Source organism: Schistocerca piceifrons, chromosome 8 (genome assembly GCF_021461385.2).
Source record: "Schistocerca piceifrons isolate TAMUIC-IGC-003096 chromosome 8, iqSchPice1.1, whole genome shotgun sequence".
NCBI classification, from domain to species: Eukaryota; Metazoa; Arthropoda; class Insecta; order Orthoptera; family Acrididae; genus Schistocerca; species Schistocerca piceifrons.
In genome coordinates this window covers 266,019,267-266,141,162 of record NC_060145.1, presented here as the reverse complement: position 1 = coordinate 266,141,162, position 121,896 = coordinate 266,019,267, and the positions used below count along the sequence as shown (strand labels likewise).

Below are 121,896 nucleotides of genomic sequence, written 5' to 3'. Positions count from 1 at the left end.
GACGATTGAACAGTGGAGAAATGTTGTGTGGAGTAACGAATCGTGGTACACAATGTGGCGATCTGATGGCAGGGTGTGGGTACAGCGAACCCGGTGAACATCGTCTGCCAGCATGTGTAGTGCCAACATAAAATTCAGTAGCGGTGATGTTATGGTCGGGTCGTGTTTTTCGTGGAGGAGGCTTGCACCCCTTGTTCTTTTGTGTGGCAGTATCACAGCTCAGGCCTTCCTTGATATTTTAAACACCTTCTTGCTTCCCACTGTTGAAGAGCAATTCGGGGATGGTGACTTCATCTTTCAACAGGATCGAGCATCTATTCATAATGCACAGCCTGTGGCAGAGTGGTTACATGACAATAACATCCCTGTAATGGACTGGCCTGCACAGAGTCCTGATCTGAATCCTGTAGAACACCTTTGGGATGTTTGGGAACGCCGACTTCATGCCAGGCCTCACCGACCGACATCAATACCTCTCTACAGTGCAGCATTCTGTGAAGAATGTGCTGCCATTCCCCACGAAATCTTCCAGCACCTGATTGAACATATGCCTGTGAGAGTGAAGGCTGTCATCTAGGCTAAGGGTGGACCAACACCATACTGAATTCTAGCATTACCAATGGAGGGGTGCCACGAACTTGTAAGTCATTTTTAGCCAGGTGTCCAGATATTTTTGATCACATTGTGTATTACAACTAACAAAGGAATTATGGTAAAAAGGTGTTTACTTACCAACAAGCACGCGTCATGTGCACTACTATTGACAGACAATACAAATATTAGCTTTTGGAACTCTTAATTCCAAAAACTTTAGGTCTTGTAACTTTCATTTATAATCTATCTATTTCTGTCTAGTAAGCAGATACTTTTCTATCTTCACTTTATTGTAGTTTACGCTGGAGACATCTTTTTTATATACACAGCAATAAAGTTAATGGAATATACATTATATATACATCAAGATTGTTGCTGTTGAAGTTTCCATATGCTGATACCTTTCTCTTTGTTACCTGTTACACAAAGTAACAAAACCTACAACTGTAAAAACACAGTAGATGCACTGATAGTCCTGACAGAAGGGTCTAGTATGATTGAGCAGGTTTTAGTAACTGAAATGCATCTGTAACTACAAACACATATTTATACACTGAGTGTGATGAAAAGTGACATATAAAAATTTGAATATTTAATATAATAAACATATACAAATGATAATACTATGATGTTAACTTATGTGGGGCACAATTCAACACACTGATCTCACTTGGCATCTATCTTCTTCTCCAGATTCTAAGACTGCCCTTTTCACTGAATGTTTCCCTGGAAGACCACAATGCAACTGTTACAGACATCTGTTCTTGACAAACAGCTTGGTCACAGGGCAAAAATTTGGTTGACAATGACTTGGAAGTTCATGGTAACAATGTTCACTCTCCTTACACCACAATTTCATTTCGCTCTTTTCCTGTCTTCAAGTCTCGCTCGACCAATTCCTTTCTTCCCAACAGATTGCTGCTTGTCCTTGACACGATTACTAAGAAGTGGATGAATTTCTGTAACAGAGCATCAACATTGTGCAAGTGTAATTCTCAAGACTCAAATTCAGACAGGGTAAAATGCTTGCATGCACTTGCGTGTGCCCACGAAACACACACACACACACACACACACACACACACACACACACACACACACCTACTAAAATTAGTGTCTTTTATGTGCAAAGCCAAGGCAAAGAACTGATTGTGGAGGGATCAGCAACTTCTAGTGTACAGTGAAGATCAAGATGAGAAAGCATATATCACATGACAAATCAGCATATCATATGAGCACAGACTTCCAACTTAAAATGGTGTAGCTACACTACATAGAGATTCTACATGAGATGGAATAGGGAAGTGATAAGAACACAGCCTGACAGTGACACTGATTTTAGATAAAATTGCTGTTATTATTTTTTGATTTAGTTTCCTCTTAGTTCAATGATGTTCATTTAATGTTTATCCAGTAAGTAGATTTCATCCCTGAATTGCCATTCTGGAAGGCTTACAAAATATCCTTGGTTGCTATAACCCCTTCACTAAACTCTAACCATTCTTCAGCACAAATTTCTTTAAATGTGGGAACTGGTGGAAGCCACTGGATGCCAAATCTAGTGGATACAGTATACTTCTTAGAATTTGTGTTTAAAATCCTTCAATTTTCCCACTGGCCTGATAGAAGGTAATCAGTAAAGAGAACACCTTGTGTAATCCAGCAACTTCTTGCCCAATGAGTGCTAAGAAACTCATTTCACATTTGTTTTTGGCTAGCATTCAACAAATGCTGTGTCCAATCTTGCACAAATTTGCTCATAATAGTTCCTCATGTAAAATGTATCATAACTTTTTTTGTTATACCTATGGTATAAATTTTAATATACGAATCTCCTAATATCATATTGTACACTATATTTTCATATGTAGTCAATTTTCTGGGATATCCATGAGATGGATCATCTAAATGAGAAGCAGAGCTAGGTTGTTATTCAGCTACCCTTTCTTAATCATTGAAAATGAAGGATCATACTTCTTACAAACCATCAATAACATTCCGTAAGTGATTAATGGTTCAAAAAGATAATTTGATGATGGTACAGCATCCAAGTTTTTTCATTTCAATGACACAAGACACAAATTTATTTTAAAAAGATATATAATGAAAAATTCCACAGATCAAGTGAGCATGTTGAATTTTGTTGTTATGCAACCTTACTCCAATAAAAATAAACAAATATCATTGATATCAATGATGTCTTTGTAGTTGGCTGGCTAAGGACATTTAATCTTGCCATAGTGTGGGATAAAGTGGAGATTGTAGTGTTGGTGGGAAGATATATAGGGATTACACCATACTTGGCAATCTGACTAACTTTAAAAGTGAATGTCAATAATTAAGTGACTGGTTAGAGATATTTCTGTATGTCAACTGCAGATGACTCAGTTCAGACATGTAACATATGGAGTATAGGGTAGTGGCTAACATAGTGGTGGTTTACAGAATACAGACTGTCCCTTACCTGCAACAAGACAAGATGAATACAATTTTTCATACAGTATTCTGACAAAAGTGAAATATTATTGTTATATGGTAATTAATAATCAGGGAAGTCAAACATTTTAAACATGAAGGATTTAAGGCAGATACAGAGCTTCCTTGGAAGTAATATATGCAATCTCTTATGCAGAAACTGAATGCTACTATCTATGCTGTAAGATTAATCACCACTGACACAGATACTGAACTATGAAAGCTTGTTTACCTTGCTTGCTTTCAATCTATTATATCTTGTTGTTGTTGTTGTTGTTGTTGTTGTTGTGGTCTTCAGTCCTGAGACTGGTTTGATGCAGCTCTCCATGCTACTCTATCCTGTGCAAGCTTCTTCATCTCCCAGTACCTACTGCAGCCAACATCCTTCTGAATCTGCTTAGTGTATTCATCTCTTGATCTCCCTCTACGATTTTTACCCTCCACACTGCCCTCCAGAACTAAATTGGTGATCTCATGATGCCTCAGAACATGTCTTACCAACCGATCCCTTCTTCTGGTCAAGTTGTGCTCCCCAATTCTATTCAATACCTCCTCATTAGTTATGTGATCTACCCACCTAATCTTCAGCATTCTTCTGTAGCACCACATTTCGAAAGCTTCTATTCTCTTCTTGTCCAAACTATTTATTGTCCATGTTTCACTTCCATACATGGCTACAGTCCATACAAATACTTTCAGAAACGACATCCTGACACTTAAATCTATACTCAATGTTAACAAATTTCTCTTCTTCAGAAACGCTTTCCTTGCCATTGCCAGTCTACATTTTATATCCTCTCTACTTTGACCATCATCAGTTATTTTGCTCCCCAAATAGCAAAACTCATCTAAGTGTCTCATTTCCTAATCTAATTCCCTCAGCATCACCTGATGTAATTCGACTACATTCCATTATCCTCGTTTTGCTTTTGTTGACGTTCATCTTATACCCTCCTTTCAAGACACTGTCCATTCTGTTGAACTGCTCTTCCAAGTCCTTTGCCGTCTCTGATAGAATTACAATGTCATTGGCGAAACTCAAAGTTTTTATTTCTTCTCCATGGATTTTAATACCTACTCCGAACTTTTCTTTTGTTTCCTTTATTGTTTGCTCAATATACAGATTAAATAGCATCGGGGAGAGGCTACAACCCTGTCTCACTCCCTACCCAACCACTGCTTCTCTTTCATGTTCCTCGACTCTTATAACTGCCATCTGGTTTCTGTACAAATTGTAAATAGCCTTTCGCTCCCTGTATTTTACCCCTCCCACCTTCAGAATTTGAAAGAGAGTATTCCAGTCAACATTGCCAAAAGCTTTCTCTAAGTCTACAAATGCTAGAAACGTAGGTTTGCCTTTCCTTAATATTTCTTCTAAGATAAGTCGTAGGGTTAGTATTGCCTCACGTGTTCCAACATTTCTACGGAATCCAAACTGATCTTCCCTGAGGTCGGATTCTACCAGTTTTTCCATTCGTCTGTAAAGAATTCGCATTAGTATTTTGCAGCTGTGACTTATTAAACTGATAGTTTGGTAATTTTCACATCTGTCAAAACCTGCTTTCTTTGGGATTGTAATTATTATATTCTTCTTGAAGTCTGAGGGAATTTCGCCTGTCTCATACATCTTATGCTATCGAAATTTCGGCAACTCCACATATTCACAATGAAGATACTTAGCCCAAAAAGGGTGGCCAGAAGGAGCTCTAGCTTCAGTCTGTGAACACAGTGTAAGCTGTGGTTCTAGCCCCTCCGCCATGGCTGAAATATTCTCCCTCAAAGGATCTGTAGTTATTAACATGGACCTATTCACTTGGTGAATAGTTAGCACAAAAATAATTTGAACCTGGGTAACATTTTCTACAAAATTGTATAGAAGCGTGTGCACAATTTTGTAGGTTTTTGTTTTAATAGGCTTACAGCAGAAATGAGTAAGAAACCTTACATGTCAAATCTTAAGCTGAAAGGCTTCCTGAAAGTACACAATTTTTTTCCTGTAAAAGACTTCTTGCAGTAGTTTAGAGCCTTTTGCTTTACTTAGTTTCAAACTATTAATATTTTTTAAATTTTTTATCTTTATTTGGTGAATTACATAGTGACTTGTTCCGTGACCAAATAACTGACTCATGATTTTGTGAGGAGGGCCAAAAGTGGGTGGAAAATTATGAGCAATCTTTCTTATACGATGAAACCATGCTCTGGCATCAAGAACAGAATAAGATCTTTAGTGAAACAACAAATTCAGTGAACTGTACTTTGATGACTATTGTGCCACTTATTGATTTTAATAATAGTGAATGTTACGTAATTTCTGATACTGGGATACTTCAGATACAAATTAATGGCTGTGTATCACCGTGATTGAGCAATAGTGTGCCTTTCACAACAGGTAACCATGGTGCTTTTTCTCAAGCACACAAAGTCTTTGATAATTAAATATTAAATTGCCTCTGTGGTTAGGTGGCAACTTTCCACAGAATTCTCTTTGTTAACATCAAAATTCTGTCTAAGACATACATACCTTCACATGGCGCACCTTCCAACTGTATGTCAAACGATCTATATTTTCGTCGTTTTGGTTGTGGTGATGTATTCTCTTTGCTTCCATCTGTAGCACCATTTCCATCTCCTAATGGTGTGTTAGTATTAGCAGGTGGCTGATTAGGAGCTCCAGAAGGTGGAGGGGGTGCTCCCCAGCCATCCTCAGGTTCCTCAACTTCAGGTGCAATGGGAAGGAACTGCAAGGCTTCAGTGTCTTCCGTTTCCTCATCCGAGCTGCAAAATGCAGCTACAGGCTCTATGGTAGAAACATCTACCTGTGTAAGAAACATAGTTTCAGGTGACATAGCAGTTTTGGTATAAATAATAATTACAGAAAGATGGGCTTCCCCAAGCATGAGTGGTGACTAAAATAATACCCAAATAGATACCTATGTAAAATTGTACCTACTTACTATTGAACTATTCTTACATTGATGAGCCAAAATATTATGATCACCTACTTAATAGTGTGTTGGTCCACCTTTGGCACGTAATACAGCAACAATTCTGGGTGGTATGGATTCCAGAAGTTTTTGGACATAAGTATACCCAATGTTTATGCATAGGTCACGCAGTTTCAGTACATTACAGGCTGGCAGTTTGTGAGTGCGGAGTTGCCTGCCAATAGCATCCCGGATATGTTCCATCAGATTCAGATCATGTCAGTTTGGTGGCAAAAATGTCAATGTGAGTTCACTGTTGTGCTCGATAAACTACTGTAGAACAATCCTAGTTCTGTGATGCTGTATTCTTGGCTGTTGTCTATGGCTCAACCGCCATCTACTCAGCGAGATGGCTCTGCCATCTCCCTTGAAGGGAAGAAGAATGTAGCTGTAGCCTTAGTAACCAGCCAAATACCTAACACCAGAGTGTTGCAGGTTGCCGCCCAATCAAGATGCCTGCAACTCAACCGCAGCTCATGTAGCTTGTGACAGCTGCTGCTGCTGTAAGCGAGGGTGCCACTTCTGCCAGATGCAGACAACACTAGCTGACTTCCATGAGCTGTCTAATACTAGACAACTCCATGGTATTTCTCAGCCGGGAGGTCTTTGTAAAACACTGCCCAGCAACTTACCATTCAGTGCGAGTTCCAACCTCAATGCTCAAGACTGGAAGTCTGTGAGTATATTCGTTAGAGGACAGCACTGCCAGTCAGGGGCTAAAACATAACTCATGCAGCCTCTAGAGACTTTGTCTACAGCAATGTTTATTTATGGCAATCAACAGGCTGTCTACTCAGCTTGTACCTTCAAGAAATGTATGTGTGAGTTAGTAACAAACTCTCATCAGACCAGGATGATCTTTCAGTTGCTTTAATTCAAAATTGTTTCAATTGCTATTCAAAACCAAATGTTATTGGATACTCTCTGTGTTAGTAATAGTTCTATGATTCTTGGTTACCAGTGCACATTCTCTCTTATTGTAGCACGCATCACTCACAACTGGATACTAAAGTCACAACAAGGTAAATGCTTCTTCTTTTTCTGTACAGCTCTCATCTTAATGGTGGTTATTTTGCTTGTGGGATATCATCTCCAGTGTCTTGAGCACAAGTATGTAGTTTTGCTCTCTCATGATCTGTGATGTTCTGTCTGTCTGTCTGTCTCTGTCGTCTTCTTCCTGTTTTGCCTTGTTTTTGTCTTACGGCAGCAAAGCTTCCTTCCTTGTTCTGGTTCACTGCATCCGTCTGCTGCTCTTGCCTCCTGTTGACACTGGACCCTCTTTCATGTTTTCACCTCTGGTTGTGCTTGCCGTTTTGCCTTTACTTCTACCAAGCCAGAACTATCACTCCTGCTGCTTGGCCACTTACAAGGTCAGCATTTGCACTGTTTGACCAAGGACATTGCTCGCTTCACCATGCACTGTTTGGTGGTGATGGCCCTACGAGCTATGGATGAGACAGCACAGCTTCTGCATTGCACGTGGCATTTCCTGCACACCACCAAACTCCTAAGACAGCCTCCTTCAGTTTTCTGCTGTTTCTCTCCTGCCCAGGCTCTGCTGGCTCTAGTGCCACCCACTCCAGCACTACCTGCTGCTCCAGTGTTGCCTCTTTGGATTTCAGTGTTCTCCTTGCTGCCAACCTACTCAATGCTCTTCTCCACTGGCTCCCATTGTGCTTTCTTGTCCTTCGATTTCTGTCCTCAAGGTAACCTCTCCTTCTCAGTACAATACTGACAACACTTGATCCTCCTCTTCTGCCTACTGTTGTGCTGAAATTAGGCCTCCAATCATGGAGCACAGTACCCTCTCCAGAGCCTCCTTCCTTCCTTGTGTGCAAGTCTTGCCTGTCCGATGTTCTCGCCTTCTTCTAGAGTACATTCCACTTTCTGTGGGAATTTGCCTGGCGCCAGGCCAATCTGTCCCCAGACAATCCTTCATCGCGATCGTCTCCTGTGGCCTCAGTGCACCTCCTGTTTTCCAGCTGTGGAAGTTTAGCCGCAATGCCCTGCCATGTCGGGTCTTGCCACCTTTTTGACCAGGTTGTCCTCTGTTGACGACAGCCCTGCACGTCTCTGGTCTTCCATGTCTACTCCTCACACCTTGTTCACTCCCTGTCTGCCTGGCAGCTGCTCCCCAACAGCTGTGCCCAATAGTGCTTGCAACTTCTGCCAGTAGCCTGCCATGGTTGGCCTTCCTTCTAAGAGTTCCTCAATGCCCTGGGCTGATTCTATGGCTGGCAACGAGACTACCAGTGACCTGCTGTAATACTCAACTAGCACTGCAATGTATGGGTCTGGCTGCCGCCATGTGCTTTCCAGCCATTACAATCTGGACAGCCCCATTAGCACCCTCATATCCCAGCAGCCACTGTTGGTTCAAGCATCTGTGTCCCTTTGGCCACTGGTGCTTTGCAGATGCCACCACACGGCACGCCTTGGGGCCCCTGTATTGGTTGCCAGCTGCGCCCCTGCATGGTATTTTTCCAGATGCTAGTTACACCCTTGCTGGGTTTTCAGTTGGACTTCACCAGTGCTCCTATTATATGGTCCTGCAAGGTTCGCCGCAAGCCTTGCAATGCCCGGTCACACCACCTTCAGTGGCCCGGTAATTTTTTTCAATGATGAATTCAGCAGATTCCTGTCTTTTTTCACGCCCACATCCCCCAAATGGCTGCTCCATCTCCTCCACGGGGAAGAGCGTGGTGCTGTATCTTCAGCTGTTATCTCTGCCATAGCCACTGCCTACACAGAAAAGTTGCTCCACCATCCTATGTGGGGAAGAGGCCTACAATATTCTTCAGCTGTCATCTACACCACAGCAGTTGTCTACACCGGGTTCCACCATCTCCCAGAAGTGAAGAAGAATGTGCTTGTTTAAAACTGCACTGGAACATGTGTGGTGTACACAACTGTCACTGTGCATGCATTGCTAGAGTGCACGTGCGTCTGGTGCAAGTCTGTGCTCTGCTGTGTGCCCTCCATGGTGAAAGCTCACGTCATCGATATCACATCAACTGTCTTCACATAGTAAAATTGCAGAACAGCACTGGCCACACACAGCATAAAGTTTTTCTATAACAGGATTCCATGTGTTACCTAACTGGAAACCAAATGTGTAAACTGATAAGGACCTCAGACAGTTAAGTTTCACAGATTCAGAGACAACAGTGTTCCAACAGTTTGAAGTACAGACCAAAATTTTTAAATCACTGAATGACCAGTAGAACTACAGTGTTCTGCAACAGCAGCTTTCAGAGACAGGCACAATGAGGTCACTGCGATCTACTATTCCATATCAAGGTATCAAAGTGATATATTTCTTTTAAAAATTCAATAATTGCTACATTTTTAATCTCTCAATACAGTAAAACAACTATTTAAAAGTTTTACCTCTACCATTTGTTCAAAACATAAAAATTTTATTTCATAATATTGTACATGTGTAATCTTGTACTCATAACACAAGAATCATCTTATTTTTAATATGTATAAAACTTCAGACCAAGACCAATGTCTTTGATATCTGGTGTGCAACTTGTTGTACTTAGTCAAATACAAGAATCCAGCTGTTCACTTGTAAACCTTGTTCTGTGCTTATTTTTAATTAAATTCAGATTTGAAAGTATTAATTCACATTGGTAAATTACAAGCAAAAAAGGCTTTTATCCAAAGTGCTACATTAACTAATATAGAATATTTTCCCTGAGCAATTAACCCTTTTACTGCTGGGGATGTGTTTAAGCATGGTCCTTGGACATGTTGATGCGTACCGTGCCACCAGCCTTTTCACTGCTAAGGACAAGTTTAGGCATGCTGAGTCATAGCTACCTGAGCGTGACAGACGTGTAAATACACAGAGCTGTCTTTCCGCCTGCTCTTCCAGTAGCTGTTCAGTGGTCTGACTGTATAGTTCGAGAGTGCGTTATGTTTGTTGCTATGTTCCCTCGTTGCAGAAACCATTACTTTGATGACTCGCGTTTAGGACCCATATGTGAACTAGATACTGACCCAAGCATTCTTTCATTTTTTGTGATATTAAGTCTGAAGAACTGTTGATATTTACTGCAGACGAAACAAATCATTTTTACTTTTACACCAGAGAAAATACTACAGAATCTGTGAATTCTCAACTGTCAAAGTGGAAAGACACTGGATTTGAGGATATGTTTTGTTGCTATTTGCCTTCTAATGGTGCAAGTTAAGAAGTTAAAATTAAGTGATTGTTGGTTCAGAGATACACTTTTGAACACACCAGTTTTACGCAAAATTATGTCCCGAGACTGTTTTTGTATAATTCTGAGAATGCTGCAATTCAGTGATAACTCTGCGAGTACTTGAGGCGGCAGTCTGTTTAAAATTAGGATGATTGTTGACAAAGTTCGTAAGATGTTTCATTATTCATTTCATCCACATCACAAGCTTTGTACAGATGAAAGTCTCTTACTGTTCGAAGGCCAATTATCTTTTAAGTAATTTATTCCAAACAAGTGAAGTAGATTCGAAATAAAGACATTTGTACTGCGTGTCTGTCAGATGGGCATATTATGGATTTTATTGTATATACACGTGCAAGAACAGAAATTGGGTTCCACAATTTGGGGCAACGTAGTGGCAACTCTTATGGGACCGTATTTGGAACAAGTCACATTCTATTTGTCGATAATTGTTACTCTGGCTCGGACTTGTTCCTTTGGCTTCACAACCATGGAATAGCCGCCTGTGGTACTGTTTGTAAGAATAGGTGCAACATGCCAAGACTGCAGAAGAAATTAAAACAAGGAGAAACTGAGTTTAAGTGCACTGACTAGTTTCTTGCTATCAGCTGGTGTGATAAGAGACAGGTGTGCACGTTGACCACAAGTCACACAACACAAATGATTGCAACAGAGAAGACCGACAGAAATACTTGCGAAAAAATAAAGAAACTGGAATGTACTGTAGAATACAATTCGAGTATGGGTGCTGTTGACTGTTGTAACATGTTACTGAGCTCAGTCGGATCAGTGAAATGGTACAAGAAATATTTTTTTCACATTCTGGATTTGTGAATTCTAAATGCTCATGCTCTCTACAGGGTGAAAAATGGCACTCACAGAGTTTCACCTTTCTCTCATAAGGGAGATTTTAGAAAAATATGCTACAGAACAGAAGAAAGCTGGTAGGGGAAGGTGCTAAGATGATGAGAATCCTCTGTGATTCACAGGGGGACATTTTCCGGCTCTGTTATTGTGAGTGAACATTCGCAGAAAAGTATGCCAATGTGCAGATGTGTGGTTTGCGCGAAACAGAAAGTGTGATAGGAAACTAGACACCAATACAAAACTTGCAATGTTCCACTGTGTGTTGTACCCTGCTTAAAGACTTACCACCAAAAACATCTATTTTTAACTTCGCCAGTGCCAGTCCAAACCCTAGATCGAAAAGAAAGATGGAAAATAGATGCAAAAGGTGTAAAATTATTCAAACAATGCCTGACTTCTTCATATGTAGCACTTTGCTGACAAATGAATGGACTTGGTGACTGAGATGGTGAAATATCTGTACTTTGGCAAATGTAATTACGTCAAGTACATGGCGCCAGTATAACAAAACCTATATATTGATCTACGTACGATACATTTAAATTATTAACGCATAACAGGCAGTTATATTCTTTTATCCCTAGTAGTACAAATACAGATCACATTCGGTCTACTTGTACAAAACCTGTTTTCCATAACTGAGTTCAAATGCCTTTGATCAACGAGAAATAACATGCAAAAGTTAAAACCCTGTTCTGAGTGTTTTTGTTACTTTACCTCTGTTGTTAGCCAATACTGGTAATTAAACTCACTGTTCTGGGGAGGATGGGGGGCTTAAAATTGGTTGTTCGAATGAGGTTGGCTTTGAAGCATTAATAGAAAACTGTATTTATAAAAAGAAGGTATATACTCATGTTACAGGCTGTTTAAATGATGGGTTTGCCACATGCAATGGTCCAACCTAGGAGGCTACATAAATAGGCAGTGAAGAAGAAGAGAGGGAAGGTACATTAGAACTCAAGAGATAAATTAAGAAGCGAGTGGGCCACAGCAGTTGGACAAGTGAGCTGCCAGTTACGGAATTCCAGAGGTGTGCAGTGTGATACTGCTAATTCAGCATCCTGCACTCTACAGGCTGCCTTCAGATGAGCTGGGTAGCTCCACACCAATGCCTGTGGCAGTTCTGGGCATATGTGACAGCAAGAAGGTCTTTCTGACACAACACTGTCTGGAAACGTATATCTGGGCTTCCAGCCCAGCCAAAGATCACTTACGCTGAGGGTTTGTCTCTCATCACCCAATCTGTCCCACCCTAACACCAGACTGGGCTTCTGACAATCTACTGTCGGTGTGCCATGCAGTCACAGGCATGTTAGTGTCAGCTAACCCAGTGAGGATGTTTAGTTTGTGCCAGTGCCAACAAGCACTCCATCGATTCCAGGGATACTGGATTCGACACAGACCATGCCGAGCCCAGCTAGCAGAGTCATGGACTACCAGCAACACTCGCCGTGTGTGCCCCTCGCTGCAGGGTTGTGTTGTCATCGTCTAACTCAGGAAGGCCACCCCACCAGTTGCTGCCAGCAATGGATTCGACATTCTACTGCCTCAATGGTTCTCTGCCAAGCGCACTGACCGACTCTACTGAATAGAATCTACACCAATAAAAGCTGTTTATCTTCTCAGAGCATTGTCTAGCTTTGCTGTCACCATGGACCCGGCATCAGCCATCTCTGAGATCACCTATACTCAACACTCAAGAATCTGATGACCAGGCAGTATTGCTACTCTTGGGTGAATACGCAGAGGTCAGCACCCAGGGACTGCGACAGTACAGACATTCAAACTGGTGTTATCACGTCTCATAATTAAAAATTCGATTAAGATATTTCAGCAGAAATAAAGAGGACAAAGACTTTCATAAACTGTGCAGAAAACAAGTGTGTAACTTCTGCTCCAGTTGGCATTGCCGTGACAGATTATTTTTGAAACTAAAAAACCAAAGAAAAGATGCCTAAAAGCAGTTTGATGTTTATTGCACCTCTATTGCCTTTAGTTTAGTAAAATCAACTGTTGATACAAACCTGCTGAAATGAAGTACGTAATAGGTTTTGGAACTCACTTGGTTACCAAAGATGATGCAACTGGCTGTCAACACACCTATATACACAATCGTCGCACAGCAGTAAGTAAAATATTTCTTGTATATTTGCTTGGATCATTGTATGCGTTGGACAATACGTAAATTGGAAAAAAAAAACCCATGGAAGGTTAATAGGATTATATCATACATAATCTGTTCAATAAATTACCTGTATTATCAGAAACTCCATAATCATTTAAGATGTTGTTCCACAGTTACTAACAAATGTGCACTTCACATTTCCGTAAGAATAGCAAAATATATATTTTACTAACCTCAAGATCGTCTTCTTGTTTCTCTGGACCAAGTTCAACAGATTTATCTTCATCACTGAGATCAAATTCGGATTCACGTTCTTCATATTCAACATTTTCATCTAGTTCCTTGAAATCTGGAGCAAATGCTGACCAGTTTTCTACTTGGTTCTGAGCCCAAACAGAGACAACACCACTTGATATCGAAGCAATGATTGGACGCACTGGATGCCACTGCAGAAAAGGATCAATAAGTCAATACTAATAAAATAAGAAATCTAGAAAGACTAAAGTGTCCACTCTTAAAACAATATCAAAACTACAGAAGAGGAGGAGGAGGATGATTTGAATTTAACATCTCCTCCTGTATCCTGGTTGTTAGAAAAGAAATGCAACTACGAAATAGAACAACAATCTTATCAAAATATACTGGCATTTGACTGAAATGGCCTACGAAAACCACAGAAAACTAAAATTATTATGGCTGGATGAGGACCTGAACCCCACTCTCTGCAAGTTCACAGTCCTAACGAGTGCACTGCCTTGTTCACTTAAAGAGCTACAAGTTTTATGCTATTCAAACAGAAACTGACACAACAATGTGACCTGGCTGTATAGTAAATACAAGCAGTTTCTTAGTTGGGGGTAGGGGATAGGTGGGAACCACTAACAACCAACCAACCTTTCCTTATGCTTCTCCCTCCTCTACTAAATTTATCAGGGAAATACCATAACTAGTTTTCAGATCAGGGAGTGCACTTTCAGCCTGTTTGCAAAAAACACTCTATCAAATGTGGCCGCAAGCATGGAGGGGGCACTTGCTCTCCCTGAAATTAAGAGAATAGACTTTTCATTCGTTGTAGAATTCTCATGCATATCCAAAACTGGTTCCCTGTGTGATTCCACTAAGCACTGCCAACAGACAAAAACAGGAAAAAAAATTATGACATTAATCCAGTTATCAGAAATGCAAGTTCCTTTCTCAGGGAGGAGATAGAGTGGGAAAGGTTAAAAAAGAAACACAGGTCACTCAGATCCCAGGATGAAAGGGAGCTATCTATATAGTGAGATTGACAGTTGTCCTCACTACAGGTGGGTACACTCATCTGGGGTATGGGTGACCACTTTAAGTAATTAACCTTCTCAACTGCCCATGTCTCCTCACTACGGGAGGGACCAATAGTTCGGAAAGCTAGAATAATGTTAAAACTTTTACTTTTACATGTTATCTGTCAAACGTACTATGGTAAATACTGGTCAGCAATTCTGCCTCATACTGAGTCCACTAAATTGTAGGTTTAGCTTATTCTGGTATTAAGTTGCAGAGAGTCATCCTAAACACTTCAGTTTCAACAATCGCTACATAATTTCTGTTTCTCTGTGGCACCCTTCGTGGTGTATATACCATTTCCTATGGCTTGGTAGCATTTTGGTGACATCCTACACTAAAGGTGGATGATCATTACAGAACAATGCCAAATTCGAATCTCCAAAATTTTCTGTTATACTGTGCACAATTATTGGTCGATCTGCACAAAAGTACTGGTATAGCACCCTGACAAGGACGTTCCAACAGTGCCCCATGGAGAATGGGCAAGTGCCCTTCAACTCACCTTCTTTCAGGCATAGGTAGTATAGGCTACCCCTCTATGTAATCCTATTGCTCCATAATCCAGGACATGCAAGTTAATTGGCCGCTCCTGCCTGTGGGAACTCACCAAGGGCAATTCAGTTGCACTGTCTATTGCTTGGCTCCCAGAGTACAGCACATCTGCTACTTGCCTACCCGTGCCTCCCCCCCCCCCCTCCCCCCTTCTGTGCTCAAAGGCTGCCAGATGCCCACACATACCCAGCTGCCTGAAATCAACACTAAAGTTGGAACAGCCTGCTCTAAGGCCAACCCCTGGACACACTGTTCCCTATTCATCAGAACAACATAAATATGGCTGCAGTACACCTAGCTGACACCCATCACAAAACCCCAGAAGAACTTCACCCCCTTGCACAGGCTAGATCTGTTCTAGCTTTCCGAGTCTACATTCTCTTATATGGCAGAGGAACTGTAGTACAGCCTGCAGAACCCAGACGTATTATAGGTATGTCATTCTGTGCTTCATGTATGGACGCATCAGCCACGAAGAACATCTTTTATTATGTGAGAAGAGAAAACAGAAAAACACAATATTAAAATTTTGTCAAATCCAAAATGTTTCATCTCCTTCTCGATTTTAACGTGTGGCTACACTGCTTATAACTCTTCCATTACCATTCACATGAAATGAATATTGTGTCATGGTTAAATGGGATGCTTATCAACATCAGTACAACTACTAATTGAAAATCTCACAATAGACTAATCTCAAATGTACACAAATTTCAAATACAAAAGTGTTTTCATAGCAGCAGTGTCATCAAGTATACAATGAGTGCACCAGTGTATTCACCTGTATCGATTTTATTTGATTATCTCATGAGTATTAATGATTGGTTAAAAGCTATTAATATTATCTGCAAATCAATTTTTATAATTTATTACAACAGGAATGCATAACTTTTATTGATCAAACAATGGAAAGTCCACATTGGAATATCAACAGTTACGAAAATGATAGACTGCTACTCAGCATAAAGATGACATGTTGAGTTGCAGACAGGCTAGAGCGGCCAGAGAGCGGTCACATGTGTGTGAGGTGTGCCTGCTTGAGCGAATGTGTTTGTGTTTTCCTTTCTTTTCTAAAGAAGGCTTTGGCTGAAAGCTTAGTGTGTACCAGGACTTTTCACTGTGCTTGTCTGCTGCTCAATGTGTCATCTTAATAGTCGCATTGCCTGAGGCCCCTTGCCATGGTTCACGCAGCTCCCCCCATCGGAGGTTCGAGTCCTTCCTTGTGTGTGTGTGTGTGTGTGTGTGTGTGTGTGTGTGTGTTGTTCCTAGTGTAAGTTAGTTTAAGTTACTTCCTGGCAGACTAAAATGTGTGCTGGACTGAAACTCGAACTCGGGACCTTTGCCTTTCGTGGGCTAGTGCTCTGCCATCTGAGCTACCCAAGCACAGCTCACGCCCCGTCCTCACAACTTTACTTCCGCCAGTACCTCGTCTCCTACCTCCCAAACTTCACATAAGCTCTCCTGCGATGCACTTGCCCGCAAAAGGCAAAGGTCCTGAGTTCGAGTCTCGGACTGGCACACAGTTTTAATATGCCAGGAAGTTTCATATCAGCGCACACTCTGCTGCAGAGTGAAAATTTCGTTCTAGTTTAAGTTAGATTAAGTAGTGTGTAAGTCTAGCTACTGATGACCTCAGCTGTTTGGTCCCATAGGGACTTAACTCCACCTCCACCTCCACCTCCACCTCCACCTCCACCACCACCTTTATAGTGAGTAACAATCTGTCATTTCCATAATTATTAATTTTTATTTCATATCTTTTTTCAACATAATCACCCTGTTTTATAATGCACTTGGTTCACCATTGCACAAGCTTTCTGATACCTCCTGAGAAAAAGATTTTTTGTTGCATAGCAGGCCATGTATGCACCACTCCCTTCACTTGTTGATCGGAGCTGAATCGATGGCTTTTACAGCATCTTTAAGTGGACCAAACAGATGGCAACACCAAAGGGTGAGAATGCAACTATGCAGGATGCTCTAAAACCTCAGAATGCACTGGCTGAAGACATTGAGCACTGTGGGCACCAATATATGGATGCGAATTGTCATGAGACAAAAGAAAGCCTGCGGACAATCGACCTCTGCATTTATTGTGAACTGCTGGCTCCAACTTGTTTACCGTCATATCACTGCAACGTTTACTGTTCACTGTTGACCCCTTTTCGACATTAAGGTTGACTCTTGAATTTCTTTTAAACTGGAGATTTGGGGTGATTCCATTCTATGCACTAGTGTTTATTCTCTGGCTCAAAAAGATGAATTTATGGTCATCTCCAGTGATGATTCATTCCAGAAACATTCTGCCTTTGTTAGTATGACTGTCCAGTAGGTGCTCATAAATTTTCACACAGTTACGCTTGTTCTCTTCATCAGCTTGTTTTGGAACCCATTTCACACAGACTTTGCAAAATTGAGCCTGTTATACATGACTTCATATACAGAACCATGGCTAATCCGCAAATGGTTTGTCGCATCAACAGTCACTTGTCTGCTATTCAGAATTAAGGCATGGATTTGTTCAATACTGGCATCAATTGTGGCTGTACGTGGACACCCTGTTCTTTCCTCATCCTTCACGCTCATTGGACCACTTTTGAACTTTCAATCCATAGGTAAAAACTTCACTGTGGCAAAATGTTGTCCCCGTATTGTGCTGAAAGTTTTCTACGAGTTGTTGCTCCTGGTATGCATTCAGATCACCAAGGAAGATTATGGAATCCCATTGTTCTATGGTGCAGCTAGAGAATCACATGGCCATTTTTAGGTCATAATAGTGCAATGTTGTATGGTGTTATAATGCTGTAACCTACCACAGGTGAAGACAACGGTGCCATCTAGCAGGCGGTGAGCCTTACTCAGCTAACCTAAAGAAAATTAGACAAAATTGCAAATACTTATTTGACTTACTCTTGTGCTCAGGTGGAATTGGAACTTAAAATTTCCCCACTCTGTAAGCAACATGTAGTGACCTTATTATTTACCATTTACCTGATCTATTCAACGTGATGGAAATGGTTAATTGTCACAGCTTCAGTTATAGTGTGAAAGTGCAGAAAGAGTTGTTCTCTGAGTTATTCTTTGAATGAAAGGGTGTGTATAGTTGGAGCTTACATTCATACCGGTTCATTTAAGAAGTGCACTTAACAAAGTTCCCGAATTTACTGTCCTCCATTAATCTTCTCATGCTCAGATTATTCTTGGGACTGAGAGCTGGCTGAAACCCAAAGTGAGAGCTCCGAGATATTAGTGAGTCATGGAACGAATATCAGAAAGACAGATTAGAGGCTGCGGGAGGTGTGTGTGTGTGTGTGTGTGTGTGTGTGTGTGTGTGTTCATTGCAGCTGACAAAAATATTGTCTCTATTGAGGAAGAAGTTGAGTGTGACAGTGACGTTATCTGGTCGCTTATAAGAGGTTTATGCAAAACCAAGTTAATTGCTGGATGTTTTTACCACCCACCTAATTCTGCTGCGACCGTTCTAGAGTCATTCAAAGAAAGTCTGCAGTGAGTAGAGCATAAATACCCAGATTGTGCAATACTAACCAGAGGTGACTTTAACCCTGCAGGGGGTACAGACAGACAGTCAGTCATGTGAAGTACTTCTGAATGTGCTTTCTGAAAACTGTCTTAAGCAGCTAGTTTGGCAGCCCACATGCATTGGAAATATCCTGGACTTTGCAGCTACACACAGACCGGACTTTATTGACAATGTCAGTATAGAAACTGGGATTACTGATCATGTCATTATAGCAACTATGGTTACAAAAGTTAATAAATCAGATAAGGAGGCGGGGTGAGTGTTTCTGCTGAAAAGAGCAAATAAGCAGTTGTTAGCCTCTCACTTAGACAATGAACTGACATAACTTAGTTCCAATAAGATGGACAAGAGGAATTATGGGCAAAGTTTAAGCAGATTGTAAATTGTAGCCTGAGAATTATGTGCCTAGTAAGTAGTAGTAAGGATGGAAAAGACCCACCCTGGTTTAATAACAAGATTCAGAAAATGCTGAGGAAGCATAGGCTGTTTGACAAGCTAAGGTTAATAGAGATTCATGCATATGTGAAAATATCTATGTGTGAAACATACGACGACTACCACCATCATACCTTAGCAAAATATCTGGCAGACAGCCCGAGAAAATTCCAGTTTTATGTAAAATTGCTAAGTGGGTCTAAGGCTTCTATCCAGTCACTTGTTGATCAGACTGGTGTGGCAATTGAAGACAGCAAAATAAAAGCCAAAGTTCTAAGTTTCACATTTAGTTATTGTTCATGAAAGAGAACCATGTAAACATACTGTCATTTGACCATCAAACAGACCCCTGTATAGACGACCTAGTAATAAGCATCCCTGGCATAGAGAAACAAATGAAAGAGCTGAAAACATGTAAGTCACCAGGTCCAACCCAATTTGGTTTTTCAATGAGCACTCTACAGTATTGGCCCCTTACCTAGCTTGCATTTATCACAAATCTTTAGCCCAGCACAAAAAGTTCCAATTGACTGGAAAAGAAGTGCACCTGACTTCCGTATATATAAGAAGAGCAAAATAATAGACTCCCAAAATTACACACCAGTATCCCTAATGTCAGTTTACTGCAGAATTCTTGAACAGATTCTCAGTTCGAATTTAATACATTTTCTTGTGAATGAGAATATGATGACCATGAATCAGCATGGTTTTAGAAAGCATCGCTCTTGCGAAACTCAGCTTGCCATTTTCTCGCATGACATACTGTGAACTATGGATGAAGGGCAATAGACAGATTCCATATTTCTAGATTTGCAGGAAGTATTTGACACGGTACCCACTGCAGGCTGTTAAAGAAGGTACAGGCATATGGAATAGGTTCACAGATGTGCGAGTTGCTCAAAGATTTATTCAGTTATAGAACCTAGTATGTTGTCCTCAACAGCAAGACAAGGGTATCATCAGGAGTGCCTCAGTGTGGTAGGATTGCTATTATTTTCCATGTACATAAATGATTTGGTGGACAGGATGGGCAACAATTTGCAGTTGTTTGCTGTTGATGCTGTGGTGTACACTATAAGGTGTCAAAGTTGAGTGACAGCAGGAGAGTACAAAATCACTTGGACAAAATTTCTATTTAATGTGATGAATGGCAGCTAACTCTGAATGTAAAATAATGTAAGTTAATGTGGATAGGTCCAAAAACAAACCTGTAGTGTTCAGATACAGCATTAGCTGTGTCCTGCTTGACACAGTCACGTCGTTTAAACATCTGTGCATAACGTTGCAAAGCGATATGAAATGTAATGAGCAATTGAGGACTTGCTTGACACAGTCACGTCGTTTAAACATCTGTGTATAACGTTGCAAAGCGATATGAAATGTAATGAGCAATTGAGGACTGTGGTAAGGATGGTAAATGGTTGACTTCAGTTTATTGGGAGAATTCTAGGAAAGTGTGGTTCATCTGTAATGGAGACCGCATGTAAGATGCTAGTATGACCTATTCTTGAATGCTGATCGAGTCTTTAGGATCCGTACCAGGTCGGATTGAAGGAAGATATTGAAGCAATTCAGAGGCGGGCTGCTAGATTTATTTCTGGTAGATTCGAACAACAGGCAAGTGTTATACAGCCATGCTCCAGGAGATCAAATGGGAGTTTCTGAAGGGAAGGCGACTTCTTTTCGAGGAACACTACTGAGAAAATTTTGAGAACTGGCATTTGAAGCTAGCTGCAGAATGATTCTACTGCCTCAAACATACATTGCGCGAAAGGACCACAAAGATAAGATATGAGAAATCAGGGCTCGTAGTTGTTTTTCCCTTGCTCTATTTGTGAGGGGGAACAGGAAAGGAAATGACTAGTAGTGGTACAGGGTACCCTCCACCACATGTCTGATGGTGGATTGCAGAGTATCTATGTAGATGTAGATATTTCCATGAACAAATCTCAAATTTTAGTGTTGCTGCATGTTCAGATTTTGATGATAAAGTAGCAGTCCAGTGGTGATATCTTTAATTCTAAGTGTGATTTCTACATGCAAAAAGTCTGAGGTTATTATTAATAATGTTTATAAAGTCAGTAATGTACATCATCCATGTTAACCCTAAGAAATCCTACATCCAGTTACAAATTAGGTTTCATATGCCATATGGTAATACTTTTGTTAATAAGCACTGATGTAGAACTGAGTCACAAGCTTTCCAGAAGACAAATACAATATCCACTTGATTCCCTTGATCCATCAATTTATGGATGGCATGAGAGAAATGTACGAGATGTTTTTTGCACAACTGTTGCTTTTGGAATTCATGCTGTATGACACAGAGGTCATTCTGATTGAGGCACCACATCACACTTGAGATCAGAATATGTTCTAAAATTCTGCAACGTATGGATGTCAATGAAACTGGATTGTGGTTTTGTTGACCACTTCTATACCCTTCTTGTATACAAAGTGTAGTTTGTGCTTTATTAAAAATATAGGCCATAGTTTTTTATTCAAGGGGGGCTACTCAGTCACCGTATGTTTGTGCTTGCGTAACTCAAAAAGTAATTAGTTGATTGACTTGAAATTCTGACACAAGAATGAATGCAAATACACACTGATATATTCATAATATTTCAACCTTCTCTTTCTAAAGGTTATTGTTTCTATATATTTGTCATCTCTCTTTATGGCCTCTTAATCCAAATTTCTACACGAAAAACTGGTCTGAATATTTTCCTTGCCTGATTTTCAATTTCTCTTATTTTTGTTTGACTACAAATCACTGTAGTTTCTGCAGAATAGAGGGCTTCTTGTAGAATTATTCTGCTGTAATGCCTTAGTTTTGCGCTGACAGGAACAGATATTTTATTGTAGTGATTGCAAGTGAACTTATATGCTTTTTGTAATTTGCAGATTCTTTCTTGATTAGCCATTTGTGTTTAGTTCTGATGGTTGGATGATCTCTCCTAGTTATTTGAAGTGTGTAACTTGTGTCACTTTCCGATACTAAGTTCTTTTGGGGAGATTATCTGTAGGCTTGCTTTTCATGTATAAGTTTTCTTGAAAGAGTTTTGTAGGCCAGTTTTCTGCAAAATTTTGTGAAGCTTCTCCAGGGCGAGTTTGACTTCTTCTCTACTGTTAGTTAGAATGGCAAGATTGTCCACAAAAGCCAGACCTTTCGCATTTATTCTCAGCTCTTTTTTAATCCCGAGTTCAATTACCAATGCTGTTAGCAAAAGTCTTGAAAGATTCTTGAATAATTTACTTCAAATTTTAAACAACACTCTATAGAATCATCCAGACGGACATATCCCACATTTTTTTAAAATGCACAAGTTTTCTGTTAAAACTGACTGCTAGAAAGAAAATGCTCTGCTGCATGCATTCGCTGTTTTGTTTCCTGCATCATAAGACAGTTTTAACAACGATAGTGGAGTATTTTAGCCATTAGACAAACTGTTTCTCCCATATATATTGTTTCTCATTATAGACATATTTAAACGTAAATTAATACACAACAATAAGGTGTTTTGTTTTCATTTTTGAGGGTGGATTTCACAGAAAGAAAAATAAGTTCTATTTCTAGTTTATCAGGTTATGATTAGGATACTACTCCAGAATCTGAATTTGAACAACAATCAACCACACTCAAAAAACTGGGGTGGATGGGGTGTGTGCGTTGTTGTGGTGGTGGTGGTGGTGGTTGGGGGGGGGGGGGGGGGCTTTATCAGTTTCAGTGATTTCAGCTTTTTCTCAAGCCTGCAAACACTCATTTTTGCAATGGTGCAAGAACTGAACTAGAGCAGTACTCCTGTGTCTTCCTTCATAAAAGTACATTTGAAAACAGAGTTCAGAAGTTCTGTTTTTGTTTTGTTACTCTTAATTTCATTTCCTGTGTCACACAAGAGTGTTCAGACACTAATGTTGGTATTACTGACAACATTTACATACCTGAATATCTTTGAGCGGTGTGAGATGTCTTTTACAATTCTGCTTTGAGAGTCCTCGAAGGCTTCGCACACTGCCTTTCTGAGAGCCAACCACATTTCATTCAATATATCTCTATCTATTTGCGGACAATGTTGCAAAATCGAACCATTACAACAGGAGCACAGTCTGAGTATGGAGCTTAATGACATACTTAAAACAGTTTTGGTTTCAATTTAATAGTACACACCACAACATCCAGCAGCAATTCTCCCTTAGTACCATGAAGTATCTTCACAAGGTTTCCTATGCTTTTCTCCCATACATACAACGCATGTTGACGAGCAGAACCAGCGCAGATGTACTCCCCATCACCAGAGAAACAACATTTTTTCCACATGGTTCTGTAAAAGCAGAAATGCACAGCATCATTTTATGTCATGGTAAAACAACTTATGTTTATGTAAGAACCACATACTTTTTTCTTGGGCAATAATAAATGGGGGTGAGCAGAGGGAGCAAGCTCTGACTCCACAGATTACTGTGGGATGAATAAGGAGCTCCACCTCCTTCAAACAAAGCTGTCACAAGATTTGAGATTTATTCTTTTTAGCTCATACTGAATGATTTGAAATAAAACTGGGATGCAGAGGTAATATATGCTTAAATATTTTACATAATATTTACATCATGGATCCACAAGAACACTGGCAGCCTCAAAAATGCCATATATTGTTACAATACAGGTATGAGTTGTACTGAATTACTGTATTTTTCGACCTCATATATTAGCATCCATCAAAGAAAACATTAATTTATGTACAACTTTCATCAACAATTTCCAATTTGAAATAAATAACAACAACATGAGCTTTGATGAAATGATCTGATTCTTAAAAGAAGCTAAACTGACATTATGCTGTTTGAAAAAAAGGCACACGCGCGCGCACACACGCACACGCACACACACACACACACACACACACACACACACACACACACACACAGTGAAATAGACTAAAGAATGAAGATTAGTGTCCAACAATTTGACAATGTTGATGTGAGAGGCAGAGCACATGCTTGGTTAAATAACGATCTGACGATGCCTTGTTTAAGGAAGCATCTTGACAACTGTCTCAACTGATCTAAGACACGCTCAAAAAACCTAAATCAAGGTCATATGCAATCTGAATTCCACATCTCTGGAAAATAGGTCCACTATTTCAATCACTGCCCTATTCTGCTCAGCGAAAACAGAAAATGTGTGAGTGTACAACTCCTTCAATGAATATTTCACTGTTGTGAGTTAATTAACATACAAAATGTTTGGAAATTCCAGTTACAAACTTCTAGAACGTGTAGAGGGAAGTGTGTACATAATATTTTGAGCAGGAACCCGTGACTGGAAACATGCCTTTTCCATTCTACTGTGGTTTCAATTCAGATGCTTAATTCATCCACTTCTGCTGGAGGAATTGAATTAGGTGTGGTACAGTACAATTATTAGGTAACAATTCAAAAGGAAACATAAAGAAACATCTTTTTATAACTTAAGCACATTTATTTGTATGTACAGAAGGCTGGGTTCTTTTTGTTTTGGACTAATGTAAACACATAATGTTTAAGTGTTAATACAAACAATGTGCTAAAGTGATAAATTGATGTTTCATTATGTTTCCTTTTGAATTGTTGCCTAATAATTGGGCACTTGACTGTTATCTGGAAATTGTCTTAAATGATTGATTATGTCATTTCATGTACCTAACACATTTTTTTCCTCTAGAATTTCACTATTCTTTTATAAAAACAGAAATAAAATTCAAATAATATGAAAGACAACTAACACGTTCCATTCGAGTCGTATGATGCCTGTGGCATCACTAGCTAGCTCATTGCTCCTACTGCAATAATTTAAGTCACAGTGACATCTTGTTTTGGAATTAGTGTTTCGGAAAATTTGTTACAAATGGTCTGTAGTATCATACAGTACAAATACATCTATAAAAACTCCTGAAAAGTGAAGATGAGTAAACTGATGCTACACTGTATCAGCAAATTGCTACAAAGTCGACACACCAATTCACTAACTTAATCAAAAATGCGCTGCATTTTGAAGTTAACTTTAACTTAACTCTGAGATATGCTCTCCCACTGTTACAGTGAATTACTTGGTAGCTCAGTTGTTATGCGGTAGACTGTTGAATTTTATAAGATTACGTTCATAGATTGCTGGTTCGAATCTAACTGGAAAGAACATTTTAACTTATTTTTAAAATGACTTGACAGTCCTCTCACATGGAAACCAAATCACAATTACAAAACTTCACCACACCAATCAGAAACAGAATATTTTTGTGTTTTCCTTGCTGTTTACATGCGCTTACATTTGCAATTGCTGTTCACACGTCACATTCAAAAAGATATTTTCTAGTTAATGTAACCATACACTTTTTACTTTATTAGAAACAATGTTTTTATCTGTGTACTGTCCAGCTAGGAACCTTACTGTTTGAACTTTTGCACCTTTATCATCCTGCATAAAGCTGAAATAAGACTGCTTCAGATGCTAATGTTACTTTGCACTCACAAACATCACAGCCCTTATACATTTGTGTCACCTGCATGTTGTATACGATTTATATCTCTCCGTATAACCTCATCGTCCTAAACCTCATTGTACCATGGGTGTATGGTGATATCTTTACTACTAGCAATACTTTCCAAAAAAGTGAACTGTGTGTTTTCAAAGTAAATGCATTCATCCACTGTTGTCCATTTCTCAGACTATGACTAATGTGAAGCTACATATAATACATCCCACAATCGAAACACCTGCTTCAATCAGTTCTTGCTAACATTGATTTTGTATTTCATGTCAAACTTTTAAAAATACGTAACCCTTCCAGGATTCGAACCTGTGACCTCTTTGCTTACAATACGACGGCTATCTGTTGCACCACAAAATGTATGCTAGATCTGAGTGTCTTATAAAAAGGAAACCTGTTCCTAAGTTTTACCAAGAATAGTTTTATTGTGTTGTGGGTTCCATCTCGTGACAGACAGTCGACAATCTAGATATAATATATAAACCCATTTGCGAAAGTTCTGCAGTTCCTTAGTTTTGAGTAAATTTAATGATGTTGCAGAGAGCATGGAAAAGAATGTCAATCGTTACACTTATTGCCACTCTAAATGGGTGGAGCATAATTGCATTAACTTTGGAAAGGTTTTCACTATCACTGTTCACAAAATTTCTTTCTATTGCTACTTAAAAGTAGTCATTGTGTTTTACATCACTCAATAGCCAAAGTGTTTGCAAAAAAAGTACGTAAAAACCTCATACCTTTGGCTAGCGCTCCTATAACACACATATATCTTTGTCCTACTCCCAGTCTTTGATGTCACCAGAGCATCAGCCAATAACACCGTGTTTTCAAACACGTGACTAGATCCTGATATTTAATGATTTTTAAGCTTTAATTACTTAAAAATAACATATTTCGTGTGACTACTGACCATAAATGCTTTTTAAATGTTTTAATCAATCAGAATAACATCAATCTGAACCATACTTTTGACACAGAAAAATAACCTTTTGTACTGCGTCACTCCTAATTCAATTCCTCAAACTGATGTGGCTGAATTAAAACATCCAAATTGAAAAGTCGCACAACAGAAATGGTACATATCCAGACATGGGTTCCTATTCAAAGTATTATGTACTCACTCCGATCTACAAGTCTCAGAAGTTTGTAATGTGAGTTTCAAAACACTCTGCACATACCTCTTAAACAGAACTTACATTTCATATTTTTGTGGTATGCAGATTTAATCTAACATTGCATCACAATTAAAGATATGATAGAAAGAAAAACATAATAAAAAACAACTACAGACATTTACTTATACATAACGCTATACAAAATATATGACTTTATACTAAACACAAAAGACTAATATGTTACTTGCAAAGCTATCATTAAAAACGACAAAGAACAGGTTACACATTCACAGTGCATGAAATCAATAACAAGGTAACCCGACTTAAAAATATGACTACTGCAGATCAGTATACTCAAGCACAGCTGACTAACAAGGGAATGGTCAAACTTGTCATGCCGAAACCTATGTTGCTTTTTTTACCACTGTGAGTTAACACTGCAAGAAGTCGGTATGCAGAATTTTAGCTGCTGACATGACCTGGAAGTCTACAAACAATTTTATGAAGTACGGCATTATTGTCGCATGGTTTCCGCGCTTGTAACTGCCTCTTGCACAACCCTGACCTCTCTTGCTACGTTATACCAACACCATCTAGGGACAAGGTGGCATTAGCTACGCACCACTCTCTTGCCACAATAGCGAGAGAGCTGATTCCTCCAGTGAAAGCGATCGTATGATAATTAAACATTCGTTGACAAATATGGCTGATATGTTATCTACAACATTCTTTCCAAATAGCTATGAAATAGACACAAATAAATATACGGTTTAGAACACGTCCAAATTTTATTTCTTTTAATTACCGCAAAAATGCGAAATATTGATACTATGTTCAAAACATAGGTGTTAAGTGCACCAAGAACATAAAAGCAAAGACGACATATGACAGCCCTGCGAATCACAGATGTTGTTAGATGTCTGCAGAAAAAACTGGGCTGGTGTTAGGAATGAATCAGGCCTAGTATCAGTATATTTTTAGGAGTGCCATACACATTTAATTAAATTCTGAAACCGTGGGGAGGAAAACTGATAATGTACTACTGATTGCAGCTTGAGAAGATTGTCACGGTAATAGACAGGAAATTGCAGTGATCTGCACACAATAATTTTCTCTGTTAGTTTTCTGTAAAATGCCTTCCACTGACGGAAAAATTCTCTGTCTAAAGATTGAATTACGTTCGTCATGCCGGGTGGAATCTGAAGTATCTCTACCTCTTTGTCTGGGTGGGCTCGAAATACAGCTTTTAATGAATCAGTCCTTTTATGACCTGACCACGAATCTAGAAGGAGAAGAGATTTGTTCCTGCAGAACGGAAGAAAAGCATGATGCATGAAAAGTGTAACGTTTTCATTTCCCATTTTTCCAGACTTTGATGCGTCTACCACAAGATTGTTTGCGTAGAACATTGTTCTTTTGGCACATGGTCCAAAACATCCAGTTGGTTCTTGAAGACACACATATAATTTAGGTAGCAATGAACCATCCAGACTAATTATGGGCATTATAGTGTATGAATGGGTGAGTGCAGTTGTGGACTGCGCAATCGCCTCAATATGTTTTTCCCCTTTGAATGACAGTGTTCTTTTTGCACACATTTCTTTTTGAAAACCTGACTGATCTGCACTGTACATGTACGATTCACTAAAACTAGCGATCTTATTTTTTGCATTCATAAGAAAAGCTTCTATCATTTCGATTTGTGTCACTTCATTTTCCGACCTGTTTCTCGATACAAATTTTGTTATTTTTCTTGCCACAATTTTATGTGATCTTTTGAAGCGACTAATCCAACTTTGAGAAGCTGTAAATTCTTTAGCGCCTATTGCGTTGGCAATCTCTAATGCCTAATCACGCAAAGTTGTATTGCTGACACTAAATGACTGTTGTCTGGCATCGGAAAATAGCTCAAAAAGTCGTGCATTTATCTCCGTCGCAATTTCCAGTCGACTCTTACATCATCCAGCGACTTCCTTTTTCCATCTATACAATTCACGTTCAGAACGGACAGAGAGATACTTATTTTGAACAGTACTGACACGTATGCAATTCTTACCACTTTCGTTCAACCAATACGTCACCGCTTTTTCTTTGTCTGATAAGGTAATTGTAGTTGCTGGTGTTACTTTCGGAGGTAATTGATGATGGTACATGACACTATCACTCGAAGAGTCTTCATGAGTGCAACTTTCGTCAGTGTCTTCGCCGTCTGTAGATTTAGATTCACAGTCTGCAATATCGAGTGTTTCAGTTGTTTCTAGCCACATGTCTGCGCCATTTACATGCTCGTCTAGAAGTTTAACAACAATGTCGCACAACACATAGTCTTCATGCGTGTTTTCTGTTGATTGCTTCATTTGGCGTCTGTGGTATATCTCCATGGCAAGCAGCAAAACATTTACAGGCTTCGCCATCACCTGTGAGGGGAGATTGAATGTTCACCGTTAAGTGGCTTGTGGAGTATAGATGAACATGTACAGAACATCTTTCACATCTCTAACCAGTTTCAGGACGGTATGTTTCGAAATACGTACCAGAAATTAAAAGGACGTGCATGCCACAGAAACGAATATTCGTTTCCCCTTTCCACCAAAACCGTGAGCGATATTCCTCTTTGGTGAACGCCGCGATAAGACAGCCGCACTTCCCGACCATGCGCACAATGCTCGCGACTCGCCATTTCCAGGGGTGGCCAGCCATCACTGCAAGCGCCAAGCAGGAAACAAAGCCATGTTCGTGATTTTTTTTAGGTGACTTCCAGTTCATGTCAGCAGCTACAATTTTGCATACGGACCTTTTGCACAGTTAAATAACAGTGCTAAAAAAAGCAATACATGTTTCGGCATGACAAGTCTGACCATTCCCTTGTAAGGCAAGGAACACAGAGAAGAGCTTTGAAGTTTGGAAAATAAAAAAAAAAAAAAAGAGGCATTTGCAAAGTTAGCTGTGAGGGTGTTGACAACAAGAATGCCTGTGAAAACTATAGTTCCAGGTTTGAGTACCAGTCTTACACATCATTTTAATCTGCCAAGAAGTTTCAAAAAGTGCACACTTCGTTGGAGAGTGAACAATACATTCTGGAAATTTACTCATGTTTGTCTTTCCACATACATCATTTCATTAGGCTCTACCATTGCCTGTGTAATTAGTTGTCAAACATTCCAGTGAATTCCTGTCATTGCTATATGCAAATGCAACATACTTCCAACACTCTACACTCTATGGTTATTATAAGACATATTACCACGTCTTTACCACCCTAAACCATTCTGAAACAGCTGGTGTGTACTACAGAAAGTAACAATGAATAATCTGCACAATTATATGTACAGAACATGCACAATGATTATAATTAAAATTCCAGTTTCTAAATACTGTAAACAAAAGGACCGTAATACAAAATGGCATCAAATTTGAATGAAATATTATCAAAGGGGAAAACGTAATGGAATATATATGCACTAGATGACATTGTAAGCATCTTAATGTAAATGAATTCAGTTACAAATGACAGTTTTACTTAACATAAAATAATAATTCATTATATATACTGGATGTTAAGTTTTGTTTCTAAAGGTATATGGAATCACTGTTTTGTCATTTACTGCTATACCAGTGATTTTATGCTAGGGATTGCAATAAGAAAGTTGAAGTGTTATTCTAGTTCAGATTAAATATTATGAAACATATTTGTCTTAGTGATGGTGAAAGGAAAAGAGTTACTCATCAAATGAGAATAAATAAAAAAATCTATAGAATGGAAAAAGATGCTGATACAAGTTTTGACATTTTAAGTTCAATATTAGACACAACAAAATCAGTATGAAGGTGCAGACTCTGGGGCAGTGGAACTAAGAAGTCATAAGAGCATCTGAATAATAATAATACTAAAATCAAACAATGGAAAATAATAATAAGAGACAGAGATTTCAATTGAAGCTATTGCAATCCATTTTTAAATGGGCTGGGAAAACACCAAGGCAATGTGTCTTCACAAAATAATGTAATGGGTGCAAAAAAGAAACAATGCCTCAGGTGATGCAGCAATGATGATAGTTGAACCCACTTTAAGTATTGGAGGGAGGTGTACAACAACAACAATGCCTCATATGCCGGTTGGAGTCCTGGCAAAGAACGTACAACAGTTACACATAATAGCTGAAGAAGAGAACTAGGTCTGTTGCAAAAACAGAGTAAAAACTGATCCAAAAATCCATAAAAATACTATCAATCATCACAAAGAAAAAAGTTTTTAGAGGAGGTCATTATTCCGAACTGGATTTCTGAAAAATCTTTAGAACAGCCACTGTGGAATAATGACTTCGTTTTATAAATTTGTATCAACTGAGGACCCAGCAGTATCTAAGTTAATAAACAATGAGAAAAACTTAGATATCACAACCACAAGGTGTGTTCAAAAAGAAACTGAACTTTTGCTGTATCAGCTTTATTGCTTATTGTACAACATTTTAAGCACTGTTCCCTTCAAAATAGTCCCCTCTAATGGCAATATACCATTCTCTTTATTTCTTCCAGTTTTGGAACACCTCCTGGAACACATTTTGTGGAACAGCATGCAGGTTTCTCATCACATTGTCCTATATCTCCTCTATGGCTTGGAAATGATGTCTTTACAATGTGTTTTTCAGTTTGGGAAACAGAAAAAAGTCTGCTGAGGCTAGATCTGGAGAATAAGGTGGATGGAGCACAACGAGAATGTGGTGTTTTGCTACATAGCTGCAGACAAGCAGTGATGTGTGAGCTGGAGCATTGTTATTATGCAACATCCAACTCTCATTATCCCACAATTCAGGCCTCTTCCTGCACACAGCATCCCTCATGCGCACTAGGATTCCCTGGTAGACTTCCTTGTTTACAATCTGACAACATGGCACAAATTCATGATGGATAATGCCTTTGTAAAAAAACAACCAACATCACCTTGATCTTTGACCAACTTATGCATGCTTTTTTTGGATGAGGTGACCCTTCACCCGCCCGCTGCAATGACTGCCGTCGCAGCATCTTACCAGCACACTCACGTCTCATCACCTATTACGATGTTCTTAAGAAAGTTTTCATTGTCATTGACAGCGGCAAGCAGTTCCTTGCACATTTCAACACGGGTCTGTTTCTGATCTACAGTCATCAAACATGGTACAAATTTTGCACTGGCACGACACATACCAAGTTTTCACTCAAAATTTGATGGCATGATCCTACGCTGATGCCCACCTCCTCAACAACTTCCCTAACAGTTAAATGATGATTTCTGCGAATCACAACACAAACGCAACCCACATGGGCATCATCTGTTGATATGGAAGAATGTCCAGACTTGGAATAATCACAGACTGACATTCAGCCTTGTTGAAAATGCTTAAAGAACTCGTAGCAGTGCGTGCTACTCATACAGTCCTCCCCATATGCTTGGCTAAAGTTTGTAGCAGAATTTCACACACACACACACACACACACACACACACACACACACACAGTTTTTTTACAAAAATTATCCCTGTCTAAGATGAAACTGTGACTGACCGTCATGGCCTTGTTCTGAGACAACGCAGAAATTTCAGAATCACTTCACACACACACACACACACACACACACACACACACACACACACACACATGCAGTAGTTTATAAGATAGAAATGAAAATTGCATAAAATCACCACAGAATGTAGGTAGGTACAAACTTGTTGACCAGGTCCTGTAATTTCTGGATGGGTTCTGGTTCACCATCTTTCCCACATGCTAAAACTTCCTTGCTGTCATAAACTCTGATGACGCGATCAGCAGTGTTCACCAGGAAACAGCTGTCGACAAAAATGAATTATATCTATGAAAAACATTTAATAAACTATTCAAAAAAGCCTTCAAAATAAACAGGTGGGTAACACAGTTAGCAACGAACACATAAGGAAAATACTTGCTACAGAGATCATGGATATGGTAAATATTGTACATATAACAAATGGTTTAAATAATCTGAGTCAAACTAAAATTCCTGTACCTTATAACAATCACAAAATCAAATTATTCCGTAATTTTTTCCACACCCACCACCTCACAGGAAGCACGTTAACAAATTCTATTGTTACACAAAAAAGTGTAACAGGTGCCAATAATGAAATATGGGCAACAGGTACTTACTTTCGAAGGCAACTGCAGAAGAATCAGTCTTATAGCTAACTTTCCTTCCAAAAACTGTTTTTCAACCTTTTCAGCAACACCTAGAAAACCTTGTTTCAGTCCCACTACAGGTATATCCTATCTTTTACCAGAGCTTGAACTACTTACCATCATGCCAAAAGCTGAAGACCAACCAACCCACAATCCTTCCCAGCCCTCCCAAAAGCAGTAATACACTGTCCATCCCCTCTATGAAATAATCCTATAGTCCATCCTTTCTCCACAACTACTCCCAACCCTTCGCTACATTGACCATACCTCTATAAAAGACTGAGGCACAAGATGTGTGTAATACACCCACACAGCACATCCCGTTCCAATCCCATCATAGGCTTACTCTATCATATCAGACACAGGGCTATTTGTGAAAGTAATCACATTGTATACCAGCACAGCTGTAGCTTGTGCACAGTCTTTTATACAGGTAGAACCAAACTCAGCCCCCACCCGAAATAATGGCTAACATCAAACTGTGATCATGAGCAGAGCTGACAACCTAATGGCAGAGCACACACCTGGACACAGTATTAACTATAACAGCTGCTCTACAATCTGTCACCTAGATCATTCCTTGCAGTACCAGCTTTTGTGTATACTGTAGACTAGAACTATCATTGCAACACATTGTTTGGTCCCACTCCTCCAGGTCTCAATATCCACTAACCAATGTCCCACACTCATCTTCACCCATGCTACACTCACAGCCCCCCCCTCTCTGCAGCCTCCCTACCTCTGTTCTCTCTCTTGTTTCATGACAACTCCTGTTCATTACACAACGACTGTATCTCGAGTTAATTATGAAAGGGGGGGGGGGGGATATAATTCACTGATATAAATGGAATAGCAGATAATATTGTTTATTTTGGGTGATGAATTACCAAATTAATATAATGCTGATCAGCAAGTGAGCTCTGCCTCCAAAATGAGTAACACTGAACTTTAAAACAAGCAGTTCCTTAACCTCTATTAATTTCCACAAACAAAACCAGTTCCGCCATATTCCTCCGCACAATTAAGAAATCTGGACATTTTACTTCAATCAAGACTCAAACACTCAATGTTAATGCAGAGGTAACAGTCCTCCACAAATACCAAGCAACAACTCACACAATAACTATAAAAACAAATATGTCAAGCTTTATGAAAACAAGATGATAAAGGATGCAATACTGGGGGGTTGGAGAGGAGATAGAAAAAGAGGGGGAGGGAAGGAAGGAGGGGGGGAGAAAGGGAGGGAAGGAGAGGGGGAGAGGGGGGAGGGAGAGGGTGAGGGGGGGGAGGGTGAGGAAGGGGGGGGGGGGAGAGGGAGAGAGAGAGAGAGAGAGAGAGAGAGAGAGAGGAAAAATTGTTACTTACTCTCCACGTCGAGCAAATTCAATACTTTTAACAGCAGTTGCACTGGTCGTACCCTGAGTGACTTTGAATGAAGCTTTGAGTTCCAGCCCTGGTGTTGAAAGAACCAGGACCTTTCCGCGTGCGTTGCCGGTATACACATGTTGACCACGACGATCAAAAGATGCCACTATATTTAAGTCAGACTGTAATAAAAACAAAAGTAACTATATTTTTAAAATCTGTATGTATTAGGAGTTTTCTAGAGACTTAGATATTGTACTACTGCAAATCTTGACACGTTAAAACCACATAAATTGTAGGATCCACAATCTTCATCACATTCAGCTTTACAGCCATCAACAGATCTTGTAAGGCAGCAAAACAGACAATGCTTAGTTATTAAAGGTTATCTGTTCAAATAAAATAAAATAAAATATGAGAAAGAGTGTGAATTCCACTTTTTATTTAGATGCCAAGCTCACTGGTTTCCTCCACAGGTCAAAAAAACTTCATTTCATGTTAAAACTACAAGTACAAAACTGGAGGGGGATATTACATTATATTTAAAAACGATCCCTCACTCACAGTAGGATAACAACTTCAAACACATTTACCAAAATTCTGTAAAGAAATTATCTTGAAACTGTCTTGAGACACAAACTACAGTTCCAACATAGAATATAAATTTGACTTAACACATGCAACCAATAGAACACACATTGTAACAGAAGTAAAATAGTTCTGTGTCAACTACACAGTAACTATTTTACAGAACATGAAATGTAAGAATGTCACTTGTAACCTAGCTGTGCATTTATTTGTCAATTCTTATTATTTTGTTATTTATTATATTCTGGTACAGTATATCCAGCTCCACTGTGAAGTCAACTGAGTGTTGGCTACCATGATGAACGTATGCCAATGTGAGCAACCTCAAACGTAAGTAAAATTGAATATTGTGCAAAGACAAAATAATCACAAATAAAAACTGTGATAACCGTACTAGGAAAGTTGACTTTGTAATAATTAACAATTGCTGTTTAATAAGGATTTGTGTTGGTAGGTGAAGGCCAATGTAAAACTCGGTTTAATGTCCGTTCCTTGCAACAACCTATCATGTAATGATAGGCAGCTGAAGAAAGTGTTCTGCCAGCATCAGACACCTGTCACAGGCAAAATAGTGTATGTCTGCAAAATTGTGAAACATCCAACTTACTATTCAAATTTGGCCTTGAGTAGTTATAACAAATTCATATACTAAAATGCAGGACAAGCACATACAAACAGAGAACAAAAGAAAGAATGATTACTGTGATAGTGATTTATAAGGAACTATTTTCTGATAGGCCAGAATAAGTCTGTGTGTGAGAATGACCAATGTTGGTCAGGGCATTTCTCACTTCCTGATACAAAAGAGCTGCAATTATCACCTATTAAATTACCTAAAAAATTATTCTGATTGCTTTAAATTAAAATATGCCGGAACATCATTGCCATCAGTCCTGAAAGTTTTGAGACTGGATTAATAAAATATAGAGCAAAGTTAAAAGGTTGACTTTAATGCTTCAGGTGTCCTACATATAGTCTCCCCCATTTGAGTACAACATACAGAACATTCAAACAGCCTTGTGAAACTGTCAGAAAGTCCTTCTTTGGGATGCTGTTCAATACACTTAATCACATTTACACCACCTTCAATCCTGATAAATCATCAGAGACCAATTCTGCACTTTGTGAATTTGTGTTAACTTTATACTGATAACACCAACTCACATCACCCGTGATGATCTTTTATTGAAAAGAATTTGCAGTTAGTCAAGTGGTGGCAGGTGTTCACACATTACTGTTTCTTTTCACGAGTCAAGATGTATGGGACAAACTTTGCACACATTTTCTCTACTTCAAAACATTCTAGAGAATGTCTGTTGTTTACAACTGACAATATTATGAAACGGATCGATTGCTACTAACCAAATAGAGGAGATGATGAGCTGCCAACAGGCACAATGAAAAGACTGCTAAACAAGTAAGCTTTTGGCCAAAAGACCTTAGACACATTCACTCAAATGCAACTCTCTATCTCTCTCTCTCTCTCTCTCTCTCTCTCTCTCTCTCACACACACACACACACACACACACACACACACACACACAACCACTGTCTCTGGCTGCTGAGGCTATATGGTGAGTAGTAATCTATCCTTTTCATAATACTGCCATTATTCCATCCCAAATTTTCCAATATTTGTTGTTCACAATTGTTAGTTCAAGCTGCTACAATAGTGGGAATAAAATAAGTCTCGGTATCTTTTGAGTGGACAGTATAGTGTAAAAGTCTGATGCTTCAGCCATTTTGCAGGTTACCTTAGTCAGAATTAGGGTTATAAATTTATGTCACGGCACAGTAATAAGCTTAACAGAATTACTGAAACTGATAATGGCCATGGAAGCCAATGGTCATGTGTTTTTGAGTGCAAGATATTTTAACTTACATCTTCATCTAAAGGCACTATCTGATGTGAGCCATCTGTAGTAACAAGCACTGCTGCATGTCTCATGGGGCACACAAGGAACATTTTGTCATTACGTGGGTTGAACTGCACCTGAAAAACAAAAAAGATAAGTAATTACATTGTTTTAAATAGAGGGTTTGCTAAAATAACTGCAACAAGTTCCCTGAAATACACAGTTATATAACACAAGGAATGTGCTAATCATATGGCAATGTCTTATGCCTGAGGCATTAGGCATAAAAGACATGGTTACACATTACCGGTTAAAAGCTGCTTTGCCCCCTAACAAAGTGTGAGCTCTGAAGTTTGCTGGACTGAAAACATACGATGTAAGAGGTCCCTTGATTTGTGACTACTCTCATCACCTTTCAACAGAAAACCACAGCAAGTGTGTAAGTTGCAGTTGATTTGCACCTCTATATGAGTTCTCTACAAGTTTTCAGCACTACAATTTTTTTTATAGAGTTAGATTTTTATGAGTGAACAAGGTTGTAATTTGTTGCCAAGGTTGTTTCTAGTTTAAAAAAGTGGCCAGTGACTAAAATAGTATTTTGTCACAAGTGTGTATCACATGGATGTATGCAATATTGTGAAACATTTATTGACATTTATTTCATATATTCCACATGCGCAATGACTGAATACTGCACATTAATAAGACAAAGAGAAGAAAAGCCTCACTATGGAGCTTACATCTCAGTCAGGCAAATAATATACACTGCAGCAGAGAAACACGTGGAACGGACGAGCATGCCAGAAGCAGAACTTCAAATAAGACATTATTTTTACATAGCAAATGTTTCTGCACTGATCTTAAAATCGTACATCTTTGTGTGTATGGGTGTTGATCAGTAGGGGAATGGTCAGCTATGATGGTTTCTTCAACAATGAACACATTGCCTCGAGAGAATTTTTAATATTACTGTGAGTACATTATGAAATGAAAGTCCATCAGAACAATGATAAACATGTTGTGATTGCTCTGTGAATTTTAAGTTGATGCCTACTGAAACTGAAATTACAAATTTTACAAAATTGCAATCAAGAGAATCTTTAAAAGCAAAAATTGACATGATCAATTACAGTGTTTCAGCGTAGTATAGACAAGGATATACTGGAGTCTTTCACAAACAAATTTCTTTCTCCTTAGTGACTGCAATCTTAGTCACCAGGTACAGTCTGAACAATGTCTGATTTTTGAAGTTGTCTGTGGTGACATCAAGCTGGAGATATCCAGCCTTGGCTCTGTTTGGAGATTTCATGTGCAACTCGAACCCGAGGTCCTCCAGCTCTTCTTTAAGGTGATCATGTTGCACTGTCAGTGTCAGGTTGCGAAGTTCAGCCTTGATTACCTTTCTATGTGCATGCCATAATCATAAAATGGCCACTGGTTGCAGCCACTTCACCCGTCATGTGGCTTTAGTCATCATCATCACAGTTGTGGATGTTGATCCACCCAGTCTTTCCCAGCAGATTTCACAGTAAAGGTTTCCTTGACCTATTGTGACCAGTCTCCAGAAATCTTTGGTACTTGTCTACCTGAATACCTGTTGTGGACTCTGCTCCTTCCGCATGGCAGGTTGTTGGCTGTGCGAATTACATCACCTGCAGTAACTAATGCATCGTCTTTGTCAAGGACTGCAAAGCATCACCTGGGCCATAGTGTTGCGACTCAACACTACTCTCCGTCCTCGATGTGCAGTCAATTTTTGCATGCTTGGCCGCTAAAGCTGACTAGCCTCTCTGGTCCATAACTTTCAATTTGTGTCCCCTGCTGGTGTGTGGAATGCTTGTGGCAGATTTCTTCCTCCTGTCGCCATCTTCTTCTGATGCTGCATTCACCTGGCATTTGCAATGTTTTTGATGTTCCTTGGTGAAGAGAAACTCTTCAGTCTGCTTCATCGTGCCCTCCTGTAGCCTCACCTTCTGGTGGCTCTGTGTGCTCCAGACGTTTGTGGCACTTCTTCCCACATTGCTTGCTATCAAAAAACTGCTCAGTCCACCATTCTCTGACAGTTTCTATCGTTGGTAAGCATCCTCTAACTCCACCATGATGGCAGCAGTTGTCGCTTGAATAAGCTGGAGCTTTTTAGTGCCCTCTGGCGTGCAAGAGTTGAATGGATCTGTCACCTCCATCTCTTCTTGTTTAGCCAAAATCTTCTCCTCTGCTGTTATCATCATAGTTGGAGGATTGGATGGGCCTTCGATGGAGTCAGCTCTAACAGATTGCAATCCGCTATGGTCACTGCTCTGTTAAGAGCATCGCTAAACTCAGGCTGGGCCCATAATATCTTGGGCCTGAGGCTGAGGGATGACTGAGCCATGGGCGACTTGTTCTGTTATTTTACTCTGGGACTCTACACTATGTGTATGTATTTCTAAGTGGATAAGAGTACTGAGTTTGGTTTCTCTTCTGCTCTCATATTATTTTTCAAAATGTTATCTGTTTCATGCTTATGCCTGCCTCCTCCCCCCTTACAATATATTCAACTATTAAAAATTTGATGTTTTCCAATTTATAATTTACAAATTCCAAGTTGTGATATATGAATGACAAGCCATTCTATCCATTTCTACAAACCATGAAACAAAAAATTCTACTGCAGCAGCAATACAAATGAAAAATATAGCACTGTTCTCTTAGATGGGACGTAAGCCATGACAGAGAGGTCAGAAACCATATACGTTAAAGATGAAATGGTGAGTGGTCAATACATGTATAAAAAGCAGACTCTACAATGCAACAGTAGATTGTTTATATAAACAGACTTCCTGCACTGAAAAATAATAGGAAGTTAAAAGCCTTGAAGTCTTCTCAACTTTTAATGTGCCACATCACTCAATAAGTTTGTTTTAGTGTAATACTCTGTCCTCTCAATCACACTTTAGAAACCAAGCTAAGATGCATATCTGCTCCATTTTTTGCATCAGATACATCTTTTGCAACCCGCTATTGAACAAGGCCATTCCTAGAAACAGGAGTGTCATGCAGAAGTTTATTAAGTCAGTGTGTAGACAGGTGAGCAATAATGTGGAATGCAATATGCCCATGAAGAATTATAATTTTGTTTGGTTAGATATTCCCCATCTTCTGCACAGAGTTCAGAAGTAGAGCAAATCATAAATGACCACAGAACCACACTAATTTCCACATCGTGTGATACTTCACCATGTTAAGTACTTCAGTCAAGCAGGGCAATGTACAGTTTGTGGACCCTCCTAGTTTGGATTTTGGTAATCTACTACGTATATGACCTCCAGCTATTAATTCCTCTTTACTCTGTGTAGAGAGAACCTATTCTCCAAAGGCTAGGAATGCTGTGGGAGTTGCAACTACTACATGTAAGTAAGGTCTACTGCACATCCTTTATGTCTCTTTGTGAATGGAGTAGATTTGTTACAGAAACATCTTTCTGGACAAATGGCCAATTATGTCTGTCACAACACAAACAGCAGCACTATTCACTAGACATTTAATAAAACTTGGAACTGTGCCTGATAAATACATAAACAGTCAAGAAATTTAAGGTTGATTGGAATCCACATTTTATCAAAATCACTATTACAAGCAATGAGAGAGGGTGCTACCAACATGATCCAGAGACCAAGCATCAGTCAATAGCATGGTGATCACTGTCTTCCCCCCTTCCAAAATTGGTAATTAAGACGATGTTGATTGCTTTTCTTGACAGCAAGGGCTTGATCCATCAGGAATGTACCCAGCAGTCAAACTATCAATGTAAGAGTTTACAAGGGAGTTTTGAAAAGGCTGCTGCGACACAACCAGTGGCTCAGCTAGAACTGTACCGAAGTGAACAGTTGAAATTCTTCCTCAAAAACACCTGCCCGCAATCCGCATGTACAACTTTTTTGCTTAAAAGTACAGAGACTGTATTTCAGCACCCTCCTTACTTTTTAGATTTGGTGCCAACAGACATCTTGTTGTTTCCTCGGCTTAAAAAAAAACCTGAAATGCTTACACTTCGCAGACGTTAGGGATATACAACAACATGTGATCATGGTGCTTTGAGTGATTCCACAAGAAGCATTTGCTGACTGTTTCCACCAGCTTTACGACTGATGACAAGAGAGTGTTGTAGCTAATGGTGATTACCTTGCAAGCCTTTAAAGGTATCATTTTCTGAGACCATTCACCAAACTTTTCAGATGCACCTTGCACGAGCTGTTATTGGTGAACAATAAAAAGGTGTTGCCACAGCAACTGGAAGTGTAGTCACAAGGTACCTTAGCATACAACAGTTCTAGCAATTCAAATAATCAGGTAGCAATCACTCCATAGCATTTTTTTAATGTCTTCCTGAGTTGACAGACAAAAGAAATGAAGAGTGGCTTTGATGATAGGTGCGGGAAGAAGTAAAATTTTAAATAATGACATAAATGTCTGATTTCTGGGCTTAAAATTCTCTTAAATGGCTCATCCTCAATGTGTGTATTTTTAAATGAGAGTCTAACACTCTGTGATTTAAGAAATTCATTGCACATACTCGCACGTAAAAGGAAATTTACTTTGAAAGTAATGCTTTTCAAATCACCATTCACAATATCTTCCAGCGATCTGCCAGAAATAGTTCATTTCAGCAGTTGCCAGAGTGTGCCAGAAAACAGGCGTTATTGTGTGTGTACATCTACAATGACATAGGAAGCCCATATATCCGTACATGTAAAACATTAAAGAGATCTTAAATTATGTCATTAAACAAACAAGAGTATCCTCTAGGATACTCCAAGAGCATCAGAATTCCGTAAACCATACTAAAATGCATAATTTGGTTTAAAATACAGATTCGTGTGTCCAGATACAAAATGAAGTACGCTTCAACCTGATATTGGGCTTTTCAGTGCGGTTTTCGAGATTTAAATTTTCGTAGAGTACCAGTACTGTATCTGATGTTTGCATCTTTATTATGTCATAACGCCAAACATACCAGAAAATGAAAACATGCAGTTGAAATTCAGTGAACAGTTGAAACTAGCCAATAGTGAGGAATGAAACACTTTTTTTCAAGTAAATTGACTGCCTCAGCAGAAAAGATGATTAAAAGCCAAATTTCTTTAAATTTTGAAAATTTACTGACTGTGATCCAGCAACCATATGCTATTTAATTACAGAACCGTAGTGGCTGTATATACATTCTGTAACCAAATTTCTTTAGCAAACTGACAAAAAAATTTTTCATTGTTCCGCAAGGCGATTAATGCTTGACTGTTAAAAAGGTGGAAATAAAATAAAATCTGAAAACTGAAACTAATAATGTATTTTAGCCTTCCGTAATCATGTGGATGTATTTTAATTCACTTGATAGCTCCAAGCCACAGAATCAATTTTGTTTTCATTTGACGTGAGAGCTGTATTCGGAGAGAAATCAACAAAATCACTAAATGTAAATATGGGTCATGTGAGACTATCCCCCTTCGCACTACAACTCAAGACTGCTCTGCAGATTCTGGTAGCTTGGGCACAACAGAAAAGATTTTCCGGGTAGCATCTGGCTGCTTGCTGCTATTGCCTATATAGCTAACAGTCACACTTCATATAGCTAGAAATGAGAGAAGGCACTGCTCCTATGCGTCTCAACTGCACATGCGCATGAGCCTGCTGGCAACTACTCAAATAAATCTGATGTAAAAAGTTGTGATGTCAAGCTCATCAGAAGCATTTTGTTTTATGAAGCATTGCATAGTCTTCATCCTCAGGCCTTTGACACATTTTGCTGTTGGCAGCCACTTGTGCGAACACTGTGTCCTGTTGTTGTATACGGTGCATTTCCCTTGTAACGTAAGTTTTACTTTCGTTATTTTCTCTTTTTTATGTTTCATTGCTGCAATAGTATTCCCCAGCAGCAGGTTACAGTAAGTCTTTGTTAGATTATTGGTTATTACCAGTCAAAGTTAAAAAAATTAACTGAAAAGCAAAACAATGAAAACCTCCTGGATTTCTAAAAAATTCCCAGGTTTGTCCCAGATGAAAAAATTCCCCAGGTTTTTCCTGGATTTCTCGGCGCGTATACACCCTGTTAGAGCAGCATGAGCAGGGTCCTCCAACCACCTTGGATTTTGACGATCTAACGTGGCAAGTGGACAGAATTGGGCACAACATTCCTCAAGAGGACATCCAACAACTGTCAATTAATGCTACTCCGAATTAGTAGCTGCATAAGGGCAACAGATGGACCAATACATTAATGACTTATTACTCAATTTCTGAAGCTCTTCCTCTCATCCAATTTTTCTCAAATTTTAATCATTTGTTTGTCTGTAAATGTACATCACATCTCCTGGTTTCCGTCTCATTCCGATAGTTTTTGTCGTCTTAGAGTGAACATTCTTTCCTTTTTCTGTTCTCTTTTCATCCTGCTGAAAAAATTCCTAAAATTTAGGTCCAGATTCAACAGTGTTTTCAAACACATGCATACATCAGCCAGGCTCTAGCTATTTTTGCACCAGGAGCAGCTGAGAGGACGGCACTCTCCATCAGTCATTAAAACAATGAGAGTACTCTTTGTTTTCCTTACCTTGAGGATTGGTGACGGAAAACGATACTTCTGGTCACATTCTCCAGACAGAACATCCCAGGTGCAAACATTATTGTCTGTTGAAGCACTAAGCAGCTTATGTCCATTCCTTGACCAACTGAAATGTGCAAAAATAAAAACAGGCCATAACATTATAAGGGGATTTAAAAGATAAACTTTTATAATCTACATTTATGTAGAAAAAATGTAATCTATTAAACAGTGTGTCCCAATAGCGCACTAAGTGATCATATTTGGTTGCATCCGTTCATATACTGCTATGAGCTACACAGTTGAAGGTACAATAAGATTCTATTTTTGAAGAGACTAGATTGTCTTAACTCCAAAAAACACCTTAAACGCACTAAAATACGAGGCTGAAACAGGGTAGTTAAAAACATAAAAAAATGTAAAAGTCTGCTTGTGTGAGAAATCTGTACATGTAACATGGATTTAGAGGTCTGTCATTGTGGTTATCATATAAATATCTAGACATCTCATAAAAGTCTAGTTAACATGTCAAGTGTAGATATCATATAAAAGTCTACATCAGAGTCGGTGTTGTACTTATGTGTTCTGTGCAGCAATGTTGCCAATGCTCACAATGAGGTATGATGGGAAGGAAATGGGTCTGTTTGCTCCTGTGTCTATGCAGCCAACGGGAGAGCAGGAGACAAAATCTTTCGAAGGAATACTGTGGCATTCTCCCATCATTATCTTATTCTCCCATCATTATCTCACAACCTCTGAAACCTTTACACATTCACAAGAAGCAGGCAAATATTTTATTAACTTAATTTAAGCTTAACTGAACCTAGGTGTCGAGCTAAGCCAGTGATCAGACTGTTGTCACAACCAAGTTTTTTTATTTGTTCGCTTTGCCAACTCACAACCAAACAGTTAGGCCTACATTCCAACCTAGCCCAAAACTCGAGCTAATGTACAGTTAAGTTTGTCACCACCCTTCAGCTCCCAATTCCTTGGCTTTGCCAACTCACAACCGAACATTCCAATGTAAGGGTCATTACTACAAAAAGAAATCTTTCTTGTCCCAGCACAATACGTGAAGCAGAAATCTTTACAGGCTATTAAATCTATATAAAAATTATTAAGATATATATTGTAACATACTATACTGACAAAAATTTTATGATGTAATTTTAAAAACTGACCACAGAATGGACTACCCCAGCTCCAGTATGCTCAGTTGTAACGAGTTCAAAATATATTTCTTAAGTAAATATTATTTTCTAACATACATACTTTAACTTAAAAAGAAATTGCAAAAGGGACTACGTTTTACAATATTCTAAACTCATGTCCCAAATTTTATGTTATGTTCACAGACACAAATGCTAATTGCTATAGTCACACCAGAGGGCAGCAGTAGTATTTTTATAATATTGATGAGGACTAGCAAGCAGCCATTTTGTCAAAAGACATTACTGTATGTAGTTGATGACTTGCTTGGGAGAGGAAAGGTTGCTATTAAGGTAAATTTTTGTCCATGGTTATCTTCATTGTGTCACATCTGCGCCCATGACCACTTTACGTTTAGATGTAAAATAACATGTAATCATTTATGAATCAAAGGTATTGTTAATACGTTTAAATTAATTATATAACATATTATTTATAAATTTACTGTAACTGTTTAAATTCAACATTTTAGAAAATCTTTCATGCCCGTAGACATCACATCCATCGATATGGTGTGTCCACAGGTATGACATTCATGTTGATGAATGTAACAAACATTAAGTCAGGCTACAAAACTTTGCACTTTTTCTTACTTTATAATCCATAATTTCTGAGTGTAATACATTACCTTATACTATAAATAAATATGCTTAATTGTAATAAGTCATTGTAAGAGCTAATTTTTTCACTACACTTTATTTACTTTGCATATGATGTAGGACTGCATTATTTTATTACATATTATCAAATAAAAACAATCATATTGAAAATATTTAAGTGGGACCTATGCATGTGTACGTTTTAGACAGGTATCTCACAAAACAAGGAAGGTAATGCTGCTGTGATTGTTACATTTGATGTTATTAATAGGGGTAAAAAGATACTTATAATTCATAAACTTTCAAATTTCAGTCTTTAGGGTATTCAGTAAAAGCATTGTTTTCACGGGATGTGAGACTTCTGAATGCAAAAATAGTTTAGCTTAAAAGTTTAAAATACAATTAATCAAATTTCTGGAATAAATACAAGTCATACCCATAAAAGAAACAAGCGTAAGTGCCTCGGTATGAGGAGAGAAGGGGAAAGGATTAAAAATTACCCACAAAAACATGTGATACAGAATATGAGAGAAAGGAAAAACCTGCAAAAACAAAATATCTGACATAGAAAATAGAGAGAGAAGAAAGATCAGAAGAGAATGGAGAAACAGGACTACAAACACCCTGAAAACAAGGAAAAAAAGACCTGGAGATGCAGAAGAATATACAAATCTCACCTTACAGTCCAGAACCACATGAACATGATCTTTCTGGACGAAGAGTAAACAAGATTTTTGTGGACCAAGTAAAGAAGGAAGCAGAAATCTTTACAGGCTATTAAATCTATATAAAAATTATTCTCCATTCTCTTCTGAAAGAAGGAAGAGATGTGAAAAAGAAAATAAGGAGAAGAAAAGTACATGGTCCAAAAAGTAAAATTATGAAATCAGAGAAAGAGGAAAATAAATATAAAAAGAAAATGGAGAAGTACAAGAAGTATTAAAGGCTTCTCCAGGAGACAGAAGGTACACCACAGAAAATGGTGAACAAAATTGTACAAGGGAAAAAGTCTTTACCACAAGTTACAAGAGCAATATTTTTAGGTTAAGCTATAACAATGGAATGGAAAATAATTTATTGCTTTAATAGTGCTTAAATATAAACTCAACTGTGGTTACAAATAGACTAATAAGTTTGTAACTGAAATTTAAGCTCATTTTTATTTACCAAAGAAAGTACAAGCAATTATCTAATTTATAATCATGTCAGTGTCCCAAAATTTTGTGTCCATGGACCTATACTGTCACATCTGTGGACATGGACAATCTTTACAATTTTTTCTGCCGCAATATGTTTTATTGAACTGGGAAAATTACGCAGTTTCATAACAAGTATTATTGTACCATTTTTAAGAAAATAAACATTTTTAATACATTTCATTTTTTAAAAAATTTTTTGCCAAAAGATTGCTTTTTGTGAGAACAACCGATACCCACCACCTTGAGACATAATTGTAAAAAACAGGCAAGTATTTGTGACAGTGAAAATAATACATTTAATTGCTGCCCATTTCACTTGCAGCAATTTAAGTTGTGGTATTTAGTCCCAACCTAACCACAACATCGCAATTAATGACATGTTAAGGAAAAAACAATCAAATATTTATGACAACAGCTAAGAAGAAAATTGTTTCTACTTTGGAACTAGAAATTCGTTTTCTCCTCTTTCATTGGTTACTTGAAAGTATCATCCTATTGGCTACAGGAAACATGTTTTACCTACCTATGAGCAGCAGACAAACACTGCCATGACTATAACTGGCCCTGACTTGAACTGTTATAGTAGGCTTTCATTTCTTTTTCTGTATCTGGTACAGCCCAGAACCTGCATCGCATGTGCAGGCAACCTGGTTCGTGTCACACGACAGCAAAAGATGCATGACCGAACAAGATATTATTTGTAGCGCATGCGTGCAACTGACTGCGAGAAAGCAGCACTATCGCTGACTCTCTCTCTATTCCTTGAACTAAGAGAGCTTTGGTTTGATGTTAATTATTGTGAAAAGATATAGTCTAGCTTCTGATCTTAATGAATATGGACAAATGTATTACTACTTAAGACAGAAGGCAGTGTTGCGAGACCGCCATCTTTAATTGAAAGGCATTTTCTGATTTCAGGTGAGAATAATAAGCCAATATACCAATTCTCAGCAGCATAAACAAGGAGTGCATTGCATAAATTATTCTCCATCTTACAGTTTCACATTTTAAAATATTTGTGCATGCTTACGAGACATTTCTTTGGACTCTAGAAGCTCCAACTTGCAAGCTCTATACAATCATTAATTTAAAGACTTTTAAACAAATCCTCTTTGATGGACAGACTTCCATAGAAAGGAGAATTGGTTGATTGACTGATTAATTGAGAGGGGTTATGGGACCAAATGGCGAGGTCATCAGTCCCGCAATTCTGAAGTTAGTCACAGAAGAAAGAGGGTCCACTAACAGTGGACAGATCCAGTCAGGGGAGTAAAATTATAAAATAATAAACATTAAAGACACACAGTAAAGGCATAAAAGGTGAGACCAAATCTAAAAACTGGAAAAGAAGTGGTAGCAGACCGAGAAGACTGCAAAAGAAGTTCCAACCACAACCAACCTGTCCCTGCTCCAAGACTAAAGTAAAACCTTATATTCGGAAATAAAAACCACTTTCACAGAGGAAACTGGAGACCAGTTCAACCATCCATGAATTGTCTGCTAATATTAAATTTAAGGGATCTGGAAGATGATACTTAGCATGAAGGGACAAATGAAGGGGACATTCCACCAATATGTGAGATATTGTCAGCCTGGCTCCACAACCACACTGTGCGGGTGGGTTGTTACATAGGAGGAAACAATGGGTGAGCCGGGTATGGTCAATGTGTAAACGGCATAAAATAGTGGACTCCTTCTGAGAGGAGCAGAAGTAAGAGTGCCAAACTGCAGTAGACTCCTTGATCGTGTGGAGTTTATTACTATGAGCAGTAGTGCTCTAGATTGCATTCCACTTTTGTGCAAAGAGAGATTTGACATAGATCTGCATATCAGCATCATGAAAGGAAATGGAGGTAAGTATCTGCTTCTCTAGCCAAATGGTCAGCCAGTTCTTTCCCTGGGATGCCTACATGACTTGGGATCCAGAGAAAGACAACTAACAGGCGGCATGCTCAAGGGCAGAGAGGTCATGGATAGTACAGACCAAAGGGTGATGAGAGGAGCATCGGACGAGAGCCTGCAGGCTGCTCATGGAGTCTGAACAAATTAAAACACTGTAGAGGGAGGCCTGAGAAATAAAAAGGAGGGCCCTGTGAATGGCTAGAAGCTCTGCTGTGAATACACTACATTATCCCAGCAATAAATGGTGTTCAAAGCCAGTCCTAATCGGTGGTCTAGGCACCATCCAAGAGGGTGGCAGTACCGGAGGAAAGACATGGGGTGCAGTCCAGTGAGTGGAGATCTGACAGGGGGAAGTGAGACACAGGCCAACCGTCAATCCCACCCAAGGGCGGGTGTTAGGAGGGAGACATCCGTGGTTGGCAAAGAGCACAGGGTACACAGGATGGTCAGGGAATTGGCGAATGGTGATTGTGCAAGAAACAAGGAGTTGGCTCCGTCGTATGTGTAGAGGGGAAATCCCTGCTTCGGTGAGGAGACTATCAACAGGACTAATGTGAAACACAATAGCCAGATGCACGCCACAATGATGGACAGGGTCAAGCAGTTTCAAAGTGGAAGGAGTTGCTGAGCCATAAACCTGACTACCATAATCTAGTCCGGGCTACATGTAGTCTACAGGTGGCGAATGTGGGGCAGCCCTGTCAGCTTGTTATAAAAAATAAGGCCCAAGAAAGAGGACTGTGCTACAACATCTAGGAGGTGATGGCCTAAATAAATTTCTGGACTGGGGTGTACTGTAGGTCAACGACAAAATGCATAACCCGCATTCTGGAGGGAGAAAGCTGAAATCCATGGGAGGTGGCCCACGCAGAGGCCCATTGGATGCCGCCTTGGAGCTGGCACTAAGCAGATGCTACCGAGTGGGAGCTGCACCAAATGCAAAAATCGTCAACGTACAACACCGGGGTAACCAGAGGCCCACAACTGATGACAATGAGGAAGTGTGTGACACTTAGCACAGAACCCTGTGGGATATCGTTCTCCTGAATCTGAGGGCCGCTGAGGGAAGTGCCAACTTGAGCACGGAAGAGCCGGTGAGATAAAAACTCACACAGATAAAAATCGGAAGGGGATCGTGGAAGCACCAGTCATGGAGGGTTACTAAAATGTGATGGCGCCAAGCCACGTTGTACGCCTTATGTATGTCAAAGAAGAGGTAGACAAGGTGCCGGCAGTGTGTAAAGGCCTGTCAGATGGCTGATTCCAATCTGAGTAAATGGTCAGTTGGAGAGGGTCCTGCCCAGAAGCCACACTGATGCGGGGACAAAAGGCTCCAAGATTTGACTACCCAATATAATCTGAAGCTGACTATCCTCTCAAGCAGTTTACAAAGTACATTCGTCAGGCTAATTGGGTGGTAGTTATCAAGAGACTTTGGGTTCTTCCTGGGGTTAAGGATGGGGATAACTATACTGTCTTGCCATTGTGACGGAAAAGCACCCGAGAGACAAAAGTGGTTGAAGACCCTGAGGAGATGCTGCCCTGGGGTACGCCCAGGTGTTGGATCATCTGGTTGTGGATGGAATCCGGACTTGGGGCCGTGTCTTTGGAAGAGGTAAGAGCCTGCAACAATTCCCATTCAGTGAAGGGCACATTATAGGGCTCAGGGTGGTGGAGGACGAAACAGAGTGGGGTCTGTTCAACTCTGTTTCTGCCAGAGAAAGGTAGTAGGATAGGGAAAGGACGCCGATGCCGTCGCAAAGTGTGTTGCAAGGTGTTCCGTGAGGACCAATGGATCAGTGCACAGAGCAACCTGGAGGTTAAGACGCTGGACAATTGACTGTCGCTGGTGACCCAGAAGGCCATGGAGCTTGGACCAAACTTGCGATGAAGAGGCTTACGTTCCCAGGGAGGAAATATAGTGCTCCCAGAATTCCTTTTTACTACGTTTAATAAGGTTATGAGCCTTAGCATGGAAACGCTTAAAAGCGGGGAGGTTGGTCTGTGAAGGATTTTGCTTAAATTGTTGCAGAGCCCGTTGGCAGTCCTGGACAGCAACAGTGACATCCTCAGTCCTCCACGGTACTGGTCATGACGAGAGGGATCTGTGGATAGGGGGATAGCAGTGCCAGCAGCATGAAGAATAGTGGCAGACACCTTGTACGACTACATCAATGGATTTTGAGAAGGAGCTGTTGAAGTGCACAGTAGACATTTACAAAAGGCCAACTGGCCCTGTGGAATGCCCGACGTGGGGACCTGTCTGCCTGGCGACAGCAGGGGAACGATAGAATCACCGGAAAGTGGTCACTGTCACAAAGGTCATCATGGGTTGACCAATGTAGGGAAGCCATGAGGGCAGGGGAGTCATGAGATCGTTAGCAGAGAAGGTGCCATGAGCGGCACTGAAGGGGGTAGGGGAACCATCATTGAGGAGACACGAACCGAGGTCCGTGATAAGTTGGTCAATTAGGAGACCTCTACCCATTGAAGTAACACTCCCCCACAGTGGGTAGTGGGCATTGAAGCCCCCAAGGAGAAGAAATGGGGGCAGGAGTTGCTGGATTAAGGCAGACAGTTCAGCGTAAGGAAGCGGCCTACCTGGAGGGAGGTAGACATTGCAAATGGTGAGTGCCAGATTCATTTGCACTCTAACCACTATTGCTTCCAAGTTGACATACAGGGGGATCCATTCAATAATGACATCAGAACGAACCAAAGTGCAGACTCCACCAGATGCTACCCTGAGGCTGGCACGGTTCCGAACAGAATGCTTGATAACCACAAAATATTGGGGAGTGATCATCACAGAAATGCGTTTCTTGAAGGGCAAGACAGAACGCAGAATAAGAGAAGACAAGAAGTTGCATTTCCGGTGGGTGATGATAGTATCCATTGCAATTCCACTGGATGATCGTGTGGCGAAAGTCCAAGTTAGACATAAAGAAGCCAAGGAGGAGGTTATGTCCCTCGATCAGCAGCTGTCGCCAACATGGATGGGATGACTTCCATAAATAAAATGTCAATGTCAGAATGCGGCGGGGACATGCTACCTCCAGGGGCACCTTGTCTTGGGACTTACGTTTCTTTTTTTTTTCTTCTCTTTCGGAGGTGGAGGGGGGCAGGGCACAGAGGGAGTACAGGTGTCTGCAAGATCTGGAACCGAAAGAGAGCGGGTGACCTTGAGGCGCACAGACGGTGTGGCTTGTGGCCAAGTGGTGGAAGGAGTCTTCCAGCCTGAGAGACACTGGGGAGAGGGGTCCCAGGAGCAAGCCCAATCACCGGCAGGTGCTGAAGAAGGAGGGCACTTCTTTGGCCAGGGAGGGCAGTGGCGGATTCATATGAGGGGTGTGCGGGACACGCCCACCTCCCCTTGCAGGGCCACCTGCATCACCCCCGCCAGTCAGCCCGCAAGCTATTCATTTGTTTCTTTTGTCAGTAGACTTCGAGTGAATCGAGTTATCAAGTAGTTGTACTTTCCTATGTAGCATGTGCGTCCATGTTATCTTTTTTTTTTTTTAAAAAAATCAGTCTTCTGACTGGTTTGATGGGGCCTGCCACGAATTCCTCTCCTGTGCTAACTTCATCTCAGAGTAGCACTTGCAAACCTCTACATCCTCAATTATTTGCTGGATGTATTCCAGTCTCTGTCTCCCTCTACAGTTCACTCTAGTACCATGAAAGTCATTCTCTGATGTTTTAACAGATGACTTATCATCCTGTCCCTTCTCCTTAACAGTGTTTTCCACATATTCCTTTCCTCTCCAATTCTGCGCAGAACCTCCTCATTCCTTACCTTATCAGTCCATCTAATTTTCAACATTCATCTGTAGCAACACACCTCAAATGCCTCGAATTCTCTTCTGTTTCCCACAGTCCACGTTTCACTACTAAACAATGCTGTACTCCAGATGTACATTCTCAGAAATTTCTTCCTCAAATTAAGGCCGATATTTATTATTAGTAGACTTCTCTTGGCCAGGAATGCCCTTTTTGCCATTGCTAGTCTGCTTTTGATGTCCTCCTTGCTCCATCTGTCATTGGTTATTTTGCTCCCTAGGTAGCAGAATTCCTTAACTTCACCTACTTCGTGACCATCAACCCCAATGTTAAGTTTCTCACTGTTCTCATTTCTACTACTTCTCATTACCTTTGCTTTTCTTTGATTTACTCTCAATTCATATTCTGTACTCATTAGACTGTTCATTCTGTTCAGCAGATCATGTAATTCTTCTTCACTTTCATTCAGGATAGCAATGTCATCAGCAAATCGTATTATTGATATCCTTTCACCTTGAATTTTAATTCCACTCCTGAACCTTTCTTTTATTATCATCATACAGAGTGAACAGGCTACATCCTTGTCTTACACTCTTTTTAATACGAGCACTTTGTTCTTGGTTGTCGTCTCTTACTATTCCCTCTTGGCTGTTGTACATATATATGACCCGTATCTCCCTATAGCTTACCCCTACTGTTTTCAGAATTTCGAACATTTTGCACCATTTTACATTGTTGAATGCTTTTTCCAGGTCAACAAATCCTATTAACGTGTCTTTATTTTTCTTTAGTCTTGCTTCCATTATTACCGGTGACTTGCGCCATAGGGTGGTGGGGTTTCGGGGTCCGCTGGATAGGTCAGGAGTCCACTACACGCAACAAGCGGCTACACGGGTAGCAGGGATTGTGTGGCGTGGGCTGGGCGGTTTTTTAGGTTAGATGGCCTTGGGCAAGTACAGAAAGGGCAACAGCCTCAACGGGTGCGGCAAAGTCAGGACATGCGGGGACCAAGCAGCAATCGGTATTGTAATTGTCAACTGTCGAAGCTGCGTTGGTAAAGTACCGGAACTTCAAGCGCTGATAGAAAGCACCGAAGCTGAAATCGTTATAGGTACAGAAAGCTGGCTTAAGCCAGAGATAAATTCTGCCGAAATTTTTACAAAGGTGCAGACGGTGTTTAGAAAGGATAGATTGAATGCAACCAGTGGTGGAGTGTTCGTCGCTGTTAGTAGTAGTTTATCCTGTAGTGAAGTAGAAGTGGATAGTTCCTGTGAATTATTATGGGTGGAGGTTACACTAAACAACCGAACTAGGTTAATAATTGGCTCCTTTTACCGACCTCCCGACTCAGCAGCATTAGTGGCAGAACAACTGAGAGAAAATTTGGAATACATTTCACATAAATTTTCTCAGCGTGTTATAGTCTTAGGTGGAGATTTAAATTTACCAGATATAGACTGGGACACTCAGATGTTTAGGACGGGTGGTAGGGACAGAGCATCGAGTAACATTATACTGAGTGCACTATCCGAAAATTACCTCAAGCAATTAAACAGAGAACCGACTCGTGGAGATAACATCTTGGACCTACTGATAACAAACAGACCCGAACTTTTCGACTCTGTATGTACAGAACAGGGAATCAGTGATCATAAGGCCGTTGCAGCATCCCTGAGTATGAAAGTTAGTAGGAATATAAAAAAAGGGAGGAAGGTTTATCTGTTTAGCAAGAGTAATAGAAGGCAGATTTCAGACTACCTAACAGATCAAAACGAAAATTTCTGTTCCCACACTGACAATGTTGAGTGTTTATGGAAAAAGTTCAAGGCAATCGTAAAATGCGTTTTAGACAGGTACGTGCCGAGTAAAACTGTGAGGGACGGGAAAAACCCACCGTGGTACAACAGCAAAGTTAGGAAACTACTGCGAAAGCAAAGAGAGCTTCACTCTAAGTTTAAACGCAGCCAAAACCTCTCAGACAAACAGAAGCTAAATGATGTCAAAGTTAGTGTAAGGAGGGCTATGCGTGAAGCGTTCATTGAATTCGAAAGTAAAATTCTATGTACCGACTTGACAGAAAATCCTAGGAAGTTCTGGTCTTACGTTAAATCAGTAAGTGGCTCGAAACAGCATATCCAGACACTACGGGATGATGATGGCATTGAAACAGAGGATGACACGCGTAAAGCTGAAATACTAAACACCTTTTTCCAAAGCTGTTTCACAGAGGAAGACCGCACTGCAGTTCCTTCTCTAAATCCTCGCACAAACGAAAAAATGGCTGACATCGAAATAAGTGTCCTAGGAATAGAAAAGCAACTGGAATCACTCAATAGAGGAAAGTCCACTGGACCTGACGGGATACCAATTCGATTCTACACAGAGTACGCGAAAGAACTTGCCCCCCTTCTAACAGCCGTGTACCGCAAGTCTCTAGAGGAACGGAGGGTTCCAAATGATTGGAAAAGAGCACAGGTAGTCCCAGCCTTCAAGAAGGGTCGTTGAGCAGATGCGCAAAACTATAGACCTATATCTCTGACGTCGATCTCTTGTAGAATTTTAGAACATGTTTTTTGCTCGCGTATCATGTCATTTCTGGAAACCCAGAATCTACTATGTAGGAATAAACATGGATTCCGGAAACAGCGATCGTGTGAGACCCAACTCGCTTTATTTGTTCATGAGACCCAGAAAATATTCGATACAGGCTCCCAGGTAGATGCTATTTTTCTTGACTTCCGGAAGGCGTTCGATACAGTTCCGCACTGTCGCCTGATAAACAAAGTAAGAGCCTACGGAATATCAGACCAGCTGTGTGGCTGGAGTGAAGAGTTTTTAGCAAACAGAACACAGCATGTTGTTATCAATGGAGAGACGTCTACAGACGTTAAAGTAACCTCTGGCGTGCCACAGGGGAGTGTTATGGGACCATTGCTTTTCACAATAGATATAAATGACCTAGTAGATAGTGTCGGAAGTTCCATGCGGCTTTTCGCGGATGATGCTGTAGTATACAGAGAAGTTGCAGCATTAGAAAATTGTAGCGAAATGCAGGAAGATCTGCAGCAGATAGACACTTGGTGCAGGGAGTGGCAACTGACCCTTAACATAGACAAATGTAATGTATTGCGAATACATAGAAAGAAGGATCCTTTATTGTATGATTATATGATAGCGGAAGAAACACTGGTAGCAGTTACTTCTGTAAAATATCTGGGAGTATGCGTGCGGAACGATTTGAAGTGGAATGATCATATAAAATTAATTGTTGGTAAGGCGGGTACCAGGTTGAGATTCATTGGGAGAGTGCTTAGAAAATGAAGTCCATCAACAAAGGAGGTGGCTTACAAAACACTCGTTCGACCTATACTTGAGTATTGCTCATCAGTGTGGGATCCGTACCAGATCGGTCTGACGGAGGAGATAGAGAAGATCCAAAGAAGAGCGGCGCGTTTCGTCACAGGGTTATTTGGTAACCGTGATAGCGTTACGGAGATGTTTAATAAACTCAAGTGGCAGACTCCGCAAGAGAGGCGCTCTGCATCGCGGTGTAGCTTGCTCGCCAGGTTTCGAGAGGGTGCGTTTCTGGATGAGGTATCGAATATATTGCTTCCACCTACTTATACCTCCCGAGGAGATCACGAATGTAAAATTAGAGAGATTAGAGTGCGCATGGAGGCTTTCAGACAGTCGTTCTTCCCGCGAACCATATGCGACTGGAACAGGAAAGGGAGGTAATGACAGTGGCACGTAAAGTGCCCTCCGCCACACACCGTTGAGTGGCTTGCGGAGTATCGATGTAGATGTAGATGTAGATCAGAATTACCTCTCTCGTGCCTTTACCTTTCCTAAAGCCAAACTGATCATCATCTAGCGAATCCTCTATTTTATTTTCCATTCTTCTGTATATTATTCTTGTAAGCAACGCTGTTAAGCTGACTGTGCGATAATTCTTGCACTTTTCAGCTCTTGCCATCTTCAGAATTGTGTGGATGATACTTTTCCAAAAGTCAGACGGTATGTCACCAGACTCATACATTCTACACACCAAAGTGAATAGTTGTTTTGTTGCCACTTCCCCCAATGGTTTTATAAATTCTGATGAAATGTTATCTATCCCTTCTGCCTTATTTGATCTGAAGTCCTCCAAAGATCTTTTAAATTCTGATTCTAATACTGGATCCCCTATCTCTTCTAAATTGACTCCTGTTTCTTCTTCTATCACATCAGACAAATCTTCCTCCATATAGAGGCTTTCAATGTATTCTTTCCACCTATCCACTCTCTCCTCTGCATTTAACAGTGGAATTCTCATTGCACTCTCAATGTTATCACCCTTGCTTTTAATGTCACTGAAGGTTGTTTTGACTTTGCTGAATACTAAGTCTGTCCTCCCGACAATCATTTCTTTTTCAATGTCTTCACATTTTTCCTGCAACCATTTCGTCTTAGCTTCCCCCCCCCCTCCCCCCCTTTTTTTTTAAATTAGAGATGTCCATTCCTCTTCAACTGTACTCCCTACTGAGATATTCCTTATTGCTGAATCTATAGCCTTAGAGAAGTTCAACCATACCTCATCATTCCTTAGCACTCCTGTATCCCACTTCTTTGCGTATTGATTCTTTCCGACTAATGTCTTAAATTTCAGCCTACTCTTCATCACTACTATACTGTGATCCGAGTCTATATCTGCTCCTGGGTATGCCTTACAATCCAGTATCTGATTTCGGAATCTCTGTCTGACCAGGATATAATTTAAGTGAAATATTCCCGTATCATCCGGTCTTTTCCAAATATACCTCCTCCTCTTGTGATTCTTGAACAGAGTATTCACTATTACTAGCTGAAACTTGTTACAGAACTCAATTAGTCTTTCTCCTCTCTCATACCTTGTCCCAAGCCCTTATTCTACTGTAACCTTTTCTTCGACTCCTTCCGCAACAATGCATTCCAGTCCCCCATGATTATTAGATTTTCATCTCCCTTTACTTACTGTATTACCCTTTCAGTATCCTCATACACTTTCTCTATCTCTTCAAATTCAGCTTGCGACATCGGCACGTATACCTGAACTATCACTGTAGGTGTTGGTTTGCTGTCAATTCTGATAAGAACAACCCTGTCACTGAACTGTTCACAGTAACACACACTCTGCCCTAACTTCCTATTCATAACAAATCCTATTCCAGCTATACCATTTTGTGCAGCTGTTGATGTTACCCTATACTCATCTGACCAGAAATCCTTCTCTTCTTCCCACTTCACTTCACTGACCCCTACTGGATGTAGATTGAGCCTTTGCATTTCCTTTTTCAGATTTTCTAGTTTCCCTACCACATTCAAGCTTCTGACATTCCAAGACCCAACTCTTTTTCTCATGGTAACCTCCCCCTTGGCAGTCCCCTCCCAGAGATCCAAATGGGAGACCATTCCGGAATCCTTTGCCAATGGAGAGATCATCATGACCTTCTTCAATTACAGACCACATGTCCTGTGGACACACATTACGCATCTTTAATGCAGTGGTTTCCATTGCCTTCTGTATCCTCATGCTGTTAATCATTGCTGATTCTTCCGCCTTTAGGGGCAGTTTCCGCCCCTAGGACAAGAGAGTGCCCTGAACCTCTGTCTGCTCCTCCGCCCTCTTTGACAAGACCGTTGGCATAATGAGGGTGACTTCTTATGCCAGAAGTCTAGTCCTATTGGCAATGTAATTAACCAATTTGGCAGGAAGAATAGGCACATAGAATTCATCTTTTAAGGAAGAGAAATGCAACTGCTACTTTTTTATATAATAAGATGGTATTCGGCTTTGTACATGTGTATAATCAGTTTAAATAAAACTTTCTTAAAACTTTGCATGTGACTTGATTACTTTTTTATTACGGTGCAAGAAAAGGTAGCTCAAGATATCTTTAGTGCCCCCTACATCTACATTTATACTACCCAAGCCACCCAACGGTGTGTGGTGGAGGGCACTTTACGTGCCACTGTCATTACCTCCCTTTCTTGTTCCAGCCGCGTATGGTTTGCGGGAAGAACAACTGCCAGAAAACCTCTGTGCGTGCTCGAATCTCTCTAATTTTACATTTGTGATCTCCTCGGGAGGTATAAGTAGGGGGAAGCAATATATTCGATACTTCATCCAGAAATGCACCCTCTCGAAACCTGGACAGCAAGCTACACCGCGATGCAGAGTGCCTCTATTGCAGAGTCTGCCAGTTGAGTTTGCTAAACATCTCCGTAACGCTATCAGGCTTACCAAATAACCCTGTGATGAAACACGCTGCTCTTCTTTGGATCTTCTCTATCTCCTTTGTCAGCCCGACCTGGTATGGATCCCACACTGATGAGCAATAATGAAATATAGGTCGAACGAGTGTTTTGTTGATGGACTACATTTTCTAAGGACTCTCCCAATGAATCTCAACCTGGTACCCGCCTTACCAACAATTAATTTTATATGATCATTCCACTTCAAATCGTTCCGTACACACACTCCCACATATTTTACAGAAATAACTGCTACCACTGTTTGTTCTGCTATCATATAATCATACATTAAAGGATCCTTCATTCTATGTATTCGCAATACATTACATTTGTCTATGTTAAGGGTCAGTTGCCACTCCCTGTACCAAGTGCCTATTCGCTGCAGATCTTCCTGCATTTCGCTGCAATTTTCTAATGCTGCAACTTCTCTGTATACTACAGCATCATCCGCGAAAAGCCGCATGGAACTTCCGACACTATCTACTAGGTCATTTATATCTATTGTGAAAAGCAATGATCCCATAACACTCCCCTGTGGCATGCCAGAGTTTACTTTAACGTCTGTAGACGTCTCTCCATTGAGAACAACATGCTGTGTTCTGTTTGCTAAAAAACTCTTTAATCCAGCCACACAGCTGGTCTGATATTCCATAGGCTCTTACTTTGTATATCAGGCGACAGTGCGTAACTGTATCGAACACGTTCCGGAAGTAAAGGAAAATGGCATCTACCTGGGTGTCTGTATCGAATATTTTCTGGGTCTCGTGAACAAATAAAGCGAGTTGGGTCTCACACGATCGCTGTTTTTCGGAATCCATGTTGATTCCTACAGAGTATATTCTGGGTTTCCAGAAATGACATGATACGCGAGCAAAAAACATGTTCTAAAATTCTGCAACAGATCGATGTCAGAGATATAGGTCTATAGTTTTGCGCATCTGCTCAACGACCCTTCTTGAAGGCTGGGACTACCTGTGCTCTTTTCCAATCATTTGGAACCTTCCGTTCCTCTAGATACTTGCGGTACACGGCTGTTAGAAGGGGGGCAAGTTATTTCGCATACTCTGTGTAGAATCAAATTGGTATCCTGTCAGGTCCAGAGGACTTTCCTCTGTTGAGTGATTTCAGTTGCTTTTCTATTCCTTGGACACTTATTTCGATGTCAGTCATTTTTTTGTTTGTACGAGGATTTAGAGAAGGAACTGCAGTGCGGTCTTCCTCTGTGAAACAGCTTTGGAAAAAGGTGTTTAGTATTTCAGCTTTGCGCGTGTCATCCTCTGTTTCAATGCCATCATCATCCCAGAGTGTCTGGATATGCTGTTTTGAGCCACTTACTGATTTAACATAAGACCAGAACTTCCTGGGATTTTCTGTCAAGTCGGTACATAGAATTTTACTTTCGAATTCACTGAACACTTCACTTCATGCATAGCCCTACTTACGCTAACTTTGACATTGTTTAGCTTCTGTTTGTCTGAGAGGTTTTGGCTGCGTTTAAACTTGCAGTGAAGCTCTCTCTGATTTCGCAGTAGTTTCCTAACTTTGTTGTTGAACCACGGTGGGTTTTTCCTGTCCCTCACAGTTTTACTTGGCATGTACCTGTCAAAACACATTTTACGATTGCCTTGAACTTTTTCCATAAACACTCAACATTGTCAGTGTCGGAACAGAAATTTTCATTTTGATCTGTTAGGTAGTCTGAAATCTGCCTTCTATTACTCTTGCTAAACAGATAAACCTTCCTCCCTTTTTCTATATTCCTATTTACTTCCATATTCAGGGATGCTGCAACGGCCTTATGATCACTGATTCCCTGTTCTGTACATACAGAGTTGAAAAGTTTGGGTCTGTTTGTTATCAGTAGGTCCAAGATGTTATCTCCACGAGTCGGTTCTCTGTTTAATTGCTCGAGGTAATTTTAGGATAGTGCACTCAGTATAATGTCACTCGATGCTCTGTCCCTAACACCCGTCCTAAACATCTGGGTGTCCCAGTTTATATCCGGTAAATTGAAATCTCCACCTAAGACTATAACATGCTGAGAAAATTTATGTGAAATGTATTCCACATTTTCTCTCAGTTGTTCTGCCACTAATGCTGCTGAGTCGGGAGGTCGGTAAAAGGAGCCAATTATTAACCTAGCACGGTTGTCGAGTGTAACCTCCACCCATACTAATTCACAGTAACTTGTTGTTGTTGTTGTTGTGGTCTTCAGTCGTGAAACTGGTTTGATGCAGCTCTCCATGCTACTCTATCCTGTGCAAGCTTCTTCATCTCCCAGTACCTACTGCAACCTACATCCTTCTGAATCTGCTTGGTGCATTCATCTCTTGGTCTCCCTCTACGATTTTTACCCTCTACTCTGCCCTCCAATACTAAATTGGTGATCCCTTGATGCCTCAGAACATGTCCTACCAACCGATCCCTTCTTCTAGTCAAGTTGTGCCACAAACTTCTCCCCAATTCTATTCAACACCTCCTCATTAGTTATATGATCTACCCATCTAATCTTTAGCGTTCTTCTGTAGCACCACATTTCGAAAGCTTCTATTCTCTTCTTGTCTAAACTATTTATTGTCCATGTTTCAGTTCCATACATGGCTACACTCCATACAAATACTTTCAGAAACGACTTCCTGACACTTAAATCTATACTCGACGTTAACAAATTTCTCTTCTTCAGAAACACTTTCCTTGCCATTGCCAGTCTACATTTTATATCCTCTCTACTTCGACCATCATCAGTTATTTTGCTCCCCAAATAGCAAAACTCCTTTACTGCTTTAAGTGTCTCATTTCCTGATCTAATCACAGGAACTATCCACTTCTATTTCACTACAGGAAAAACTACAACTAACAGCGACAAACATGCCACTACTGGTTGCATGGAATCTATCCTTTCTAAACACCGTCCGTGCCTTTGTAAAAATTTCGGCAGAATTTGTCTCTGGCTTCAGCCAGCTTTCCGTACCTATAATGATTTCAGCTTTGGTGCTTTCTATCAGCGCTTGAAGTTCCAGTACTTTACCAATGCTGCTTCGACAGTTTACAATTACAGTACCGATTGCTGCTTGGTCCCCACAAGTCCTGACTTTGCCCCGCACCCTTTGAGGCTGTTGCCCTTTCTGTACTTGCCCGAGGCCATCTAACCTCCTTGAGATTTTTCTATATCCGCCACTGAGGGAGGGGGAGCATCTCCCGGATGGGATGCCATGGGAACTGCAGGGGGCGGGGAGAGGGGGACTGGGCTGTGGTAAGGTAGAGGCAGGAGGAGGAAATGAAGTAAGATAGGGAAAAGTTGAAGATAGTGACACTGGATGCAGTCTCTCATACGTTTGGCGAGCCTCGCATAAGACAGGTGACCTAGGAACTTGTATTCTTGGATCTTCTTTTCTCTCTTGTAAGCTGGGCAATCTGGCGGTCAGCACTACTGACACACACAGGTGGCGGAACACAGGGGCTTCTCTCATGGAGAGGGTCCCCACAGTCACCACATAGAAGGTCCGCCGTACAGTAGGAAGACATATGCCCAAAACGCAAGCACCGAAAGCACCACATGGGTGGAGGGATGTACGGCTTCACGTCACGTCTGTAGCACATACCCTTGACCTTCTCTGGGAGGGTACCCCCTCGAAAGCCAGAATGAAGGCGCCAGTATTGGTGGGTTGTCTTTGCAACCCTCCTGCACACATCAAACAAAATGAACGTCACTCCGCTCCAGATTAGTCCGGAGTTAATCATCAGTTTGCAGGATGAGGTCCCAATGACAAATCACTCTCTGCACCAGATTCAGAAATTGGTGAGGAGTAACAGACGCCAGGACATTGCCAAGATGATCACAGGCATGAAGAGCTGCGGACTGGGTGGCACAAGAAGCCTTGATTAACAGTGAGCCCAACCGCATCTTACTAAGAGGCTCCACTTCACCAAACTTGTCCTCAATATTTCCATGAGAAACAATGGCTTTGTGGTGGTATAGCAAAAGCAGTTCATGAAGGTTACTTTTTGTCTCTGAAAGGAAATTTTCAACACAGATCTCCATGCAATAAATGGGTTCAGGGTGAAATAATGACTCCTCTCATGAATCATTACATGTCAGTAAAATTACCTTTTATGTGAGAGGTGTTTATAATGGCGCCCTACGTGACGGGACGTCTAGAAGTGGTATAAGAATTGAATAATTACTGAATTTTGACTTGTGGTAACTTCCTTTTCCTGAGTGACAATAAGTAATCAAGACAGAGATAAACTTGAAAGTTAAATGAAAAAATATTAATATATGTGTCTTAGGTTAAGTTTTTGTCATTTGTGTATGAATTACTATTATAATAGACTCAACACTGTGAAAAAGACTTCTCACACATGCCAGATGAGTTGAAGGAGATGCGTCAAGTGTCATCTATGAATAACATACAGGAAAATGTATTGAATAATCCTTGGGCAAATGTCACCACCAGCTCAGAAAGTAGCAGCAGATCTGCTTACATTCAACAAGTTGGCAAAAAATGAGCACATACTTTGGAACAAACATAGAGAGAGTAAACATAGTGAATAAAAGCTACTAAAATATGATCAATTCCAAGCAATTTGTCCAGAGAAGAAGACAATACGTCTGGTGGTGTCCATAAGGGGTTTTACTCACATTTTTACCAAGTGGTTGGAGTGAGTACCAAAAGATGCAGCATGTAGCAGGATATACGACGGAGAAAGCAAAAGTGGTTTCTGGATGCCATAAAAATGTGCGCTACGTATGAAGAGTTCACACGAGCATCCTATCAAAGAATTGGTCGCAGAGAGGCTAAAAAAGGAGTATTAAACCCAGAACCATTTACAGCAACATCTGGAGGATTGTGTAAATATTTCGAAAAATACCTCAACAAAGCAAAATACTAGGATAATGTGATGAGCGAAGAAGATATCATCCAGATATTAAAATCAAAATTAACCTCTGTCATCAGAAAAAAACTCATGACAATCCCGGAACAAGACACTGAAGAATTTTTGTCAACATTGGACACATATGACACAATCCAAGAGGACGACAAAAAGCATGCAGAGAATAATGGACAGACAACACGCAAAAAATATCAGCAGTTTTAGACAAATGATCGGCGCACAGCACGTGGCAACAAATGCGGTGGGAGTGCAGGGTAGAAAGGGAGGACCTGACAGGAGATATCACCCAGGTTACGTACGGTACGACAGTGGAAATCAAACTTGGGACAATAACCAAGTAAACATATAAGAACCAAGTACGAGAGTGCCACTGAATGCGAATGCGACAGACTGGCATCAGAACACGCTTGTAATAACAGAAATACGCAAAGATATAAACAGGAATACCAACAAAAATCAGGAAAATGCTTAAGGGCCTGCACCAGCTCCAGTGTTAGGGTCGAAAAGAATTAGAGGGGCAGTGATAGTAACTTGGCTATGCTACAATACAACAACGGGCATTTATTAAGAGGTGAATTACTCTCAGAGCAGACAAGGTGTAAAGTTGAGGAGAGGCTGACTTCAGTATCAGCAATTAAGTGCAGAATTGAAAATAATGAAGTAAAGGTCATTCTGGACACAAGTGAAACAGTAAAGACGGTTTCAGCCAATTTGTTTGAAAAACTGAGCCAGGAAGCAAAGTTTCCAGTATATCCAGTTAGTAACTGCAAACCCCAAGTCCAAGCTCATTAGGAGGCAGGCACTTATAATTGTGTATTTGGAGAATGAAGCCTATAAGGGCACACTTCTAATTGCTGAGGGATTAATTGTGGATTGCATCCTAAGGCTGGAGTTTTTTGGGGAAACACACGCAAACATAGCTTTTGCATGTGGTATTTTGAGAATGGAGAGTGAAGCACAAGATATTGACATACCACTTCCGTAGACAAGAAATATTCATGGGAACTACTGCGAGGGAGCTCGCATACAGCTGGTAACAAGCTACAGATCGAGCATGTGTCCAGAAGAGGAAAAAGTAGCAGATGTGAATGAGTTATTTAGCCAATCACAACAAAAATTAACAAATTGTCCGAGTTGAGTACTGAACAGACAGACCAACTGAACAGATTGTTGTCTAGATTTATCAATGTATTTAATGAAAGACCTGATATGGCTATGTATGTAAATCAGACGCCACAGTCATCTGTGTGTGAGTTGAGTTTGTGTGAATGTGTATGTGTGTGTGTGTGTGCTGTATAATTCTGGCGAAGGTCTTATTGGCCTAAAGCTATTATTTGTGACACGCTTTTTGTTGTGCCCATCTGCGACACAGAATCTCCAGTATATGGTGAGTAGCAATTTGCCTTTTCACAATACTGTTACATTCCAGCCTGGATTTTCCATTGTTTGAATATTGGCTTGGGTGCATGCCTCTTCTAGGTCAGGAAAATTGAAGGGCACACAACATTCTGTACAATAGCATTTGCTAGTAGGGCCTTGAGCAACTGCGAAAGAGCTCATACCACCACTGAAAAAGAAGCACTGACAATAATATGGGCACTTAGAAAATGTCTCTATTATATATACCAATCTCAGACTAAAGTATTCTGTGATTATCAGGCATTAAGTTTCCTACAAACATGCAAGTTGCTACACATGAGATTGAGTCGTTGGACAATATTTCTCCAAGAATGCAATTTTCCCATTGAATATATTAATGACAAAGATAACCTGATTGCAGATGCATTATCAAGGATGCCGGAAGTTTTAGAAGAGGATGTATGTGAAGGGGAAGCAGAAGACGAACTTTAGATTTTGTTAATAAAGGATACAGCACGCTGAAGATATTATTTAGATTTATGTAAGAACATGGCGGAATTACAAGACCAGGATCTGCGTTTGAGTAAGGTCAAACCGTCAAATGGCTGCTGGAACAAAAGAGCAACGCCAATCTGGCGGAATATTTCAAGCTAGTAGATGGTGTATTGTTCACAGGGGGAATGAAAAGTCTAAAAACTGGTGTGTATGTGTGTACCCGACAATAGAGTAGAAGATCTGGTAAGGTGTACTCATTTACCAAGGGGCCACTTCAGTGCCTCTAAGTGAGCGTCGAAGAGTAAGCAATATTGCTAAATACCTAACGGTAAACAGAGAATAGCCATGATATTGTAGTCATGTGATTTATGCCACAGATCAAAGGATAATCATCAAGGTAGAAAAGGGTTGTTGAGCTCGATTATACCTGACAGGCCACTTTCTTTGGTATCAGCTGCTGTTTGTGGCCCTCTTCCAAAATCGAGGGGTGGTTGCAAATATGTTGTTGCTTTTCTAGATGTATCCACGAAGTACGTTTACCCAGCAAAGGCCGCAATGAGTTCAACCGTAGTGAGAAAGCTACTATGGAAATACATTCCAAGTGTAAGAAAACCGTAGGCGGTGATATCTGACAATGCTTCTACCTTCACAAGTTTTACCTGGCGGAGAGCATTGTTAGAAGCAAACATTACACTAGTCCTTACCTCGTGCTACAATCCAGAAGAGAGTCCAGTGGAGATAATATTTAAAGAATTAAATCGTTTCATGCGGACATACTGTCCGGAAAAACAGTCAAGATGGATTGATTATTTGGATGTATTTGAGAGTATTGTCAACAACTTACTGCACATGACAGCAGAATTTACACTGGCTGAATTAATGTTCAATAAGCTAGAGAAGAATGAATGGGTAACCTGTTTGTCGAGACATGCTGGAGAAAAGCAAGTACTGCAATCAGAACTGTGAGATGCAATAGTGAACATTACTGAAAAGGCAAGGAAAAGGAAAATGAACTTTGACAAGATCGGAAACAAAGTTTTATTGACGACATATCCCCAGTCTTCATTATTAAAGAAGAAGATCAGGAAGTGGCAGAGACTGTACACAGGACCATATATAATAAGCAAAGTACCAAACCCTGGACATATGTATTACAGTACATAGGGTCAGGGAAAGTGAAGGGGGTGTTCGCCCACCAACATCTAAAATGCTATCATGAGTACAACTGATCAAACAACACATGAAAAAAAAGGGGACACTGATGAAAATATCAGTGTGAAATCTCGGGTAATTAATAATAAGATAATTATTCAAAGTTAAGAATGGAGATGTTTTTTGACTGTGTCAATGAATGTGTGATTTTTCAATGAAATTTATTTAGTAGTAAGTTATTACTGGTAGTATGTATTTGAGTCTTTTCATGCATATGAGGTCAAAGAATTAGCTAGTGATAGAGAGGTTTACTTTGAATTTTTCACTTTTCGTGTTGTTATTAACAGTAATTGTTAGTTGACACTAAAATAAATTAACCTGTTGTCCAGTCATGATTCAAACTAGATGGTCAGGTACTCTGACGATTTGGCTAAAAACAATAAGGTACAGATTGAGACTGCCCAAGCTTTTCCTTGAGAGTCAGGAGCTTTAATGTATTCAGTAGAATTACAATTATTGGAAGGGAGGAGAGCAGTAATGTGCAGGTGAGCAGTCTTGAGTCGGTATGGGTATAGTTCACTGGACATTATGAATTAATGAAGAACAAAGGTTAGTATGTGAACATAAAACTGAAGACAATATACAAGACAGTGATAATGTGAGTAAACACTAGTGACTCCATATGGAGCCTTAGTATGATAATATAAATCCATTCAAGTGAACACAAGAAACTTCAATTTGAAGTATTGTGCATTCTTGGTGGATGAAACCACAATGGCAGTGAACATCATGCATTGAAGGATACAAGGAACTTCAGATGGAAGTCTTGTTAATGCTCTTAGAATAACAGAACTTTTGGAGCTACAAAAGAGTGATGGTGATTTTTTTTTTCTTTCCAATAATATCATCATGGACAACAGTTGCTGGTGTGGTGTATTATTGTGTTCAATTCTGATGAAGATGTGATTCTGTGAATAACCAATAATATCACCATGGATGACAGTTGTTGACGTGGTGAATTATTGAGTTACTGCGTACCAAAATGTGACCTTTTTGGTAGTAGCAATAACAATAGTTAACTTGGTGTGTAATGGATTGCATATAAACCTGAAACTGCCACTGGAATCTTTCTAATTGAAAGCATTTGGATGTAAGCCATACCGTATCAAAATTGCTGCACCATTACTACAGGTGTGATTAATCCATTCTTTCTGGGGAATATAGCTTTGGTAAAACATTAATGCCCGTTGAATTACGTTTCATGTAATCGTGATGAGTGCAGTACCTTAAGTGGACATAACTGTTTTGAGAAAAGTCTACTGTTACCCTCACATTCTTTTCTCCTGCTCAGGTTCGTACATCTTCTTGCCTCTCCAACAACCTTCTGCACCTGTAACATCATAACTCCGCTACAAAGAACCACATCTCCAACCATTTCTTCTCTAACAAGATTGTGGGGAAAAAAGGTTTCTCTTTTGTGCATTCACAAAATGGATCTCCAATTTTCAACAGTAACATTCAGATATTGAAAGTTAATTACAATCAATTAATTGTAAATTCAAAACACATCTCAGTTTTTGTACAACTGATGTATGTAAATTTTGTACAGTTTTATGAGATCTTTTAAACCTTAGAAATGTGGGCAAGGTTAAATAAATGCCTGCATAAAGTGCTTCAACATACAGAGGAAATTTATGATAGACTAAGCTTGTTCCCCAGTAGCATGCCCGCTAAGCTACTGGTCTTAAGATCATACAGTAACTGCAGACTCCCTTACAAAATAACATCTAATAGATGACAATTGCCCGATTGAGAAAATTTTCACGTAGGAAGGGCATGGTAACAGTTCGTGTCATGTGAGAGTAAAAGATACCTGGCCGAACAAGATATTATTTGAAGCGTCCTCGTGCGCAACTGACTGCGAGAGAGCAGCATTATCGCTGACGCCCCCTCTATTCCTTGAAATAGGAGAGCTTTGGTTCGATGTTAACTATTGTGAAAAGATGCAGTCTAGCTTCGGATTTTAATGAGCATGGCCAAATGTATTATGGCTTAAGAGAGAAAGCATTGTTGTGAAACCACCATCTTTAACTGAAAGGCATTTTCTGATTTTATGTGAGAATAAGAAGCCAATAAACCAATTTCTCGGCAGCATAAACAAGGTGTGTATTGTGTAAATTATTTTCTATCTTACGGTTTCACACTTACAATATTCGTGCTTGCCTACGAGACATTTCTTTGGATTGTGGAAGCTTGAACCTGCAAACTCTATATGCTCATTAATTTAAAGACTTTCAAACAAATCCACTTTGATGAACAGTTTCCCATAGAAAGGACAATTGGACCATAGTTAACATACACTAACATTCCTACAGTTTTAGCACGCAGTTTGACAGCTGGCAGACACGTCGAACACAGCTTACAGTCAGCGTGCAGCAGCAGATCTCTAGTTTACCATAAACAACGCCTGAACATAAACATTGTCTAGTGAGATCTGTTTGGTTATTTATTCATTTCAGACAACTAAACTCTTTTCTTAGAGAGACTGAATACTAAAGAACTAATTCCTTGAATCCTTAACAATATTAATAATAATAGACTCAAAGCAGTAATTAAATGAATAATAATAATAATAATAAAAGCAGTTCATCGAAGCTACTTTTTGTCTCTGAAGGGAGATCTCCACACAATAACTACGTACAGGGTGAAATAATGAGTCATGAGTCATTGCATCTCAGTAAAATTATAACAATTTACCTTTCTCATGAGAGGGAGTTGAACTACAGGAAAAAAAAAAAAAAAAAAAAAAAAAAGAGCTGTTGTGGTTCATCATAACACAGTTCATCTGAAACTGACAACAGAAGGCATACAACCACACTGCCCAGCAAATACATTTACATTCATTATACAAATGCTACAGGAATGTAGCTAAGCTTCCTACAAAAAAGAAAGAAAGATGATTACACAGTGATCTGCAAGAAGTAATTATAAAAAAGGAAAAGCGGAGAAGGTCCAATAGTGAGAACATTCAGCATTACATATTTCCGACAACAACTGTATTTGTAGTTGTTTTCGAACTTAAATATACTGCTAATAACAAATCTCACCAGTGAACAATAACAAATCTCATCAGTGAACAATAATTCTGATGGACAGAGCTGTCTATCACTTCGTTTTTATTTCAATGCATTACGCAGTAACGTTTAAACACTAGCATCTGATGTATATATGATTACAAAGAGCTTCAAGAATTAAAAACATCTCAAGAGTAACAAAATTCAACAAGACAGTTACAGAGAGGGCCGAAAGATACACCATAACGATAATTCTGTAGTTCATACATGAAATAAAGTAAAGAACAATCATAAGTGAATGAGGAAAGTTTTTAAACCATAAAATAGGGGTTTGTATAGTTTTAAACTCTAAAATATCATACCGTAGAAACATGTTTACCCAAAGAACTTTAAAACACCATACCGCAGACACATGTATACCCAACTCAATAAACTGTCCCACACAACGATAAATGCAAAACTGAACTCCATTTAAAAGGAATACAGATGACAGAATGGACTAAACAAATTTACAATTTTTATCCTCCAAAGCTTACCTTAAGGAACATACTGGATGGACATGGGCACTTATTATTTTCGCAATTCCTCGAGTCAAAAAGTCCCATATTACAATGCGGCCGTCGTTGCATCCTACGGCTAACAACGTCCCTCGTTTGTTGAAGGCGCAAGTGACGGCCAGCGATATACAATCCAATGCACCGTCGAACTCCTGGATACAGAAACTGTATTTATATTCAATTTTGGTACTAAATAAGCATAACAACATGTGTATTCACACCTACAGATTTACAGTTACCACACTTTAAAGAAGCATTGCGGCAGATCCATGACATCACTCATGGTAGTAATTTCATGCTGTGCATGTCTAATACTTATTAATGACTACTCTCTTCACTTACCTCCGGGTAGTTTTGTCCGAAAGATTCTGGAAAAGCAAAAAAATACCGTCAGAGTAACTCAAAATTAATTAACAATACTTTTTTATTAACTCATTTACGTTCCTACTTACCTAGTAATTCCAGATTCATTATCACTCACTTATAAAGTCGACGCTTCTCCTTTAACCGCACTTGGTTAGTAAACAAAATACCGCCTGAACCTGACATTGAGCAAAGCTCTCAACCAAAATAGAAGATAAACCATTTCCTGACCCGCACACCAACAAAAGTCAGCGTTTCTATCCATACCACCTTGATCGATACAAAAAGGCAAGATATACGACTGCAAAGTCACTGCACACGGCCGCCGGCAAATCATAGGCCGGTCCGATCTGTTTGTTCAAATGTCTGCGCCCATCATATCTGCAATGACAACTCGTAGCGTGTGGATAGGAGATTTGCGCATATATAGAATGCTCGAAAACCTGGAAGTTTGAGCAAAGTTGGTCAGATCTGTGGGCGCAGAATACATCCCCGCAGACAAATCATGCACAGGAGATCAGCGCAAATCTCACACGTCCCGTGCTTGAGTCAGTTGTCAAGTCCTTCTCGTCTTTGTGTACAAAGTAAATTCTAAAATGATTGATACTTCTCAGTACTTTAGGGAGCTCATTGCTGAATTTATTGAAACATGTATGAGTCGAACAAGTTTGTGGAACAGTATTACCAAGGATTCCAACGATGAAGATAAGAAGGCAGCTGCTTATTACACTTAAATAGAGGAAACAATACCATTTAACACTGTGGCGAAGCGGGAAACTGCACTTGTAGCTCTAAAATACAAATCGTGGCGGACTTAATCAAAATTATTAGTTCTGGCTCCTTTGGACATAGAAATGAGGGTAATTCACACTGGCCATCACATCACGTCAAAACATTCCACAATGCATTTCAAATGGTAGTGTTCTCATAAGCTATCAACGGATCATCCTGTCACGTCTTGATTTCTTGAGAAGAATGTTTTGATGGTGTCGTCGTGACACCGGTGTCGTGGTGACACCGGCAGTTAAGCTATTTTCACCAAACTCAGTAATATTAAAATGGTGTCTTTCGTTCGTTTTTGTCTTCTTAATATTAATTTTATTATAGAGCTTTTTTGTGGCAAATTGCAAAAGTTCTGTGATGACTTGAATATCTTTTTCCATTGAGTGTTCTTCCACAAGTGATGTCAGTTATCTGAAAGCGAAAAATTATGTAGGTTTTACGATAACAGATCAGAGACGACCCCCACACTGTGGTTGATGAACCAATTTTTATGAAATAACATTTTAAGTGAAAGTATCAGCTCTGATGAAAGACAAAAGAACTGTTGTTTACAACATTATTAGGTACGAAAGGAAAAAAACACAATGAATAAGGTAAATAGGTTCTATTTATTCCCTTATAGTCTGATGTATCTGTGTGTATATATTTCTCATAGCAAATAAATGCCGATATTTTGAAATGTTTCACTTCTCAATATTTTACCATACAAAATTAATCAAGAGCATATACTTGGCCATTAATAAAATTCATCGTGAGTTCCTCAATTCTGGTATTATACTCAGACTTTTTGTATCACAGATGCTAACTCATAACATCAGTTTCACCATAGGTATTTCCCTATGTGAATTGATGCGATGTGATGTATAGTTTGAATACATGTTGACATGATGGTGCCATGACATGAAATGACAGCTAATGTGAATTGGCCTGCATCTCTCATTTTGACTATAATATGTGATTGCTACCACATTCACTCCTATGCCATAATCATTTGTGGCAGTGTAGATAACACAAAAATAAACGTATTTATTCTACAAAAGAGTGCAGTCAGAACCTTGTGATAAGAGACACGAAAGAAAATATGGGGAATCTTCTCTACGAAGAGACATTGGAAGTGACAGAGGATTTTAAAAATATGGGCATATTAAGAAGGGGATATGGTTGTGATGTACTGAAGCCCTTATTGAGTTACTGTAGCCCTGTCCCTATCAGTCAAGAGAAGAAGAAGGATCTTGTCGATTTGCTACCTCTGATTCCTTATGTTTTCCACTCATAATATCGTAATCTAATGTCAACAGATAGTGGCAAGAATGCTCTCCCAGACTACCCATCAGACAACTATGAAGAAGACCATCACACCAAGTGTATTCGAGAATTAAAGTTTAAATAACCTCTTGAGGAGACTGTTACGATCTTAACCTGTGTGAAAATTTGCAGATAAGGTGATTCTAAAGTATCCTTAATTTGTGATTTTTGAATTGAGGTTCACATAGATACTAGAATTCCCAGAAGAAAGTACTACAAAACAAACGTAAAAATGTTTTTCCACCTAGTGTTGCATAAAATGTAAATTATTTGTCATTCTTAAAGACTAGCAGTAGTGCAAAGATTGTCCACTCCTTACCACAAAGCTTCCCAAAGTGTAAAAATATTACACCTCTCCAATCTTGGACAAAAGGTTATACGTCGGCACAGATTTGTTCCAAAAGGTACAAGTCACAACTGAAGGGATTCAACCATTAATGAGTATCTGTTATTATACTTTCAAGAAGGCTTATGGTATGCTAAGCAATGTGAAGGGGATTAATAAAACTACACAACAGTACTTAGAAGCTGGAACTTCTGAATCTCAAATTTAGTTAGATGTCATTTCAACTTTGCTTTTGGTGTCCTGTAAAATTGTGGCAACTGTATCTATACCCTTCTGTCCAGAGTGATATTGATATTTTAAAACGCTAAATTAAAATTAGACATTGCTCACATTTGATATATTGGTTAAAAGACATGTTGCTGTACACCATGAGCTGCATGTAAAGTGTTTCTGAGACCAGTATTCAAGCATTGTGGTCATCGTCAGTGGCTTCTGATACAGAGACCATTCATAAATTGTATACATATTTTTACTTTCTACCACAGAGTAACTGTTGCTTACCTTAAATAACAGTAGAAACATGAAGTTACTTATGTATTATGGACACCCGAATCAAATGACTTAAGTGTTAATTAGGGAATTCATTGCTGAGTTTATTAAAATACATAGATGTCACATATGTTTGTGGTAAGTAAAGAACAAGGGTTCCAGCGATCAAGACAAGAAAGCAGTTGCTTACAGTTCTTTAATAGAGGAAACAAGATTAGTTGACCATACAGCAAATAGTATGATATCAAATGATTTGGGCACAAGTAACATGTAAGTAACCATATGTTTCTACTGTTATGTGTAGCAATGTTATTATGTGATTGACACCAATTTTTAGCTACACATTTTTTTGTTTGTCCTCAATATTAGGTGCACACTATGATAGGCTCCACACCTTAATATTGGTGAGGCAATTAAATAGTTTACATGCAGCTCATGGCATACAACAAGATGTCTTTCAATAAATACTTAAAAACTGCACAACAACAAGCATGAAAGATTTTATCAATTGACATTTTACACACTCGAGATACTTCACTTGTCTTCATGAAATCTTTCTTTAGGAGAGTCATATAGCTTTGGATATGCTAGGTACTCCTTCACTCAATGGTGAAAACTGCTGTTGCTTAAAGGGACATAGACATTGTGGTCTGTATTTTTTACTAGTATTTTAAATATAACAACACAAAACATTAATAAATTTGTAAAAGAATGAATACATTGTGACTGCTGTGTGAGAAAAATTTAAACACACTGGAATTCATAATATAGTGAAAATTGATTTTTATTTTACATACTAAATTACATGTAACTTTTATTTTAGGTACACTATACTTTCACACTATCCAAAATAAAAGGTCAAGGCTAATTTCTTTTTTTAATTACTAAAATTTAAAAGGAAGAGCAGGAATATTTACCAATTTCCTATTCAGTACATTTAAAAATATTTTTTAGAACTCAATCTTCCCTCCTGACAATCTGAGAACATAAGACACTCTCCATCTTAAAATATTTGATACATTGTTGAATTAGCTGGTTTACTGTTTAGGCAAGCGTAGTATTATTATTCATGCAAAATTTTGTTTTTGTAGGTTTAATATTGGATGAAATAAATATACATAACTACTACTAAGGGTGACTGAAATTTGTTTGGGCTAACCAATAAAACATATGTTTTAGAGCCACACACTTTTGCTACCTATGCTGCAGGACCATTATACCATCCTCGTAGAAGTTACTTTATACATGGCAAAAAAAGTTCTCCGCCACAGACCTGAAGTTATCATGTGATCCAAAATGGGTTCCAGCTAGATGTCTCTTGAGCTCAGGGGAGGTATGAAAGCCAGAGGTTGCCAAATTGCGTGAATATGGTGAGTGCTGAAACAATTTGAAGTGACAGGAATCAATAGTAGACATCACAGTGATGGATGTTTGTGGGGGAACATAGTCTTGATGTAAGAGTACTCGTTTCATCAACATTCTGATTTGTTTCACTTTGATAGCCTCCCTTGAGCGCATTAGTTAGGCAACATATTATGCTCTGTTCACTCTTTCACCTTTTCTGAGGTAATCAGCCGGGATAACATCCCTCGATACTCAAAAACCAGAGACCATCACTAATCAGCTGGCGTGACTGACATCAACTTCTTGAGGGTGAGTGAGAAGTTGTGTTTCCACTTTTTCCATGGAACTTTAGATATGGGTTGAAAGTGATTCACTCATGCTACATCCATTGTCACAAAACGTTTGAGAACTGTCTCAGAATCTGCCTCAAAATGTCTCAAGTTTTCAGTGGACATGATGTATGTCTGGCGTTTGTTTCCTGCTGCCAGCATTCTTGGGACTCATCAACATGAGACCTTGTGCATATCCAGTACAGCTCTTATGATATTTCTCGTATTTTAAAGATTCACTGAAAACTTTTTTTGTAATATGTAGCAGTCAATGAATTTAATAGCTGTCTTGGCGAATAGTGGTTCTTGCTACAGTTTGTATATTTCTTCTTTCAGTGATTATTTATTGAGACATAAAACGTAAAGTATGGGAATTATGGTACACGTCACAGTCAGACACCGTAACATTTATGTCCATTCTCCTTTTTGCACACAGTTCATTATCATTCTTAGTGTTGTGCAATCTAAATCTTGACCACTGAATTCACTAACGTGTTGTTAACGATTTGGTCACAGCCAAATATTTGCGATAAGCGAGGCTGTAAATATCATTGCTGCTTATTTCACTCACAGTAATTTAAGCTGTTTCTAAGTTCCTGTCTAACCACACTGTCGGAGATCACGACATATTTGCAAGAAACAGCAAAGTATTTGAAGCAACTTGCAGCTACCTACCATGCATGCAGGCGCGCATGCACAAACTCGAGAATGGGAAAAAGTATTTCGAAGTAACAGGACACAAACCCTCTTCATCCAATACCACACTCACCTATTCCTACCCACAACACCGCACCATACACATACTAATGTTAGCTTTTGTATTGTTTATCTAGAATCTCCTGTTGGCTTTTTATAGCTGATGTGTCGTTAAATCCTAGGAAACACCCTGCATTGCTATCATACAAACCCGTCTATATTCAGAAGTTGCCAAAAATGAAAATACCTGCTCTGGAAATTCTCGCTCAGATGGAAGTGGTCAATAAATAGCCATGGAACATTCTATGGACAGAGAAAGCCCATTTCCATCTTCAAGGACATGTTGATACCCAGAATTGCAGTACATGGGCAACAGAAAATATGCCTGCACATCAACTGTTACCACTTCATTCTGCAGAGGTCTCTGTGTGGTGCTGATTGATGGCGTCTTTGTTGTAGGGCTGTATTTTTTTCCTAGGAGATGAGTCCTCCTGGTCCTGTTACCTGTACCGTCACAGATAAACATTAAGAGGATCTTTTGTGTGCCAACATCATTCCAACCCTTCAACAGTGGGGATGTGTGGGTAGGACCATTGTTATACAAGACGGTGCTCGTCTGCACACTGCACAGTCAGTGAAGCAGCTGCTGCAGACGCATGTTGGAAATGCTAGAAGTATCAGCCATCATATCACTACAGTCTGACCATCCAAATCACCTGATCTGAACCTATGTGACTTCTGGTTGAGAGGTTATCTAAAGGTTTTGTGTTTGGTGCTGCATTTATGAACGTAGCTGAACTGAAGGTACGCATTGTGCAGCACATTCTGAATATCGTCCCCAACACACTCTCTGTTTCTCGATTTCAACTTGTGGCAGAAAACGGTGGACAACAAATTGAATATGTCTTGCGCTAGTCTCATGACAATTAGAAACCAATGTCATTTTACCTTTCCCAGCGGAGGTTAGAGTCCTCCATCGGGCAGGGGTGTGTGTGTTTGTCCTTAGGATAATTTATGTTAAGTAGTGTGTAAGCTGATGACCTTAGCAGTTAAGTCCCATAAGATTTCACACACATTTTTCATTTTACCTTCTTATGCGGGTTTTGTCCTCAGGACGATTAAAAACCGATTTTTCCCATCCAATATGGTGCGACCTTGCCATAGCGGATGGTCTTACCAAACCAACAGTGTCACAATTGTTGATTGCCGAACTTGTACAGTACGAATAACGTAATGCGCAACTCAAACCACAGCTGTCATATTGTGATTCATCTGTCATTTGTGGCTGACCCCATTTACATTAAGAGGCTTACAGCGTCATCTATCGGTAAATTTTTTGTTCCATAATGTTTCCCTTTCCATCAATAATATGCTGTTCAAGTTTTACACCATTTCAAATAGAGGCTCTCTTTCTACAGCGTTTTGAAACTAGAACTTTTATTATGGACACCCTGTACTTAAAAAATTACTTGTGTAGATAAGACTGCTGACTGGTGCATAGCATAAGCAATCTCTGTCACAATATTTACACACGTCAGATGAACTGAATACTGGACAGAGCCTTAGCCTTATCTCACAGTGTCTGACTAAGGGTATACCTGTAAATATCAGCTAGCGGAAAAATAAAGCAAAACGACATTCTAAGAGGTGGTGTATATCCTGCATGGACTATAAACTATAGCACTGAAGACTACCTGCTATAGTACTCCACAAGGTCAATGTACAGAGCTGTGAACTGAATAAAGAATTTCCACTAACTCCGTTAGTTTAGCAGAATTACTTTGATGCTATCTGATTTAAAATTACTGTACATGCATTCTCAAAAAAGGGAGACATTTTTATATTAACGTGTATCTTTCACTATTTAGATAATTTCTCCTATCTCCTTTCACAATACTAAGTATTTAGCTGTAAGACGTATTTATTTGTCTGGCTCTCCTTGTCTTTGAACTGAATGAAATCAGAGCTTGGTACGTGAAGGAAATGCCTTCATTACTAGTCAGTTTGTACATATTTAACATAATTTGTTACTATAATATGAGGATGAAATTTTGAGTTTTTGTTAATGGCCTTCAAAGTACTGAGGATAATAGTACTGCCAAATGTATGTGGGCTTTGAAGATTACATTTCGACTTCACACTTAACAAGTTCTATACGAATAGTTTGCTCTCTTTTGACCTAATACATTCGCCTATCATGTGTTTTAAATGAAACTAAATGCATACAAAGGCCAATTTTGCTATGACTAGATAAATAATGTTTTCCTGGATTCCATGAATATTGAGACACTAAAGAATGTCAATGTTTTTCTAGCTCAGGCTAGGGTAACTATGCTATGTCATGGAAACCTATTTCTTGGTTTGGTTTATGTGTACCTTTCACACAGAAATATGTATACTACATCTATCCTGTAAATATCTTACTTATATTCTATTACACTGGAGTATTGCGATTCATGGGGGCGACATTAATGTAAGTATTTGTAAGAAATAAGTACTGAAAGACTACGACCAGTGAACGTGACTCTAAAAATGTTTTTGCATTTGTGAGTGCATGGTGAAACTGTTAGACACTGGTAAACAAAGTAAGGTGCTAATGCGTGTTGGAATGGACGACCAGACAATCTAACAAAAATAGTGTCAGTTATTTTGCACTTACATGATTCCAGATTTCCAAACTGCTTTCACACTCGTGGTGTTGTGTGGAAGATAGAATCCTCTCGAATCTCCTAACATACTCAATGTTTATTATGCAATAATACTGTGTCAGTACATTGTACGAAAGTGCGAGACCAAGAACGGCATAATGCTTTTGCAAAATATTTACACCTGGTTCGCGTCACTGCGTTCGTAGCGGAAATGTCGGTGCTCGATATGTAGCGCTCGCATGTGTTCCGGTTGCTATCGCTACACGCAGGAGAAAGTAAAGCAAGGGGATGCGGCGATGGTCGAAAAAGTGTCTTGGAAGGCGTTATATATATGGTCATACTAGAAGAAGTTGCAGCAAAGCTAGATGACAATCGGAGTTTCCTAAGGATGGACAAGGAATCATTCAACGAATTGGTGAACTTCGTTACACCTAATGTACACAAAAAAGTTACTCTTCATATACTCGGCGGATTTCACTTTCCACAAAGCTCGACGTGATGTATAAAACTGGAAATAGTAAGCTACATTATTGCAAAGGTTCGATTGGTAGTGCTGTTATGTACTCCCGCAACATACAATTAAAACTTCTGCAACGAAGAGATAAGCATTTGTAGTGTTTTATCTGTGCACTTAAACACTGTTGTCGAATGTTTCTATATCTAATTACTGAATAAGTATTAATATGCGATCAAACTACTCCCCTGAATGCAATTCAACGGATGATTCCTTTCATCTGTGTTTCCTGATATATTCATATTCGTACAGCGTTGCTGTATCAGTTGTTTGCATGTCCACATGACCTGCTGCGTATTGCACAATAGCATCGTTTCAAAAATACAATATATTGCGCAATATATTGAGCGAATGTTAATATTTTTAAAGTTCTATAGACTTCTTCAATATATGTGCACACCATCAACTCTGCAATCGGACGATCAATATTATTGTGCAATATTCCGTATCGTACAATAAATGTTGAGTGTGTGAGGGCTCCTAAGGTCGTGTACAATGAGTTAAATTTTAGTTGGCAGACTGCTCCCTAGTCCTAAAACTAAACTCGTTCCGACCAGGCCATGGAGGCCCTACAGTACTGACCGGCCACCTTGTCAGCCTCAGCTCATAGTCGTCACTGGATGCAGGTATGGAGGTCAACACACCGTTCTCCTGGCCATATGTTAGTTTCCGACACCGCTCCCTAGTCCTGAATCGCTAGAAGTCGGTAGACGTCGTATGGTATTGGTGGTAGTCATTTTCTTTTATTTTTTGGCTGCAGTAGACATTAGGTAGCTGACCGTATTGTGTGAGGTAGCCACTGTTGCCTGCTTTGTTATTATTTTACCCTTTACCGTTTTAAGAATTTTTTATTGTTAAATACGTTATCAAAATGAATGATGAGGCAGTTCCTGACCCATCTTGGGCCTATGACGCCTACCCATAGACCTAGTGTTAGAAGAAAATCAGTGCTCCGTTGCGATGCTCAGAAAATTGTATTTCGCGCAACTGAATGCTGCAGAATGGAAAGGAAGCAGAAAGTATTACTCCACTCCACTACAAATCTTCCATGAGAGCTGCTACATGCGCAGCACAAAGCATGTGTACAGTTTGCGCAGGATATGGTGGTCGATGTGCACTGACCAGTTTTTGTCCAAAACGCAGGGCAAGTTCAATCGTTTGTTCGGAAGAGGATGCTGATTAGGTGCTTTCCACCTTTCGGCAGGTCAGCGATGACAGAATCGAGGCGTGGGTCCTGCAGTGTTTCTCAAACGATTTTACAGAAACTGTGTGTGGTGGCCTTCAGTCCAGAGACTGGTTTGATGCAGCCCTCCATGCTACTCTATCCTGCGCAAGCTTCTTTATCTCCAAGTAACTACTGCAACCTACATCCTTCTGAATCTGCTTAGTGTACTGATCTTTTGGTCTCCCTCTACGATTTTTGGCCCCTGGTATATTTTACCCAAGAGGACGCCATTATCATTTAACCATACAGTAGCTGCATGCCCACAGGAAAAATTACAGCTGTAGATTCCTCTTGCCTTCACCCGTTTGCAGTACCAGCACAGCAAGACGGTTTTGGTTAATGTTACAAGGCCAAGTCAGTCAATCGTCCAGACTGCTGAACCTGCAACTACTGAAAAGTCTGCTGTCCCTCTTCAGGAACCACACGTTTGTCTGGCCTCTCAACAGATACCCTTCCATTGTGGTTGCACCTATGGTACGGCTATCTGTATCGCTGAAGCACGCAAGCCTCCCCACCGGCGGCAAAGTCCATGGTTCATTTTTGCTTTACTTGTAACTTTATATGTCAGGCTCATGATGATGTACCCATCATTTCGTAAATGGTCATAGTTATTATGTCATTTATGTGGAAGTAAGACACTGCACGAAATTCGGAAAAGTGTACGATGAAAAATAGAGGTCGCTATAATTTTGCGTTTGGTGCATGTTACATAATATGTTGTTGCATATGAAATTTAGCTAACATATTGATTGTTTCTTTAGACTTGGGTAGAGATATCTATCTGTCACCGATCTCGACAAAACTGATCTGATGTAACATACCGTCACTTGGGATGATTTGGAACTACTGGGGTGAAATGGAACACGGTATCCATTTCAACAAATCATCTTTGATGTCGAGTGATACTTTGGTTTAACTAATGGAAACCACCCTCTAGGTCACCAAAGATATTAGTTGTTCCAGTGATATAAAAATTATGTGTCAAAGAGGTATGTGATTTTAAAAAAAATAATGTATTTAAGTGTAAACTTTACCTTTTTACTAAAGCTCCGGAAACAAACTGTTGCACAGCTACTCTGGTAATAGTAATACAGTTCTCTGAGATTGGAATGTGGAGGACAACTATCAGTTATGATGTATGAAAAGTTAGGTTAGGTTTGGTTATCTTATTCATTAGCCGCAGGCACAAATGTAGAAAATCATATGTTTTCAGGGTGAATTGGAACATGCCACGGGTATACAAAAAGAAGATTGGGCCAGCCGGCTATCAAAAATACAGCGAGACAAGCCTGCAGAAAGCTGTCAGTGATGTCAAGGCATGTAAATTATCACTCAGGAAAGCATCCAAAAAATATGGTATACCACCTAGTACACTTTCAAGGAAATTAAATAACAAAAATAATTTGAAAATAGGTGGACAAACTGTTCTGAGTTGAGAAGAAGAGAAGACATTAGTCAGTGGAATATTTAAATGTGCAGAATGGGGTCAGCCATTAACGACAAGTGTGATAAGGGATATTGTAAAGAGCTACTTGGACCGAAGGGGAAGAGTGAAAAAGAGGTTTGAAGACAATAGGTCTAGGTATGAGTGGGTGAAAAATCTGCTTTCATGTCACCACAATCTTACTGTCCGTTTGAGCGAAAATGTAAAGAGAGCTATAGCTCAAGAGAACAGAAAGGTCATAGCAAGCTATTTCGAAAATTTGGAGGGGACTGTGAGAGGTGTTCCACCTAGCCACATAGTCAACTACAATAAGACCAACTTCTCTGATGATCCTGGTGCTATCAGAGTGTTGGTCAAGAGGGGATGTAAACATCCTGATAGAATCATAGACTCATCCAAAATAAGCACATCTGTAATGGTAGCTGCTGCAGGAGATGGACACCTTCTGCCACCATATGTAGTTTACAAGGCCACTCATTTGTATCCAACCTGGACTGAAGGTGGAGTGAATGGCACAGTCTACAACAGAAACCAAAGTGGATGGTTTGACCTCAGGATATTTGAAGATTGGTTTCAGACAATAGCTTTGCCATATCTTAGAAGGCTTGAGGGGGTCAAAGTTCTGACAGGAGACAATCTCTCAAGCCACATTTCCTTGTTCGTAGTCTCCCTATGTGAGAAGAAGAATATTAAGTTTGTGTTGCTCCTGCCAAATGCAACACACATCTGCCAGCCTCTAGACGTGGCATTCTTTTGCCCAGTGAAGATAGCTGGGCGAAAGGCTTTGAATGATTGGAAAAAGGCAATAGGGGTGTTCTTCCAAAAAGCGACTTCCCTAAGACATTGAAGGGGACATTTCACTACATGGGTGAGAAAATTCGAGACAATGTTATTGCAGGATTTCGCTCCAGGAAAAGTTCTCTCTCTCTTACCTGTTAGTAGTTCGGAAAACGAAACAGGTGACCCAACGCAGGTATGGTCTGAAGCCTTTGTGGAACACTTGAAAGATGTTCATTATGGATCTGTTAATTCCAAACAAAAAAAGCTTGTGGTAGAAAACTGGAAGTTCTCCCTGGGAAAAGTGTTATGTCACAGACAGAAATTTCAGATGATATCGGAGAGGACAGCAAGGAGAAGGAAGCTGATGATCCCAAAGTTTTGGAGCAAGAAACTATAATATCTGAGACAACAACTGAAGAGGAATATGGACCTGGACCTCCTAAGGCACCTCCAATGACACTGGCCAAAAACGATTTTGTCTTGGTTAAGTTTCCTGTTACAGAGACTAACCATTCAAAATTATATGTAGGAAGGATTGAGGCTATGGAGCTGCATGACGACATTCAAGTTAATTACATGAGGAAGAAAATTAGTGAGAAACAAGAATACTTTTTTTCCTGATGTTGTAAACATGTGTGTGGTGTCAAAAGCAGAAGTTGTGATGAAGGTGCAAGTAACTGATTTCCGACGACGTAGAATGATATTTAAAATTCTTGGACGCATTGACATCATGTAATCTAAAGTGTTGTATTAAGTAATGAATGATATGGTTTGTTTTTTGTAACATCATTGTCTTAGAAAAGCATTTGTAAGCTCAGAGGTTTAATGCTTAATAAAGCTGGTCGCTAATATAAACAATATTAATTGGCAATAATTAATACAAAGTTGAGGTAGTATAAATGCATTTTTCTTAGTAAAATACTTGTTAGATGTCTTTCACATGTTCCAATTCACCTCACCACATGTTTCAAATGCAACTGCTGTTCAAAATATGCAGTGTTCCAAATCACCCCAAGTCTTGGGGTGATTTGGAACACAATTCAGATCAAAATTTGAAGCAGGGTTAGGGTACAGCATTTTCGCTCATGTAACACATTGCTGTAGGAAGGACTAGAGATGCTGTATTTAAAATTTCTAAATTATAGTACAATATTTTGATATTAATTTTCAGGAAAAACTTCCCTTTCTGTACCAATTCACCCCAAGCTACAGTACTCATTTGCGATCGTGCCACATCAGTGATAAAGTCAGATTGAAATATCCACAACATTCCTTATATTTCATAAACGGTTTCAGGTATCGAAAAGAGATTTTGGCAAATGACAGCACGCAAAGAGGAGAGTATTTTGCCATATCATTTTCACGTAAAACTTCATTATCTACCGTGGTATTCCAATAACTACAGACATTTCAGTGAAAGAATGTTATTTTTAAGGACCATTGAAAGCTGGTGAAACGAGAAATGCTGTGGGTTTTGGAACAACATATGTGAAGAAATTAGACGTTTTTTTTGTACTGAGAATATTCTTTTTCATAAGCTATTGACTTTACTATTACTGAGTTGTTGAGTTAATAAACTTAATGAACTAATGTTTCAGAATTATCTCAAAACTGTTCCTGCACAACATGCTAGTGGGGTGAGAAAGTGAAAACTCTGCTGTGTTTTGGCAAAAGAAGCAAATTTTGACATGGTTATCAGAGAAATGCACAGGTTTTATTCAAAATTTGGCACTCTTGGCGCTTCTGTGAAAGCTGCAAATGGTTAACAAGCCAAGCGAAAACAAATCGCTGCTTCTTGGGCGGAATTCTTTTTGGCTACTAACGAAAGCAGAGGTGACAGTAGATCTTTTTGAATGGTCACTATGCAACTGTGGGCATGGCGAGGCCCCGGTTAACATTTACACAAATTTGTGAGCATAGGCTTCAGTTTAGAATGGCACTTCCCCTCCAGCCCTTGGCATTTCCCCTATGACACTTGCCTGTAACCCCCACCATTACCGCTCTCCCCACATGTGCCCTGCCATATACACATCTACATGATATTCTGCATGGACTATAGCACTGGGAGTTCTGTTTCCAATAATCATCCTAACGAATCATTGAAAACACCTGGGAAGAAAAGATGTGTGTCCACTTCTGATATTTTGTTCGAAGTCACTTTGAAGGAGCCCACTATTTTGCACGAATTACTTTATGTTGTATCTATCATTACTACCATACAGCTCTGTATGCAAACACCGCAGGTTATTGTGTTATTTCGAATCACATCCATAATGAAGTACAGTCCCACTGTCGTTGAAATTAATTATTAATACTGCCACATCAGATATAAGTGAGGAAGAATCTGCTACATACGTGGACGATCATGACAGTGAAAGCGAATGGTCATATGGCTAGAAATGTTTTTATGGAAGTATGAAAGCTTCAAGAAATGCGAAAACAATCAGCAATTCATTGAGTTTTAAATTTCATTTTTATTACATATTGTTTCCTTCCCTTGCGACAGGTACACTAAATCGCTGCAGTTAGGGTCTTTACTAACCACATTAATGCATACAACGGTTTCAGTTTCATTACAAACAACATTTAAAGCTGTTTGTACTTCCTTGCATGACTTTTGACTTCGTGGAAGCATGATGTATTGTTTATGGTACCAGCAGTGTAGCGGCTGGGTGGCTACGTGTCCCTCGCACGGCTCTCCGTCCCTGTGCCAAATGACATGCTGGCTGGACTTGCTTCCTCCACTCCCTGCTGGTCCTCCAGAACTTAGCAGTCTTACAGTTAATACGTTGTACTCCATCTCTGCCGTGTAGGTAGCAACTAATGAATATTGATGGGGAGCTAATTATACATTGTTATTGCCAAAGCGAAGGTGCTGTCTTGTAGGTAGCAACTAATGAAATTTATGGGGAGATAATTACACATTGTTACTGCTGAAGCAACAGTGAAGTTGCAAACTCCTTCCTAGTGCCAGTATTCAGGATATCAAGGAATGGTTACAACAGCTGTGAGCCAGTTTGCCTCAGGAGAGGTTGTGATGGGTTTATGACACCCTTCTCAACCAAATCAATGGATGCATCCAGGCCAGAGAGGGAGAAGACTCATACTGTTAAATGGGCTCATACTGCGAAGTTCTTTGTAATCTGACTCAATGATGTAATCACTGAAATATTATGAGACATTCTCTCAACTCATGAAGTTCCGTTTTGTTTCCTACTCCTCTTCTGGGACGCCTATTTGTTGTAAAGAATGAAAACTGATAAACCGACTAAATACTATGATTCCCTCCGAAACAGAAGAGATAGTATTTTATTTCTCATACACAACAGAGACAATAAGTATACTTTACCACATAAGCAATGAGAAACGAGTAGTGATATAAAAAATGTTATTCAAAATGCACATCAACAAGTGACATCATGGTAGCCATTTCCAATATGTCACTGGTCAAAGCTAACTGCTAGTAGCAAGTGCAGATAGTGCAGTGATTATCAAACTGGACTCACATTCAGGAGGACAATGGTTCAAACCCATGTGCATCCATCCTGATTTAGGGTTTTTGTGATTTCCCTAAATTGCTTAAGGCAAATGCTAGGATGGTTCCTTCTTCATCCTTCCATAATCCGAGTTTGTGCTCCATATCTAATGACGTAAAACACCGATCTCCTCCTTCTCCTCCCCCTTCTCCCCCTCCGACTACTAGTATCACAACTTTCTCTTGACCCCTCAATCATTAACGGGGTGATATGTCACTTTACATGTTGCATTGTTCTTCAAGCAATCACATTGAGGCCTGACTGAATGTGAAAGTAACTTAGCTTTCTGAGTCATATTCAACCCAAATGGAATATTTCTTTAGGTAGTAGAGCGTTCTAGCAATTAAACTACTATCCCTGTACAAATGTCCTGATAGCCAAAAGGACCCTTTAATGTGAAACTATCAGGAACTAAATGAAGATCAAACTACAAGAACTTGAGAAAATAGGTAGAGACTCTGCCCTTCACTCACAATCTGTTTGATTAAGCTAATTTTATTATTTTGGGTCCTCTCTTTCTTAGTCACACTGCAAATAGAAAATCTCATTCATAAGGCACATTTCCCTTTCCTTGACAAAGCAGCAGCAGCAGCGATCATATTCTAATTATTGCAAGTAGGTGATACTAGTAGCTGTATTTGATCAGAATTGTATGGGTACCCAGTAATTGTGGTGGTGTTGTATTGTCCAGTTTTTTGAATGATGTTAGTGGAGGTGCACTTAATCAAGTGTTGCCTGGCTAGGTATAGATAGCAGTGGTGTCATCGCTTCTTATAAGCAACAATACTGATTATGCTCTACCTATTTCATCCTGCTCCACAAGCTAGCATACACTATGCACCCTACTGCACTGTCTCACATTTCCCTTGTAGACAACTGGGAATAGAACAAAAAGCCATAACATTTGAAGGAAAACGCCCAACAATCTGGTTCTTCAAGTACCTGAACCACATATCTCATTAGCATCGACTAGGCACGTATACTGCTGAAGACTTTAAGTTACATTAAACTTCTTTGGATGAATATATACCGACTGAGTAAAGTTGCAGATAAATTTTTGTCTAATATGAACTATGTTGTGAGCTGAATATAATCTATGAATAACCATGCCGTATTCCTTTTTAGATGAAGTTGTCATTTACTTGTTTTACATTTAGTGACTGCAGTGTAATGTTGAATGATAGTCATACTCACCACCAATATTAATGATTTTACCTCCATTGCCATTAGGTGATAATTTTGATATTGGTAATGGAATGTGTCTACTATTGTTATGAATAATTAAATGCAAGCTTCTGCTTACAAGAGCACAATAAAATTTTTGGCCATCGTCCTGTGCTGGGTACTGCTTTTGGTAAACTGACTTAACCTTCTATTGCTGTACATATTTAACTGTAACAAACACAGAACAATAATAGGTAACAAGTTGTTCTACAGCTTCAGCTGGCTGACAATTGAAAAATTAAAGATCTGCATATCATGTCTGTAATGATGCAAACTCTTGTGCTACTTGCTGAGAAATTGCAAGTAAAGCTCCATCACACCTTTACAGTGGAGTACTTGTAGTAAATATAGTTAGATTCATCCTGTGTTGAAAGCTTTGCTCTGAAAATATTGATCGAAGGGTATTCAAAAGTTAAAGGGTAGTCAGAAGTTAAACTCATTCTGTCTTGAAAGATTTCCTCTGACAAATAGATCGAAGGGTACTATGATGGAACCTAATAGTTACTGCTGAGTAGTTGCTCTTCTAAACAGCATCCATGCATGCAAACCAGTTGCTTCTTCTATGAACGAATCTGTTTAACAAGAATACCTCAATGTCGTCATATTGTAGAGCCATGAACATGTCCTTCCATGAGCTGCAGCTAATTTGGTGCAAATAATAACCTGTAGCTATGGTAGTGCAGTCAAATAGTCTATGCATTGACTAGAACTGCAATTTAATAAAATACACAGAAATTGAAAAGTTACATGAATAATTTAATGACAAGGGTTCTACTCTAATGTGTGTAATTGATATAGACAACAGAGAATTATGTTGAATAATGTTTATTTAAGATAGGGAATCTCAAATAAAAGGGAAGTGGTTCAACAATATCCAATTAAAATACAGACAGAAATTATCCTTATCAAATGCAGTAAAGTTACATTGAAAGCTTTGTGAGAATGGTAGCAGAACCCCTGACTGAATGGTCATTGAAGATATGTGAAAACTAAGTCCATTTTGTAATGACAATGCACTAAATATTCATGAGCTCAAAACAGTTTAGAGTTCAACATGATGATTCATAAATTAACATACATGATGCAAAGAATAGTAACTCAGATTCTGCCTGTTCTCAGTTCCATAAATAAACTGCCAAAAGTTAGAGTCCTGCTCTGGAGCACATCCAAACCTTTCGAAATATAAGTCCATTCAGAAGTTAAAGTATTGTAGCAGCCATTCAACACCCAGAATCAATCACCTAGACAACCAAATCATCCGTATTACTGCAGACAGGTCTGCCTTTTACTCAAAGTCGCGTAAAAGTGCCAGAATCGCTCCCTTGAGCTCTTCACTCGAAAGGTCCCAGATTCCCATAGTGTTCTGTTATTGTCTGCTTTTCGATTGGGTGAAGGCCATCCCCATCAAAAACATATCGTCCTTAAGCTCTACAGACACGACTTGACTCAACAAGACCACTCCCTGGATTAAACTAAACTATTACAACAATATTTAAATAAAAAAATGATATAAACATTTGGTCACAATTACACCATTTACATTAAATATAAGTTAAAGTTGGTCCATAAATAAATAATTCAACATTTTTCCACAAGTTTGCTGATGATAAATGTCAACAGATTGTTGTTAAATATCTTTTAAACAATTATTTGTGCCTTCTTGATAGAAGAATCTTTTGGTTCCCTTTTCCACTGTGGTGTCTGTTAACACACACGACTGACCACTTTTAAATTAACACAGTTTTTAATAACACTTGCAATCAACATTTAAATAAAGTTACTGGCAAAATAGTAAATTGTTCATTAAATAACTACACAAGTTTGACAATATGTGAAGTATTCATGCAGTATTCATTTGCTGTGTAATTGTGGAGAATACGATGTTCTGACAAATATTTGCATAGTTAAAAAGATATAAAAGACACTGCAAACCAATGCATAAAATAGATACAGATACATAACTTTCAATGGTGATAGCTATAGTGTAGTGCCATCATCTGAGATATCGTTTGTTGAAATCGCATGAAGCGATTAAAAGTTGTTAATTCAGAGGTTTATTGTGCAAATGTTTATTCACTGTCAAATATTAACTCTGTAGTTCTAAAGGTATTGAAATCATTGGTGTGTCATTGTATTTCCACATTTTCCTGGGATCGCCATTGAATTAAGATTTGCTTTAATACACAAAGTGAATTATTATAGACTTTTATGAGCAGTAAGAAGCTCTCTTTCAGCTTGTCTGACACTCCACCATGACTTGGGAGCACTGTCTGCTGCACATAGGCCATGCAAGTGACAGCCATGAAAATTCCCCATACTGGAATTTTCCCTATTTCTGGTGACATTGCTAGTCTTTATTCCTGAACTCGCTCATACCAGTCATCTAGCTGGAAGCTGGAACTGCTGTTGCACACACTGAACCTGGACCCACTGACATTCAGCCATACATCAAATTCACCTTACCTCATAGCAAATCTGGGTGCCCAAGTTGCTCACCTACATATTAATAACATTGCAGTATTCAAGAGAGACTGTGAAATTTAGTGATGAATCCTGAACGTTCCAACACCCAAAATAGAGTCCTTCGTCGATTCTTTGAGAAATACGTAAACAAACCCAAGTTTTGGGATCAAGAGTTTTATCAGGCTCATATTTTGCCAATATTAAAAAAAATGACAAAGAAAAATTGCAGATCTACACATCATCTCTCTAATTATGCAGACTCTTTGTGTTACATTATTAGAAATTGTGGGTAAAAGTGGAATACTGGTAGTAAGTTAAGTTAAATTCATCCTGTGCTGAAACCTTTCCTCTAAGAATGTTGATCGAAGGGTATTCAAAAGTTAAAGGGTCGAAAGTTAAACTTGTGCTATGTTAAAAGCTTTCCTCTGAGAATATTGGTCCATGCGTATTAAAGAGAGACTGTAAAAGAAAGTGATGAATCCTGAACCTTTCAACATCCAAATTGGATACATTCAGCGATTCTTCGAGGAATACTTAAAAAAAACAAGTACTGGGATCAAGAGCTTCATCAGGCCAATATTTTGCCAATATTAAAAAGCAAATTACCTATCAATGTGATAAACTAATCACTGTCTCTGAAGATGTCATAGAAACTTTTCTATCATTTGTTGACTCACTGGATATGCTCAAAGATGACAGAAGAGCTACTGAATCAAATATGGTCAAGTGACATTCAGGAACCCATGTGAGATAATAGACAGGCATGATGCAATGGAGGAACATCATAGCCACTATGCACCCTGCAAGCAACTCAACGCTGCAAAGTACTGATGCAGGGTATTGATGCTCGTATATTTACATATGCAGAGGTGGTCGAAATTTCACCCAGTGTCTCTACCACAGAGAAAGGCTGGTAGCATGCCCTCAACTGGTTTCCTTCTAACCAACATATGGCCATTACTGGCACTGATGCAGAACCATTTTACATCAGAAAACACAGCAGACCTCCATCCTGCCATACAATGAGCCCTCACTTGACAGCACTGAAGCCGCAAATGGCAGTGATTTGGCGTCAGTGGAATGCACACACTAAGGAGTGACTGGCTCAGAGTTGTTGCACACTACAGGGTCTCTGCCTCAGAGCTGTTCTTGAAAAAAGCGATTTTTAACAATTTGTTGTGTCAGTGTGGTGCCAACTGCAGGTCAAAATGCTACTACTGATGAAATATAATACGCCAGAACCATACACTGAACCCTCTCTGTTGTGCCATGTGGCCAGTCTTCTTACAACTGTGCATTCTCTGACCACCAATGCCATAAATCATGCACAGTGCCTACATTCCTGCCAAGTCTTTCTGCAGTATCACAGAAGGTACATCCAGCTTCTTGTAGCACTATTATATGACCTCGTTCAAACCTAGTGGGGTGTTGATAATGATGCATATGTTGCTTTAAATACATTCTTCAATAATATTAACTCCCCATGTCCAATCTCAAAGGTAACTAATGCTCACGAATGTTACATAGTACATTTGAAGCAAATTTCATTTGGATCCTCATAGTGGCGCTACTAGTGCCATTTTTATGCGACTGGCGTGAAATTTTAATAAACATCATCTTTCAGATATGGAAACATGCCTACCAACTTTCGATTATGTCGCACAACACCTCCTTGGTGTTGCGATTTTTTTTCGCCAGTGTAGATCTGGACCAGAATACCATTTTATGAATGTGGACTCGTCCATATGTGCCCAAGGTTGTTCTGAGTATGCTGCAGAAGTTTAATTGGGAAGCCATTTCACATTCTCCACAAGGTTCAGACCTCTCCCCATTAGATTTCCATATTTTTTAAGCCTTGAAGGAAGACATTCATCGCCAATGATTTGCTTTGATGAAGCAATGCAATCCTGGGTACAATCATTTTTGCATAAGCAATTGCAAAAATTTTTCCATGATGGCATTGACTGTCTTGTCCCACGGTGGGATAAATATGTTAAAAGTTACAGTGATTACTTTTGTAATAATAAATAGTTTGCTTACTTTTTTGGCAGCTGTTTCATTTTCATTTGAATGTCACTTATATATGCATTGAAAAGAGTGATGAGTGGCCCAGTAACCAAGTGGATACATGGAAACTACTTCAATGGCATTGGCAAACCTGCAACTATACTCTCAGTGGCACTCATATCGTGTCTGGTTAATGGAGAACCTTTTTTGAAAGCAAACAATATCCACCAGATTGTCCTTTCAAGACTCCATTCAGAGGCAAATTTTGTAGCACATTTATTTATGGAACTAAACTAAGTCACTGAAACATGTACGTTGCCCCAAAATGGTCAATCATTGTAATAACATCTGGGGAAATTTTGGCTCAGGTTGAGCATTCTAGTGATTGCACACCAAAAGAGCAGATATTCAGAAAAACCAGTGAAACTTAATGGTCAAAACCTTTCCCAAACCACCATAGGCAACAATACACACATGAGAAAATACAATGAGTTCTTGCAAACTTACAAGAAAAAGTCGTGCAGTGAAAAAATAATTTTCACTGTACTATAGTGCAGTTACATGAATTACAAGTTTGAGGTTATATTTTAATATAGAATTACCCAAAGTCTTCCTCATTTAGCCAACTAATTAAGAAATAGGAGCCACTTGATAATGGTCCTTAATTAATTACAAGGATTCTGAATCCTGGAGAGTTTCTGTTACCTTATCCCAGATCTTGCAGGATCAAAGAACTATAGTGTTATCAGAATCTAAAGAAGTGTTATGTGTAATGTGGCAACTTTTCTTCACTTAAGGAACATGACACAAACAGTCTGAAAGTTATTTTCAGAAAGACTAACACCACTGTTAGAAAATGTGAAAAAGTGACTATGTTTATTGGGAGACTGGCAAAAGCATCATGAACTGTATATACAGTAGTAGAAATATTATATTATGTGTATATTAGGTAAAGGATATGTGTAATGTTTAATGTATGCATATGTAGATTTTCGATGTGACTTGTCCATACCGTGGGCTATTCATAATAACAGCACTTACTTATTTCTGAAACTGAGAAGTAAGAGTAAATAAATAAAGGTGACCAGATTTTGTATACACAACATATCATGTATCATACTTTGTGTGACTGTAGTAATAGCGTTTATGGTATGAACATATCTCTTCTGACTTTGTCTAGTGAGCTAATGTAAGGTTGACAGACAGTTTTGAAGTGATATAAACTCAGTGATTACTGGTGACCTTTCCTGTATACAGGGAGTGAATGATCCATGTAATTGGTTTTGTAAGTATTGTATGCTTGTATTTTATATAATTAGTTCAACTTAGGTTAGTTATGAACTGAGCTGACCAATAGTTTTAATAAACTTATACTGTGTTTGGCATCTTAAAAACTTTTTTACTGGCTAAGCTATCTGGACAGATGGCGAATAACAGAAATAAAAAATAACATCATGTGGATGCTACATTGCAACAAAACAAGGAATGAATGTAAATCACTCTTTAAGAATTCTGAAACTATAAATATAATCCAACATTCATTCACTATTACAATAATAGCAATAATTTACTCATTTCTAACATTATTAGCATTTACCTGTGTGTAGAGACTAATGCAAGAAGAAGAGGTGCAAGGAACGTTTTGTGGTAAAGCACTGTGCCAAATCTGTGCTGAAAACTCGATTAATGTATCTCTTCACTCGTTAAAACAGTATGGTCAATTTGAACAAGAATGTTAAACTGACAATAGGTCTGATCCATTAATGGCACAGCTAGTATGTGGGAATAGTTTGGAAATGTCGATTCTGTGTAGGCCAGGGTACCGTATCAACACAAGTGTTATTGTCATGACAAAAATAAAACAACTAAGCAAGACAATACATTGTCTTATAAAATATCACAGTACAGATAAATGAATGTACATACTGATTGCTTTGCTTTCCTGTCCTGCTGGAGAAATGCTTATTATCAATAACATACAAGTATTTCATTTCTGTGTTTGTAAGCACACACGATAACAGAAGCAAACCTGTTTCATTACAGGACACCCATAGTAAGATGTCGAGAAACAGTAGAGCACACACTGATGCTGTAAACAGTCATGTGATAACAGAAGCAAAAGTGTTTCATTCCAGGGCACACATAGTAAGATGTCGAATATTCATCTGCTTTTCATTATATGTTTCATATATCCTCAAACCACCACCACACAGATGACTACATGATACAAGAGGTCCTGTTTCCAGGCACAACATTCACCACAGTACTCATTGTATCAGATCCATCCTCAATGATGCCACCCCACCTTACGTGTTGGACCTGTTTTCCTATGGCTAAAAGGAGAATCGGGGCAAAAAATGTCGTTGGACCAAATACTGTCCAACTGAATTCCGCTTGAGGGCCTTTGGAGCACATTGTACTCAGTAAACTTTCTTAACGTCATGTTAATTTTGTTTCTAATGATGTTACAGAATTTTCTGTTGACTGTACTTGCAATTAATGGACAATTACCAGTTGATCACATGTACCACACAAATTGCTCTGAAAATGTATATGTGCGAGTTTAAGAACACTTAATGTTTACTCATACTATTCAATTTGGCAATGTGCTAAATAATCAGGAAAACATGATGTATGGTCATAATTGTTGCTGCAGATGTAATGTATACATTAATTTTCACCAACAGTGGGGTGGGGGCAGTGTAAAATCTCATCTTTTCTCTTTGCTTCACTTCTAATATGATCTTCGTGTATGATGGCACACTTGTGCATAATGTGCTCATTAGATACGCTGAAATTAATTAGGTTGTGTTTAGGAATATTTATCTTTGCAAGATGCCTTCATTCGTATGTAAAGCAAAATTATAAAAAAACGCATCACTTGTTTGATTATTAAAATATTCGACATCTTGTGGTGTGTAAAGCTACTCATGTGGCCCTACTGACAATAAAAAGTAAGTTTATCTAACTTCGCAACTATAGACTCTGAGATCAACTGTAAGAATTATCAGTGCCAGTTTCCAGGGACCAGCAGCATTACTACCCAACCATAGACAGGTCGCAGACAAACAGTATCTGAATATACACTCCTGGAAATGGAAAAAAGAACACATTGACACCGGTGTGTCAGACCCACCATACTTGCTCCGGACACTGCGAGAGGGCTGTACAAGCAATGATCACACGCACGGCACAGCGGACACACCAGGAACCGCGGTGTTGGCCGTCGAATGGCGCTAGCTGCGCAACATTTGTGCACCGCCGCCGTCAGTGTCAGCCAGTTTGCCGTGGCATACGGAGCTCCATCGCAGTCTTTAACACTGGTAGCATGCCGCGACAGCGTGGACGTGAACCGTATGTGCAGTTGACGGACTTTGAGCGAGGGCATATAGTGGGCATGCGGGAGGCCGGGTGGATGTACCGCCGAATTGCTCAACACGTGGGGCGTGAGGTCTCCACAGTACATCGATGTTGTCGCCAGTGGTCGGCGGATGGTGCACGTGCCCGTCGACCTGGGACCAGACCGCAGCGATGCACGGAAGCACGCCAAGACCGTAGGATCCTACGCAGTGCCGTAGGGGACCGCACCGCGACTTCCCAGCAAATTAGGGACACTGTTGCTCCTGGGGTATCGGCGAGGACCATTCGCAACCGTCTCCATGAAGCTGGGCTACGGTCCCGCACACCGTTAGGCCGTCTTCCGCTCACGCCCCAACATCGTGCAGCCCGCCTCCAGTGGTGTCGCGACAGGCGTGAATGGAGGGACGAATGGAGACGTGTCGTCTTCAGCGATGAGAGTCGCTTCTGCCTTGGTGCCAATGATGGTCGTATGCGTGTTTGGCGCCGTGCAGGTGAGCGCCACAATCAGGACTGCATACGACCGAGGCACACAGGGCCAACACCCGGCATCATGGTGTGGGGAGCGATCTCCTACACTGGCCGTACACCACTGGTGATCGTCGAGGGAACACTGAATAGTGCACGGTACATCCAAACCGTCATCGAACCCATCGTTCTACCATTCCTAGACCGGCAACGGAACTTGCTGTTCCAACAGGACAATGCATGTCCGCATGTATCCCGTGCCACCCAACGTGCTCTAGAAGGTGTAAGTCAACTACCCTGGCCAGCAAGATCTCCGGATCTGTCTCCCATTGAGCATGTTTGGGACTGGATGAAGCGTCGTCTCACGCGGTCTGCACGTCCAGCACGAACGCTGGTCCAACTGAGGCGCCAGGTGGAAATGGCATGGCAAGCCGTTCCACAGGACTACATCCAGCATCTCTACGATCGTCTCCATGGGAGAATAGCAGCCTGCATTGCTGCGAAAGGTGGATATACACTGTACTAGTGCCGACATTGTGCATGCTCTGTTGCCTGTGTCTATGTGCCTGTGGTTCTGTCAGTGTGATCATGTGATGTATCTGACCCCAGGAATGTGTCAATAAAGTTTCCCCTTCCTGGGACAATGAATTCACGGTGTTCTTATTTCAATTTCCAGGAGTGTATTTTTTCTTTTTTTTACTTTCAGCTCAACATATGGCTCAAGAGATCATAATGGGAGACAGTTGTCATCCTGTGGATGATGTCACAGTATGAATTTACCTCTGGTATTATTGTCGACTGGAAAACTTTTCCAGAGTCAGAGATCATCATATAGGGTTCTCAATGCTTCAAAATGATGTCTTTAGAAGGAACTCTGCAATTTCTGGAGTTTTGGCGGTTGGCACAGGTTGGTGCCAGCATATCATGTGAGGTACAGAGTACAGAATATTATCCATAGATCTCCATTTGTCGAATTCCGAATCTTCACAAGAGCTCCATTCCGATTCCGTGGAATGGCGCAGATCCAGGTGAGATTGGTACCAGATATTCCGGTGGTTACTGCGTTGTATCCTTCCATTGTTGGCAATCCTCAGAGAGGCTTACATAGTTTCTAATGGATCGCCAAAAACCTGGTCAGTGATATTTGCATCTGATTGTGTCTGGAGTCTTTATGAATTACAGGTGACCAGATGCTGGAGTGTTGTGGAAATACTTTAGGATAGCTGGTCGCAGATGATCTGGGAGGACTATCATCCATTTCTGCTACAGTGAATCATAGTTCCTCTTATGCATTGCTCTCTTTATGATTGGGATTCTATTTTGATGGGTTCCTCCTCCGTCAAAGCTTCCGCAGTTTTCTGCAAGGTAGGATCTACCTTCTCTTTAGCAGCAATGTGATTTAATGCAGCAATGACTGAGGTTTCATCAACATGTTGTGTCCCACAAAAGATTCCTTGAAAGGCATTCGGTGTCCTTGTGTTTCTGTCCACTTCTATATACCACTGTGGCATTGTACTTCTTTAGCCTCTGTTTCCATCTCACCAGTAGATCCAAAGAATCCTTCAGGTCAGTCAGCCAACATGGAGAATGGTTGTCTATCACAGTGATGAATGCTTTGCCAAATAAATATAGTCAAAACTTGCTGATCGGCTGGACAACTGCAAGGCATTCTTTCTCGTCTTTAGAGTAGCTCATTTTGGAGTTCGAGAGCACTCTGGAAGCATAAGCTATTATCTTTTCAGCACCTTCCTGAATTTACACTAGAACTGCACCTATCCTATACCCTTAGTGTTGGTGAGAATTTCAGTCTTGGCATTCTTGCCGTACAAATCTCAAGATTTTTATCTCTTGGGCAGCGAAGATGAGCTTTTTCGCATTCAGTGGAGTTCTTCAGTCTGAACACACTTCAACATAGTTTTCTTCAAAAGTATGTGAAGAAAAGTTAATTTCGTCCAGATAGCAAAGACACGTTGTCCATGTAAGGCGTTGAAACAGGTACAGGTTGTCCTTCAAACGTTCGATGGTGTCGAGGGTGTTATCTACCAGCATGTTCTTAGTTGAGAAATATGGTGCTTTGTTCCTTTCAAGCAGTCACGATGCCATCATCATAAGACTTAAAGATCACCTTAAAACGGCGACGTAGAGTTTGCCTATTACAGAAAAGAGTCTACCAAATGATTTAGTTCTGAATCACTCATTTAAAAATAAAATGATGGAACTGTGACTGTTTCGAAACCGGTCGTGTGGATTGTGGATTAAGCAACTGTCTGCGGTTTTCTTCATTTTTCAAGAGAAGTGTGGTGGACGATGGATAGGCCGATGTAGTCTAACTGCGTGGCAGCCACGATCACCGGATCTTGCGGGGGCGTATGCAAAGTCTAATTTACGAGATTCCTGTAATTACAGAGGACGATCTACTGCCACACATTTTGGCTGCTGCACTAGAGAGAGACCAGGTGGCATGGAGAGTGTCTACCAGAAAATGTTTCGTAGGTACAGTGTCTGTGGTAACATTGGTGGTCGCCTTATTGAGCCGCTGTTGTAATGCATCAATGCTATTCTGTATGTACAGTAGCTAGACTCTTCCTTGTTTTGGAATAATGTAAATACATAATGTTTAAATGTTAGTACAAATAAATGTGCTTAAGTGATAAATGGATGTTTCGTTACGTTTCCTTCATGCATAGTTGAATTCCTTAGGCAGAAGAGGATGGGTTTAACATCTGAATTGAAACCGTGTTAGAATGGAAACGGTACGTTTCTGAACATTAGTCCCTATTCTAAACACCATGTATTCACTCCTTCTACAAGACCTAGAAGTTTGTAATAGGAATTTCCGAAACCTATACGTGTCATGTGTGCTAGGGCCACCAACCCACATGATACAAGAGGTCACCATTGTAGTCAGTGTATCTGTTACTGCATCAAGTGATGCCACACCACCATAGGTGTTGGACCTGTTTCCCTATGGGTGAAAGGGGAATACAGCACACAGAATATCGTTGGGCCACATACCATTCAGCTGGTTTCCGCCACATGGTCTTCTGAGGACATTTTACTCAGTGAACTTTCTTAACACCATGTTACTTTTGTTTCTAATCATGTCATAGAATTCGCTAATGACTGTACTTGCAACAAATAGATAACTGCCAACTGATCACATGTACCACACCCATTACTCTGAAAACATATGTGTGCTCTTTTAAGAACACTTAGTGTCATTCATGCTATTCAATGTAGCAATGTGATAAACAATCAGAGAAACATAGCATATGATCGTAACCATTGCTGCAAATGTAATGTATACAGTTACTGCTCTCCACTACTGGGGAAAGTGTAAGATCTCATAGTTTGTCTTTGCTTGATTTTTAATATGATTTTCATGTATGACACCGCACTTGTGCATAATGTACTCGTTCACAGAAATTAATTAGGTTGTGTTTGGGAATATTCATCTGCAAGGCACCTATGTTCATCTGAATATAACAGATTTATTTTTACTATCAGTTCAACAGATAGCTCGAGAGATCTTAATGGAAGACAATTGTCTTCCAGTGGTTGATCTTGCATGGTGAAATTGACTCTGACACTATTCTCGCCAGGAAAGCCTTTCCACAATCACAGAAGTTGGGGTTCTCCATGGTTCATAATGATGTCTTCTAGAAGGAACTTTGTAATTTCTGAAATTTCAGCAGTTGGCACAGATTGGTGACAGGATAGTTAGTGCAGGCTATTATCCACAGATTCCCATTTATTGAATTTGGGAACCTTCCCAAGAGATCGATTGCGATGATACTAGATATCCTGGTGGTAACTACGTTGTATCCTTCCATCGTTGGCATTTCTTACAGTGAATCAATTGCTTCTAACGGTTCAAAGACCTGGTCAGTGATGCCTGTGTCTGATTCTGTCTAGAGTCTTCATGAATTACTGGTGCCCTGATGTTGGAATGTTGTGGAAATACTTCAAGACAGCTGGTTGTAGATGAGCTGGGATGTTGGTGGGTTCATTGTCCTTCAAGGCTTCTATGATTTTCAGTGGGGTTCGATCTATGTCCTGTTCAGGAGCAATGTGATTTAATACAGTTATAACTGAGGTTTCATCTACACTGCTATAGCCTGCAGAGGGTTCCTTGAAAGGCAGTAAGTGTCCTTGCATTGTGTCCACTTCTGTGTACCACTGTGACGTCGTACATCTGAAGCCTCTGTGTCCATCCCAAAAAATGATCAAAAGGATTCCTCAAGTTTGTCAGTTAACGTAGAGAATGGTTGCCCATCACGATGATGAACGTTTTGCCAAATAAATGCGGTTGGAACCTGCTGATGGCCCAAAGAACTGTAAGACTCTTTCTCGATTGTATGGTAGTTAATCGTGGACTTGGAGTGTTTTCTAGAAGCGTGAGCTACCACCTTTTCAGCACCTTCCTGAATTTACGCCATAACTGCACCTGACCCATACACCCTAGCATTGGTGTGAAATTCTGTCTCGGCATTCTCGTCGTACATGCTGCAATATTTTTATTTCTTGGGTAGAGAAGATGCAGTTTCATTGATTCAGGTGGAGGTCTTCAGTCTGAACACATTTCAACATAGTGTTCTTCAAATACCTTTCAAGAACAGTCAGTGTCGCCCAAACAGCGAAGACACGTCGTCCGTTTAAGGCGTCGAAGCAGATTATCTTTCATATGTTCGAAGGTGGCTGGGGCATTATCTGCTTGCAAGTCCATAGCTGAGAAATATGACCCTTTGCTCCTTTCGAACAGTCTATGATCTCATCAATGAACCGAATTGGATAAACATATTTCTTCATGGTTTTATTCAGTCATTGGCATTTTATGCAAACCTGCCATGTATTTTCGTTCACCAGGACCACAGCAGAGGACCAAGAACTCTCTGAAAGTTCAATGATGTCATCTTTCAGCATCTTCTCCACCTACTTCCAGATTATCCGTTGCTCAGCTGGCGACCCTCTATAAGAGCGCTGACTAATTGGTGGGTGATCCCCATTGATGATACAGTCTCTTATCATGGACAGGTTGGTCTGTATTTTCTCTAGTCCAGATGTGAAAGCATTTGAAAATTGATACAGAATGGCTATCAGTCGCTGACATTGTTTCTCAAGCAGACTAGAACCTACTTGCAGTTAGATAGTAGTTTCCTCATCTGCGTTGTCTGTGGTGGTAGCAGAGCACATATCTTCGTTCATATTAGTGTGTCCCTATGCTCATACCATTATGAATGAGTTGTAGCTGCTCGTGATAGCTGTCCTTGACCACCTGCAATTCTTATTATCATTGCTAGCATGTAAATTTCTTTTGTGAGCCTATGCTTCGTATTTTAACTGAGCATATCGATTGATGCCTGGAACTCTTCTTCTTGGTGTCCGCCTCCGTAGCGCAGCGGTAGCGTTACCGCCTACCACGCAAGGGGGCCCCTTGTTCGATTCCCTGAAGGGGACTAGGTGTTGTGTGTCTTTCATCATCGTTGACACGCAAGTCGCCGAAGTGGCGTCAACTAAAAAGACTTGCAATACGGCGGCCGAACCCCCAAGGGGTATCCCGGCCAATAAATGCCATACGACTATTTTTTTTTTTCTTGTTGGTTATGCAGGGATAAAAATGTCATCAATGGTAAATAACCACTCAGAGAAATCTTTATTACGTGTGCTCGTTGGAATAGCTTCATTGATCTGTAGCTTTGATCTTCGACAGTTTATAATTGTTTGTGATGCCTGCAAAATAGTCTCATCCAGGAATAACATTATAACTGCATTCCATTAAAACATGAAATTGGGAAGCCTGTGTTCTCTCATTTGCAATTATTCTTACAATATTTTCCATTTGCTACTTTCAGCATAATTGCTTTCATATAACGGAACAAAGTCTTCTTCGAGTGATGACGATAAGCACCTGACGTTAGAGAAAACGAAGCCCCTTAGCCGACTAGTGCCAGTACAGATTGGCCATCAATGCTGGCGTCAACGAGCCTTCCTGACATCTTGGGGACTGTCATCCACGGAGGACTTGCATCTGTGGCGGCCTCACCACGATAGATGGTCGCCTCGCTTAGTTTTCCTGAAGTCAGTGGCCAGGTGAGAGACTGGTACCTCTATACGGCGTTGGTAAACGAGTACAGAGTGCTGGGAAGCGTCATCGACCACGATATGGCGATTGTCTTCGTCCCAAGATCGACTATAATCCTCTACATTTGACTGACGTGAATAGAACTGTTGTGTTGGTTGACATCTGACGGCGTAGCAGTCATCAATAACTCGTCTTCTTTCTCTGCAGTAGCATAAAAAATGACCAGGGCGTCTGTCCTCCAAGTGTTTGTACTTCTGCAGGCCGTTGTACTTGGTGGACGAGTTGGTTGCACCTGTATTGATCAGATGCTGGTTTGTCGTTTGACGCTTGCTGCTTAAGTCCGAGTTCGACTTGTGACAGAGTTTGCTGCTAAACTTCAATACTCCTCTTCTTCGACATTTTCTGTATTATTATTATTATTATTATTATTACTATCGTATGCATCAATTACAGTAATACACATTTAGCAAAACAAAGAAATTTATATAAAAATGCACGTGTGAAATTATATACAGTGCACAAGTTTTAAAACGGCTCAGACTACACTCGGGTGTTGTTGGTCTCGATCCAGCGGAGTGCCTCGTGGGATGCTTGACGGAGCTTCTCAATCTCACCAGGGAAGCGTCTGATTGGATATTCATTCACAATGTGGCTCATTGTTTGGGTGTCACCACAGTCACATACACTGTCACTTGAACATGTTGTATTTGCACTTACCCTCTTCAGTCCGATATCTATCTAACTGCACCCACACGTCCCTTGGTTGGTGGAAGTCTGGAACTGGTACTGTTGGATTGCTTACAAATTCGTGGTTTCGGGTTCTTGTAGCTTGCCACTCACGATTCCATTCTGCGTCGTGGTCGAATCCTGTGGGTAGCATTTGGACTCCCATTTCATATGCTGGTCTTCTAGATTTGAGGCGTTTCCTGGACAGTGATTGCAAATCATCATGAAGAGGGATCGAGTTGTTTTCAGAAACTTGCTGACAGAGGTTGTAAAGAGCAGCATTTCGACGGAGGTCTGGTGGACAGATGTTTGAAAGCACTGGTAGCCAGCAAGTAGGTGTAGACCGTACTGTACCACTGATTACTCTCATAACTGAGTTCAGTTGGACCTCTACTTTCACTACGTGGGCACTTCAGAGCCAAACTGGTGCACAGTATTCTGCTGCAGAGTATATCAGTGCAAGGATGCTTCTCGGAGGACTGATGTGGTTGCTCCCCATGTATTGCCTGCCAACTTTCTCACAAGGTTCACTAGTGTTTGTATCTTCTTGACCAGGTTGGAAAGGTGTTTTTTGTATGTTAAAAGTTCTGTCCAGAGTGACTCCCAGGTATTTTGAGCTTTCGTTGTATCTGACTGTGCCAAGAGGGCCGAATTGTGGACTAATCTTTGCTGATGAAAGGCGATTAGAGAGGTGGAACAAGCTTACCTCGGTTTTAGAAACATTTGGTCTCAGTCGACGTTTTCTATTATCTCCTGATACAAGGAGTGAACGTTCATTGCTGCTGTCTGTTATGCACTTGGTCCGATATTTCTGGCTGCCATACACTTCTGTATCTGTTTCATTGATGTCTGGTGTATGAGAGAGGCGAGCTGATGGCGGTTTTCCACAACTGTCACAGGGATTATTTTCGGGAATCAGTCGTACCGTTTTCGTCTGACTCTTCTCTGTTGAATTTTCTCGATTGTATGGTACCACTTGATGGATTCCTCTGTCTTAGGTGCATGTCTGAAAGAACAGACATTGTTGACTATCCACAGCTATATGAAATGTTTAGAAATTACCCAGTGAAAATTAAGTCCTTGATACGGCTGTGTTAGGTGTACATCTACTATTCTATAGTGACACATGAAAATTTGTGCTGGACCAGGACCCCTACCAAGAATTCCCGCTTATCACGAGCTTTGGATATCCATTCCCACTGCATGGCCTGACCCAAACTTCCACGTGCCACTCTGGCTACATCCTTATGTTGCAGGTCGCCAAATTCATTACCTAATGCTCGCAACATTAATTGGATTTCCGCTACAGGGAGAATGAGACAACGAGCACGTTACCGTCATGTATCTGCCAAGGCTTGTAAAACTTACATGCATTTGTGAAAGAACAGACACTGTTGACGATCTACAGATGTACAAAATACTTAAGTCTGGAAAAAAAATTTCACGCGTCGCTGTTGGGTAGTAGATCTATACCTAATGTAGCCGATTTCAGGCAATTTGCATTCAGCGAATTAATTTAGAATATTTCGTGCAGCTGTGGATCGTCAACAGTATGTTCTTTCAGATATATATGTAAGCATTACAAACCTAGGCAGATGAACGGCGATAACATTGGTCTCGATTCCTCACTGTCTCATTCTCCCCTTTGTGGGAAACCTAATGATGCTGCGAACATTAGATGATTAATTCAGTGGCCTGTGTACATAGGAACTCGCATTCAGCGAAATAATTTCGAATTGCTCTGCCGTTGAGAGTTCCATTACCAGAAGAGCTTGCACCATGTCTTCTGCAAACTCTTTCATCAAGTGTAAGATTTTGTTGGCTTCTGTTATGTTCGGATTCACGATGTGGCTTAGGGCTCAAACATTCTATATGTATGACTGTGCCGTTTCGCTGTATTGTTGGGCACTGATCTTCAATGGTTTTCCACTTAACAGACTTGCTGGTGGTTGTCATCAAACGTTTTCTTCATTTCCTGCTGGAATTTATCCCACCTATTGAGCTCTCATTTGCTGTACCTGAACCACAGCTGATCTCTCCCAAGTAAATGTACATATTTGCCAAACACATCGTGGCATTCGACGTGTTATATTTGGCGACTCGGTCGAATCCTAACAACCATTTCATCGGGTTCTTATCATTGTCTCCGGAGCTGATGAGCAGCTGGCTTACCGTTGTTTTGAAATTCATATATCTCCTGATCGTATGGATCCCAACAGCCATTTTGTAGGGTTATTTTTTGGCACTTTATTTTACAGGTCTGTCTTGATCACACAAACTTTTACACCTAATTATTACCGGTTTCGGCTACAGCCATCTTCAGATCTGTTACAAACAAAAACAGTGTATAACCAACTACGTTCAGTTTGCTGACGCTAAATCTATAAAAGGCCTGGTGCTACATAAGAAAGATAAGGTGTTTACATTATTAACAACCCTGTATACCAGCCATACATACCATAAAATATTCTGATGTAGACTCAACGTCAAACGAAACATATAGGTACACAGTAAGTGCTGGTGATGATTAGAATGCGTCTGGTATTTATACAGAGAATCTGAGGCCAGCAGAGGGCACTATAGCCAGGGTACATGATTAATCAGTATCGAAAATGTAATGGGTAAAATGCGGTACACGTAATTATTAATTATAATTCCTTCACATGGCAAAACGAGCGTCTACATGTTTTATACATGTACTGACATACTATACGTGGAATTAGATCCATACTTAAAATCCATGTAAAAAGTGCAAATACTAATAATGTGGAGCTCCTAGCCTGGGAACGTAAAACATACAATTGTATAAAAGCCAGTATAAAAAATATAAAATTAAAAACACATCTATAAAATGACACCTCCCAGCCTGACAGATCAGTTACTGTAAACGTAATTGTAAGGTAATTAAAGAAACAGTGACTATTAATTAAAAATTGAAAAGTCGATAGTCGATAATACATCCGGAGTGTGGTCTCAATGGCGGCATGTCATGGCTTCTCTGTAGGACGGTCTTGTTTTCCTGCGGCGGAACTTTCGGAGGAAGGCTCAGTCTCTTTGTCACCGGCAGCCAAGCCACACGACCGCACGCCAATCCCCTGGGGCACTCGACACTGCTCAAACTAGTAGGTTTCTGAATACACCAGAATAAGCATTTACGTTAAACTCATTCTATTCTTTCAGCAGTAATTTTGGTTGCCATTTCCTGTGCACATAAATCTCCATTTCCTCGAGTAGGTTCAGTAACTGTCCCTTTGACGCCCTATGCAACACTTTCATGTTATTGTCTATGTTCCCTACCAAATGTTTTTCTTTGTCCTGATGTGTACTGAAAGAGCTCTTATTTTGGTTATACGTATGCTCTGTAAGACGAGTCTTGAAATTCCTTCCTGTCTGACCGATATAAAACTTGTCAGTCTTGGCAGCTGATCTTATAGACATCAGATTCCAAATATTTATTGCTGTTGTTGCCAACTTTGTGGCGTAGCCTACAGCCAATTGTACTTTTCGTTTGAAATCCAATTTTTAGTTTTGTTTTTCTGAAAGCCTGCGCAATTCTGTCGGAAAATGCACCATTGTACGACATAGCAACAAACTTCTTGCCCTCTGGTTCTATTATCTCCTTGTCACATATTTTTGTTTTTAGTTTATTATAAAGTTTCATTACATCACGATCCTTATATCCGTTTGCCTTGGCTACCTGTCTAATCACATTTAATTCTTCCACCTCGTCATCAGGGGTGAGTGGCAGTTTAGCCCTCGTAACTGAAGTATGCCCTTATATGCTTCCTAGGGTGACAGGATTTGACATTTATAATCGTGTCAGTAGCCGTCGTCTTCCTAAATATGCTAATATTATGCTTTCCATCCCTTTCAGTTAATCTAAGATTCAAAAAACTTATATTTCATTTTTGTTCCAGTTCCACTGTGAATTATATTTTTCGTGCATCCCACCCATTCTTTCTGCTACCTCGGGTATTTCCCTTTTGTCATCTTTGTACAGTAGTATGAAGTCGTCTACATAACGTCTGTCATAAGACGGTTTTTTGGCAGACATCAGGACTTTGTTCAAAAAATTTATTTTCTAGCTCATTTACAAATATCTCAGCTAAAGTACCAGACAAACTCTTGCCCATTGCAAGTCCATCCGTCCTCATAAAGAATCTCATCATTAAACCAAAAGTTCTATTATTTCGCCCTGACTAAACTTCTTTCACGCTAGCAAGTTCTTCCTTATAATGTATCGTTTACTGGGACGTTCGTGTATATGTTAACAATGTCAAAAGAAGCCACTGTAGCTCCAGCTGGGATTGGTACATCCTTAATCTCATTCGCAAGTTCACAACTACTCTTGACATTGAATGACTTTCTATAAGTATACACTGCTCTCAGTTTCTTGTTGCACTCCTGGTTCAGCTTGTAAAAAGGACATGACATATTATTAATAATCAGATGAATCGGTTCCCCTCTCTTGAGTAATTTAATTCGCAAACGAAGCACAGGAATGAGCGGATTCATCATTTTTAATTTGCATTTCTGTTTTTTCATCTGGAAACAAAAATATTCTGTTCTCAATTGTCTTCCTCGTATCTGACTGAAATTTGTTCACAGATTTCTCTTGACTTCAGCTATGTTATCTGCAAGAAATTTTTCAGTTTTTTTGTGTAATCACAATCATAAATTACGACAACCGAATTTCCTTTGTCAGCCCTCATAACTAAAGCCCTTTCCATTTCCAACTTTTGATTTAGATTTTTAAGTGTTTCTAAATGTTTTGCATTATTACGTTCGTGGCGACCTACTTTGGATATACATTTGCTGGTTTTTACTGCTATGTCCATTTTATCAAATTTATTGAGTTTAGCCACGTCAGAAGCAACTTTTACTTCTGCAATAGAATTCTTGATTACGCCTGGGTTCAAATTCGGAGCAATTCTAAAATGTAAACCCTTATCCAAAAGATCTATTTCATTATCTGTCAGTTTTATGTTAGTGAGATTAGCCACACTGTCTGCAAATTGATGTTTGCCTTCCCGCTTTTCATCTATTCTTTCATTCTATTTCGTCTGTAAATTGGAGGTTTTCTACCTGTCTCAATGCGATCTTTTTCTGTTCATTGTCCACTACATTAGTAGCACCTCTGAAAACACATGAGAATTGTAATGGCGAGAGTAACGTGCCTAAAAGTAACTGAAGTCTGAATGCTATCAAATTACATTTTTCTTTATTCTTCTATGGTTCCCTGATCTCAGTCTTTGTCCATAGAATTTCACTTTTGCGTTTCACATGTACTGCACACACATGGGCAAAGAAAAATATTTGGTAGGAAACAGAGAATAATATGAAAGTGTTACATAGGGCGCCAAAGGGACAGTTACTGAACCTACTCGAGGAAATGGAGATTTAGGTGCATAGGAAATGGCAACCGGAATTATTGCTGAATGGACAGAATGAGTTAACCTAAATGATTATTTTGATGTATTCAGAAACCTACCAGTTTGAGGAGCGTCCCAGCAGATTGGCGTGCAGTCGTGTGCGCCGGCCGCCGGCGACAAAGAGACTGGGCCTTCCTCCAGAAGTTCCGCAGCAGGAAAACAAGACGTCATACAGAGAAGCCACGATGTGCTGCCATTGAGACCACACTCCGGATGTATTATCGACTATCGACTTTTCAATTTCTTATTAATAGTCACTGTATCGCTAATAACCTTACAATTACGTTTCATAGATGTGTTTTTAATTTTATATTGTTTATAACTAACTTTTATGCGATTGTATGTTTTACTTTGCCAGACTAGGAGCTCCACATTATTAGTATTTGAAACCTTTTACATTGATTTTAAGTATGGATGTAATTCCACGTATAGTATGTCAGTACATGTTTTATTGTTAGACGCTCGTTTTGCCATGTGAAGTAATTGTAATTAATGGCTACGCGTACCGCATTTTACCCATTACATCTGCGATACAGGCTAATCATGTATCCTAGCTATAGTGCCCCCTGCTAGCCTCAGTTTCTCTGTATAGATACCAGACGGATTCTGATCATCACCAGCACTTACTGTGTACCTACATGTTCAGTTTGACGGTGATTCTACATCAGAATATTTTATGGTATGTAAGGCTGGTATACATGGTTGTTAATCACGTTAACACTCTCTCTTTCTTATGTAGCACCAGGCATTTTATAGATTTGGCGTGAGCAAACTGAACGTAGTTGGTTACACACTGTTTTTGTTTGTAACAGATCTGAAGATGGCAGTAGCTGAAACCGGTAATAGTGAAGTGTACAAGTTTGTGTGATCAAGACGGACCTGTAAAATAAAGTGCCAAAAAATATGATCATGGACTCATTCAGACATTATGTCTTCAATTGATATTGTCGAGTTATGATCATTGTCTCCGGAGTGCTGATGGCTGGCTGATGAGAAGCTGATCATATGGATCTTGGGAACCATGTACTGCTTCTATTCCTGCTCCTGTCTGTGTAGGCAATGGATTTTATGTTGCCCAATTTACGTTTTGAAGTACCCAGTGTCTGCACCGAACAATGCCATGTCGATACCACAATGCAGGGAAGGCACGATTGTCAATAAAATACAACTTTATAACTGAAAGCGCGTTGATTACTGACACGAACGTTCTAGAACGCTGGTGTTTACACAAACATTGAATACTCCAGACTAGATATTTCAAGAACCTTCCAGAAATGGTAACTACTAAATAAAGAATAACTTGAGATGATTGTGGTTGGATTGGTGAACAGCAGCATGCAGCCAGCGACGCCAATCACTAATCCCCTTTGCCTGAACCACAACTGGCGGCAACACCACATCAGAAATCAGTTCAGTATTGAGACATACATGGATCAGTAACATTAATGTGATCTCCACCTATGTTCGACGTCAACGTGCAATAACCACTCACAGACGGCAGGTGGCAGCACTAGCAGTGGAGGGTATATAAGCGTGCTGGCGGCGCGCAGAAAGCAATGAAGTCGTTGTCGTAATATGGAAACAGAACGATTTATCTGACATCCGAAAGAGCATGATCTTTGGCTTTAGGGAAAAGGGTCGAAGCATTTCCGAAATGTCGTAAGTTTATAAGCTGTGGTTAAAGTATACCATGCATGCCAAAATGATGCTATCGAAAACCGACTGTGGTGCGACATGGGCCATAGATAGTAGGGAGATGTTTATGGCGAACAGACACGCAAATGCTGAGCAACTGACTGCCCAGATGAATCAACGAACTACTGACAGCGTCTCCTCAACAACCATTCAGCGAACGTTGCTACATATGGCCTCCGTAGCAGGCTCAAGGTTCGTGCATTCGTTCTGACTGCTGTTCATCAGCGATGAAGGATGGAATTTACACGCCAGTATCGCAACTGGACATCCACTAAGTAGCGACAGATGGCCTTTTCAGATGAATCACGTTTTATGCTCCACTGAACAGACGGCCATTAGTCAGAAGGGCCCAGGCCGGAGAAGGTAGCATTATCAATTGAGGAATGCTCTCGTGGTATTCCGTGGGTGATCTCGCTATTCTGGAAGGCAAAATGAATCATCACAAATATGCATGTATACCTGAAGACCATGCCTACCCCTACATACGGTTTGTTTTTCCTCAGCACGATAGCATCTACCACCAAGACTATGCAACGTGGCACACGGCTCGCATTCTGTGAGTGTTTTTCGAAGAGCACCAAGATGTGTTTACTGTGCTCCTCTGGTCAAACTCTCCAGATTAAAACCCAACCGAGAATCTGTGGAACTACCTCGATCGGACTGTTCGTGCCATGGATCCTCAACCGAAAAACGTAAGCCTAGCTTACACGACGACATTGGGTTGCGCCACTCGTTGCGTGGAGTGAGTTGCACGCAAGTGGTTTCATATATGACTGTAGACACGGCGACACCAGTATACACTTCAGTTTCGTCGTTTTGTGAGCCCCTGAGCCGTGTCTGAAATGAAAGTTTTGGCAGCTGCACGTCGTACGAGTTGTGATGGAGTTAAAGTTTGTTGCGTGGAATCGCCGCATGAGGAGAAAAAAAGACACGTGTTTTGATTCGTGACTGGATGAAGAAAAGACGTCAACTCAGTTGCTCAGCATCCTTGCTGAAATAATTTATAACGGAAGATCCAAGAAGTTCTCCTAATTATCTTAGAATGTCACCACAACTGTTCACGTTTATTCTAAATAGAGATAATTATGCGATAATGGAATGCTGAGGGAATTAGATTAGGGAATGAGACACTTAAAGTAGTATAGGAGTTTTGCTATTTGGGGAGCAAAATAACTGATGATGGTCGAAGTAGAGAGGATATAAAATGTAGACTGGCAATGGCAAGGAAAGCGTTTCTGAAGAAGAGAAATTTGTTAACATCGAGTATAGATTTAAGTGTCAGGAAGTCGTTTCTGAAAGTATTTGTGTGGAGTGTAGCCATGTACGGAAGTGAAACGTGGACGATAAATAGTTTAGACAAGAAGAGAATAGAAGCTTTCGAAATGTGGTGCTACAGAAGAATGTTGAAGATTAGATGGGTAGATCACATAACTAATGAGGAGGTGTTGAATAGGACTGGGGAGAAGAGAAGTTTGTGGCACAACTTGACTAGAAGAAGGGATCGGTTGGTAGGACATGTTCTGAGGCATCAAGGGATCACCAATTTAATGTTGGAGGGCAGCGTGGAGGGAAAAAAACGTAGAGGGAGACCGAGAGATGAATACACTAAGCAGATTCAGAAGGATGTAGGTTGCAGTAGGTACTGGGAGATGAAGAAGCTTGCACAGGATAGAGTAGCATGGAGAGCTGCATCAAACCAGTCTCAGGACTGAAGACCACAGCAACAACAACAATGCGATAAGGAATAAAGGTACTGTAATGCATGAAGCACCGTCGCCAGAACTGAAATTACATATCATATTGCGTGCATTACAATCTAGAACACTCGGCATGCTATAAGATACGGTTTTAGTTGCTGATGACACTGTTTCATTAACACCAATAATTACTATCATTAACAGTAATAATTATTAGCATTAACAACAATAATTACTCGAAGCAGGCCGCATTAAGAAGAGAATGGTTTGCAAACTACTCTCTTGAAGAAGGATCTTTATAATGGCAATATTTCAAAATTCTAACATGTGTGTATGGGGAGCACTGCAGCGACATTTTAAATAGATGAATACTGAATAAAGAATGCAGTTTCTTGAATTTGTATAACCTTCCCTCCTGTCAACAATATTCCTTAACAAAGAGTTGGCCAGCTCGAACGATGGGATTTTAGGTCTTGTAGACGAGAGCATTACCACAGCTAGGATTACACTTGCTTGTATTTTTCTTAATTCAGTTGTATGTGTGCTCCTAACTCAAATTTTGCCCTGCAGCTCACATATTGTCAAACCATCTATGTTATGATCGCACAAGACGGTTTCAACGGCAGTAATATGTTGCTTATTTTTGTAATCAGCATCACTGAAATCCCACAAACACCAATGCAAAGCATAGATATCCGAAATGCGAACATTATTCTCCGTTCCCCACTTCATATTTCAGTTTGTCTACACTCTACGAACACACATAGCCTCAAAAGTCCTGCAACTAGCGTCGCCAAAGTTGGAACACGCCGAAAGTGTTAAGTTCCACCAACGGGTTGCGCAAAAGCGCGGCGCGCATGCGCCGTGGCCAGTAGCGCAGTTGACTGCAACCCCATGTTGTGTTAACTAGGCTTTAGGCATGGCTCCACGTCTATGTCCGTACCTTCCTGGCCCACCCTGCTCTGTTCCTGCACGTCTCGTAGTGGTCCACCCTGAAAAAGGTGGTTATTCAGGCTTTTCACAGGTGGTCACGTTAATACGACTGGACTGTGCATGAGGTTAGCAGCTTTCAGGTTATTCATCCACAGAGTTGCGCTTTGGTAAAAGAGAGGAGATTCAGTGTAGAGATTTGCCACATTATCTGAATTTTCAACTCTGGTTTGTGCGCGGCAAGAAGACAGTTACGTGGGCGTCAAGAATGCTCCTTCGATGAACGTAACTGCTGTTTAGAGAGTGGTTATACAGAAACGAGTATTAGATTAAATTCTGTAATCCGAAATGACCTCAGAGCCAAAAAACGGTAGTAGTATTTCGAAGTAATAGTTAGTTAAAATTTTTACAAAGAGTATATGTTCGAATAAGAGTAATGCAAAGTAGTACAAACAGAATCCAAGAAAGACATAACAAAGCTGCGTTTTACTTTTGAATGTAATATATAAACCAATGCGCAGCATTGTTAGGTCTCTTGAGTTTTTGTTTTCATCGGTAGCGAGTGTGTTCGCAGTTCTTCCGTGGTAGTCGGAATTTGGGGATTAGAAGCCTAATTAAATTGCATTCTTAGGACTGGATTAGGCATTGGAGTGGTGAATAGATTATTTTGAGATAAATTCAGAGATGGAGTCAATTAGAGGTGATTGGGCGTACGAACACTGATATTCAAGTGAATGGTGACTGTACGTGTTAAACGTAATGCTACGATCATATACTTACGACTGAGAAGAGATTTATTGACAATACGGAAACTTTTATGTCGAATTAGGACTTTATTCGCTGTATGCGAATTATTAAAGAGTATTGGGACAGAAAATAGTTAGGACCTTATCACACTAGTATCTTTGCCGCTCGTTGTTAAGGTGATTCCGCTAATAAACGAGGATTGCAAAATAGTGCCTGTTGAAAGACTAAACTTGTGCTGAACAGACACTGAAAGGATTCGAGCCCATAATTAATATCATGTCGTGAGAATTGAGAAGCTTAGACATTGTAAGGACCAGAGAAATAGTTGTAATTTTCGGACATTAATGGCAAAGGATAGATTCATGGGAAAGCATATCTTTGGTGATAGGTACACGAAGGATTGTAGTAATGACTGATTGTTATCACACCGAAACAGTACACACTAGGATCAATTCTCCTTTCATTGATCCCCCAGTGACATCTCTCATTAAATTAAGAACTTAATTGTGTCAATAAAACCGAAATATACGAGACATTCCCAGTGTTTACTAAATTCCATAATTAGCTAGTAAGTAGACAATAATATCTGTGAACATTCAAGGGTTATTGAAGGAAGCTGATAAACGTTTTTACAGACAGATTTAATAGGGTTCAACGAATGCATGCAGACTGCTAAAGTAACTAAATCAAATTACTCAGGGAAACAAATTAGTAAAAATAGACTGGAACTCAATTGATATCTTAGTCCAGAGTAATAAAAAAAAACTGTCTTTGGATCCGTCGTGGTTGAAAGTGTACGAAATATCTCTGGAAAAACGCGATCAATATCCAACTGCTGGTTCGCACCACTAGATTCACAACGTGATTCAGAGATGTTTTATGCCCGAGCCACACGGCAGGGAGTGGTTCTTAACAAGCCGGGACAATATATACACAAACTTCTGAGATCCTCTCCACTGCTGGGGGGAGGGGGGAACGGCGAAGCGATATATGTGCAGCAGCGACGACGGTGGGTGCGCGGGCATAACGTACAATGAATTTCATTTCAAGCACACATTATGTGTTATGTAACAAACATGATTTATTAGTGTGTGAAAAATAGATTTGTTATATTATGCTGAGAACGTTTTGTCTTTTATTTGTGGGTGATAAGTCTGAATAACATAGTTCTGCAGTAACGTATTTGATTAAATAAAGGAAACTGAAAATATAAGAATTTAATATATTTAAAATTTTACAGAAATTTCCGTTTGAAAAGAATGCCACGAGAAAATTGTTATGTTACACACCAATATAAGATACACGAACGCGTCAAGGAGCACAGACAAATACATGGTAGCTTGACAGAGACTTCAGAGCCGGACAACAAGGTGCAGCAACAGCAGTAGGGCGGTGTATGACCAAACGACATGCGACGTGGGAGGCGCCGCTCCCTTCGGATGTGAAGGACGCGAGGTGGGCTTTGCTGCGGGTCTCTGCGGCCTTTTCCCCGTAGACATTTCTGAAAATGGTATTCAGTAAAGATGAACATGTTACGAATACATTTCAAAATAGTGACAAGCTGGTGTTTACGCTACATACTAACAGAGAAGAGGTCACATCATATTCATTTCAAAAAGTTATTGCACAAATGGGGAAAACAGTTTCACCAATGTACTGTAGTTTTATTTTGGCATCTCATTACAGAATTTTGCAGTTATACAGAGAAACCACTATTTTTTTTACTGGTGTTCAATGTTTTTACTCATGGTAATTCTGTGGAAGTGGCGTCTGTAATGAAATTCACCATACATTCAACATAGCATTTTCAGGTCAATCTATTTGCAGGCATTTTTGATACGATTTCACACTTGTGGCATATCGGCAGGTAGAGGTTGTAATGGAAGAATGTGTTTTACATTTAAAAATATTTAATTTTTGTTCCATGCAGTTCAATACATTATCTTCATACTCATGTGAAAAGTAGTTGTAGTATGAGACTACACAATATAAGCAACGTATGACATAGGTAGGCATAATCCACACTAATATTAAGAATGTGAAAGAAATTCTGTCCGTTACCTTTTCGCCACTAAAACTGCTGAACCGATTTTGATGAAATTTTGTATGGAGATAGCTTGAACGCTGAGTGACGTCGTCTACTTATAAAGTGCTTAGTAGAACGTATTTACTGATTTGAACAATATTACGCGAAATAGGGAGAAATGTTTACTCTTTGAAAAAGTTATTTACTTTTTGAATTTTACCATATTTGTGCGAATGTTTTTACTGATATGTTCTACATAAACGATTCAACATAGTAAATACAATCCTCAAAGTGTTTAATCTATATTCCCATACTGCAATACAGGGTGGAGAAAAGTGGCCCAGAGAGAAGAGTTCGATGGTACATAGAAACACAGCAGATACAGTGTTAACCTGACTGTAGCAGATGTTGAAAGCGACAGCCATTTATCTTTTGGTACTTTTGGGCACTGATCAGAAAGTTGTTGAAGGCGGATCGAAGCTGAACTGCTGGAATTTCTGTAGTCTCATCCGAAATGTTCCGCTGCAATTCTTGAAGACTGTGAGGGTTGTTGCGGTGTACCTTAGACTTGAGGGCTCTCCGCACACAATATTCACACACCGACGGATGACCTAGGTGGCCAGCTAGGGCCGCGACCTGACTAAAACTCTGTGAGGCGTGAAGATTGTGTAAATATGTTCCAAGGTTCGGCCGCCTGTATGGGCAGTTGCTCCATCCTGTTGCAAGCAATTTTAGGTCTTCTTCACCTCCGTTTCTGCTGCCACAAAGTGTTTCAAAATGTTGTCAGTTTCTCTGGGCCACTTTTATTTCAGACACATTCTATAATACGGTATTATAAATGCCAAGGTAACTTTGTTACATCTTCACGTTTAAACTGCTCAATCGATTATGATAAAATGGAGATAGCTTGAACCATTTGGAAGAACATAGGCTACTTCATAAATTAAAAAATTCTGATATGGAATAGATGTGTGAGGTGTGGACGCATGGAGAGACCACTCAAACGAGTCAATCGCGTCTTTGTACAGAGGAGTATTCGGGAAATTTAGTACCACTTGTGCTTGCGATCTTCGAGAGATTCTTTCACTGGATTGCAAACAAAACTTATACAGAGCCAGGTAATATCAGTAAACAGTAATTTTATTTCTCGTATTTACTAAACGAACTGACAGCTTTCCCCGACCTATAATACGAGTAGTAGCTGTAACGTATTGCGCCACGGCTTGGCTTCATGGAGTCGTCTCTCCAGTCTGGCCGATGTTTATGCGAAGATCGGTGACTCTTAGTCCTTTGTAGAGTATTCCGTGACAGTGTGAATCCTACGTTTACTCATACGTTCCGTTTCTGAAATTTTAAAAGAATTCCTAAAGCACATGGCGAAGCTGGACAGTTTTTACTGGGAAATATTGTAGAGATGCAGAAATAGAATCCGACGGTAAGCACGATTAACCCTATTTAAAACTATTACGATATGCCTCGCAGAAAACGAAAAGTCTGATTTAGCGTAGAACTGTAAGAGAGTTCGAGCTTCGAAAGTTACTTGAAGCTAAGATACCTCGGGGGAATTGCGGATGCGCCGGAACTTATATGGAAGACGCTATGCTGCCTGAAGGTCCAGAGACACATTAGAGAGCTCACAAGCCCGTCGCATTTCAGCTGCTGAGCATCAGGCATATAGCTTTTGAGACGCCTGAAGACTCACAACGACATTTAAATGATGTACGACAAACAGATAAACGTCCTCCCTTTACATATGGGGGTGGCTTTCAGAGAGGCTGCATTGACCACGATCCATTAATTGACTGTGTTTATCTGGGTATGGATAAAAATACAGACATTGTATTGTGTTGAAATGGAAGGAACAAATGTTTGATATGTGTTGCGCTGGTGACAAAATTCCACTTCCGGTAATTAGATAAACCAGAGGAAACCCTAAAAACTCTATTCCTGTACGAATGAAATGGATTGAGGTTTTTTAAAAAAGTAATTAGAAAATATAATGCTCGTAATCAGATTCAACATACGACTAAATAATAGAAACACATTCCTTACGTATTTACATAATGGCAGTGCATACATTTCTACATACACACCTACATTCCAGCACTACTCTACAGCCAGCCATTTATTTATTACTACCTCAATCACGATGATTCATCATAATAAAACTGGTGACACGTGAGCGCAGCCACGAATAACATCGAATTATATCGTAAATACTATAGCTAAGTCAGTTGTCTAAAAGCTGCAGTCACTCACGAAGGTCCAGTGTGGGTTGTAATAATCGTCCAGCAGCAAAACTTCATAAATATGCTAAAGTGTTATTGCGGAACCGATTTACATAGGAAAAAAAATAGTTCCAATTTTGGCCACCACATGCAAATCTGGCGCTGTACACTGTTTTTATGGCGGTGCGACATGCACGCTGATACATACATGCATACATACATACATTAATCCTTGTTCCATAGATCATGAATACGACACTTCGTAATGATGTGGAATGTGTCACTTTAACATAAGTTTTCTTTACACAAAATAATTAATTAATTAATAATTTCTTTTTTTACAGTTACTACTTCATATCTAAGAATTCATCTATAGAGTAGAAGGAGTTGTCATTCAGAAATTCTTTTAATTTGCTTTTAAATGTTGGTTGGCTATCTGTCAGACTTTTAATACTATTTGGCAAATGACCAAAGATTTTTGTGGCAGTATGATTTACCCCTTTCTGTGCCAAAGTGAGATTTAATCCAGAATAGTGAATATCATCCTTCCTTCTAGTGTTGTAGCTATGCAGTTCGCTGTTAATTTTGGAATGGGATGGGTTATTAATGACAAATTTCATAAGTGAATATATGTATTGCGAACGTACTGTAAATATCCCGAGTTCCTGAAATAAATGTCTGCAAGGTGATCTTTGGTGGGCTCCAGCTATTATTCTGATTACATGCTTTTGTGCAATGAATACTTTCTCTCTTAATGACGAATTGCCCCAAAATATGATGCCATATGAAAGCAGTGAATGAAAATAGGCACAGTAGGCTAATTTAGTGATATGTTTATCACCAAAATTTACTATAACCCTAATAGCATAAGTAGCTGAACCTAACAGTTTCAGGAGATCATCGATGTGTTTCTTCCAATTCAATTTCTCATCAATGCACACACCCAGAAATTTTGAGTATTCTACCTTAGCAACAGACTTCTGTTCATGGTCTATATTTGTCAATGGTGTTATGCCACATACTGTACAGAATTGTATGAACAGTGTTTTCTCAAAATTTAGTGAGAGTCAATTTGCAGTGAACCACTTAGTAATTATCTGAAATACATGATTTGCAATTTCCTCAGCTGATTCTTGCTTCTTGGGTGTGATTGATATGCTTGTATCATCAGCAAAAAGAACTAACTTCGCAACTTCATGAGTACAGACTGGTAAGTCATTAATATATATTAAGAACAATACGGGACCCAAGACTGAACCCTGTGGGACACCATTCTTGATACCTCCCCAGTTAGAGGACTCTGCTGGTTTTTATAGACTATCTGTACTGTTAATTTCAACCTTCTGCATTCTTACAGTTAAGTATGTATTAAACCATTTGTGCACTGTCCCACTCATACCACAATACTTAAGCTTATCTAGAAGAATTTCATGATTCACACAATCAAAAGCCTTTGAGGGATCACAAAATATCCCAGTGTGTGATGTTTGGTTATTCATTGCATTTAATATTTGATCAGTGAAAGCATATATAGCATTTTCTATTGAAAAGCCTTTCTGAAATTTGACAACCCATAGCATGAGTGAACAGTATGGCTATCAAGAAGAGAGAGTAACAGCAGTGCTGTATTGAGGGAGTATCGCCTATTGAAAGGTCTGAGGAAAGCCTCAATGTCATTAAATGGTTTAAATAAGATAATGAAATTCGAAAATGCGGGTGAGCTTGCTGTGGCACCTGGAAGAGGAAGGCGTTCTATCCTGTTGACAGTTTTGAGATGAGGCTGCTGTTACTGTAGCTGACCATGCAATATGTGCCCCAGGTAGTACTAGTGTTCATGCAGTGTCTCGAGAATTGTTCATCCCAGGGTAAACACTACAGTTAGTTTTGCTGTCTATTTAACAGTGGTACCCGTACAAGATCCTGACAGTGCAGCAACTAAAACCTCACACAGCAACAGTCCAAAGTCGCTCTTCAGCGTCTAGCACAGATTGAAGCTGGCGGCATTTGGCTGGGCAATATTCTACGGAGTAATGAGAACGTTTTACAATACTGGATGCAATGATTGGGCAGAACTGCCGAATTTTGGATACTGTTAAGAGCGCAACTGTGTGAAAACCACTATTTTCATGGAAGATGGGGCAACACCTCGTATCGCTCCGTCAGTGAAAGATCTGCTTAATGCAACCTTCCACGAATCTATTATCTCCAGCGGTTTCTCCGACACATGGCATGGCCTGTAAGATCACCTATCTGAATCCACGTGGTTTTTGGCTCTGGTCATATCTAAAGGGATACGTTTACCAGTGACACATTCGGTCTCTCCCTGATCGGAAGGCCAGTATACAGCAACACGTTGCTCATATTCTATCGGAACTGCTGCGAGCAACCGTTGGTTATGTCGCTTTACGGATGAAGCATCTCATCGACGTCTCTGGTGCTCATATTGAACAAATTATGTAAGCAGCGGTTAATAAAAAAAATCGACATTCTGTCTTTTTCACTTGTTTGACCTATCCTGCCCACATCCCTATCTTAAGCCATTACATATGGAAACATTTCTATACATCTTTCTTGCATTCACAGCCCCAGATTTACGCTTGGTAGCCAAAATTGGAACTATTTTTTTCCATCGTAAATTGGTTCCACATTAACGCAGCAGAATATCTATCAAGTTTCTCTCATACGAAAATTGCAGCACACATTGCTCTGTGGGTAGCTGCATTTTCATTGTAAGGACCCGGTGCAATATAGAAGCTTTCAACAAATTTGTTGCAAACGAACTCTCTGGCAAGTGTAAATGAATAATCTGTAAAGTTAATTGGAATGGAGTCTGGCATACGCTAAATCTGTGAATATGCATAAACTATAACACCAAGCTACTAAAGTAATAACAACTCTTTGTCAACCGATGTTCTGATTATTTTTGTAGATACAAGAGAGAAATTTCACAATTTGTCAGGTGGAAACTGTTGCTTAAACGTCCAACGAATCTACAAGTCGACTACATGTACGGGGCAGCCGTATACCAGCCGTACAGGAACCAAACAGCACTAATTAAAGAAGAAAAGTACGGTTGTGAATAAACAAAGGAAGTAAGGCAAGGATGAAGTTTATCACCTCTGCTATACAGAGTGTATCACCTAAAACTTGCACCACAAATGTTGCGGAAATAGGAAGTGCTATTGATGTGCTGGTTCCACATAATGGATTGGTAGTCAGGGGCTCGTATTGTTAGCCAATCAACATATTACAATAATACGTATTTAGAAAATGAATTTTTTGTGCAAACGTACTTCAAGTCGAACAATATCTATTGACATTAACAAACTGAAAGTAGGGTAAGTTAGAATGTCAGTGGTTTTTGTTGGACGATTCTAATGCGAGTTGTTTGCGAGATGTTGTATTTTGAAAAGTTTCCAGATCGACACTTGTCTGTGTCGTTCAATCTGCATAGTTGCTAGGGACGATGTTGTTGTGTTTAATTACAGAGTGCTTACGTGTTCCTTGAGTGCACTGCGACTTGATAGTCTGTGTGTGACAGTCCTAGCAGCAGGCCGCCAGCAGACGATCAAATTTATCAATGCAGAAAAAGCCGACGTGCTCATGCTATGTAGAGAGTGTAGGAGGAATGCGGTTCGTTCTTGCACGGCTAATGCAGCAAGATATCCCAATAGACGTCAACCATTTTGGCAATTATTCATCAACTTCTTCAACCAGTTACATGAAAGTGGTAGTGCAACAGACAACGTAACAGCAAGAAACAAGTAACGACAGAAGAGGAGTAAATTAATGTTCGTGCAATCATTGTAGTTGATCTGAGCATCAGTCCCTGCACAATCGTATGAGGAAGCGGTATGAGTGAGACAAGTATTCTACGCTTTCTCCATCGACATAGTTTCCATCCTTACCACATGTCTCTCCATCATGAGCCGTACGGAAACGATTAAGAGAATCGTGTTAACTTCCGTAAATGGCCATTAAAACAGGGTAATCCAGATGTATTACATATCTTGTTTAGTAGTGAAGTCACAATTATCGATCATGGCCACTAAACCGCGGAAACATTTTAAGTGTACTGCTTCTGTGTTGGCAGCACTGTGTAGCGCTTTGCATTGGATCTCTGACTGCGCTTTCTTTGTAAGAGACTCTGTGGCTGGTTGGCCTCGTTGTTGGAAGTTAATCGCCAGTAGTGTTGGGCAGTTGGAAGTTAGCCGCCAGCAATGATGGAAGTACTGTTGGGCAGTTGGAGGTGGACAGTCAGCAGTCCACAGGTATTGTACAAGTGTCTGTGTGGGGACTTTTCAAAATACCGTATCTCGAAACCACTCGCACTAGAATCCTCCAACAAACACCACTGACATTCTAATTTACCCTACTTTCAGTTTTTTGGTGTCAACAGGCTTTGTGACATTTAAAAAGTGTACTATACAAAGGTGACTTCCTACAAAAAAACCTAACAGAAAAAATCATTCTGTTTTCTTGGTCCTCGCCCCACCCATCTTTCCATCTCTCTCTCTCTCTCTCTCTCTCTCTCTCTCTCTCTCTCTCTCTCTCTCTCTCCCTCCCTCTCTCTCTCTATCTCTATCTCTCTCTCACACACACACACATTCAAAATCAGCGCCATAACAAACATAAGACCAACGATGAACAAGTGAGCAACGACAATAACATGACACATTTCACTGAGTGTATTGTCAGAAGTGTCTGCTCACATCTCATTTCGCCACATTTTGTGTAAGTGTATGTGAGGCGAAGTAGTGAGAGGAAATTTATTAAAAACCGAGTGAAAGCAATGCACTAAATAGTAGCTGATTGAGACACCAACCAGGGACACGAAACAGGACGGAAAATATAAGTACAGAAACGTACATAACCTCTACCTTCGAAACAGCTCTCTACAAATACGCAATAATTTTCTTCATGGCTAATTTGCAAATAACATGCTGAAAAAAACGAAGAAAACGAGCACTAAAATCGATGTAGAATAATACAGTTTAATTAGCGATGTAATTTTAAGGTGAGTGTCCAAACAAAACGAAGCAAATTGCAAATATTGTATTTCTTAGGCCTACAGTAATTAAATTATTACAAATGTGATATTGTACTTTACAAAAACAAAAAATGTAACCCACATAAGATGACACATTGGTGTCGAAACATGTATGGGGAAATATAAAAATAAACTAATTGTGTTT

General features: G+C 39.8%; 1 protein-coding gene across 1 annotated transcript; it reads right to left on the bottom strand.

Moving 5' to 3' along the window:
• Positions 1-1,123: 1,123 nt before the first annotated feature.
• Positions 1,124-70,380, bottom strand: LOC124712005 (retinoblastoma-binding protein 5 homolog). Its single transcript, XM_047242292.1, has 11 exons — positions 70,270-70,380; positions 70,160-70,185; positions 69,797-69,969; positions 43,332-43,449; positions 36,778-36,888; positions 34,307-34,488; positions 32,455-32,574; positions 23,279-23,432; positions 13,493-13,705; positions 5,591-5,885; positions 1,124-1,553 (listed from the first exon to the last, which is right to left on the bottom strand). The coding sequence occupies exons 1-11, from the start codon at positions 70,286-70,288 to the stop codon at positions 1,450-1,452; spliced, it is 1,515 nt and encodes a 504-aa protein (XP_047098248.1). The 5' UTR covers positions 70,289-70,380; the 3' UTR covers positions 1,124-1,449.
• Positions 70,381-121,896: the final 51,516 nt, after the last annotated feature.

Excerpts from the sequence above, each read along its gene's own strand:
- LOC124712005 (XM_047242292.1), bottom strand. Across the intron at positions 36,889-43,331 it reads TTCCGTCACCAATCCTCAAG|GTGCAGTTCAACCCACGTAA; the intron begins GTAAGGAAAACA and ends TTTGTTTTTCAG. Across the intron at positions 32,575-34,306 it reads GAATTTGCTCGACGTGGAGA|CTGTTTCCTGGTGAACACTG; the intron begins GTAAGTAACAAT and ends TTTTGTCGACAG.